Below are 142,136 nucleotides of genomic sequence, written 5' to 3'. Positions count from 1 at the left end.
CTTGGGGATGTTTTGTCTGTGCTGACCCTCCAGCTGGGGCCAGGACATGTCTTGGCCACAGCAGGATGGAAGAGAGTGCCCCGGATCACACAACTGGTTTTACATCTCCTCTCACTTCTCCTGTTTCAAGCAGAAACACATGGCAGGTATCTTTACAAGCAGAGGACATCTGCATTACACCAAGTGCATCTGGGTTGCACTTGGAGGGAAGCTCTGGAGTTGCTTCCAAAGGCAGACCTGATGTCTATACTGAAAGTAGTGGACATGGGAGTATGGGAAGGACCTGGTGTGCCACGTGCTGGTCTGGAGGCATCAGCTTGGTGGCCCAGGGGCTGATGGATGAAAAGCACAATGTATTTGCACCTACCCTGGGCCCCCTGTGTTGAAGCTGGGCAGCACAGCTAGCGAGACACATTCCCTAGAGGCCTGAGTCACTCTACACTTTTCATTTTCTCCTTAGTCCACTCGTTAATTATGTGCTGCACGCACATCTGGGTGGACCAGTCGGGATCACAGTTGCTGGAACGATAGGCAGTCCCAGCAGATCTCACATCTCGTGGAGGTGGAAGTGGGGGAGACCTTACCTTCAGGCAACTGGGGCCCTGGGCCAAGGTCACCTACACCACAATGCCTGCCACGCTCTTTCACACGTGTGAGCACAATGGGAAGCGAGGCGCTCCCAGCTGGGAAAAGGCAGTTTGCAGCTATTCTGAGCCGTACTGGTTGGAACCCTCTTGTGAAAACAAACTGAGAGAGATGTCCCTGGTCGCCATTGACTAGCACTGCTGGGACAACACAGGCAGCTTTATTAGGTGAGAGAGGGGATGGAGGAAAAAGCCCCAAGTTCTCCTTCCGCCCTGCCCTGCTCCATTCCTGCTGCCCTGGGGCGCATTGTCCCGCTTTGTCCCCGACAAGCACGTGTGTCCGGTAGCACCGCAGTTATTTTTAGGCGGACTTGGCCAGCATCCATGGTGGTGGTGGCTTTGGTGAGCCGGGAGAAGCAGACTTTTCTCTCTCTGCCTTTCAGTGTTTGGAAACAGTGAGGCTGCCAAGGCAGCCTGTCTCCTGCTCTGCACTTCCAGCCTCTGGAAAGTGAGAATGAGCCCTGAAAAGCCTGGCAGGCTGACCAGGAGAGCCTGCCAGGCAGCCAGCAGCATCCTGCCAACACCAACGGCCCTTTGCTGCCATCAGCCAGGGAAAACTGGGGCAGGGGGGATGGAGAAGGGGAAGCAGCAGTGGAGGGAGAGGCTGGAAAATTGCACAGGTCCCTCTTGGGAAGAGCCTTTTCATTTCCTGAGCCTGACTCTGCATTTGTTATGGACGGGAGCAGCATGGGAGGTTGGAGCAGGGGGAAGTGGGGAAGGGCGAGGCATCCACTGCAGTCCCTCTGGGATTTCTTGTACATGTGTTTAGGACTGGGTCAATCTTCCTCAGGGGAAGGAGGCTGCTGGCATTAGCCAGGCTCGGAGACCAGAGCAACTTGCAAGTGACAATGCAGTTGGCCTGGGCCAGGACACTTGTGGGGCTCCCCCCTGCCTCCTGACACCTGGTTTGGCCATCCCAGGTGAGAAGGGACCAAGACATCCCTAGAAGGGACAGAATGAAGAAGCAAAGGACTGCTGCACCAAGGGATGCTGCAGACCACGAGCAAGGCTGCATTGTGGGCAGCCCAGCAACTGGATAAAGGAGAGGTGTACTCTATCCCTGATGGAGCAAAGAGCAAGTCTAACAGTCAGCAGACCACTCAGCCAGCTGACACTGATAATGCTGTTTTTGCCTCAGCTACTCAAATCTCACCTCTGAATGAAACCAATTGTTTTCTTGAAAAAGAAGCAGGGGGCATGTTTTTCTACCAAAAGCTTTGCAGATACCCTGTGCCTCAGCAGGAGCAGCTAGGCCATCAGCAAGGCAGCAGTGGCAGCTGGGGCTGAGGGACAAATCTTTCTGAAATGCTGGCATGTGTTTCACTACAGACTCTTGTGGGAAGCCCACTCCATAGGGCCAGGAGCCTCTCCTCTCCTGGCTGCACACCAGGATAGCAGGGCCAGGGCAGTGGCTGGAGCCCCCTTTTTCTCTCAGAGCCCCTCCATTCCTGGCTCTGAGCCGTGCCACTGCCAAAAAGGCAAAGGACTCTAGTGTCTGAAGGGGAGGGAGAAGGAAAAGAGGAGGTGCAAGTGTGCGCGCGCGCGTGTGTGTGTGTTGGGGGGAGATGGAGACATCGGGTAAGAACAGCCCAGCTTTCAGAGTTTGGCTAACATCCTCTCCAGCCTCTCACTCAGTGTACACGGGGTCCCATGATCTGAGTAGCAGCCCCTCTCAAGCCATTGTGTGCCTGACCTGCTTAAATAAACGGTGTTATTTTAAGCAAGGGCAGTCGAGCATTTGCCGAAGGTCCTTCTCTTTCTTGCTCCCTTTCTCCCATCCTCCTTCCCCCCCTTTCCCGCTGCTTCAGTTTCCCCTCCCACCCCACTTTCCTTTACACAGCACGATTAATCCATCAAACCGAATGGGGGGGAGGAGGAGGGGCAATGAGCCCGCACTCCACTGAGCACTGAAGAGGCCCCCATTCATGGGTCAACAAAACCAGGGAGGACTCTTGGACTTAATCAGCCAAGGAGCGCTCCAGCCCTGGAGACAATTAACATCAAAGCAATGCAGGAGAAAGAGGAGACGGGACAGCCAGGAAGCCTGGAAACCCACATACAAATCCCGATTAAAAAGGGAGGGAGGTTAGGGAGGAAGTGGAGAGAGGGAGGATGCTCGGCAGCATGCGAGAGGAACTGATCCATGTCTGCCTCCAGGAGTGGGAAACTGAGGTGCGAGGAGGAGGCAAGACTTGCCCGAGGCCGATGTGCAGGGCAGCAGCATGGGCTTGCTGAGGGCAGGGTCCTCATCTCCTAAATTCTGCAAAAGCCCCTTGCTGAGGCTGCCCTGGGGTAGGAACCCGCATCCTCAGCAGCTGTGGCACGTATCCCTTACACCAGCTGAAGTTTCATGAATGTCAGTGGGACTAGGATTAAGAAGCAACATGTGGCCGGGTGTTGCTAGCCTCCCACACCTCATTTCGAAGGTTGTTTCCAACAGTCTTGCCATAGTATTGTCACAATCCACATAATTGAAAAAACTTAATAGTACTTTATTGTTACCTTTGGGCACTACATCAAAGACTGCATGCACCTAAACACAATAATCATATTTTGCCTTTGTACCAGATGGTCACTTGGCTGCTAATGTAAACTGGCAGTGGTCCCACTCAGTCCCAGGGAGCAGCAGGGGCTCCGTGGCAAGAGCCTGGCACGCAGGCTGCATTGCCTATGGGGAGGGACAGCCGAGCCTGGAAACTCTCCTTGCACTGAAGCTCGGGGTTTAATTGCGGCTTCCTTTGGAAATAAAAGCGGCAGATGAAGTTATAGGTGAAGAAGGAGCAGCTCCTGCCCCTGTGGCTGCGGGCCCCTACGCACACGAGTGCGCTGAACCGAAAAGAAGGGGTTGCACACTGCTGAGAGGAAGGGTAATGGCAAAGGAGGCTGCAGGGCAATTTTCCAAAACTTTTGCTGCACGCTTCCCCCCTTCATGGGCCTCACTCTGCAGAGATCTTTCCACACCTCAGGAGCACCATGAGGAAATGTTAGGCTGCTAGTGAGCTGTTGCAGTTGCAATTTACCATCTTCTTAAGTTACTGTGGGATTATTGAATGGAAAATCAGATCTGTGCCACAGCTTGCTAGCACATTCCCTCTTCTCAGCCCCAGACTGTTACGGTCTCCTACCCAGAGCTCTGCAACAGGTAGTGCTGTCACCAGCCTGCAGCTGCAGCTATGGCTGTGCTGAGATCTTACAGTCTGTGTGAAAGCATCAGCTGTGATGGGGTTTGCATTACCTCCCTACCATCACCCTGACAAAGCACCACAGAGGTGCCGGAGCCCTCCTGGAGGGGAGCAGGGTCTGTGGGCATCGTCTCGTTAAACCCTAGCAGCTCAGGTGTTCAGAGAGCAGAACACATGGTACACGTGGAAATGCCACCTCTCTTCCTGGTGATTCCATTGGCATTTTCCCTGATTGTACTTGCCTGTTTCAACCAGTAAAATCTCCAGGACTGGGACTTTCTCCTGTGGTGGGAAAGTATAAATCCTTAGAGCTCAAAAGGTGGCACAAAACCACTTGATTAAAATATATAGGGGGGAGTGCATGGTGCTTCATGATGGTTAGGCTTCTGATTTGGGGGTACGGGGCATTCTGGTTCATGGCTTTTGAGGAAAATCTTAAGAGGTACAATTCCATTGAAGGCTGTGAGCAGAAATCATGGAAAACAGAGTATAGAGACCAGGAAAAGCTCGGCAAAAACACTGCCAAGAGGACCTACCTCTTCTAGCTGAAAGATGACTTTCATATAATGAATTGCTAGGTGGCCCAATGAACCACTATGTTTCCATACCAGTATTTACCTCAGAGTCCGTCACCCAATTCATACTATGTTTCTCAGTGTGTAAATGTTTGCTCCATCCTTCTGTACACTTGAAGCCCTGATCTACACAAGTGTCACTGTTCAGGGGCAGGCAACTGACAAGCTTTCCTGATGCTGATCTCCATAGCTTTGAACTGCGAGTGAATATCCCTGCGTACAGGGATAGAGCTAAGTGAATCCCTCAAAAATTGGGACCCTGAACAATGGGCTTGGGTCAAGATCAGGGCCCTGGGCCAGTTGCAAGTGGTGCACCAGATTCTGCAGGAGTAAGGGCTCTTTCCAGAAGGGTCGGGGCCACAGAGGGAGCAGGACATGAGTTGGGTCCCACCACCTCATGAACACATAGGTGGCAGCATGGGCAGGTCCATGCAGATAGTTATTCCCCACAGGAGAAAGGGGAACTTGGAAGCAGCCCACATTTCACACCACTAAAATTCCTTGTCCTGTGGGTTGCTCTGGCAAGGTTTGGCTGCTCTGGCTGAGTTTGGTAGCCATGCAGTAGCTCTGCACAGCTGGCTTCATGCCTGGCATTGTTGCCACCATGGGCAGACAGGCGAGGAGGAGGTGAGGGAGCACTGGCATGGGGGACCAGCTCTCAGTGTATCAGTTACATCTTAATTGCAGCTGTCTGGTTGCAAGGAAGAACAGGAAGGGGAGCAGAGAGCCAGCTTTGGCTTTTGTTTCATGCACTGAACTTTTGGGCTCCTCTTTCCTTTCTTCCACCCACCCTCTTTTGCTCAGATACAGCCACCCACAGGCTTGCACTACACTCACTCATGCTTTCTTGTTTTGTCCTGTCATGGCTCTTCTCCAAGAGCTCGGAGAGTCTCTTGAAGAAAAGGAAAGGGGGAGACAGGGTTGTGTGGAGGTAAAACACTATGCAGCACATTCCTTCACCTTCCTCCTCCTCTGCGCTGTCTCCTGAGCATCCCTCCCTTTTCCTCAGCAGGTACCTATGGAAAGTGACACTGTCAACAAACCCCCAGCAGGATCAGCCTTTGGTCTTGCTCAGGCAGCTGGTTCCCATTAAATGTTCTCAATCATGGAGAATTCTTTCTCTCTCATCTGAAATATTTTATTATTGCTTTTCCTTTCTTTCAGTTTCCTAAAGAGAAGGGAGGGAATTTGCATGTGTGCATGCAGTGAACTAAAGAAAGGGAATTTAGAACTCAGTCTTACCATGCTCATGTGGAAGGGTATGCATTAACCAGCTGCTGTAACATTTATTCTTTCTTACACACCCACTGAACTATTACTCAGGTTTTCATTCCCCCACTACCTCAGGTGGAGTCCCCAAGGATGAGAAAGGTGCTGTTTCTTGAGCACGAGCCCCTCCATTTTCTTGGCTGCAACTAAAGGAGGCCAAGATTTAAACTGGGTTGGGTTGCCTGCAAGGCTGAGAGGTTTCATAGGAGCAGCTGAGAGCTGTGGCATTCCCATTTTGCCCAGGTGCCACTGGTTTTGGGGTATAAGAGGAATTACTTGGCTGAACAGTTTGTCAGCACCCTCTCTCCTGAGCTGACACATCTAAGACCACTGTCTGGTGATGCACATAAGACCAGTGTCTGGGCTCTGCCTAAATCTGGTGAGGACAGGTCAGCCCAGCCAGGTGGGGACTGGTCCCAAGGTTGCTCCTCCAGCGAAAGGCACCCGGGGAAGCTGAACACGTGGGTTGGGCACTGCATGTAGCTTCCCTGAGCTGTGTTGTTCTACTCCTGGCTCACAAGCCCTGGCAGAGGCTGTGCTGAGGCTCCCCTGAGGCAGAGCAGGGACTGTCCCTTGCTCTATGGCTGCTTCTAACACTGGGTTTAACACACGTAGGCCTGCTGAGGACTTGGAGACACAGTCATGGGAGAGCACAACAGGACTGAGAGGCAAAGCACCCCAGGTGCAAGAGAAGACATATACCTCAGTCTTTGCCCAGGGCACCCCAGTCTTACCCCTCTGCCTTGCACAGTGATTCTTTTGGCCAGCAAGTTTTCCTGTTCACTCTGAGCACAGACAAGTGTTTTCAAGCCTGGGGCACCTACTTGCTATGTGATTCCTCCATGCCTGTAACTCCCAGAGCTGTTCCTTCTTGCTGTGGAGCTACCGCGTTCTGGGACCTCCCCCAGGTCAGGGGCCCCCTCGCTCCATACCTCAGACCCTGCGTGGGGTGGATCATGCAAGATTGCCAAAGTTTGCCACAGGCTTCCAGCACTGTTTCCATGGGGAGATGCTGAAAGGAGCAGTAGGCTCTAACAAGGAGGACCATGGATGTGAGTGGTTAGAAGACAAAGAAGAGCTCCTTAAGAAGAGAAAAATGTATATGATTGCATAAAACCACGGTTTTGTTGAGACTGACTCATGGCCTGAGCAGCATAGCTGATCCTAGGGCTTGCTGCAGAGCTGTCTCGGCTCCAAATGACAGAATGGGTAATGCAAATTTTCCCTGGTAATTGTTCAACCTCTATTGCCTTTGAAAAGACAAAGAACACATGAAGCCCCCTGCTCTCTAATGAGAAAATGCCTGCACTTGGTTTTCTCCTCTGAAATTTCAACTCTTTCTCTCTGCTGTTTGTTTCTGCCCTGCTGCCTGGCTGTGGCCTGGTGTGATGCCTGCAATCTTCCTCCTGGGACCAGAGACATGTTTCTCCTCACAGCTCATTAGCAGCAACCACCATATCATCTTCAGCCATCTGAGAAAGTATCCTCATCTCCTTGCTTGCAACTGGCTTGCCAACAATTTCCCCGCAGGGCTGGATGGCAAAGGATCCTGCAGCTCTCCTGCCTTAACATGGACACATGAGAAGCAAATCAATCCCAAGTGCTTCACAGTAGGGATGTAGCGCTGGAAGGGATCTCCTGTTTTACTATGTCTTGCCCCTTGCTATTGTCAGCAATCACTTCGTGCAATCTTCCGCACAAATGTGAAGATCCAAACAATCCTAATAAGTTTTAAGATTCTCCCACTACCCCAATTAGTAGACTCTTCCAGAACTTGACAGCTCTGAGGCTTAAACCATTCTGGTATTTCCAGTCTCAGTTTATTCCTGGCTGGAGCATGCCCACTTGTTCTTGCGCCAACATTGTTCCAAGGCTTAAATAGCTCTGCTCCCTCCCTGGTGCTTATCCCTCTGATGTGTTTACCAAGAACAATCATATCCATTCTCAGCCTGCATTTCACTGGGCAAAATAAATCAACAGTCTCCTGCCTCACGATAGGCACTCTCTTCCCCTGACCACGCTGCTAGCCTTTGTCTGCATCCCCTATCAATGTTTCTCTTTCCAGTGCAAATGGCAAGAAGTGGAAACCATTCTCCATCACCTGTGCCCTGAATAGGGTCCTGAGCATCACTCCAGTTTTTACTGGTGCCTCAGTGGCCTAAGAAGGTCTGAGTGTGGTGATTTTTATAGGCACAAAGTGCTTCTCCCAACGGATTCTGGTTTTGACCCTTGAATGCTGAGTAAAGTAGTGCCTCATGGCAGTATTTTGACACCACTTAGGAGCCAGCAGCCCTGCTATGCTCTGAAGCTGTCATGCATGCTTTTGGTAAAGCACGCAAGACTTGCTCGCAGAACTGTAGGGATAAAGTTACTCTCGAGGTTTTGACTCATTTGGTGGCACTGGCTGTTGAAGTTGGGTCTCTGATTTCCCAGCGTAGGGAGGCACCCTGGGCTGTATCACTGGATGGGCTTAGCTGAAGGTTTTGTTACCTGGTGGTTTTCTTACAGTGCAAGAGGTCCACATAGGTTTTGTCAGTGATGCTTTCCTGGACATTTGGAATTCCTGTGAACACGATAGTGAAAGGCTGAAATAAAATTATCTGGGTGTGAGTGTGCTTTTTTCATAATTTAGCATGTTATCTAATCACTTCATTTTTCACTTGTAAAAGGTGTACAAAGTGCAGGCAACAGATTTTCAGGCTAGGATATGCTGCAGTAGAAAGAAACAAATAGGTCTACTTTTCAGTTAAGCCAAACCTGGACTTCAGGGAAAAAAACAATCACTTTTGGCTTCTCAAAGTATAGGAACTCAGCCATGCTCTTAACTTTCTCTTACTGACAGCTGTCCTTCAGTTTCATTCAGTTCTGTTCTGTAGATCTGTAACAGCATTTCTTGTATCTTGGTGAAAATCCTGTTCTGATTTTGCTCGGTTCCAAGATCTCAGCAGACACGTTGTATAGAAGCAGCTCAGCAGAGTGATCTCCCTCTTGATGGATTGACTCCCTGCTTGAGAAAATGTTATTCTGACAGAGCACCTGTGGCCCAGACTGATTTGGGTCCTTCTCAGCACCAGACAAGTGTTGGTGTTGTACCATGGCATGCTTTGTGTCCATACAGAGAGGCTGAGGTGTAACAGGGAAAAAATACTCAAAAACTTAAATGGTTTCTTCCCCCCATTAAAGTCTTTTGTTTCTGAAACCAAAGCACAGTAAATCAAGGGGTTCTGCCTTAAAAGAACTTCACGTGCTCTTTATTTTTAAAAGAACAACCACCAAACCAACCAAATCCCCAAGTCCCCAAAAGGAAGAGGAGGAGGAAAAAGATGGGACCTCAGAGAGGATTCATAAATCACATTGCAATGGACCTGGTTCCTGCATTCAGCCCACCAGGCAAAGCGCAGCACATAATGGGACTGGTGGGCCACGTGTGCAAGCAGACAGAACGCAGCTGACTTGGAGGAGACGTGCTCTCTCTGGCACATATGACACATGCTCAGTCCCTGCCGTGGCCTCACTCAGTCCCTCCTGCCAAAAAATAAACAAGCTGGATCAAACCTGTCATGGTCTGGAAGCCTTCAGCTCTCCCTTTATTTTAACATGGTGAGCATGGTCTGGTTTCCCAGCATTAATGCTTTGGCATAGTGCTGAAAACCTGTTCATTCTCCAGTTCTTGGACTGTGGCTTCCCACCTGGTCATCCAGGGTGTGCCCGGACCCCAGGCAGCAAGAAATTGGAAGGAGGGGAAGAAAAGGGCCACGCATTTCCCCAAAGCCAGACCTTTCCAAGATTTTTCCTGGGGGACTTCTTGCGGAGTTGCCCAGGAAGCCCCAGGAGGACAGCACGTGAAGTCCAGAACACCACTGCATGACCCCCACGCTCTGACACAAGCAGCCAGGGGCTGAGGCAGCATTTTGGGCACACAGAGCCAGTGAGGAGCCCTGCAGGCTGTGGGGTGGGGCATGCCCATTCCCACATGGATCCAGAGGCACGTCAGGCTGTGCGCCCACCTCCTGGGGCACAGGCTGCTGGGTGCTGCCACTGCTTTGCCCGCATACCGACCCCAGGTGCAAAAGCATGGTCTGCCCCCAGATCCTCAATCCCAAAGCGTCCACATTCACATCCAAGCGTTTTGAGGCTCCTTCTCCAGTTATCCAAGCAACCAAAAGGTCACAGATGATAGAAGGTAACAGCTCATGTGTCACCCAGCAGCCGTGCCCTCTATCTGGGAACAAGGGCAGTAGGTGGCAGATGAAATTAAAGGCCAGGTTTCTCTTTAGTTTCCTTCAAAATACAACTTCTCCTATTGCTCTGCTGAAGCCTGAAATGCTTCTGTTATCAGAAATGGCCTCAGGATGTTCACAAGGCTTTCCTTCAGTGTCCTTTGGTGGATACCCACAACAAGAAGATTGGAAAGAAGCTAAATCTAAGTCCTAACTGTTCTGCAACAAGCTGCAGTATGCAAGTATGATTTTGTTTCATGTGCATCTGGGTACTGACCTGACAGTATCCCAGGGAACTGATGAGTTCAGAGGATTACTCACCTTGCCTTTGGCACCCCAGAGGCACAGAAACAGGCAAGTGTGATGTGATTTGGGCATTGCAGCATGGGATACATTGTTTTTCTTTTTTTTTTTCTTCTTTTCTTAATTTGTCCTTTTTTCAAATAAAGGAGGAGGAAGGAATCACTCTCATTGGGACTGTTTCATCCTTTGTGTAAGGAAAGGGAAAGACAAATAGGGAATTCCAATGGCTTTTGGGACAGCCAACACCTGGGTGGTGCATTGTGCTTAAAATGGTCTCCAAAAATAACTAGGACCACAAAGGGGGAAAACTTAATAAGGATAATTAACTGGTTTCCATCTCCAAGTGCTTTGGAGACATGAGCTAATCAGTCTGTAGGCGCATCCAAGCACACACGATGTCTGTAATTAGTTTGCTCTTCTACTTCCTTACCTCTTGCCCCAGAAGATTGCCCACCAAGATTCCTATCAGACAGAACAGGTCTCTTTCTGCCCTTTCTGCAGAGGCCTGACAGTCTTGCCTCCTCTCCTCAAAGTATACTGTCTCTCTGTCAGTCTGTCTGTCTACTTCCCTCCCCTGCTGGCCATGATCAAATTTCACTCAATGAATCACAGTCTACTGGAAACTCCCTCCGATCTTTGCCAAGAATTGCAAAGCTGATGAAAATGGGACTTGGAGCCAAAGGCATTTTAGCACAGTGTCTCACCAGTTCCAACCAACTGCATTCCCATTGCAGTTGGTTGCTTCTGGTTGTCCTGTTTCCGCTTTCAGCTTGGCACCTCTCCACCTGGAGCATCTTTCCCAGGATTATGATGATGATTACTTGATGCTGCAATACACCTCCAGGGCCCTCCTGGCAGATTCAGGCTTCCTTCCACCCCAGTGTTCCCTGGTTTGGGTTGGGTTTTTTTTCAAGGAAGAGGACTTGTTGAGACCAAGTGCCCATCTATCCAGATCACTGGTGTGAGTTTAAACATCTTCTCTGTTCCCAGTTATCTGGTACAGTTCTGCCCTTGAACCTTCCTTCCCTCTCTGACAATTTCATGGCTCTGCTGGTTCTTCATGCTAGACCTTCACAGTCTAGCAGAGCAGGTACCCCTTGACTGACAACCACAAGTCCTCTCCCAGGTGGGACCTGGATTCTTTGTGGAACCCAAGGCAATGTTACTTCACTTTTCTCCACCAGTAAAATGAGTATAATAAACTCCGTTAGGGGAAGACACTGGATTAATGCTGGAGAGGTATCTCAAAATGGAGAGGAACCCCTCCGAGTTCTCCTGGGGCTCTCCAGCACACAGAAAGGAGGTTTCTTCATGCCACCCTTAAGCTAACTCCCAAGGACTTAGCAGCAAGCTCTTCCTCAGGCCCAGGCTGAGATGCTGAAGCAAAGTCTCTTTGTGTTGATGTCGTCCCCATGTCCAGAAACAGACCTGTCCTTGGGCAGTTAAGCCTGGTGAGACACTGAGGAATAGTCCCTAGACATTTATGTGTTGATAGGAAGATTTTCATCCCTGAGGCTCTGCAGTGAGGTCCCAGGGCTCCCAGGCAGGACAGCATGCACAGTTCCCTTTGGGGCTCTCAGAGAGGCTGTAGCCCTGTCTGGCTGCTAGCACAGCCTCCCCAGGCCACAGTGCAGCTGTTGCAGGCTGCACAGGAGCACCATCTCCTTATTCTCCAGCCTTCACTTCTCCCTCTTGCCTTTCCACTTCTGCCCCTTGCTTTTGCTGTTTGTCGTACTTCCTATTCTATTTCCTCTCCAGGGCTCTTTTCTTATCCTGCCTGCCATCACCTCCCCCACCCCCTTCCCTCGTGTTTTCTCTCCTCTCCACCTCTGATCCACATCCAATCACCCCAGCTGGCTCCTCTTCGCCTGGAAGCCACCAGGGATGTGAGACAGATGCCCTGGATCAACAGGGAGCCACAGTTCAGTCCCAGCCCGCAGCTGGCTCCCAGCTCTCATGTCCCAGCTTCCCATCAGGAAAGCTCAAGCCCTGACCAGTCTGGGAAGTGATAAAGTGCCTTGCTGCCCCCATGCAAGGTTAAGTCCTCCCACAGGAGTAAGGAGCAGTACCCCAGCACAGGCGTGGGCTCTCTGACAGGAGAATGCAACGTGCCTCTGCCGCCTGCCATCCCGCACACGACCACCTAGCCTTGGGGGACAGCCACAAGCACTTATCAGTATTCGGCCCCTTGCCGTGAGAAGGAGGGATCGTTTTCCTTTCTGGGTCTCCCTGCTCCCCCTCTAGCCCTCTGCTCTCTCCTTGCCTCTCATCCATTTCCTTTGACACTGGTCCCAGGCCCACTGCCAAGTCTCAGATCCATTAGCGAGGTGCCTTGCTGACTGAAGCACAAATCAGGATGGATCCGGGTGCAATTAGCAGCTTCTAGCACCTCATCTGGAAGGCATTAGCTTGGCGTTTGGGGGAAGGGGTTATGGGTTGGGAGGAGAAGAGGGAATGGATATAGATGCCAAACAGAATAAATAAGCTATTTCTACCACTCCTAGGAACAGCCATCGAGAATCCAACAGCAACACATCCATGCAATAACCATCTGTGGGGGACACAGTTACTGTACCAAGCTGGCGTGACCCATAGAACTTTCCTCCTGGAGGATGTGGTTATCATGTACAAGAAGGTACCGAGATGGCATGAAGGTATGCACTTAGCTAACAGCTTGTGGGTGATAGCTCTCCTGGAGCTAACAGCTTGTGGGTGATAGCTCTCCTGGTTTTCCCTCACAAACCAAGGCTTGTGGTTATGGTGTCTGTAAGTGGACTTGGTCTACTTTGCCTTCCATCTGGCTCCCAGTGCACTAAAATCCCTGATAACATGATGGCATGGTGTCTGTCTGACGTGTGATGAGCCAAGACAGACTACCAGGTATTAGTTATCACAGCCCATTTGTGTGGTAGACACAATCCCCAATCAAACAGTTCTCATCAAGCCAGGGTTCTATATAAAATATATTGGCCTTAGTTTTACTCACCTAGCCTTGTAGATACTTTTTAGGAAAACCTTGGCACTGCTCTCAGCAGAGACCCAAGCCTTCCCCTGCTCTCTTATCAGCTTGCTCCAGGCTACAGCCAGCGTGCATGGATGCACAGGAGGCTGTGACTCCTGGGCAATCTCAGTCCCAAACAACAGGACAGAGCAAACATACTCAAAGCCTTTGTAGTCCCAGAAAGGTTCTGCTCTTTCACAGGCACAACGATGCTGTCACAGAATATGTCTCTGAGGGATTCCAGTATTACTGACCATTAGAAAAGGTGACTGCAAGAGTGAGAGAACCAAAGCCAGCCTGTTCATTATCTTTGCTTTTCCTTTCCCCTGGATCTCAGCTTTGGGGAGAAGGCAGGGTGGGAGTGGGGGACCTGGGGGCTGTCCTGGGCCCCTCTGTGGTGACAGAGCAGTCTGAAGGGAAGTTGGACCCAGAGGGAGACAGGGGGCCGCTAGCGGCAGGTGGCTGGCATGGCTCTGAAACAGTGCGTGTTGAACTGGGAGCATTCCAGGGAAAAACCAAACACCGAAACCCAGTCATCTCTGGCAGGAGAGCCCACCAGCCAGCAAAGCAAGGGGGCTGGCTTTTATTTGTTCATCTGTGTATTCATCTGTGATCCCCGTGCCCATACGCCAGATCCCCCTTGCCATAGCATGCACAGGCCATTCCACTTCCTGGGGCCACCTGCTGATGGCCAGGGGCTGGGGAAGCCAAGGCTTCCTCTGAGCCAGTGATCTCATGTTATTTCTGTGCAGGCAGCAGCTGGAAGTAGCTGGAAACATCTCTAACAATAATTTTTCCTACACCGGCTGTTGCCAGACGATGGTCTGTGAAGCCCTGCTGGTTAATGAGCTCATGGAAAGTGAGCTGCACCTGGGCTCCAGGGCCAGCCATATTCTGAAGACATCCAGCCCTGAAACTGTGGTGACATAGGTGTGAGAGTGCCTTGTAGAAATGTTGAGGACTGATGATATTTATTGGTTCAAAGAGTTTGGCACATGTTGTTACATTCTCTGTTCTCTGCTGGTTACCCTGGTAGGTACAAGGTAAAGTTGGTGATGGTTTATGCTGTCAAGAGAATGGAGACTGGCAATGCATGATGCTGGACTAGCTTAGAAGGACAGTGGCTGGAAGGACCCTGTGACTGTTCTCTCTGGTTTTGGTACAAAGAGGCAAAATTGCAAGGCATGAGAGAAAGCCTGCACCTCCTCCTGCCCCATCTATGCCTCTTGCTAGCAAGCGGTGGCCAAAGCCAGGGATGGTAGAAACTGGGACATTCATCCTTTCAGCATCCTTGTTCACTGACCCAACGTGACAAGGAGGCAGCCCTGTGGTACTCAGTGTTTTCCAAAGAGCAGATGCACAATGCCTGGAGTACAACAGAATGTGGGAGCCTCCTCCGGGTGAAAAACACCAAGTAAATGTGAGAGGGGCAGAAAGGGGGGAGCGGATGTGCAATGAAGGGTGTGAGTGCCAGGGTGGCGGGAAGTGCACCCGTGCTGTGCTCTGGGGGTGCCACATGAGCAATTGTCTGCCCTCCCTCTGGCTGTGAGTGGCTGTGCCTTGCCTGCATCCTTGGAGGCAGAGAAGGACACCCGTGCACGCTCTGCCGGTGGCTGCCTGCACGTACTCTCTCGTTTTCCTGGCTGAGGCAGAGAGAGAAGGCCTGGTTTCGGTTAAGCCTCGGTCACACAAAGATGCCTTTCCTATTACTCTTTTGTTTTTCATTCTAAGCAATGTTCCTATTTAACTCTTGCAACTCTCCCCTGTTAGTGTAGCCTGCCCTGCCTGAGGGCTAGCCCAGGTCAGAGATAATTCAGGAACAAAGAGGAGTTGTTGGACTGTGGGGCTGGAAAACCCTCAGCCCCACCGAGAAGCTTTGGGAACCTCAGTATGTAAGAGGGATAATGCTGTTGAGAAGATCCGGGAGGCCAGGATGAAGATACTCCAGTGGTGTAGTGCTGAGCATGATAGAAATACCTAAAGAATCAGTCATGGCATTATCATGACTGAATTTGGCACCAAACTTCAAATCCACAGAGGGGGAGTGGGGGAGGCGGAAAAGAAAACATGCAAAGGCCTTTTCAAAACCCAAGACCACAAGAAAAAACTTCCTATAAACAAATCAAATGGAAATATTTTTTTAGTTCTATAAACATTTCCCCTTGAAGCGTTCAACCCAAATATTGCATCACTGTGCTAAGACATAAACAAATCTTGCAGTGAAAGAGATGCGCACCAACAATAGACTGCCCTGTTTGCCTTGTCCGGGCTGTGAGGAGTGCAAAAAACAAACAAACAGGGCAAAGAGTGACAAGCAGAAGAGAGATGTCTGAGGAGTACTTGTTTGAATATTCAAGGGAGAGAAGAAACACCACCCCACCCCCCCAAATCCCACTGAGCTTCAAGAAGGAAATTAATCTCCTTCAGGGTCCTTAGAAAGTCACAGCTCTGGCAGGTCAAGGACACCAGCCAAACTTGTCTTTCAGAAAGCAAGGTAGCTTCTGATTTTCCCCAAATATATTATTTAAAAATATATATTCTTTGACACAAGTATCTCTTGGGTAAAGATGTATTTATTTTGCAGCGATTGTAATGGTGGTGTCAAGAACTAAACTGGCCAAACCGTGCTGTGATTTACACCAGTGTTGTACTTCCTATACAAGGAGCCCAGTCACACACCTATGGGAGGGTTGTCCTCTGAGAAGCATTTAGCAGGACTTCAGCAGGAGGCAAGGGTCTGGGGCCTGGCTTTTAGTTGGTAAAAATCTTTAGAGGCACTCCAGGAAGAAGAGTTTGGCACCAGATTAGAAAATGTGAAGTACCCCACAAGAAACACACCCCCAAGGAACAGCAGCAAAAGGTGATGCTGGGACACTCAGGACTGCCTTTTGCTCTGTCTTCCTCATGTGTAGGAACCTCTAATCCAGCTCTACCTCCTCCATTTCTCACGTTTTTTGGAATGCAGTTTGACCCTGTAGACATCATACTTCTGAAAGCAAACAAAGAGATTTGCCTCCAGTCCCTCCTCCTGCTCCTGTGCCAGGGAGAGCACTGTCCCTGCATGGGAAAGGAGAGTGGACAAGGACATGCTGAGTGGCAGCAGCAGTGAGGGACATGGTGTATTCACCATGGCACCATTGCACTCAGCAATTTTGGTGCTGCCTGGTGTCGTGTGTTTCAAGTCATAGTACCGTGCTGGGATCAGTATTTGGCTCATACCTCAAACAGACACTGTAGGAGCTGCCAGGGACTACTGGCTTTGTCTCTCTCATCATGAGACACAGGCGAGAAGCTGCACAAGTCACTTGGGTGGGAGGGAATTTCATTCTTGTTCCAGCTCACACAAGAGACACTGTAGAAAGGGCCACCAAAAAAAAAAGCTGCTTGGTTCGGTCTAATGGGAAAGTTTCACTACCAAAAAGCTAGCATCAATTGAAAACTCTTGGGCAGGTAAACTGGCTCCGTATTCAGCTGAGATGAGACAGAAACACAGTTATCCATGATTCTTCGGCTGGGATCACACTACAACAAGCAGAAACAACCACAATTTCTCTGGTGGCTTAATGCCCTCCTTCCACAAGCCCTCCTGGCGCTGAGCAATGCTGTGCGGGGTCCTCACACTCAGCAGCCCTGGCCGAGCTGCCTGCAGCACTGCAGGGAACAGTAAACCTTCTGAGACCATTTGATCTCCCTAGACTCTTGACAAAACCTTCTCCATGCATGCTTTCTTTGGTCTTGAGAAAATGACTTCAGGTGCTGCTGTGGGAGCTGATTTATGAGGGGAGGCTGACAGAATAAAGGGCCTCACACACTTCTCATGTTACATTGCATCTAGCTGGTGTGAATTCAGAGACATTTACACCCAGCTAACTGAGGGAGAATTGGGCCCAGACCCAGTTTATCTGTCTGACAACAGAGAGAATTAAAGACCTGTAAATGCTAAGCAGGGGTGGTCCAAAAATTTTAGAATCAGAAGTAATGGAATGAAGTATACAGGAGTAAAATTTAAGTTGAAGAGAAAAGATTACAGCTGACATACATTCCCTAAGCCAAGTGTTCTGCCTTCCACAAGATGCTTCTAGGTATGGCTTACATCAGTCAGAAAAAGGGATTAAATGGGTTTTGGGTTCAGCGTGGTCTGGCACGCAGCAGGCAGACTAGATTGGGAGTATTTTGAGTACTGGTGTCTTGCAAGACATCAGAAGGCAGTCTGCAAGTGGATTACAGCATCCTTCTCCAAATTCCCACCCATACAGTCATGCTTCATGCAATATCTAACACATGCAGTCAAATGAAATGGCGACAAATAAAAGCAGCTGGTAGAAATGAAAAACGAAGAATTTCAAAGCTTTGCCTGATTTTTATTTGTCTATAACCGCTGGCTGCTGCTTCGTATCACGCCACGAAAGAATGTGTGGATTTCTTTTTTTCTTCCCTGAAAGATTAGTTTGTTCTTTGGCTTAAAAAAGGATCAGAAACACTAAGTTATATAACCTTTTAAAGTTCACCTAACCCTTGTTCTCAGAGACTGTAAATTCCTGAGCACCATGGCCTTAGCATCAGCCATGATTCTTTTTTCTAAGAGAAGACCTAGTTCCTAAAGTTTCAAAGAAATGACTGGTAGGTGCTTTGCTGTCCTGCTCTTAAAAATGCAGTAGAAGTGTATTTGTACACAGCCTAATGAAAAGACAAAGCAGGGCATATATGCCCAGAGGCATGGAGCTGTAAGACCAGCTCTTTCTTTTTTTGCCTTTTACTGAGTGTCCAGATTGCAGTGGAGTGATGGTATCCAGTGGACACCATATAAAATAGAGAGGAGAGTATTAGGAAGACACTGCAGATAGGCAATGCATAGCCTGGCTGACCAGAAGGACAGGGACTCATAACGGTTCAAACATCAGCGTCTGCAAGGCTTAACACCAGAGAGTTGAAGATACTGAGGAAGATGATATTAAAGGTCCATATGAAGAATAAGGAACAAATAATGGAAAAGTGCAGGTTGGTAAAATAATGCTGTTCTGAGAGACATGTCCTCCAAGTTAAACAAGAGCAGCCTCCTTAAGGCTCCCCTAGCTGGGCTAGCCACTGGGACAGAGCAGGGGAAGGTAGGTCTAAGGAGAGTGACACCTCTGACATTGCTTGGGGTGTCAGGAATGTCCTTTGGCCAGCTGGTCCCTCTGAGGAGAGGGAGGTTATCCCAGGGTGCATCCTCACAATTTAGGGGCTTAGCCCTCCTTGGGCTCCATGAGCTCTTGGATGACCCCAAGAAGCAGCAGCTCATGCCTGGGACCAGGGGCTTCCCCACAGGCTGAGCCCAGAGTGGGACCTGCCAGTGCCGCGGGGGCTTCCCCGCGCTCCCTTCGGTGCCTGGCTGTCTCCAGGCTGCGGCTGCCAGGCTGGGATGTGGGTTAGCAGATTTTTTCCACGCTGTTTCTCCGGGATCCCTGACAGAGCCCATCAGAGCTGCCTTTTATCAGCACTGCACGCCTTAGTGAGCCTGTCATGACTCACACACAATGTGCTCTGTGCCGGATTAATCCGGCTGGCTTTCATGCTCAGGATGTGGGCGCCGGATGGGAGGGGGGCATTGGGGGCACAGGGACAGATGTAGGGCTAGTGGGGGCCCGGGAGACTGGGGATCCCCAGCCTTTTCACTTCCTGAAGTTAAGGACTTGTTTGAGGCTGTTCCAGAGGACAGGGTAAGCACAAGCCTTAAGCAATGAAAAAGAAAGATGGAAAGGCAACAGGTGGGAAAGAGCTACGGGAAGAGAGATTATAGGTGAATAATAGGTGAATAAATGGACTACAACAAAGAGAGAATGCGATGCAAAGGGAGATCTGTGTGCCTTAAAAGGTAAGCTCCCTTGTTGATAGACATGACAGGCAGCTATTTCCCACAGATGTAATTACCCAGGGACTGCGCTCCATCTAAAGGGATCTTTTCAGTTTTCAGCATTAACCTGGAACACCTTTAAGATGCCTCCCCATCTTCACAGTTGTGGTCTGTAAACCACAATGACCTACTACAGATTAAGGGAATCATAAAAAGTGTGAAACCCTAAACCCAGCGGAGTCTGTACTAATAGGAATAAGCTTCCCATCAACTACTGTAGCACCAGGTTTCCATGCAGAGTCTCCAAAGAGAAAACAAATCTCACATGAGAAGAAAAAACCTGCTCTTTCCAACAAACTTCTACAAAACTAAAAATGGATAGCAGGGGGAAAGGATGAATCAAAGCTACCTAAGCCAACACCACTGAAACATCTTGGACTCTGCCATGATTTCCAGCTGAAGGGGTGCACACACACAGAGAAAAAAAAACCAAACTGATTTTTGAAGAGGTGGTGATGTTGCAGTTTTATGTACATACATATAATTTGAATGCATATGCTAAAACATTATATATATATCTCCTCCAATGTGAGATTCACAATGTTCACTTGAAATTATCTGCTCTATCTAATGCATTTCACCCATGAGAGTCCTACTTTCAGCACCTACTGCCCAAGTTCCCATCTCCACTTGGAAGGGTGAACTATTTTATAGAACGCTGTACTGTCTATCCATTGTACATGCATCCAAGAGTTTCCAGATAATTTCCTACTCAAGAATGAGAATAAGCTTGCCTGCCACTGAAATATCACTGTCTCTGGGTAAAATACAACACCTACTTAACAGCACAGAGCAACATTGTCACTGCAAAAGATGACATGCATGGTCTTGTTTTTACATCCTGTCCATCAGGGGAGCATTTCTTATCATTATTCTGAGACGGATTTTGGCAGTGAACCCAAAGGCAGGAGGGCATGTCCTACCTCTTTCTGCACACAGCAGGTTCCTGGTATTCTTGTATCCAGTCTCAGGACTTCCCACATCCAGCACTGGCAGTGAGGTGTTTGGTCATGATCACAAACGTGGTTATATTTGCTTTCACTGCAAGAGAAGTTTTAAACTGTAGGAGAGTAGTTGCTGAGTTCTGAGGAAGGAAAGCACGATTCTAGGGTGGGGGAAGCTATTTATTTAGTGCATTTGTCTGATCTCCTTGCTCATGCAAAAAGCTTTACCAATTACCTTTGATAATTTCCCATTAACAAAACATTTTCTTAAAGACCCTGTCCTCTACTCAAAATGTTCAGTGACGTTGTAAAACACTTGCCAAACACAACGGGATCTCTCTGACTGCTGATCCCTGAACACTTTAAGACAAGGAAACAAATGGACCTGAACCAAATCTTCTCATAGACTCACTGATTCTCCAAATATTTCCTATCAATGACCTGACTACAAACAGAATAGTAGTTCTTTACAACATCCCCTGCGGGTATGTGGCACAGAACATAGGCACAGCTGTACCCACCATATATAAAACATTTTATACCAAGATGTAACACCTTTTATACCAATATCCGTACCACTGCAAAAAAAGAGAATGATACCTATGCGGGACTGTGTTTCTTACATACTGTTTTTACCATGTCTGAAACAGGAACAGTACTAATAAAACTATCTTGCTGCCAACCCCTCTCTCAAGAAGGAAAAGCTAGCACTGGTTCACCGCGGGTTTTTTTTATTTCAAAATACATATGTTATCCCTTGTCTGTGCTTTGTTCATGCATGAGGGGTAACATATATTCTGAAATGAAGGAAACGCCAGTGAATGTATGATATTTCTGTCTGACATCAGGATGAGCTTGTCACAACCCAAATCTATGTCCCTGACTTGGACCCTAGTGGTAAAACTAAACTGACATCAAGCTGGTTTAGTTTATGCCAGCAGAGATTTCCTAATATAGACAGGTCCTATCTCTTGTCCTTTCATCCCACCCCCCCCTCTTTAATTTGGCTGAGTTCTGATGACTGAATCACTTCCCCCTTTGTTTCTCTGATTTCTTTCCTAATCTGCTCCTGAAAGATGCTTAGTTCCTGAATCCCTATACAAATACACTTTCCTTTCTAAGCTTCTCACCAGCCAAACAAGGTTTTATTTGTTTATCTAATTTGACATGCCAAGAGAGAAATGATCCCATTTCCTATGGATTATCAAAGTAACAAATAGCTTTACAAGAGGGTAAACAAAGTAAAACTCATGCTGAAACTCTTTTGAACTGGGGGCTTCCCAGTTCACATCCCTTCGTAATGTGAGTCTTTCCCCTCTCCTCTACACTGTACACAAGATGACTTTCTGGTCACTTCGGACCATGGCCATTCCTAGAACTTAGCTAGTCATCACTGCCTCATCCCTCCTTCCACAAACTTACCTTGAATTTCCAACAACATGGCCAGACAGCTTTGAACTCGCTCTATGATGGAGCATTTTATCCACCTTGTCTTTGCTTCCACAGCCTAATTCCCCCCATCAATTTTTCATTTTTGCAAAAATGCAGAGCTGGAAGAACCTGGTGATGAGCTAAGAGCCTCCATGGAGGCAGGGATGCAGAACTGATTTTTGTTGGGAGTTTTGCCTAACTCAGGCGGCAGACATGGTACACCTAAAGCAGCACTCTGCAACACACCTCCTGCAATGTACATTTCTGGAGAATAATAGACAAAAGGACAAAACTCAGGCATGAATCTGGGCTAAAATTCGTAAGGACTCAGAGTCAGAGCTGCTGATGAGCTCCTCCCAGGACGGCAGACCCCAGCAGTGTGCAGCTTACATTTTTTCAGGGCACTTAGGTTTGGTGGCTGGGGCCTGGCTGGCTCCCCCCCACCCCCAACATCCCTTTCTGTTTATTACTCCTGCCGTAATTGGAAGGCATGTGTGGATGAATTAAACATAGCAGGACAGATGAGAAAACTCTCCCTCTTAGCTGGCTGAATGAGCAAATTTAACTGAGCCTGTTACCCACTGAGTATCGTGCCGACATGCCAGGGTCTGGTTTCCTTTGAGCTCGCCCTTTCATGCGGAGTCCCTCTGTGCCCCCTGCCTTGCTCCTCACAATATCAAACAGCTGGAGTTTCAGCGGCCCCGAGGAGAAGCCTTTGCATCCGACAGCAGCAGCAGTGGGAATTTTGTCTGGGATCAGAGAGGGACAGGGCCAATACGGGCAAATTGGTAGCTGAGGATCAGGGGGGCCCTGGCATCTCCAGAAGGAGATGGGACCCCCCCACCCCCCAGCCATGGGGCTGTGCTTGGTCAATGCCCAGAGTAAAAGTTTCCTTGTGCCTAAGGAACTGGGGTTAATGAGGGGGTCTCAGCTTTCATACTGCTTCAAGCTTCAGACAGGCCAGTGGCATCCAGAAGTCAGTTCTGGTGGGGAGTTTGAAACAAATGCGTGCCAGCCTAGAGCAGGCATCCCCAGTACAGCAACAAGAGAGCTTCCTGAAAGCAGGACTGCCACTGGCTTGTCCAGGGATGCCAAGGGGACATGGTTGCACAAACCAGCACCCTGCTTTGTCCCAAGGCATTTCTTTTGGGAAGCAGGTGGGAAGAACAGCGCAGGGAGGGCACTGCCGCATCCATCTATTCCCTCAGCCGCAGGGATAAACAGGGAATGTAATCCTGCAGGGCTGCAATCTTTTTTTCAAACTCTTTAACAAGCCCTGGGGCACTTCTTCGCACAAGGTAGCTCTAATTCTGCTCCCTCGCCTTTTTCTTCCCACCTCTGTAAGCCTAAAACCAGTTGGGGCTAATTCAATTCCGGCTTTAATTTAGGAGAGTTTACGACTGCTTTAAATTAGGAAAGCAGTGTTTTTCAGACAAGGCAGGTGCTAGAGGTCTTAGCACTTGTAAAAATTAGGCCACTTAGAGGGTGTCTACATATGGATTTAGCACCTGAGGGGTGTGTTACTGAGCAATATAAGGAAAAACTTGAAATCTTCGAAACAATTCTTTAAAAGATAATTAGACAACAAAGTTACCGTTTCAGAGGAAGGAAGTTTGTGTTTAACCTGATAAGTCTTTGTGTTCAACCTGATAAGCTTACCCATTGAAATGAAAGGTGAAGAAGCCATCAACACACATTCCCTTGGAACTCAAAAAATCCTACAGAAAAATCAGTTTTAATCTTTTCAGCACCCACGTAATAAAGCAAGGAAGAACCCCAAATCCAAATACAAAAACACCAAATCCTTTGCATCATCCTTATGTTCTCTTATGTGTGAGAAATGAGTAAGCCAAGAGATCAGAACTCTCCTACAGTGCCACTAAGCAGGAGTAACTCTGAAACCCAGTGGTGACATGATGAAAAATTTCAACTCTTTCACCTTCTTTGAAGACTGAAGGACTTCACATTTAGAAACTACAGATCATGTTTGTCATCTATGCTCTTTTGTACATGGCAAAAAGGTGAGAAACCTATCCTGACCTTTCAGTGACAGATTTGTTTCAAGATAGTCTTTACTGAAGGGCCTTGAAAGACCAAAGATTTCCCTGCACTTCTAGGTAAATTTAAGTTTTGAGGCAGGATTGATGCAGGGAAATGCAGTTAGGAGGAACTGGTTTGGTTTAATCTTAGGGAGTGCTGTCATTGCTTCTCCTGAAAATTTGTGCCCGAGACACCTTCCGTGAGAGCAAGCACCTGCCAGGAAGGGATGGTTGGAAGAAAAGACCTTTCCATCCTTCTGGTATTTATTACAACTGAGGACCGCCGAGGATGGGCGGGATGGCCGCCCAGGAGGGGCGCCGGGGAGCTCCGGGAGCCGCTGGTGCCACTCCGGTGTGCGGTGCCAGCCCGGAGCCCCGCGCCCGGCGCCCCGGACCCGCACCCCTCACCCCGCACCCCGGGCCGGCGGGGCCGCCTCCCCCGCCCACAACAAACTTTTCGTCCCAACTTTCCCCTTCCGCCGGGCGGGGAGCGTGGGGGGGCGGCGGGGAGCGCCCTGGGGGTCCGCGGCTCCCGGTTCGCCGTACCGGGTGGGACGGGGATGGTGCGAGGAGGGTACGCGCTCCACCGCTACCCGGCTTTGGGGAAGGGGTTTTACTTTGAGTTTTCTCCCTCCTCTGGCTCCTCCTCTTCTTCCCTCCTCCTCAGGGGGAGGGGAAGGAGGGAGGCTCTTGGGGCAGGAGTAGCTAGAGCAGGGAATTGTTTGGGAGTTCAGTCATCCAAAAGCCGTCTCCCGTATGGAGGGTCTGGCTTCCCGCATCCCGGCGCCTCTTCCCTCCTCCTCCTCCTTCTCCTCCTCCTCCTCCTCCTCCCGCCGCGTCTGAGCTCAGCGCGGCCCCCCATCCCCAGCCTAACCCGCAGAAAAAGCACAACCACTACCCCCAAACCAAGGGCCCCCCCACTTTCCCCTTCCTCCAAAATAGGCTTTTTCCCCCTCTTTTTCTCTCCTTTTTTTTTTTTCTCTGTGTGTGTGTGTGTGTGTGTGTGTGTGTAGTGAATTCCCCGCAGATCCGGCCTGGAAGTTCCCAGCTCCTGGAGTTAAGCCTCTTTGTTGCTTCCCTTCGTTTGGGGCATCTTTGTGTTTCCCCCCGCCTGCTCCACTGGAGACTGCGGTGAGTGAAAGAGAAGGGGGCCCGGGCCTGGTGGCCCTGGCGAGGGGCTGGGAGGACGCACGGTGGTGGCGGGCGATGGGGCGCAGGGCTTTCGCCCCATCCATCTTCAGGCAGCGGCAGAGTTCGGGAAGTTGGTGTGGGGATGTGAGGAAGGGGGTCTGCCTAGGGATGTAGGAGACATGACAGGGGAATAGTGGAGACCCGCTGGTCCCCACCGGGACGGGGCTTGTTTTCGCGCAGGCAGGTGAGATGTGGGGGGCTCGGATGTTTCCTTCCAGCTCTTCCTCCTCGGCGGGTCGGCCAGAACTAATGGTGGGCCCATGGAACGCACACGCTCCGCGGTGCTCCAGGGCTCGCCTGGAACTTCTCCCGCAGCCTGGTCCACGACCTTGCCCCGTCCTCACTGCCGGCTGGGCGAGGAGGGACGGTGAGCAGTGGAGAGAGGGAGAAGCTGTGCAAAATAAGCCGCAGATCCATCCTCCATTGCTCGAACTCTTGTCAAAAGCTGCTGGGAGTTTACAGGCAAGAGCTGTCTCTGGCAGATGCGAAAGCATTTTGGTTTGTGCTCTGTGAAGGGGCTGCTGCTGCTGCAAAGAAAAGCAGGGATGGGTAGTTTGTTAGTAGAACTTTTGTCCTGTTCTGTGACCGTAGAGTTAGTAACCCTGGTGCAAGGATTAGGAGCGATTTGGGTCAGGGGAAGTAATTTTCTGCCTGGCAGTGGGATGTTGTAGAATTTGTGCACGCGTGCTTCCCTGCTTGGACTGCAACTTTGGCAGGTCGTCTGGATGGTGACTGTAAATAGAACATGTGCTGGGGAGAAAGCGGGGTGCTGAATTTGTAGCCATGTCCGAACCAGACTTTTTGAAGTGCTCTGAACATACTAATACTTACTTTGAAAAATAATAATAGACTTTAACCAATACCCCTGGCTGGCAAAAGGTACTTAATACAAATCTATCTTTGGGCATTTCCCCAACTAATTCTGGTATCCCAAGTGTTATTTCACTGGCATTGTGTGAAAGGCAGTTCACGTCTATTAAAGTTGGGCTTTTTTGTCCTTGTTTGTTTTATAGAAACTCTCTTGACCTCTCTGCAGCATTATGTGAGTGGGATGACAGGAATCCATACACACACTCAGCACCCGCATGTAATTCCCAGCATGTCTTAAATGTTTTTCTTGGTGCCCAATTCTCTTAATTTCTACATTGCTACTGTAGTGTCTTTTTGATATGTTCATTTGCAATCTGTCATTAAAGTTTCTTTTCCCATGGGCTAAAAAACTACCATGGAAAATATTAGAAGAATGTGGGCGTTTTGTAAGTAGAATTTTATCTCAGTTTTCTTTTGAAACTAACTGACTCAGTGTGCCTACAATTAAGAGGAGGGTTCCTCCATATTTATGCCTATGTACTTATATGGCAGACACTTCAATTTAATGGGTTGAATATTGACGTTCATGGCTCAGGGAAGGATTTCAGCAGAAACACATCATGGGTTTGCAGTGAAGATTTGTTCTGTTTATTTAAGTGACCTAAAGAAATGAAGGTGAAATAACTTCCCATGCTACTAGGAGTCACGTGGGGATCTCCTGAAGTAAATAGGACAACTAGGAAGAGCTGTGAGCTCCCTGCAGGGTGCGTGATATTCTCACAAGAAATAAATGGAGTTTTTTCCCATGTCCTTTTCTTAATCCTCCCCTTCAGATACCGTTACAGGGACTCATCCTGCATATCCCAAGCAGAAGAGGTCCCAGTAGGTGTTTGCTGTGAGGGTTGAAGTCAGACACAGTGCAGTCCTCCCTGCTTCCTGCTGGGGAATGTGAGGCAGGTTCATCAGAATGGTGCACAGAGGTCCTGTGCAGATGGGAAAGGCAAGTTCATTTTTCTCCCACTCATACACACACACCCCCACAGGACCTTTATTTGAGAGGTAGCACAGTACAAGTAACTACCACACATTTCTTCTCTGCTTGGCACAATGAAGAAGTATTAGAGCTGCATAATTGTGCATGTGTGTGCTCCAAACTAGTGTGTAAGGTGTATGAGTTCTGTGTATCCCTGCAGTCTGGAGAAGGCAGCTTTTCTGTACTTTGTACTGGCATGATACAGAAGCACAGAGCGAGAGGTTCTTTGAGATTGCAAAGTGAAACCCAGTGCCTGGTGTTTGCAGAGGTCTTTCCAGCCTGCAGGGTGTGAGACTCCTTGGCTTGGAGTTTTGCTCCCTTGAAGGACAGGTGAATCATTGCTCAGTCCACTTCACTCCATGAAATTCTTCTATATCCTCAAAACTAGCAGCAGACAGGTCCCTCCAAATCTTCACTACCAAACTGGCAGCCCTGCAATGCCTTCAGGATGCTGATACAGCTCCTGCTGTCTGACTGGGGCCAGCAGAATTGCCTCTTTGGGAGCCAGCTGGAGCCTCCTGCAGAGCAAGAAGCATCTCAGGAGGGGCTATGAAGCAGGCAGCCTGCTGTCCCCACGCTCCACAGTGCTGCAGAGGAGAAACTTCCTTTCCAGAGTTAGGAAATGTTACTCATTTACGGCAGACCTGAATTTTTGTAGTTTCTTGTCATTGTTAGTGAAACACTTGACTGAAACACCACCAGATCTACCTGCCGGTGTTTCCTGGCCTCTTCCTGAACAATTATTGCTGCTTCTACCTGGGCTGTGGGAGGGAACATGGATGACAGGATGGAAGGCACTTCAGTTGGAAGGATGTATTCGGATGTGGAGGTGTTTGAGCTGGGTCTTCAGCCCATGCACATGCCTTGTGTGACCTCACGTTTTCTCCACAGCCCTGTGCCTTACTGTTCCCATGCAGAAAATGGAACTGGACCCTGTGCTGGTGGGTTGAGCACTGGGAGGAGGGGCAGATATTGCTGTCTGTGTTGACTCTTAGTAGCTGACCTGTACCCACCCTCCTGTCTCTCAGAGCAGAACTCAGGTGCACTGGGGGGGACCCTCTCTGTTGTGCTCACCCTCCTAAGGACTGCCACAGGGCTGGAGAGGCACCTCTGTGCCTCCAAAATCGCTCTCTTCCCAGGCAAAGACAGGAAGCACTCCACCTTGTGTGCCTCATGAAGCAGGGGAGCAGTGACAGGGAAGAGTGTATTGGGAACCATGCTTTTTGTTTTAGCCCAGGTTGGCCTGCAGGTGGATTTTCAGAGACTTGGGCTCAGCTGGGCTCAGTTTAGTCACTCAGCCTGCATGATGTTACAACAGCAGTAGGCCAAGGTAACTCCAGGTTAACAAAAGTTCCTTTGGTAGTAAATAGTGGTGGGTTGTTCATTTTAATATCCAATGCTGAGTGCCTCAGAGACATGAGGCACAATTCCCTTGGACTTCTTTAATGGGCAGAGGTGACTTTGATATATTACTGCTGGTGTGTTACAGACCAAGGCTTGCAAATTTCTTGGTTTAAACCGTTACCTCCCAGGCTAAAAATTTGCAGTGTGAATTCTGCAGTTAGGCTGGGATATCCCATAAGGAAAAAGTTCTCTTGCTAAATCTTTGGAGACTTCCTGTTTCTGGTTAGACTGAAAACCTCCCGAGGGAAAAAACCTGCTGCTGTGTATTTTGGTGCTCCTGTGGTCAGTCTCAGTTTAAGAGGCTGTTATGTATTCCAGTTCCTAGGCCACAAGAACAGTTTAAGGTGAATAATGACTAAATGAATTGCAGGTCCTTAGGTAGAATGGGGGTGAATATCATCTTTCAGGTTTCTAAATGTACTTTGGGTAATTGTTCAACAAAGGTATTGCAAGCATCTTTGTCTGTTTCTTGATACTGGGTTTAGTTCCTCTTGGCTCCAAATCATACAGCATCATGTCTGCTGCTTCATTGGCTGAACATAGTGCTTGAGGCCAGTTTTCTGGAGGGAATGCTTGCAGAATGGGAAGCTTTCAAAATTTGCTTTGTATGCATATTTGTGCATAAGTCTTCTAAAATCTCTCCACAGGAGCATGTGCTCCAGCAACACAGCTGTTTGAGTATCCATGGGAAGCTAAGACAAAAGGAGTATGGAGCAGTAGAAGCAAGTTGGCTGAAAAGCTCAGAAAGATATTTATTGCAGGGAAAAGAAACCACTTGGTGCTTACACAGTCCCAGAGCTGCTGCAGGCAGTGCAGAGCTTTCTGCTTAAACAGGGAGCAACAGATCCCTGCCCTGAGGATGTTACATGCTCCTTTTATTAAAATGGCCTCTCTTCCCTGCAAAAGGACAAATGGGACGGGAGGCTCAGCTCTGCCTGATGGAGTTGGTAGCAGAGCACCTGGACTGGGTGCCTGTGAGGGCCTCTGAGGGCTGCCATTGTGTGTTGTAGGAGCTTTTGAGTAAGAGGCAGTGCCAATTTATTTTGGCTCTAGTGGCATTGATGGAGAGAGATGTGCGTCAGGGAGCGTGTGGGACGTGCTTGAGCTTCTTTGCCCTCCTTGTGGGCAGTGTGCCAGCACAGAGGTGAGAGCCAAACTTTATCCTTGCTTTCTGCTCAGCTGCTCTTGAGCTGTGTCCAGTCATCTTCCGTGAGCAGCCATTAGATGTGAGGATGGCAACTGCGCCTTGTGCCTGTGCAGAGTGTTGGAGGATTGCTGGGCAAAGTCCAAACCACACCACAGAGTGTTACTCCTATGGAAACCTACCGTTGTCAGGTTCGCAGAGGTTTTGGGCTGTGGTGTCTCTGTATTTGTGTGTGAAAGCCAGATGGTGTTTTGGAAAGAGGTTATTTTTCATTAACTTCTGTGCCTGGCATAGGCAGTGAATCTTTCACCCCGAGTCCTGCAGTGGCAGTGCTGTTTTGGCTCTCTCAGGTCCACTCTGGCAAAGAGATTAGCCAGCAGGTTGTACTTTTATGCACAGCCATAGACCCAGGGCCCTGCCAAATGCGAGGATGTGTTCACTGGTTGTAATGTCAGCGAGTCTGAACAAGCTTTTATATCTGAAGACTGTGCATCAGGCCCTTCTGCTGCTCCTTAAATCACAAGTGCAGGGGAAAAGGGTGTAAAGATCCCTGTCAGAACTGTGTCGTCAGCTTTCGAATACCAGAATGAGGTTACTTTTTATTTTTCTTTTAGTTGACAAAAGGACAGGTTAGACAGAGCCCTGTGAATTAATGTGTTGAGTTTAGTGTGGTTTAGAAAGCCTGTGGTAATACGAACATATTGAAGTAGCCTTTGAGAAATATACTGCAAATATGGATACATTGGCCTGGAATACAGCATTTATTTCTAAAATTCAGCTTCTTCTGATAATGTCACTATAATTTATCCTGGTACTTTTAGGGAGAGCAGCCACCTTGCTTAGTGATGCCAGTGTTTCAGGGTGCAAGCCTGGGATGTGAGGGCAGCTGCATTTGATTCTCTACACCACAGATTTCCCCCCAGGCTGGGGCAAGCTGCTCTTTGCCTCAGTGCTCCACCTGCAAAGCTAAGTGGGACTTCCCTGCCTCCTTGTGGTGTTGAGGATAGCTCTGCTGGAGATCAGGAGAGACCATAGAGTTGCTGGCCCTCAAAAAACCTCTTGGATAAGGACCACAGTTGGTTTCAGCAAAGAGCCTCCTGCAGCACTGACAGCCCAGTGGGAGGCTCCTGTGGTTGCCTCTGGGGACGTGTTCCCCTGCTCGCTGGGTGGATGTGGGCTCTGTAGGGGCTGCAGGATGCTTTTGGTTTGGAGGGCAGGCTGGATGTGCAGCTATAGCAAAGGCCCCCTCTGAGCGTGACCCTTGGGGAGCCTCGCGTAGGTAGCAGCAGTGCAGCTGCAGCGAACTTCTGGCTCCAGCCAGTGGTGGTACAGAGAGGCCATTGTAATCCTCTGTGCTGTACAGTGTACATCTCAACAGGCAAAGTGGCTCCAGGGTTGGTTGTTTCCCCCCACCTCCCCCTTCTCCATCCCTTCAAATCTACTTTATGAAGTTCCTCCCCTTAAATTGAAAATTTGGCCTTATCTTCAAAGAAGCCCTTTAGTGCCAAGCTTTTAAAGGTGGGGAGGAGGCAAGAGCAAAAACATCACATCCATTAACAGCCCAGTTGCCAGAGAAAATGTTTTTTAAATCATAATCTGAAACCTTAGTGTTTGGGAGCCAAAGCTGAGATTGAATACAAGTATGGGCCTTGTCCCTAGAGAGTCGCAGCGCTGGGAACATGCTGGCACAAAGACAGACCGTGGAGCGCGGATTCTTGTGCGTGCACGCACACAAATAGACAATTATTTGGAAGCCAATAGTGGCCTGGATGCTGAAGAAATTTAATCTAGTGCCTTCTGCCCCAAGTTGCTCCCTGAGCTGTAGCTGATGTGGAGAGCATTCTCATTACTCCAGTGCTCCTCTGGATGGCAGCCCCCTCTGGAGCAGGAAGATTCCTGCTATTTGTTGGCCATGGGTGGTAAAAAGGACTAGCTGGTCCAGCTTCTTTAGAGCCTGGTGCTGTCAGTGAGAGATTTCTTTGGGGCCCCTGAATGGTGATGGGCATATGATTTTTATGTTTTATTTCCCCAGAAGAAAGCTGCTTGTGTAACAAGCCCAACCAAGCACTGTCAGATTGAAGGGTTAGGTCTGAGTCCCAGTGTCAAGAGATATTCTCAGAAACATGCTGGGTGGGATATTTCAAAAACACCTGGGCTGACTTTGATGATGTGGTGAAGAGCCAATGAGACTTGGGCATTGAGAGACCAGACAGCTCCCCTCCTCACTTTTCAGTACAGGCTCACACTTGGTGGGTGTGCAGGATGGTCCCCCTGTCACCACTGTAACAGCTGCCCACTGTAGTAGATTAGTCCTGACCATCTACTCCTGCATGGAAGTGGACCCTATTTCATAAGTGGCTATCAGGCAGATCTTGGCTTGTGAGCAGTTGAAGTGCAGCTTCTAAGCCAGAGTCATCTGGGCAGAAGGAGAGCAAGATGGCCCAATTACCCAGTTGTAATGGGGTTTGAATCCCATGAGGAGCACCCCATGACTAACTTCTTCTGGGACCTTATGGCATGGCCAGCCAGACCTTGCAGGAGGAGGGCTTGATATCTACTAGCTCTTGAGTACCTGTGGGGACTTCCTTACCCCTCAGCTGGCCAAGCAGGATATCAGGCTTATAGCTTACAGGCATTTCTGGAGGCTTTGTAGAGTGAGACAAGCCTGTGAGAAGCTGGTGCTCAGAGAGCACCTCAGAGAGGCATGCCAGCTGCTTTAGATGTGTCCATCATCACTTCCTCACTCTGACTTTGCCCTTGGGGTGTCTGGGACTGGCCTGAAGGGAAAAGATGTTTGCTTTCCAGCAGATGAAGAGCTGAGCTCCTGGTTCCATGCAGCTTGTGCCTGAACACCTCTGTAATGCTGTAGAGAAAGAGTCCAGGGCCACGCAAGGACTGGTTGCCTTTGAGGACCTTGCTGTTCTGGGTGCCTGAGGTACTGTAAATGTTGCAAGAGTAGTTCAGCTAATGTCACCCCAGCTCCAGATCCTGTCAGAGGTGGCTGCCCAGGCAGCAGAGAGGAAGAAGTCTTGGGGTCATGATCAACTATGCTGGATGACCATGTAGCCCATTAGTTTGATGATGGATGCTGAGAAAGGGAGGTCAGTACCAAGGTACAGAGCTGGAGCTGCTGGAGCCTGGGTGTGTTTGCTGACCCTACTCACCTCTTGGTAGGGAGGTATGGAGCCAGTTTCAGGAAGCCTTAGGGAGGAGTGATCTGGTTTACATGGCTGCAGCAAGACAAGCCAGCCCTGTGTCTTAGGACAGGTACCAGTCCTGCAATACTCCTGCTCCCACTAGAGTTGGCTGTCCTTGCCTGGTATGAAATGTGCTGTGGAAAATAAGAAATACGGGCTGTGGGATCCTGCTGATGGCATCATGAACCCTGTGGTCTTTTGTGGAAGGAAGAGTCTGCTACTTATATCATGTAGCAATTTAAGCTGGAACATAGTTGCTAAATATACAGTTGTCCTGTTTTCCTCCCAATTGCCTGGGCTGCAGATTTGGGGAGAAGGGAATAGGAGCACAAAGAGAACAACATCAAGAGCAAGTGGCAGGCTGTGTTTATCATTGAGGCCTGACCCTATAATCTCCCTGGGGATAGCTTTGGACATCCCTAACCTCTGAGCCACTTGAAAGAACCACCTTTAAAAAAATTTCCCAAACTAGTGACCAAGCAAATGAGTGCAAATTTCCTCAGCCACAAAAATGTGACTATAACCCAGTTTTTGCATAGCTTCAGCACTGGAGATAAGTACAGGTTTCTTGACTCTCTGGATGAAGGCCTGAGAAAGGCCTGCTGTGCCATCTTCCTCCATCACCATATTCCAAAACCTAAATTATTATTTGTATTACAGTTGTGTCTACAAGTTTTAACCAAGGCTGGGACACATCTATGATAGACACCATGTTAACTTGTAGTGAGAGACTGTTCCTACATCCCCATTCAAAACAGTGAAGCAAATGCGGAAGAGGAGATAAAAATAGAGCATGAGAAGGACACGTGTGCCTTGGAGTGACTTGGCAGGTCAGGACTGGAGCTAAGTACAGGTCCCATGTTGCCTGGTACTCAGTCCCATGCTCCATCCTCCACCTTGCCCTGCTCCTCAGAAGAGGTCGAAGTCGAGCATCACTAGATCTTGGTTGAAAGTTGTCTGCCTTGAAGCTGGGAGTTGTCCATAGCAGAGTCTGATCTTCCTCAGCCCTTAGCTCACATCAGTGGCTACATGAGCTCCAGTGAGTGGCTTCCCAGAGGGGCACTTGGCACTGCAGCTGGTGTTGGTAGCATCCTGCTGCTGTGCATGCCTTACATTGGGGTAGGCAGCGGGTCTTGCAGAGCTGGGGAGCTGCAGGGGGAGAGCAAGAGCTTGTGGCTGAAGGGAAAGAAAAGGAGCCAGTTACGTCTTTAATTCTCTCCTGTCAGCCAGTTTTCAGTTGTGGCATCATGCTTTGAAAGATAGCTGGAAGAGGAGAGTGCCAGTGTAATAACAGTGTTTTGCTTGCAGCGTGCAATCTCAAGTAGAACAGTATCATTACATAAATATTTTGTACCTTCTTTCTACAGGGGGTCTGGGACTGTGCTTCTCCTGCTCTGGAGGCATTGCCTTTCAGTGCACAAGCCAAGAATAAACTCTAACAGATGCTGCTAAGGCCAAGTCCATGGCTTGTGTTGTGCCCAGGTGCAAGAGGAGATGTTCAGATCTCCATGGTCAGCAGAGGTACCTTACACTGTAAGGAGGTGCAGGAACAGCAGGGAGGGACAGCAGGGTTAAAGAGAGTTGCTCTTCCTGAGCACGTTGAGCATGTGTCTGGAGACATGCAGGGGTACCTGAATGCTAATCTGACCCCTGCAGGCACAGGCAGCCCAGCAGGGAGCAGCTGTGTGGACACCAATGGCAGGATACGAGCAAAACCTGGCTTGATGCATTAACTGGGAACTATCTGTCAAGGAGGATAGGATTGCTTCAGTGAAACCTGGGCAGGTTCCTTCCCCCATCCTTTCTGGTCTGCCTTGGAACACTGTTCGGGACAGCAAGTGACAGCTCAGATGCATCCTCTTCTGGTATCTATTTGCAAAAAGCTGTAGGCAAACTGTCTTGGGGGGCTGCTCAGGGCCATGCCCTACTGCTGTCTGAGTAACAGCCTAAACTGCAGTCAGAGGCTTTTTGCTCAGAGGAATGCTTTGAAATATATTGGTTTTAATGGCACTGTGTTACCAAGGGCTCTTTGTGTCTTAAGTGAAGAGATGACTTTGCTCTACTCTGCAGGAAGAGGAGCCTATCTGCAGTAGGACTCCTCCATTTTGCAAGTGGTTTGATGTGCTCTCTGCAAGCAAAGTAATTGAATTCGAATTGAGAAGAGATCTCAGATGAGGTATTTGTGCCCTTGCAGTTTCTTGCTGGCTCAGTCAGTGCCTTGGGAGTGGAAGAGTGGTGGGAGACTTCAGACAGCTGCACAGTTACGGCTTTTTCTTCTCTGTCGATCCCAGGTGACTCCCTGTGCATGAAAGACTGTGAAGAGGCCCCAACATAGCTGCTGCCTTCGCTTCTGTCCAGCTGAATTAGACAGGGCATGGGATGGAAAAGGTGTTAAAAAATGGGTTTGTGCCACTCATCCATCCTCATGCTTACTAAGAATAATCTCTTCCTCTCTCCCAGTACACAGCCCCCTTTCAGTTTTGCCTCAGACCTCACAATGAGAACAGGATTGAAGCTGAGGCCTCTAGCATGCCCCTGTTCCCTGCATGTGTGCTGCCTCCCAAAGGATGTGGGTGCCTCTGCCAGGTCCTCGCACCCTCTTTTCTCCCTGTTTTCTGTCTTTAACTTCCCCTCCTCTGCCTGAGGTCCCTGTGCTGCCAGCAGCAGTTGCCGGGGCTGAGAAGGGCTTGTTGGGCCATATCCTGGGTACTCCTGCCCTTACTTGTTTTGGGGAAGGCTGATAAGGAACAACTGGGGGTGCCTCCCCAGGCACCAGTCCACTGCTGCAGAGGTGTTCCCAGCCCTCACCAACCCGAGGCAAGTGCCGAGCACTGGCGTGTCAGAGCGGGTCTGGGGAGCCCTTGCCCGGGCACGGTGGCTGCCTGCAGACACAGGCAGGGCTGCTGCCTCCCCACAGGTTATTCTGGAGAAACACCGGCCTCGAAATGAGATCTGTGTCTCTCCTTCCCTTCTTTCCCCTCAACTGGTGCACTGGGGCTTGAGGCAACATTTTCAAGTCCCCACCAGCATTTCCGATCTCGCAGCGTTCTGCAGGCTGGGAGGGTTTGATGCTGATCTGTCTCCTTACAGGCAGGCAGAGAAGCAGCGGACATGGCGTGTGCTGAGGTGCCAGCATCTGCAAGGGGCATGTAGGAACCAGGCCAAAAAGGCTCAGTGAGCTGTTAATGAGCCACAGATGGTCAGCTTTATCTTGGAGCCTGCCGATTTGGCCTTCTAGAGCTTTCTGCTGAAGAAATATGTGAGTAAAAGTGGGTGGTAGGTAAGAGTTGGGAAGGAAGACCCTAAATTAAAGATCCTTAGACATATATGGGGTCCTCAAGAGATCATCTCTGCTGGAGGCTCATTGTGTTTTTTCTGAAGGTCTCCGTAACTGCTTGTGGGCTGCAAAAAAGAGACTAATTTTCCATGGAAGAATTTTATAGTTGATAGGTAAGAACAAGCAGAGGTTTATCTGTGGCTGTTACATAGGAGGATCTCCAGAGGCTTTGCTGGAGTACCAAGCCCCAAAGGCTGCAGTGGATGTGTTCCCCTCTTGCACAGGGCAGGATGCTCCCAACAGATGTTTGTTATCGGCAAAGTAAAGCAGAGAAACAGAAAAACTTCAGCTGGCAAGAAATGCAAGGGGAAATTATAATTGTTTCCCTGTTGGGCTTGCAGAGAGAATTCTTGAAGCTGCTTTCTGTCCCACTGTAACATTTTATGTTTATATATCTCTTTCATGAGGAACTATTAAATCCTGCAGCATGTTGTGGATGTGACTATATGAGAACAGCTAGTTTTACCCATCCTATGGGAGAGTGTGCCAGCTGCACAACTGGATCTAAAATCATGGAGCAGCATTTTCACAAAACTGAGTGCTTTTCTTCCTAAAAGAGTTCATAGTATTTTCCAAGTTAGTAAGTGGTCAATAATTTCCCTAATGGTAATTCTGAGATTGTATTTCCCTTAGATAGGTGAGTTTTCACAGTTGCTAGAGGGAGGGGAAAGACCTTATTCCTTTCCACTTCTAATGCTGCATTTGTGGTCTGTAGCAAGTGACAGTATTTAATGTAATGTAGAGAGTAGGTACTGCCTGAGCTGATCTACAGATGACTTTGCACTGAACAGTGAAAGGTTTTTTGGGGGGTATTTAGTGCTATGGGACAGTCACAGATTTCCCTTCTCAAAGAAAGCAATTAGAGATAAATGTCCTTGAGTCAGAGGATGGCTTTTGTAGAGCACCTAATACTGGGTTCTTAAAGGAGTCTCTGTAAAATAAAGGAATCTAATACTCCTTATGTTCCTTTACTGGACAGTAATATAGGATTTTTGGAAGATCCAAAGAGTTCTAGATTTTCTTTTTTTCCCCTGGTAGACAAGCAAATGTCAGGGGTTTGCTGTGTCCTCCCAGAACACTGCTGGGTGAGTCTTTGGAGAAGACAATCTGATCTTTTCTGTGAAACATTTGCTAATACCTCTCAAGCAAAGGTGCTTTCTCCATTAAAAAGGCTTTCTAAAATGATAAGGCAATTCACAACACAAAAGCTTCCTAGTCCTTAGAAGAAGAGGTAGACTTCTTCAGTTAGATTATTAGCATTTTAGACTTAGGTTTTAAAAATGTCTTAGGCTGAGCAGAATACGTTGATAGATGGAGAACAGATTAGAATCTCCTGTTCTCACCCCCAAAGCCTAGGAGCTGGTGTCACTGTTTATTCCTGGTCTCTTTACTGCTTACAGTTTTCTCCAAAAATTACTAAATATATAAAACAAGGATTGGGTTTGGGGTTTGAGGTTTCTTTTTTTTTTTCCTTCCCATATTCTAGGCCAGACTCTGACCACAGTCATGTATTTGTTTTTTTTTTTCTCCCTTAATTCCAAATGGAGTCACATAACAATAGCCTGGAAAAAAAGTACTGGAAATGATTTGTTCACGAATTTATTTCCTTTTTTGGGCTACAAGGAGTGGGTTAGCATTTGGGTAAGGAGGCTGGGAGCTCCAAGCCATCTCTTTCAAGGTTGAAGAGGGTTTAAATGGGAACCATCCTGGTAAAATGAGAAGTACTGTGGAAAGGCAGCCTTTCTGGGGCAAGCATTTCTATTGCTCCATGTGCAGAGCCTCATGCTTGGGGCACCTTTTCTCAGCTGAACTTTATTTGCTATTTATGTAACAAGGTCTAAACAGGCTTTGTCTGCCACGGGCGGGCAGGGACTGACTGGAAGAGAAATGCTCCTCCCGTCTTGGGCTTCTTCAGAAGTGGGTGATTGTTTTCTTTCCTTAACAGTCTGCTAATAGGAGGTAGTGGGTGGTGTTGTCTTTCTTATTTATTTTATGTAGGATGTCATGACAGATGGTGATTTTGACTGTTGTCCACAGCTGCAGAAACTGATTGCTTTCTCAACCAAGCTATCAGGTATGATGGAGGCATCAGAGCAGGATGATCTGTGAAGGAGGAAAGCCTATCAGAGACATCAGAGTCCCAGCTGACCGTGTTCTGTCATTTCTGTCCTGAAGAGCAGGAGAAGTATTTTGCAGACAGGGTTAGGAGATACGTTTTCAGTATCAGGATCTTTGGGTCTTGGGAGGTGACACCTCTGATTACAAGGAAAATTAAAAGTCACCAGGTGGGACAGCAATGAATATGTGATTGCTGTGCTGGTCAGGACGGTGGTTGTTAAAATATCAAACAGTACAGGCAGTGAAATCTTGATATTTTACTGATGGTTCAATGTGTTTGGTCCTTATGGGAGAGAAAGCAGAAGCAAGTGGAGCTTATGCATACTGGAGAGGGAGAACATAATCTGATAAAGGCTAGACCAGTCAGTAAAGTTTTCAGATCACAGGAAATTTCCTCGAAGTATTTATTTATTTATGGCTTTGCTGAAAAATTTTCAACCAGCTGTGTTTAAAAATATAACAGTAATGAGATACTTAAAAAAGGAGTTAATCTCTCCCTCTCTTTGACATGCTGCAGAGCACCAGCTGTAGCACAAGCAAGCCCTGGGGAATCCAAGTGGCCTAGCTGTTCAGCCTTCGAGCCAAAGTCACACCTTGGGAAGCCAAACCCCAAGGGAAGCACTGGCCTGTGGCAGGTCATGAGGATGCTGGAGGGTGACCATTTGCTCATCTTCAAGGGGCAGCAGGTTTAACCTGCAGAGCTCTTCAGCTGCCCCAATCTTCTCAGTTCTTATGGACCCCAGCCACTTGTTCTCAGGGCAGCAAGACCCAGTTTTGTCTGAAATATGGGGAGGCCTTGAACTGTCTCTGACACCCCTGATGGGAAAATGCTGGAAGGAGGAGGAGGGGAAACCAAGGGCTTTTGTATTGAGGGAACAAAAAACATGCTCTGTGTGTCCCTGGGTTCAGCTATTACAGACTACAAACCAGACTGGGTTTTTCGTTTTGCTTTTAAATGCTTCTTTAGCCAATGCGATTTTTTAAAATTATTTTTTTGTCTGTCTCTTCAGGAGACAGAGCCAGTCTGGGACTCTTCATTTGGCCCATCCAGCCTATCCACAAAGCATGCACAAGCCATCTTTCCAGGCTCATTTCCTCTAGGATTCCCTGTGGCTTTGCAATGGCCAAACCTTTGTGTTTGATGTCAAAGGTGGAAAGGGCAAGCTAGCTGTGCTGTGTCCTCCAGTCCTGTGCCAGTGGAGCTCAGTGCTGGGTGCAGGAACTCCATGAGAGTAGTGAAAAATGTGTGTGGTGATTGGCAGAAATTGTTTTGAGGAAGCACGTGCCTCCTCCTCTGATGATGGCATGGCACATGGTGGACTGGAAAAGCAAAGCATGTTAGTTTTGGTCCTGGGTGGAGGATTGTGGGGAGAAGTCTTGTCTCCTCTGGGCCCACTGGTTTCAGCTTCAAGATGCATATCACAGCAGAAAAAATCTCCTCTCCCCTGTTTCCTTTTTCCACCGCTGGTAGCTAATCAAGATTTGGTTTTAATGACTTCCCTCTACTCTCTCTGCTTCCTCTCCCCCTGCCCCACACATGCCTTTTTTATATTTTTTTATGCATTTCTTTTTGGCAGAAGTTGAAACACAAGAAGCATTTGGACCAAGATGAAAACAGTGGAGGAGCATGTTGGGCAGTGCAGTGCTTTGTTCTGAGTTCAGGGGGAGACGAGGGGAAGCGAGCGGGGACGGGATGTCATTTCCCAGATGGGGACCCTGCCAAAGATGTTCTTGCTTCAGAAAGCAAGGAGTGATTTTTGAGGCTGTACCATGTTTAACCCTTCGTTGACCCGCTTCTGCCATCCAGGGAAACAGCAAAGGCCTGGACCAGAAGTGGGATGGTGTTGTGTTATGTGGCCCAGGTGATGTGAATGGTCTCAAGCCAAAGTCTGCTGCTGTGACTAAATGCTGTCAACAGTTGGAGGTGCTTGTTCTCCTGTTGGAAACCCTAATGAGTGGATTAGCAATCTGCAGTTGTTTGAGTGAGGGTCCAACACTACTGCAATTGCTATTGGAAAAACAAGATCAGCATGTTCCTTAGAGGTGATAGGACTGCTATGCTATCTCCTGCCCTGCCAGAAGCACCTGGTCAGATTTGGGATGCTGCTGAACTCTGCTTCAGCTCTTCACATTCCAGGGCAGGGAGCACTTTTGCCTTGTGATGCTTGGGAAACACCTTGTCGTGTGACCAAAGGAGCCCTGCACTGCTGGGACCACAGCAGCAGCAAGCCCCAGCCCTAGGTAGTTTGTGGTTGTGCTGGGGACCACTGGCTGGTCATAGCACTGGTTCCTTCTCTCTGTTTTGAGCCAGCCTCCCATGTGAGAAAATTGTAAGTTTGGAGGATATGGGGGGTGTAAAACCTCTATAGGCATGTATTTACTGCCATATTTGTAGCTCCTTGGGCCTTAAATATTGCATTGTGTGTAGGCTGCTGTTGCACAGTAGGAAATGGAGGGTGAGGATACAGGAGGGGAGCAGAGAAGGAAAAGTTAAAGCAACTCTGCCTCTTCATTACTATTTCTTCCAGGTTATAAATACTTGGAGCACTTATGTCAGGACTCTAGAGGAGCTCATTTATCTCCTGATGAAAAAACCTCAAGGGTTTTTGTCTATGGTACTGGACTGTTTCTTGGTATGGAGGTTTGGCCTTTTAAATCTGGATGGGGTTCTCCTGTGGAAGGCCGCCCTCTTTCCTCAGAGTTGGAGTAGACCAATGCTGTATGCATAAAATGCATCAAGTCCCTTTTTGTCAACTCAGACAGAGTCACTATTCAGCACAACTAAAACTGCAAGCCTCTTCTTCATTAGGACCAGCAACCTCTCTGGCCCTTTGATCTCTCACAGTCTTTTTTCTCTAGCTAGGAGGATGACAGCTTTCCTAATCCCCCCATGAATCTCCTGAACATAAACACAGTCTAGGTACAAAGGTGTCAGTAATTTTGGGCTGCAGAACCACAAGCTTCCTCTTCCCATCACCTTTGGCTGCGGCATGAGAGTTTTGGATTGCTTGTGCAGAATGCAGCTGGCTGCAAACACATCAAGGGATGGTTATACCAACATTACTGTGGGTGCATCCATGGCCGGTGACTAACAGAGAAGGGATGCATCCAGTGCTGGCCTTGAAACATGCCCTGTATCTCTCACACTTCTTTTAGACAGCCAAGAGAGGTCTGATCTATAGGAAATGAGTATAATGCCACTCTGGTATCCTCTGTTGGGATGAGGCGTGGAAGAACAGGGGCGTGTGGACAAAAGATGCATGTGTAGGATTGCCTGTGATGGGTTTCAGCTTTATTTTTGACATGTGCAATCTTGATTGCTTTCCCATGGAGGTCAGCAGACCTTGTTGGAAATTCCATGTGCATGTCTTACTGCACAGCATGTCTAAACTTGCATATTTTTAATCCATTTTCTTGGATCCTTTAAGTCATCCAGGTACCCTTTCCAGCAGTCTTGTGAACCAGGGGAGGGAAGCACTGACCGATGAATAGGGACCTGGGTGGGAAGCAGAGAGCAGCGTTTCCCCTCACTTGCCCAGTGCCACTGAGCACCCTTGGCTTCAGGGCTGGGATCAGCTGGCTTGCCCTCAGGTCTTTGGCCCTGGTCTCTGCCTCCTCATAAGCACAGTAAATACCACCGCAGGGTTCTAGGTAAAGTGGGACTAAAATGCGTGGTACCAATAGCTGTTGGGTGTTGCTCATTATCTTGGAGGACTCTTTTCCACCTGGACTTTGGCTTTATTTCACTTGCCCAGGTGATTGCATGTGTGTGGTGCAGGAAGGTGTCCACTGAACCCACACAGACTGCTGTACCCACAGCTGCCCAGGTCTGCAAATCTTATCCTGGATGAAAACATTTTGAAGGTGTGAATTGCTCATTGTTTGTCTATCCTGGTGGTGGGTCTTCCTGAAGTAGTTCATCCTTTTGGCTGCACTAGTGCCTGCTGATGGGCTCAGCTGGCCTGTGACTGCTGATCATGGGGTATTTGCAAATGGTGCCACACTGGCTCTGCTACTTCTCCTTCTCTGTTTACTAAGTTCTTGGCAGCTGGATGTTTGAATATTTGCTTGACAAACACTTTCCCTGCAGTCTCTGATTACAGAAAGTTTAGTCTGACAAACCCCAATGAATTATCCTGTTCTCTGTTGTCAATGGTATCTCGCAGTCTCCCTTAACCACAGTATTTTGTGTGGTGCAAACTCGTATTTTCCCCTTGTTGCAATCAGCATGCCCCTCCCTGCTCTGTTCAGTTACCGAGGCAGTATCCCCAAGATGCTGACATCTGTATTTTACTAATCCAAAAATCCTGGGGCTACCAGGAAGCAGTATGGATAATAACACTGCATACCTGTCTAGCACCTTTCATCTGAGAATCTGAAATTGTCTGACTCACATTCATCTCGTTACTGCTTGTACCAGCTGGAGTTTGCTGTTCCAGTTTTTGCAGCCTGGAAAGCTGAGACACAGGGTAAGGGTATGTTTTGTCCGATAGAGGAGGCAATTCCAGAAATGTGGCATCATAACCTCCAAGACTATGAGTTTCTATCCCTCTCTGTCTTGCTAATTTGCCTCTGAAAGGGAAAGAGATCAGTGGGATGGTTGGTTTTGAGCAATGCTTTTTTGCAGGGATCCATGGCTTTATTTAGTGTCTCAGTAAATTCCACCCAAGAACAAAAAAGCAATTGCAGAATTTCTCCAAGGTAAGTTACCTTCCTTGGCTGTGGTCAGGGGTCCATAATGTAGTTCTCAGGAAGAAAACTATCCAAATATTGTCTCTTGTTGTCAGTTTGGTGGTTTGGAGCGATGCTGAGGGACAAGTGTTCATGGTTGGCCTGGATGGGTAAAGTTCTTACTGTGTTTCAGGGGTGGTAATGAGACTTGTGAAAACATGTCTGCAGGTGTCTGGGTGGTCAGGCTGGGCTGTTAATCCATCCAGCTGCTGGCCTGTTTTGGACAGGGTCCAAGACCAGGTAGGACACTGCTGCTTTTCTTACAGCCTCCAAACACAGCTGAGGACCTTCCAAGCAGACCTGGGCTGGTTTATGGTTTTGGGTGGAAACCACAAACAAACCACGTCAAATTGCTGGATTCTGCCCCAAACCAGGCAGAGTGCATAGGCTTCTATTTCATTTTGCTTGGAGATGACTGGAAGAGGTGGGAGAGGGAGGAAAACCTGCATGGATCCAGTGTTGATGTAAGGCTGTAGGTGATCCATTCCTAAAGCCTTCAAGTGCCAATTCCCATGGCTAGACCAGACTGATGAGGGAAGAATAATAAATAATACCCGAGCTGACATCTCCTGGGAGCTTGGGTTTAAGAGGAGGGATATTTTGTCTGAAACCCTTCCAGAAAGGGACAGTTGGGAGGGGGATTAGTGTAAATGTGGGCCTTCAACATATGTAATCTCAGCTGAGGTGATGGGGCAGTTGGGTCAGGGTTTCCTGTGCTGTGGGGCCCTGAAGCATAGTGTTCACAGGAAATAAGAAACCCTAAGAAAGGGGGAGAATTGCATGCCCCGGGGTGTAAAAGTGCATTTATTTTTCACGTGCTGCATCAGAACACGCTAATTTTTGCCTGGGAGGGAGGGCAAGTGGATGCAAAAACAGTCCAGTTCGCAAGGAAAGGGGTGGGGAAGTTCGATGCCAGATAGCTCAGAAAAGGTGGCTGTAGGACTGTCCCCCCCTCCACTTTGGCGCAGGGCACGAGATGGGCGCCCAGCCGTGCAGACCCTCCAGCGGGCATGTGCCGCGGCTTTGTAAGGGAGTCACGCTCTCCCCTTGAGCCCAGGGCACCCCTGGCTCCCCACTCTATCCCCCTTCTCACATTCCCTCTTCTCCCATGTGCTTTTATTCATTTTGCAAACAGTGTATGCCAAATCCGACTTCACAGCTGGCTCTGCTCCACGTGTTTGTTTTCTATGCCTGCGCGGCGCTCGCCAGCTCTGCTTGCGCCACGGCTCAGAGGTGGAGGCGGCGGGGGGAGAGCAGGGCTGGTGGGGAGGGAAACGGGAGCAGGCTGCTGCCTGCCAAGCCCTTATTTGTTTAAAGCTTAAGCCTGTTTGAGAGAGCCTTTTTGGAGTGAGGGGTAAGTGGCAGGGGTGGGATGCGGGGGAATGGAGAAAGTAAACTGTGCGTCAAGGAAAGCAAACTTTACAGCTGGAATTGCTGCTGATGCTTGTTGTGTGAAAGGCCTGGGGAGGGGCCTTTGCCTCTGTGCTCGGGCTTTTAGCGTGGGTGCGACTGTGAATGGGCAGAGGTGAGAAGCGGGGAGCCAGTGGCCGGTCTGTGCTGTGCCCGTCATCACGGGCGCTGCTGCTTGAGGAGCACTGGCTGTGGCACTTGGCAGCGTGTCCTAAGAGCTGGCTGGGGCGCAGGCAGGTGAGTCTCCCTTGCCAGGCTCTGAGGCAGCAGCATTTTGCCATCCTTTTGTTGTGGAGCATCCCCTTGTTGACAGAGAAACGATATGCCGGCCCTGCCCATCTGTCTGTGCAGGGCTACGTGAGGTCTTGCTTCTTCCCCTGCCATGTTTGGCTGACTGTCCTCAACAGGACCATCATTCTTGGAAAGGCGTGTTTATTGTTGTGATGGTAAATGGGGCAAATCACATGCAAACACAATCTTTAAAAAAGCCTAAACAATGCAACCTTCTCCTGTTTCATCTCTGGGAAGAGGGGAGATCTGTCACCCATCCTGAGACCCCACTGCAAGTGTCTCGCCCAAGATTTTTCACCTCGGGGTGGGCCCTGTGGGGCTTTGGAGCAGTGTGGCAGCTGCTGATCATGGCACAATGAGGGCTCTGGCTCAGCCCATCTGGGTTCTGGCACTGGGTGCTAGTCCCCACACCCCACCTTAGGCATTTGGCACCAGAGTATTTTCTATGGACAGTCATTTCTGTCCCTTTGTTTTGCTAGCCTTGAGCTTCCTCTTGTGTTTTTTGGAGTAGTGACATGTCTTCCAGGGGAAATTTGTCCCAGCAGAGAGTTCTACAGGCTTTTGACCTGCTCCCATAACGAAAATGATTATTGTTAGTGAAAAGCAATTTAGTGACAGCTATGGAGAGTAAAAACTCCCATTTATTCCCAAATTTATGAAAGAAAAAAGATCCCCAACTTTTAAATATCATCTTCAAAGGACAAGAAAAATGGGCTTGTGCTCTTTTGCATCCCAGCAACAAGTCATTTGTGAAAAGAGTGCAAACTAGAAGGCAGTTTCTCTTTATGGTGGTGATGGGGATGTCTCGAAAGCCAGCCATCTGGGGATTAAACTTTGTATTGACGTTACTGGCAAGTACTTTGTCCTGTCTCTTTTGTGTGCTCTTCTGGATTTTGATGTCAACTGTGTTAAACTAGCCTTGTGCTTGTTAATGCAGTTTCTGGGCCCGCTCCCATTGAAGTCATGGCAAAGATCAGGCTGATTTTGGTGCCAGTAGAATCAAGTCCTCTGTTATAATCCAGAGCTTGTGTTGTTTTAGCAGGTATTTCTGCTGTGCCACTGGCTTATGTTTATGATAAGCTTGGTTGGTTTTTTACTGCAACAGTGGTAGGCACCCTTGCTCTTCAAGTACACACTGGAAGAAGGTTCAGAGCCTAAGAAAGCTACCTGAATCTTTGCTCTGCCAACAGGAAAATATCCCCATAGCAGCTTTCCTCAAGGAAGGCTTAACAGTGTCACTGGCAGTTCCTGTGGACTTCTCTGGTTTGTGGTTTGGTTTTTTTTGTTCGTGTATTTGTTTCACTCTATTACTGTTTCTAATTGGACATGGAAAAGATTTTTCTATTGTTCCTAGACAAAGATGATTTGAGTTGGTTTTTTTTTTTAGTTTGGTACTTAAAGGTAGGCTCATGTTTAAGCATATGAAGATGTGGACTGCTCTTAAAAAGCATCCATAGCTGCTTTCTCTCTGGCTTGTGATCTCCTCTGTGAACAAGAGCTTCTGAGTCTCAGTTTGCAGGTGGCCATGGCTGTCAGACACTGAAATGTGCTCGTTCCCTCAGCACTCCTGCTGTGCTCCATGCAGATGCTGACTGGTGGGGTTTGTCCACCACTCCTCTGTGCTTTGGTTTATATTATACAGAGAGAGGAGTGTTTCAGCTGGTGGTTACCAGCATGAATGGATGCTGGGATATTTATTGTCTGTCCTGTTGCAAGCTTGACCCCATCACGTGACAGAAACAATAAAATGGAGATGGGTCTTTTCAGAGCAGCTCAATGTCACACCTTTGCCATGATTTATGGTCTTCTTTCCCATTATTGACCACTGGTCTGGCTGCAGAGAGGCCGTAGGGTGATATTAGGTAGCCTAGGATTTGGGGTTTTTTAGCGTTGCTGCCACATCAGTGGCAAAATTGTTGTTCTGGTCAACATCTTGGTGTCTTGTAGTTGGGGAGTGAGAGTTGGCTGTGTGTGTTCCCCAGGAGCTGCTGGGGAAGTGATGCAGAGTGAAAACAGCTTTGGAGAACATCCTGCTCGGGATCCCCACGGAAAAATGCTGTTTCACTGGAACCAGAGCATACTGTGGAAGTGTATCTGTTGATTAAGCTTTTGTCTTAAAGCAGCAAGGAGATTCTGGTGGAGAGCAGGAGTGGTTTTCCTGCTGTTCTGGGTAGGCCACATTTAAATTAAGTGGGAGTGTGTCAGCTGGGGAGAGAGATTTGCTTGAGAGGTGATGGTGTGAGGTGACAGCCCCTTCTCAGAGGAAAACGGGACAAGGATTTGAGCCTGGATGCACATGTGGCAGGTGAGCTGTGGCATTGCCATGTCCTTGCCCTGAAGCAGTGGGGACAAATGCAACATAAGGGAATCTGCCAAAATCCCAACTCCTCTATTTCTTCTTTCTTGACCCTCTCATCTAAATTTAATTTTATTGCTTTTTCTTTTCTGTCACCTTTATTCCACGCTTCCCTTTAGTATCTCTGAGAGCTTTTGCCCAACATCACTTTCCCTGGGTCTGCCAGGCCTGCCTTCTCTCTGACCTCTCCCTAACCCAAGAAGCAATTAGACTCTCAACATCAGATTTCAAGGTTTGGGGTTTTTTTGTTCGCAAAGGATGAGAAGGGGAAAACAAAAGCAGTGCCCCGAGTAATGTAAACTACCCACAGGCACATCTGTGCCTGTGTGATGACAGCTCCTGGTGGGAACTGCCCATGGCTCCCTGCGCCCTCCTCCACTGCAGCTGCTGACAGGGAGGGAACAACCTAAGGCCCGGCTCATGTTGATGTAGGATTCGGCATGGGGGAGCCCAGACCAGAGCCAGCTGCATCAACTGGCACTCACCACCCATCCTGTGGGTCCCACAGCATCAGTTGCCAGCAGAGCCATCCCCTGGGCTTTTCTTGCCCAGATGCACACTCTCACTTGTTCCCAGCTCTTTGTTACATGCTTTGCTTCTTTGTCCAAACAGCAAAAAGGTGTAGACAGGTAACTTTTGTTAGTGCTTGTATCAAGCATCCTAAAATAAGTAACTTTTCTACCCAATGGTGTGAAGTCTAGAGGACATGGGATTGTTTTTCCTGTGTTTAGTACAGCATCTGCCTGCAGCTCTGACTGCATTGACACTGATCTCTGGCTTTAGTTGTGATGGGAATGATAAAGTGAGTATTGTTTTCATATGGCAAGATAGAATGCTTCAGGCAAGTATTACAGTGCAGTAAATCCCTTGCTTCTAAGACTCAAGGTGTGTTTTCTCATCACACTGGCATGCGTGGATGACCCCTTCCCTGCTGCCTCTTCTGAAATATTTCTTACCATAAAGATTCAGTATTGTCCCATAGTAAAGCCTCAGAAAAGCAAGACTTTGTTGCTGCATGGTCAGATGAGTTTGTAGCAGCTGTGGGGAAAACTGAAAACACTCCAGAGCAGGTAACTCATCTCAGGTGTGTGACTACATTGACGTGGTTTTCAAGGGGATCCTGACCCTTTTTTTTCTGACACCTGCCTTGGCAATAGAGTAGGTTGAGCTGTACCTCTGTGGGGCCTTGGTCTCGTAGGACCTTGATAGCAGCAATTCTGCTGATTTTTTGACATTTGAAGGTCAAGACCCTGAATGCAGGACCTGCACCCTTCTGTAAGTGCTGCAGATATACACCCCCTTCAGGATTCCTCAGCTCTTTAAACTGGGACCTTAGCTGTGAGGCAGGAGAGTCTACAGGTGGATCAAGGATGAGAAGGATGGAGAGTGCAGAGGAAAAGTTGGTCTAAAACTGTGGCAGCTCTCCCAGTTTGGAGTGAAGTTGGACTGAAAGGTTTTGATTGGAGAGGCAGCCTGTCCCAGCCACGGGGGCAGCCCCGACAGCTGCTCCAGGGCCACTTTCTCCCTGCGTGCACTTGGGAGAAGGAGCCAGAGAGCAGCCAGTAGTTCCAGGCTTGTTGCAGCAACAACATCTGTTTCCTAGGTGCACTTTGTTTCTGAAGAGGCTGTGCAGCACGCTCCATCTGCGCCCTTCTCTTTTTTTCCCCCCCTTTTTTTTTTTTGCCGCTTGTGCCGCGATGGGCAGCAGACAAGGACGGCGGCTCCTAGGGGAGGCAGGCGCTTCCAGGGAGGACCCTGCGCCAGCTCCGTGCCAGCGCTGGCTGTCGGGCTCTTTGCACCCGGAGCAGTATTGTCAGCATCTTGACAGCTGGCCGGCTGCATGCTTATTAGTTACTACTTTCCTCTTGCCTTCCACCTCTCCTTCGCCTCCGTAACCACCTCCACCTTCTCCCTTCCCCCTTCCCGCTCCTGCCCCATCGGCTGGCCAGCCCTTGGGGAGCCCCCAGCCTCTCCAGATTAGAGCTCTCCAGGGACTTCGTCCTTTTGAAAGGAAGAAAGAAGGAAAAAAAAAAAGGGGGGGGGAAGGGAGGGGGGAGAAGGAGGGGAGGAAAAAAATTTATTAAAAAAAAAAAAAGAGAGAGAGAAAAGAAAGAGGGGGAACAGAAGAATGAAAACAGACCCAAGGGGCAATAGTCCCTCGAGCCATTTCACTGCATTACAATGAATATGGACTCTATTAAGCTCCGTTCTGCCTGTTAGTGTTTCCCAGGGCAACACAGCTCCCATATGGCAAGCATGCAGCAGATTAGGGTAGGCCTCCGGGCTTCATTGAGGGCCCGAGGCTTGACTGGCAGTTGAACCCCATCCTTCCCCCCCCCTCCTCACACTTGACACTGCCTGTGTTTATCTAAAGCAAAAAGGGCCAGGGTGGGAGAAGGGGGCATTTGGGGGGTTATTGTCCCGGGCAATGGGAGAGGGCAGGGAGAGGGATGGGGGGGTGATGAGGGAGGGAGGTGGGATGGAGGAGAAAGGGGGTGGGGGGGCACAGCCCCTCATACATATTCAGGAGGGGTCTTGAATGGGCAGAGGAGAAATAAAGCAGATGGAATTCATGTTAAAGAACAGCCACAATCGCCCTCCAAAAACAAGGAGAGAAAAGCGGGCAGCCTTAAAGGAGCGTAGGGAGCAGCGTTTATCCAATTAGCAGGGTTGTCAAATTGAATTTACTCAGAATGGAGGGGGAAGCCGGGGGGGAAGGAGGGAAATTAAGTGTCTAGGGCATGGGGGGAGCATGATATTGAAGAAAGGACGTGGGTTTTCTTTTTTTCTTACGCTTTAGCCTTGTCTTTTCAAGGACTGGAGCTGCTTTCAGGGCACGCCAAGGGGCAGCAGAAGCCAGTGTGTATACTCTGTTTTAGCACAGGGCTCCTCTCCTGATAACTGTGGAAAAAAGGACGTGTATCCTGTGGGACAAGGCCATCTTTGCATTCCTGGCCCGCCTGCACTAGGGCTGTCCCAGGCTGGCGGGTCCAGCCACCCTGGGACCACCATGCCACAGGCAGCGCCCAAAGCGAGCCACACTCACGGTGCCTCTGCCATGGTGACACTGGGGAGCCCGTAGTGGGTATGAGGGTGGCATTTCGTTCTTCAAGCGGCCTCACACTTGCTGGCTGATGAAATGCCAACGTGAAGGGGTTTGCTGGAGCTCAGCAAAGTCAGCCTGATCAATGCCAGCTGGAAAGTGGCGCTCAGTTCAGAGGAGCCGTTGGATGGAGAGGTGCCAGAAACTGCAGGCATTGGGTCCTCAGGGATATGTGCAAAAGTCAGACAGGCTATGAGAAGGCTTTGCATCCTGTTGCTAATTCAAAGCCAGCATGCCCAGTCCTCTCCCTGGTGAGGCTGCAGGCTGTTGTGGAAAACTGCTTGGGGAACTGCTCAGGGAAGTAACTTCATCCTGAGGAAGACAGAAGAAAGTTACGAAGGTTGTTGCATGTTTGGTTTGTTGCTGGTTTGGTTTGCATGAGCAGTTCTGCTCAAAGAAAAGAGATGTTTTACTTGCAAGTTAAGTTTATTTTTAAAGAGGTGTCTGTTGCTCAGGACTTGTTTGAATTAAAACTGTGGTTCTTCTTTAGGGTCACCTAGTTGCAGTTTGGAGGCAAACCCACTGATCTGTGGTGGTTGTGCCATGCCAGGTTTTACTCGGGATATTTTCCTTCTGCCTATAAGCATGAATTTATTCCAGACACTTTCTCTGTTGTGGCTTTTTGATGGACTCTCTGAGCTCACAAGCAGACAGTAAGAGAGTCTTTTTTTGCCTAATCACTTTTAAAAAGGGAGGAGGGGACCTCCTCATACAGTTAGTCAAGGGCTATGTTAAAAGAGCTAATGCACTCTTAAATCAGCTCTCAGTGCTACAGAGGGAAAAAACAGGCAAGCTTTTCTCCCTGTTTCCACATACACTGTGCTACCACCTTGATAAGGTGGTGTAACATTGGGTTCTGCCTTTCTGCCCTCTCCTGATACCAACCACTTCCCATTTGGGATCCTGCCACTTCCTATGGCACCTGTACACCCATCCCCATCAGCTGCCCATGCTGTTACATGGGAGCTTCTGTCCTACACCAACCTGTCCTTTTCCAAACCCTTGCAGAGAAAATGAGCATAACTTAACAGTGTGAAATTAATACTTTGGAATGGGGACAGGGGTTGGGTAGAGGTTAATTTTGCCCTGCAGGATGTTACTGTTTGATGGGTTGGGGAGAAGCAGTCAGGGATGCCCAGATTGCTGTCCATGCCCAGGAATCATGCAGGGACTTTGCAGCTGATCTGCTCAGGTATGTCACCTGGACAGTATTTTTGCAGCTAGAGGATTATACAGTTGTACCATGTGATTTTTCAGGTGGGATGGAAAAGACTGGGGGTCCGAGAGCAGCTTGCTTGATGGGATGGAGGTCCCAGTGAGAGAGCTTTTGATTTCTAGCCCTGCCTGGCACTGCTTTACTGTATAACCTTCGGCCAGGTTGGCTTCCTCTTCTAGCCCTCAGATTCCTAAATTTGTAAAACAAAGGGATACTGTTGCTCTTTTCTCTTTCACATTTTGTTTTTCAGTGGTTTGTGCTTAATGGGGGAAAAATACTGTATTGTATTAAAAACCAATGATTACAAGTAAAATTGGCTCATAGTACTGTGTAAGACATTGCTTTTTCTGAAAAGCTAAGGTCTCAATGTATGAAACAGAGAGCTGGGAGTACCATTGTCCCTACTTGACTTGCTGGAAACAGAGAGCAGCTGCAGTGAATTCTCCAGAGTCACCCAGGGTGTCCCCAGCTGTTAGCTGGACTGAAGTTGCTGCAGCCTTACCCTCGGTGCAAAGCAGTGCCTACTCCTTCCCACAGTTGATCCCTTGCAGGAAGATGTGCCCAAGGTCTGTTCTGCCTGACACAGCCCCAGACCAATGTCATGTGCATGGGTGACTTTCCCAGCTCCCGGTCTGCCTGTGCATTCCCTCAGCCTGCCGGCGGAGCTGGGATGTGTGGTGCAGGGATGCTGCCCCGGAGCTGGGGCAGAGGCTGGTTCCTATTTGGGAACCTTGTAAATTACAGGCAGTGTGGCAGTAACGAGGGCTGCTTGGCTGGCCCTTGTTAAGCAGGAGGGGGCTTGGGGCTGTGAGCAGCATTTCCTCAGTAAAACCTTCAGTTTCTAATCAGCAAACACCTCTCCTGCTGCCTGTGCTTAATTCAAATCCCCTTTTCCTTTCGAGTTTTGTCACCCCCCTGCACAGGCACGGGCCTTTCTTCCCTTTTATATCTTCACCTCTGGTTTTCCTTTCTTGCTCCGCTGCCTTTGCAGTGCCCTCCGTTGCCGCGGCACAGCTGGGGCAGGGTTAGGTGTGTGGTGGGAAGCCGAGCCGACAGATTTTACACCCCCACCACCCCTCCTTAGCTGATGAAGCTCTCGTTAATTTTTTTCTCTTAATGGCCCCTCCTTTGATTTACTGGGCTGTCTGAAAGGGACTTAGAGCTCCACAGACAGGAAATTGTTATTTTAACCTGTCAGGAAAGAATTTAAAATAAATAAACAAATAATTTTTTTGTTTGCCCTCACTCTTGAACGTCTTTAAATTATTTTAACTCTTTCTTTTCCTAGATAACAATTAAGCAGGAGCTGTCAAGGCTGGTGTTGGTGGCTGCAGAAGTGCTGGCAACCAGGGGCAGCTCACAAGGTACCTGCCTTGGGGAATGGAGGCAGCAGAGCAGGACGCTGTCATGCAGCAGCCCTGCAGCCCCTGCCTGGGACCACCACCTCTGGGAAGTCAACTGGAATGCCTGGGGCCTCCTCCACTCCCCACCTCTGCCTCCTCTCCCACTGCAGTCCGCTCTGGTGCTGCTGGCAGGGACATGAGGCAGATCGAAAGCTGCCTGATTAATAAAGTTCCTTGCTTTGCACTATTGCAGACTGCTTAAGGGCAGCATTTTCAAAAGAGGTCAGCTCCCATTTAGGCATCGAAATAAGTTGGTTGCCTATTCAGGAGAGCTCAGCATGTCAAGAACTGAATGCTTTTGAAAATCTGGCTTCAATTGTGGAAGCTGAGAATTTCAAAATCTGGCCCTGGATCCTAATAGTTCTTTTGGAATTGATGTTTTCATTCATTTTCCTCATTATTTTTATGCTGGCCATTTACTTTTTGTACTTCACTCAGCTGTGAAAGAAATGGCCACATGTCCCTATTTAGAGCTCATACCCTTGCCTGGAGGTTTGGGGAGTGTCATGGTTTTAGGTACCATACACTTGCTGCAACACACCTTCCCTCCTCACTCTCTGCTCAATACTGTTCAATCTGCCCAGTGCCGTAGCCAAATTTTTTGAGCTCCTCTTTTTTTTCTCCCCATGTATTGCTCTTCATCTTTTCACAGACCTGGGGGCAGCCAGTTCAGTCATTGCATCGATGTGCCTGGGTGGTCTCCTAGCTCGTGAAGGGGCTCATGCTCAGTTCTGCGCCTTTGGCTTTGCCTTTCTGGCCAGAGGCTCTGTGCAACGCAGAGCTGCAGGGAGGTCTGGTTGGGAACGTCTTTGCCTACCCCCTCCCTCAGCCTGGGCTCCAAGGAACAACTCCTCTCCGTCCAATATTTTTCCATTCTGCTGCCAAACCCATCCAGATAGGGGGAATGAGTCAGCTTTGCTCCATAGGCTTCCAGCACTGAGGAACCAGACAGTAGGTCCTGCCCCAAAATGTTTCTTCCACATCAGTGTAAGGCTTTCCATCTCCAGGAAACCTTAGGGTGTGAGGTGTTTTAAAGCCAGACCTAACTCAAAGTCTTTTCCAGATGAGTGTACTTAGTGGGACATTAACTTGTGCATCAGCAGTGGTGTCAATGCTGCGTATTCTGGTATGGACAGACCCAGGGCACTTTTACAGCCATCATCAGTGGTGACTTGCCCTAGTGGCTGTGGCCTAATGAAGGGTGCTTTGGTGGCTGTCTTACGTGGAGAAATAAACTCGAGCAACTCAGGTGGGTCTCCAGGTCAATCACTGAAGTATCGTGTACGACACTATGTGCTGGTTGGTGGGGGAAATGTTGATACTCTTCTCAGGTGAGGAGAGTGAATACCAAGAAGGATGAGGTGTGTGGGAGGGAAGTTGCTGTCTTGTCTCTTTGGCACTGGAGGTTACCCACAGGGATTTTCACATGTAATGGGGCCGTGGCGTGCAGTAGCTGGAGTATGGCCTAGCTGGTCTCTCTGGGTGCCTTCAGGATATGCCCGATATCTGAGCTCTGTCCATGCTCCTGCATGCCTGGAAGCCACATTGGGCCATGCCAAGCTTGACTTAATTTACCCTGCCTCTTAGCAGGGCCTGTCATCTTGGCCTCACAGCCACTCTTCCCATGACTGTGTAACTCCTGGAAAGAGCTGCCTTGTGTAGAGCCTGCTGGGCCAGCCAGTGCACTGGACTCATACTGGCCTGCAAAGTGCCATGTAAAGATGCTCTTTGTGGCCTTCTCAAAACTCCAGCCGCACATTGCTTTACTTGCTGTTTTTTTCCTTTTGAAACCACCAGCTCAGAGGAGGCTTTTCTTCTCTCTTCTCAACTTTATATGAATGTCTCTTCCACTACTTCTCCTTCAAGCAGGGCTCTGGGACATGGTGGGGGGAAAAGGGACAGCCCAATTTGCAGAGATGCATGCAAGCCAGCTTGCTGGATTCTTGCTGTCATGATGGGGACCTCAGTGTGGCTGGCCATGGACATTGCCCTGTGCTGCACTCTTGCACCTTTGCTGTCCCCAAAGGCCAAGCAAAGTCATTTAAGAGTAGCTTGGTGGTATTTCCCCAAATGCTGTGGTTCCTTGCTAGCAGTAATCAGCCTTGCTTTGAGCAACTCACCAAGCCTCTCAGGGGGAGCCTGTGTCAGTCGTTACTTCTGGAGTTAGGAAGTTTAATTTTGGGGGATTATGCTTGGAGGGACTTGTGCCCTCTTTTTGACTGGGATGGTTATGGAGAGCGCATGTTCCAGCAGGTGATGGCTCAAGCAGTGACCATGGTGGAAGTAGGAAGTAAGGACCCTGCAGAGTCAGGTGCTCTTGAGGATGGTGCTTGTGGCTAATGAGCTGATTGCTAATCAGCTGCTGCTTGGGCTGTCTGCCATGGCTGCTTTGGGTTCGGTCTTGGGCTTCTTCCCTATAGACATACCACAGGAGCAATTCTGCAGTGCCTTAGGACTTGCAGGTCATCCTAGTGCTGCAGCTGAAGGGAGCTCAAAATCCTATAGCTGCATTATGAGGCCAGTAGAGGGAAATCTCCTCTTGATTTCAGCCTGTTGCCTTTGATTAAAGATGAATTCATTCTGACATCTGAGGTGTCTCTTGGGGGAGCTACTGAGGTCTTTAATCCCTCTGACCTGACTTGTCTGCTTTAATATTCGTTCATGAGTCTCCAAAGCAGCTGCTGCAGTGTGCAGCTCTTCACAGCAACCTGGGTTGTGACAGGTGGCCTTACATTTCTAGTTTTTTGGGGGCTAGTTGGTACTTTCAAATATGAACCTGGTGGTTTGTGTAGACTCAAAACAGGTGGTGTGTTTCAGGCAGAACAGTTAAACTGAAGTGTTTTCATAGGTTGAGTCTCTCAGTTAGAATGGACTTGTAGTGCTCATTTACTTCAGTGTTCAGAGTAGAATATATTCCCGACATAGCCAAGAAGTGGCAGCAACACTCAGTGGATCTTCAGTGACACTTTGTTGAAAATGTTTGTGTTTTGCTCCTGAAAATTGCCTGGTGTGCATCATTGTCATTCACTGTGCCAAGTATGAAATGGGGAAAGGGAGTGTGTGTCTGTGTGTGCTCGTGTACTGAGGGCTGAGGATGGGATGTCTTGGGAGACTCCCAACCATGTCTGGGGGAGAGGCTGGAGAAGAGAAATGCTTGCATCAGTGTCCTGTAGCCTCCTCAGGCCACTGGCTCGGTGAATCTGTGGCAGTTTAGGGATGTTGGTGGAGAAGCCAGGCAGGGCTGGAAAGCAGAGAGAAGCTGAGGGTTTCATCCATTGTGTCTCTTGTCATCCGCAGGAATCCACTGCCGCACATCCACTGCATCCCCTGAGGCAGCTTATGGGACCCTTCCCTGGGCGCCCCAGGTCACACCGCATGGGATGGCAATGACACGTGGAAGGAAGAGGCCCATGTCCCCCATCCCTTGCCTCGTGCTTGCGGCTGCCAGCTGTTTTGCCAAACTGAGTGAGTGTCTGTTCTGACCCATTTTGGTTTGCCTTGATGCTGTTTTGCGTAGCCATGCCTCAAGTACAAAGTGGTTTTCTCTCTCTCTGCTGTTCCGTGAGTAGCCTTGACCAAAGGTCTAGGTTCAAACCCTCCTCCAGAGGAGGAGATACATTTGGAGTGGGACAATTCTCTCTGGCAGTGTCAAGAAGAAATGGGGCTGATGTACATCTCCAAACATCAGGGTGGGTGTGTGTGGAGTCAAGGGGAAGGTGCAGCGCAAGCAGGGGCAATGGGGAATGCAAAATGTACAGCACCACAGCTTTTTTCTCCATCCTTTCTATTGCTGAGTCTCACAGAGCTTTCTTATTCCCATTTTTTCCCTCTGTGCAGGTGAATCTCTGCAGGTCACAGTGCAGCCTGCTTCCATTGTCCAAAAACTTGGGGGTCCAGTCAGCCTGGGGTGTGTGGTGGACCCGCCCCGAGTGAACCTCACCTGGAGACTGAACGGGAAGGAGCTGGCTGGATCAGACGAGGTGCTGGGTATCCACGTGGAGCGAGGGAAGCTCGTCATCATGGCTCTCAACAACCGCACCGTGGGGCGATACCAGTGCATCGCTCGTGTGCCCGAAGGAGTCATTGCCAGTGTCCCTGCAGTGGTCACCTTAGCTAGTGAGTAGCTTCAGTTCTCTGCCAGCCCCTGCTTTGCTTGGGCCATCACTCACGCATCTTGAGAGGCTCATCTATTCTTGCTTGTCCATGTTGGCACCAAGGGATGACTCCTTTGGTGTAGGCCATTTTGTAGCGTTTGTGATTGTGGACTGGCTGACATGTTGTGGCCCAGCCTCACCCAAGCTGTCCTCCTTCTGTGTGGTAGGCTGCAGACCTGCCCTGCAGGGAGAAGTTTTTGCAAGACCAGGGAATACCCGAGCTATGGGGTTTTTGTGCCTGGTCAGTTTCCTGACAGTCATGCTGCCTCCTCTGGTTCCTGACGTGTTGAGTGTACAAATAGTACCTGCTGGTGCTGATGGCCAAACTGCTGCTGGGGCTGCTGCAGGACTGCTGCCAGCACAGGGTCAGTGTGTGCTAAGTTTTACTGCCTTCCTGAGACACAGCTCTGAGTGAGGGACTTTGCTCCTGTCCCTGAGCTTACGTGCTCCTCACTGCTGCCCTCTGGCATTGGGAGACGTGTGCATGGCCAGAGGTGTCTTAGGTGGGGAACTCTTCTTACAAGTGCCTGGTTTTGGCCAGATGTTGTGTGTATTTGGCCAGAAAGTGCTGTGTTTGGATGCATCTGAGAAAGAGCAGTGGAAAGCCCCACCTTCTCAGAAGCCCACACAGTGTTTGGTGGAGGTTGCCATTGCCTTGCAGTGACAGTCTCTGAGCGTAGAAAGGGCTTCATCTTTCCCAGCAAAAGGGAGTTTGGGGCTAAGTCTTAAGAAAATGAAGAAGTGAAGATGTTTGTGCAAAGTGGGGCCTGACTTTGCTTTAAAGCCAAGAGCTATTGGCTTGTCACTGATACATTAATCAGCAGTGAAATGTTTAGGCCAGGCTGGGTGGGAGGAGGAGGAGGCCAGGGAAAGCAAGGAGAGAGTTGCTGAACTCTGAGGCAGGGTGGGAGGGGGTTGTCACGGGGCCGAATCTGTCAGGGGATTTGGCCTGAGCCCCATGCTGAGATTAAGTTTCGGAGAACACATTCCAGAGCAGAAAGGGGGCTGTGTGTGCTGGTGGCCTGATAGAAAGAAGGAGAGGAGGGGAGAGGTGGATGGGATTACCAAGGGCATGGTTTGCATTTAGGAGAGTAGGGTGTGCACAGCTCCTCAGCCTGATCCGTTCCTGCTTAGCTGATCCCCTTTTCTTTTTTTACTCGCACCCCAACCCACCCCCACCAGCTCTATCTCTCCTCGGAAAAGTATGTCTGACCTATCTGCTTTGGTCTAGCATCAGTGGTGGATGGGAGACAGGTCCTAAAGCACCAGAAGGCCCCACCATGTCCTTCAGGCCAAATCAAAGCCACAACTGAGTAGTGCATCAGCCCTCTCCAGGTGCCAAATCACCTTCGCCTGCTGGGGGTATGTGTGCAGAAGAGAAGGACTTGGCCATTGCTGTGGTCCCTGTCATGACAAATGGACTTCTGAGAGGAAGTCAGGAGCACCATTCAGTGGAGCTCACAGAACTGGAGCCAGAGGTTGGATGATCAGGCAACTAATCCATTGTGGAAAACCCCTGTGCTGCGCTGCACTGCGCTGCATGGGTCTCTCGTCCTCTGGGGAAGCTGGGGATGGCAGAGGCTGTATCCCACACACCTGGACAGCCTTGGGTGATAGAGAGCACTCAGGTGGGGAAGATTTAGCAGTCAGTGAGTGAAGAGAGAGAGAGTGTCCCAGTAAAGATGTGGGACTGAGGGTGTAGGAGGAAGACCTCTTCTGGATGGGTTCAAATAACCAGTCTCATGTTCATGAGCTGAAGGCTGCTTGCAACAGTGGCATTGCAGTGGTCTGAAATAACAGGAAGCACCAGTTGGTGGTGGGACTGAGTTTGAAAGCTGTGGTAGCAGGTGTGCCCCAGGCTCTGTCTCCTGCTCCAGACCTCCTCTGCAGGACCTTGCTCAGAGCTGATTCAGTGGCGACCATGGTCCTGGGAGGGAGAGGAAAGCCCCTGGCAGGTCAGCATTGCAGTTGATACATCTTCTCCAGATAACCTTCAGGGCTGAAAGAGAACCATCTGAAATTCTTAGTTTCCATCCAGAAGTTATTTTGGAGTGGCAGGGGGAAGGTGAAACTGGAATGTGAATGAAAGCAGGGGGGCGGGGGGAGCAATGGAAATATTTTCAATGCTTAGGTTTATTTTGGAAGAGGACCTGGAGTCATTGAAAGAAGTGACTTGCTAGGTTTCAAGGAGTGTGGGTAACATTGTCTGGCAAACTTTTAGGCTATTTCCCCTCCTTTCTTTTTGCCTTCTTTGAAGGAAACAGTCTTGACTGCCCCAGGCTCTGTGTGCCCAGTCCCCCGGGGCCTCCCTGTGCTTTGCTGACAGTCAGCAGGTAGATAACCATCACTGCAGTGCTGGCAGCCACAGCGTAGCCCTGGGACTGATACCTCCTGCTCTCATCTGCAGCACAGTGACGCCGAGTCCATCTCTCTGCCCCCTGGCTCAGAGAGCTGGTTGAAACTTGCATTTAATTTCTCCAGCAGAGATAAAATAGCTGTTGTATATCCAGGAGGTGGAGGGTGGAGGGATTTGCAGAAGGGAGAGCTTTCATAAAGTGACAAAGGGAGTAGCACTTCAGGCATTACTTGGGCACCTTTGAGTCCAGTTAGAGCTGACCTGGTGCTCCACACAACCTTGGCAGCCTGTGGCATGTCAGTGCAGGTCACTGCAGGTCGCACCTGCTGATCACTGCTGGCCTGGCCATGGTGCACAAGATCAGTGCTGCAGGCCCCAGGGCAGCACTGCAGTCTGGGACTGTGTATGGATAAAACGGGAGTATTCCTGGTTTTCCAAGCCCAGCCTTAAGCCTTCATATGGATGACAGCTGCAAAGAAGACAGATACTTTCCGTGCCTGATTCTAGGGAGCAAAGTTGCCATCCTGCCAGCAAGCCCTGCCCCAGCCCCTCTCCTGAATAGAGGTGCTGTATGTAAAAGGCATGGCTGCAGTGGGATCTGGTGGCGCCAAGTAATTCCACCAGGGACTTGTACATGGTGCTGAGGGCTGGTTCTGTAACAGCCAAAGGTTTGGAAGGTCAAGAGCTCTTCGTGGAGCTCACAGGGGCAACTGAAGTGCGGGGCTGGAGCAAAGCTGATGCACAGAGGTGGCAAGAGCTGTGTAACTCCCAGCACTCATCTGCACACAAGGAAAATCAGTGTAGCAAACAGCAGCAAGCCTGACCTGGATAGACATGACATTTAAATACAAAACAGAAAAATAGATGAGGGGTGCAACAAAGAAACTCCACCCATTCCAGTGTCCTGTGGCGAGGGATGTGGGAGTGCAGGTACCTGTGTCCCAGGGAGGCTCACTGCCCTGTTCCCTCCATCGGTGCCACGGGTGAGGTCAGTCCTCGGTCTTGTGGCAGCACGTGTGAGAAGCTGGACCTCAGCGTGTGGTGCTTGTGGGCAGTGACCCTGCACGGGGTCGGGCTGGGCATCCCCCAGGAATTTGCAGCTGCTTTCTGAAGACAGCCCCATTCATTTTCCTTCACGGGGGCCTCTCCTCTGATACTCCCCAGAGAAATGGCAAGAGGGAGGGAGGGAAGGGGATGGCTGCCTGTTGGAAAAGCATTTGCAGAGCAGGCATGGGGGCTCTGGCCCCAGGGGCAGAGGCGGTGTGAGGAGGGGAGAGAAGGAAAACACAGGTGGTGTTTTGTGAGCCAGCAGAGTTGTGGCATGAGGCCCGTGAGACCGGGCCCAGGGTGGGGGAGTGGGGCTGAGGCATGGTGGGGGAGATGTGCTGGGGCGGTGTGAGTAGGCAGGAGTCTGTGGGGCTGTGCCTGTCTCAGCAGGGTGGGAGGAATCTGGTGGTGACAGCACCAGTGCCCAGGCTCCTGCGGTGCTGGCTGGATGGGGAGCGAGAGCCATAGCCCTAGGCTGCTCTCACAGCTGAGGGGGGAAATGTGGAGGGTGCCTGCCCCCAGGATGGAGAACTCCATTCCTGCCTATTCCCCTTCTCAGGCTCCCTCCCCTTCCCTCTTTCACCCTTCCCTACGGCAGGGAGGACTTTTACCTTGGGGGTCATAATTTTATTTACTATTGCTTCTTCTCCAAAGTTATTTATGGTCTCCCATTCATTTAATCGGGTCTGTCTCGCCTGCCTCGTTGCTTGGCCCCCAGCCCTGGGATTCAGCTGGTTTCTCTCCCCAGTGACAGCAGCACAGTTGGCTGCAGGGCTGACCCTCCCCGCACCCCAGCTCGCCCCATCGCGCCTCGGAGCTGGCTGCAGATGGACACAAGCAATGGCCTTTGGTTGCACTCCCTCCTAAACAAAAAAAGGGGAAAAAAAGGGGGAAAAAAAAGCCCTGTTGTCCCAGCAGGGCTGGGATTGGCAGCGCTCAGTCTGCCTGTCCGCAGCACCTCCTGGACAATGGCTGGTAGATGAGGACTTGCTTCACTGTGATCAGGCATGTCTTTTAAGGACAAGAACATGGGCTGGCACGCTGGGTGCTGCCATATGAGAAGGAAAACACAGCCAATGAGAAGGGATGTGGTTTCTCCCAGCTGCAGTGAATGTTAGACTCTGGTGCAAATTGCATGTTAGATGTGGGACCTGGCTGCTGCTGGCTGGGCAGCTGAAGGGGCAAGTGCTGCATATCCCCTGGCAAGTCCTGGCATGGACCCTCTCCTCCACCCCTCCCTGCCCTGCCCTGCCTGCTGGGGGGGAGCATATATGGTCCCTCCACAACTTGGGGGCAGCTTGCCTGAACCCCCCAGGGTGAAGCCGGTTGTCCCAGCTTGGCACTGCACCCTCTGTTTTGCTGTGCTGGGGCCAAATGCAACAGGATGTGTGTGGGGGAGCTTGTCCCATGCACAGAGGGGGACGGGGTGACCCTGACCACCCCTCACCATCTCTGGCTGACGTATCAGTGCTAAAGGATGGCTGTACATGCCCATACCAGTGGCGAGCAGGGCAGCTGAGATCGCCCGTGGCCAAAATCCACTGGCAAATAAATCAGTCTTGTTCTCTGTGGGGAAGCAGGAATTTAGGGGAGTAGTTTGGCAGGAAGCTCATACACTTGGCATATGAGAAAGTAGTTTGTCCCAGTTCTGCTGTTTTTCCCCTCTCTCCTGCTAGTTTCACTGTGCTTCTCCAGAGGCACCTGGTTCTTGCTCCCCCAGCCACCCCAGGATCCCTTTCCTCTGTTCTCTCCCCCTCTGTCCAGAGTTTCACTCCTCGTGCCTCGCTTCTGGGCTGAGGGGAAGCCAGGAAGAGCTGCAGGTCCTGCTCCCTATTGTGGGGCTGCAACACCCACAGCTGTGAGATATGGGCTGAGCCACCATCTGGGGGGCTGCATGTGAGAGGTCCCCCTGTCTTCCCAGCCCACAGTCGTCCCAGGAGGTGCCCTGGTCATCATTTTCCATCTTCAAGATGGCTCTGCTGTGCCAGGACCTTGGGTCTGCTCTTTTTCCAGGCTCCTGGGCCCCTTCTTCTCTTCAGGGTGTGTGTGCATGTACACGTGCTCGTGTAAGTGTGTGTGTGCAGATCCCTGCCAGCATTGCTGGAGCCTGTGCCTTGGCTCTAAAATCTTAATTTGGCTGTGATGAATCCAGACCACCAAGGCGCACATTAATTTTCCTGATGCTCGTTTATATTTTGTTGATCGGAGAAACATGCGCAATGTGGGCAGGCAGACACTGAGCTTTTGCCACTTCTCCACCTCTTTCCATTTCTGTGGCTCTTACTATTTTATTCCTTGATCAAATATAAAAAGCAAAGAGGAGAAAATATCCATCATCATTCCCCTCCCCAGCAGTAACTTTCGTTGGAGGAGGAGCGTGAGGTGCTGCCAGCTTTTCACAAGTTGAGTTAACTTTCATCTGGCTTTAATATCCAGTGGAAACATGGCTCCCCTCCTCAGCTTGTCTTAAAGGATTAATCACATTTCTGAAGTTCACCCATATTCCTTCTTTTTTTTTTTTTTTTTTTAATTGAACAATGCCAAGAAATTCCAGAAGTATTAAGCATGTTCATTGCAAATCATTTTTATGACATTGCAAAACCTCCCTTTCTTTTCAACCTCCTCCCCTTCCCTCAGATCTGGGCCCGGGACCGCTGGCTCCCCCAGCAGCCGCCCAACAGCCCCTCCGCACCGCGCTCAGGGAGGCTTTCTCGACGCCTTGCCAAGAGAGCTGGTTTTTATTTAAACTCCATAAAGGATCTTGCTTTAATCAGAAAGTCTGCTTGAGAAATTTCATGTCACTTTTCCATGACTGTGGGTGGGAGAAGCTTGGAGCCAGAGTTGTCTTTTGCTCTTGGAGCGCTGCTGCATTTCCCAGAGAACAAACCCCACATTTTTCTGCTGGCTGGGGGCTGCCAAGGGAGGCTGCCTGCCGCCCGCCCGCCGCCAGCCCTCCTGCTTCCCCCGCTCCCCAAACTGCCCGAGGTCGCTGGTGCCACATCCTGCGATGGATTTCTAGGGGTGAGGGAGCTGTCGACAGCACGTGGCCATGCCGTGGCTGCAGATGCAACACATTGCCTTAGAGTGGGGTTTTGCAAAGGAAGTGTGGTCTCGTCCAGATTTAGTGGCATGCCACTCAGGAGATCTGTTAGCCCTGGGTCCTGGGAAGAGGCACCAACCTGAGCCTTGATGTGACAGCGTTACCTGCGACCAACTGCGGGATGTGCCATTGTCACTAGCGGTCGCCTGGGCTGGTGTACAGCATTGTAAAAATGCATGTGAGAGACTTTCTTCCTGGCACAAAACCTCCTCCCTCACACCACAGACTGTCTGAGACAAACTTCAAGCTTGCTGTGCCTCAGTAAGATTTGCCATCACACCCAGAGAGAATGGAAACCAGTTTTGTCTCTGGAAAGTTTTGTGGGGCCAGGTTGGCATGCTCCCTTGCCCTGCCAGATGTAGGGTTTTACTGCAGTCCTCTCCTCCTGCTTTACAAAAACAGGGAAAATAAAACAAAAATCACTTCCTGTGCTTCCAGTCCTGCTGCCCACATCAGCCCAGCCAGGGCGGGAATCCCCAGCACAGCCTGGCAGGGGGATGTGGTGGGACAGGGTTTTCACAGATGCTTTAGGGAAGGAGCAGCTGTGCCATGTAGAAGAGGAGCTGGTTTTCCTCTCAAGTCCCTGTTCTTTTAACTGGAGCATGGACACTGCTTGGGCACATGTGAAGCATTGTGGTTAACCACAACTTTCAGCTGTGAGATATTTGATGGGAGCAAGAGTGCCCAGAGCACAGATGCCAATTCCTCAGGTGTTGGAGGAGCTTAGGGAGCATCACAAACTTTCTCCCACCTGGCATCTGTACTCTCTTGAAGCAGGCTGGGCTCTCTGAGTTACAACCACAAAGTCAGCTTCTCGGTAGCATGACAGCAGTGTGTGAAATAGCAGGAGGCAGAAGGACCTTTTTTGGCCTCCTTTCAGTGCTGCAGTAAGTTGGCTCAGTTTTTACTCCCAGGCCAGGATTTTTCGCACCTGGTTTCCCAGCACTGGAGCAGGCGGTCTCTGCAGAAGCTATGTTTTAAGTTACTCATTTTGTAGGAAGAAGGAGAAAGAAAATAAAAGTGTGAAAGCAGGCCAGTTTCCCTAGCTGCTGGGGTCAGAGCAGTCCTCTGCTGGCACCATGATGGAACAGCCCTGAGTCCATGGGGAGAGGATGAGCTGACACTGAAATGTCCAGCCAGCCACTGAGATGCCTTGTCCTTTGCTCTTTTTGCAGATCTCAAAGATTTCAAGTTTGATGGCCAGCACGTGATTGAGGTGGATGAAGGGAACACAGCCGTGATTGCCTGCGACCTGCCTGAAAGTCACCCCAAGGCTCAGGTCCGCTACAGTGTGAAGCAGGAGTGGCTGGAGGCCTCCCGAGGTGAGTGCACAGGGGTCTGTCCCGACAGGTTCCCTCACAGGACGCTCAGTTTCACCCTTCCTTACCAGCAGTAGCTGTCTCTGCCTGCTGCGTCCTCGTCCCTTTGCCACCTGTCTGAGCACAAGTTAGTTCAGGCTCCCTGGCGTGGTCTCCCTGATGTCCATGCTGCCTGGGACATCATGTGGTTTTTCTTCAGGACACTGCATGTCTTCCAGGAGGCTGGACAGGAACATATCTTGTGACCATGTGCCATCTTCTTTTCTCTCTCTACAGACAATTACCTTATTATGCCATCTGGGAACCTTCAGATTGTTAATGCCAGCCAAGAGGATGAGGGGACTTATAAATGTGCTGCCTACAACCCTGTGACACAGGAGGTGAAAACTTCAGTCTCCAGTGAGAGGCTCCGTGTGAGACGTAAGCCACTCTCCCTTCACTGCACATCTCCAGCTTTTGGAGCACAGACCAGTGCTATGGCAGCTGGTTTTCTGTGTGAACCATTACCAGTGCTGAGAAAACTCCTTTCCAGCAGCAGAAGGCCCCAGGGTCTGCTCCTGGAGTGTGTGTATGCAGCCCTGGCATTGCTGTGCTTCCTTAGGATTTGTTCTTGGTAGTGGGCAAGCAAAGGCCCTTAGCCCTTTGGCAAGGTGGCTTTGCTGTGTGTGTGAAACCCTTAGAGAATGTCCCTCTTGTCCTGCATTGCCATTTACCTGCCCCAGCACAGGGAAACAGTGTGCCCTACCACTAACCCTACCTACCCAATGCATAGGGTGCTCTCCCACCATCCACCTTCCTTCCCACCCATCTCCTTCCTCTCTCTCTCCTCCCCAGGCTCCACAGCAGAGGCAGCCCGGATAATCTACCCTCCTGAGGCTCAGACCATCATTGTCACCAAGGGCCAGAGCCTCATTCTGGAGTGTGTGGCCAGCGGGATCCCCCCACCGCGGGTCACCTGGGCCAAGGATGGCTCTGGCGTCTCCGCTTACAACAAGACGCGCTTCCTGCTCAGCAACCTCCTGATCGACCCCACAAGCGAGGAGGACTCGGGCACCTACAGCTGCACGGCTGACAATGGCGTTGGGGAGGCCGGAGCCGCCTTCATCTTCTACAACGTGCAGGTGTTTGGTGAGTGCTGCTGGAGCTGCTGTTTCAGAAAGGACTTGGACCCTCATCGCTGCTTTTAGGGGAAAAGACTAGCACTGATGCACTCTCCTCTTCCTGGACAAACCCTAATGTAATGCAAACCCCTGCTTGTGGTTCCAGTTTCCAGGAGACTAGACATTCTTTCTTGAGGGTAGTGGTTTCTCCTTCTTGGCTCCCTTGGATCCCTTGGATCCTCCCTTCCTCTGCAGAAGCTCTTCTCCTGTCATTTGTGGCACTGCTTTTGTTCTAATACTTTCTAGTGGAGGACTGGTTGCTTCTTAGACGTATTTGACATTGGCATAAGGAAGAGACATTGGAGTGCCTTGGTTTTTGTTCTGTTTTGTAGGGAAGCTCTCTATGGGGTGGAAAATGTAAGGGATACTACACCTTAGGTATTTCTACCATGCACACTTCCCCTTCTCACAGTTGTTAGGGAGACTAAGCCTGTGTTTCACAGATTGCATTTCATCAGGTGCCAGTGTGTTGTGGCACAAGCACAATCTTTGCAGAGTAGCATTTCAGCTCAGAAAAATGGGACTTGTAGATGTCTGATGTCATGTGAGAGGGCAGATGGCCTTGGACTACCTCTGTTTGCAGTTTGTGTGGATGCTGAAGGGGAGGAGCATTGAAGCAGACCCATGTGGGCCCCCACAAAGGAAGTGGGAGTTTAGGGTAGGAAAGGATCCATCACTCTGCTCTCATCCCTGCCAGAGAGGGAAGTGCAAAGCCATGACCATGCCATGCTCCCAGCCAAGTGGCACTCAGCAATCTGTGGTTTTTCCTCACACAGAACCCCCAGAGGTCACCGTGGAGCTGTCCCAGCAGATCATTCCCTGGGGCCAGAGCGCCAAGTTCACGTGCGAGGTGCGAGGGAACCCGCAGCCCTCGGTGATGTGGCTGCGCAACGCGGTGCCGCTGTCGGGCAGCCACCGGCTGCGGCTGTCGCGCCGGGCGCTGCGGCTGCTCAGCGTGGGGCCCGAGGACGAGGGCATCTACCAGTGCATGGCCGAGAACGAGGTGGGCAGTGCCCAAGCCATGGTGCAGCTGAGGACAGCCCGCCCGGGTAAGCCACTCTCTCCAAACTCGTGGCTATTCAGTCACAGCCTAACACACAGAACAAGGACAGGGGAAGAAAGTTGGTGTGTTGCTCCTGCCTCCTGTTTAACCTATGCTGCGAGTGCTGTTCTGCCTGGGGTCTCCATATCTCCCTGTGGGAACACATGACAGCAGTTTCACTTCTAAGGGCAGGGCCATGTGTGCACGTTGGGCGATAGCTACACAAGAGACATGGGACATCTGGGTGTGGTGCCTCACCCCATGGCTTAGCTCTGCCTCTGAGCTTGCACTGAGCAAGAGCCTAAAAGCTGAATTCACCTGGGGTAAGAGAGGTACCACCTGATTCCTTGGACCCTGTTGAACTTACACAGGGTAAGAGGGACTTCAGAGAGGCAGGGAGCCCTGTGGTTTATAGCAGGGGAAGGAGGGATTGTTGCCAACACCTTTTTGAGTGGCACAGCAGGCAGCACCACACAAGGGGCTCACAGCTCTGCCTTCACTGCAGCCTGGGATGGGCATTTACCCTGCCATGACACCTTGTCTTCCAGGAGCTCCACTCAACCCTGGGCGAGATGCCCAGCTGGACTCGGCTCAACCTCCAACACCACCTTCCAGGGACAGTGCCTTAAAGCTGCTGCCCTTGGATAAAGCTAGACTGCCAAAGCCTGGAACAACCCCGCTAGCAGCATCTCCACAGTGTGCAGCCAACAAGGAGCTGGTGACTCCAGCCGAAGCCCCCATCATCCTCAGTTCTCCACGGACATCCAAGACAGACAGCTACGACCTCGTGTGGAGACCCCGGCCTGACAGCAGAGCGCCCATCCTCTATTACGTGGTGAAGCATCGCAAGGTATCACTGTTTTGCCCTGCTCCCATCTTCCCTCTGTGCCGTTCCCAGGCAGGCTGGTGGCCTCACCACACATTTGACACCTTGTGAGCAGGCGTGTTGGGGCAGGGGCACCCATCACTCACTGGTGGCACTGGTTAGTGGGACCTCCTGCGCTGCAGCTCAGCCTGTTGAGGTGTGATGAGTACAGGCTGTGAGAGGAGGTTTGCTGAGCTGTCCAGGAAGAGCCCAATGGCAGAGCCTGTCTGCTGAAGTATGCAGAAGGCACATGCACACATTTTTCCGGTAGCTTCCACTTCCAATTCTCAGTTGTGTCCTTGCACAAGTAGGAAGTCCTGAGGGCAGGTTGCACGATGACTTGCTCTGGAATGCTTTTGTCTTGGCACAAGCCACGGGGACACCTCTGCCTTGACCGGCTTGGGCTGCAGGACACAGAGCAGCAGCCTCTCCACTGCATGTGCCTGCCCTGCCCAGCAGCACTGAAGTGCTCATGCTCAGTGAGTGTGAGGAGCCAGCAGAGAGTTGCCATAGCCATGCTAAATCCTCTGGGAAGGTCCTTATCCACTGGTTTTATTCTAGAAGCTGGAAGGCAGTGCACTGTTGGGTACATCTCTTGCAGGTGGCACAATCTAAGCACATGGTGTATGGCCGAGTCCTGCTGGGGCCCAAGGGCTCCTCCCTCTGGGGTGCTTCACAGCACCGTGGGCACAGTGCGGGCACAGCTGTAGCCCAGCAGTTTCTTTAAATGGTGAAGCATTGTCGATGGAAAAATTCTGCTTTTGAGGTCTAAGGTATCTCTTTCCATTTTGCTGGAGATAAATGGGAAAAAAGAGCTTGAATTTATTTGTCTGCTGCTTTTCTTTCCTTTGAGTAGGCAGGGAGTTGCAGTAGAGAGGCAGGTGTTTGAGTATATTCCAAAAACTTGCTAGAGCACATGTTTGGGATTCACAGCCACTGCAAGGCACTATTTTCACATACATGTGAATATATGTATCTATTTTCCTGGAACTGTGTGATTTTGTGAAAATACAGTGTAACAGAAGACTGTTACAATCCTTGATTTCTTTCTAAACAAAACTTAAGATGAGGATTTCAGCTAACCATCTCTGTAAAGAGCCCTTTAAAACAAAGGCAGAAGATGCCAGCACAGGAACACAACAGGGCGAGCTTAAATAAAAAACAAAGATGCCAAAAGCATCCCCAGACTATTGGCTCTGGTTGTCTGCCAAGAAGAGATTTATTCCCCAATGGTGTATCATGTAACTACCCATTCTGCTTGCGATCTGAACTCACAGCCTTGGAGTTTGTCCATATTTGTTTTGTTTTTCAGCGCTTCACCTGGAAGGGGCCATGGGGCAGTGAAGGTCACCGTGGGTCACTGCAGTTTGCAGTAATATGTTTTCAGTGTAGTCCAAATTCTCAGCTGGAGACTCTTTCTTGGGATGCTTAAGGATTGTGTGGAATGGAATTAGTCCCAATAACCCTTAAACTTGTTTAGAAAGAGTCTCTTTCTATCCAAGATCCTTAGGATCAAGTTATATAATGATCTGGTTTTGACACTTCTGACTGGAAAAGCATGTGTGTGGAGAGGGAAGGAATCAATTCAGCGACAAAAGAAAAGGCTCTTTGTGTAGAAGATGGCTGTAAGGAAAGTTAGACCTACTAACAGGAGACCTACATTTGTACTGGGCAAGGTTCTGCTTCTTCTCTAGAAAATATCTATGAATGTCTCTTTTTACCCTGTTCATACACTGCCCCTAAACTCTCAGCAGCCTGCAAGCAATCAGATGCCATGCAGAACTTACTTTTTTTTCTTAAGAGTTTCTCTTTTTCTTTCCTGGATATTAGCAGCCTTTAGGGCTCCCCTCCCTGGCCTCACAATTTTGCAGGCTCAGGAATAAAAATAAAACGAGGCAGGCATTAATCAGTCAGTGTCAAACGCTTGGAGAAGATGAATGATACAGCAGAGTCTTGGCATTTCCGTTCTGTTGCGTTGCCTGCATTACTAATGCTCCTTTCGGCACCGGGTCACTTCAGTGTCCTGCCTATTTGCCTGCAAAAATATTATCTTTGCAGCTGGGGAGAAGGAGGAAGGTCCCACCTTCCCTCCCCCTCTGCATGGGGCATCAGGGTAGCACCAAAAAACAAACTGTGTTTCCAAGCCTTTCTGAGGGCTGTGGCCATACATGGTCTCCTCCCTGCAGAAACTTGTGCTCCAGCATTATGGTTCTTCATTTCAGCCCCAAAGTGCCAGGGGTGAGGCTGGATAAAACTCAGTAAAACAAACTTCTGTCTGGGTACCTCATCCCATGTAAATGGCCAGCATCTAAATGAGCAGCTCAGCAGCTGGGCTGCAGGACAGGTTTGGCTCCTAAAGCAGCTCAGTCCTGTGGCTAATGCTGCATCTTGAGGGGCACGCCCACTCCAGAGACTTACACACATTGAGGTGTGGTGGTATCAGAGGGACCCAGAGGACAGAACAGGGCTGACTGAACCCTGGGGTCAAGAAAACACTCTGGGGCTTAGGTGACTTGTCCTGCTTATACCTGAATTGCTTGCTGCAATTCCTTTGCAGAGAGGGAAGGTAGACGTGATTAGTACACAGCTTACTAATAAAGCTTCTGAGCTCAGTGCCCACAAGAAGCCCAGCCTGCCCCCAGCTCTGCAACGCCTGCATTGGTCTCTCAGCAGGTCACCAACGCCTCGGACAGCTGGGCAGTGAGGGATGTCCCAGCCTCGCAGCACCGCCTGACCCTCACCAGGCTGGACCCTGGGAGCCTCTACGAGGTGGAGATGGCTGCTCACAACTGTGCCGGCGAGGGACAGACGGCCATGGTCACCTTCCGCACCGGTAAAGGGCAAACCTTCCCCTGGGTTCCCCTCTGCTCTGAGTCAGGGGAGGGGGGCCTCTGAAACATCCTGTCCCAGCCCTGAGCACAAGGCACCAGCCTAAGGACAATGGGTGTGTTTCTGCTCTGGAAACCCATCTGCCCTCAGTTTAGAGCAACTGTCAGAAGGGACAGTGGAGGGTAGGATGGGGAAAATTCCAACCCATCCTCTATGTGGGTTGGAACGAGTCCCTTCTTCCCTTGGTGTTGCAGTTGAACACTTGCAGAACCGTAGAAAATGGGTCTATCATAAATGTCAAGAGGTTGTTTAATCCATCCTCTGCCTGGAGACAGGATCACCCTGGGGAGGTTTCCCATCAGGTGTTCATCTTAGCTGTCTCTGAAAGCCTCTCCTGCACTGAAGGAAACTCCAAGCCTGCCCACGCGGTCTGCTGGGTGCTGAGCTGTCTTTGCCAATAAAAGGATGTTCCAAACATCTATGCTAAGTGCCCCTGTCCCCTGGCTGGTTTTCATTTCTCCAGAAGGTGTGGGGAATGGCGTTCCCTTCATAGCACCCTTCCCCATGGTGTTGAGCTTGCTCACATCTCCCCCCAGGCTCCTGTCTTGCGATAATCACTACCTTCTCAGGCAGAATCTAGCAACATTTCAAGAAAACCAATATAAGTTGTGGAAAATTAAATATGAAGGGGATCTATTAACAAATCTGCCCCTTTAGCTTTAGTTCCTGCCAGCAGGCTGAGTGCTTTGAGCCCCTAGGGCTGTTAGAATCCAGGAAGTACTTACCTCCGCATCCTGTCTGGGAATATTTGCTTTCCTCATCACAGCACAAGCTAGTTCAGAGAGCGCATCTCTGCTGTCTTTTACTGATGCCACCTCTCCCTTCTGCACAGGCCGGCGCCCAAAACCAGAGATTGTTGCCAGCAAAGAGCAGCAGATCCAGAGGGATGACCCAGGCACGAGCACTCAGAGCAGTAACCAGGCCGACAACAGCCGTCTGTCCCGTAAGGCCCTCCCTGAACTGGCAGCGACGAGGGTGAAGGGTGCTGGGTCTCTTATGGGTGGCAGTGGCCAGGCCATGCTGGGGTTGAAGTCTCTGCTGGGTAAATCAAGACTGCAATGCTGGATGGGTGGTTTCTAGTTCCTGACAAGGAGAGGTCCTTGTGGGACACCCCTGCTACTGCCCTTGGCAGACAGTCAGTTCTGGAGAGCAGGCAAATCCCACTGCCTGGCCTCACCTTTAATGCAAGGACTTCTCAGCAACGCTCTGCCTCTTGCTGAGTTCCACACGGAGGGTTCGGAAAGCCTTGTCTTGGAGTCTGTATGTGTGGGCACAGGAACAACAAACTCTGCTGCACCAAGGGTGCTGATGGAATGTGAGGGAGGAATGGGGACCAAGTCCCTGCATGTCCTGGCATCCTCCTCTCTCAGCCAAGCCCTGGCAAGGGGCAATTAGTTCTCATTATAGGGGTGCAGAGTGCTCCATTTGGGTATCTTGCTGCACTGGAGAAACATCAGATCCTTACTGGTCAATCCAATTTGTTGTTTCCGACCTTGTCTCTATCATTACTATTGCCATTATCATTTCTCTGAAATTCTCTCCTTCAATCCTAATCCTCCTGTGAAGTCCCATCCTTCAGTCTGCCCCATACGCATTCATTTGTTGCCTTTATTTTCATATCCATAGCTCCGTTCATCTCTTTCCCTCCCATCTTTTGACTGTTTTCCTGTCAAGTTGCATTTCCACAGTTCAGAACTTTTCCTTATTTCCTTCCCAGCTGTTTCTTCTCAATCTCTTCTGTTTCCATCTCCTACACTTGGCTGTCCCCAGCATCACTCTCCCCCTGCTCACAGCTTCCACATCACCCAGGCTTTTTGCTCCATCTCCAGCCCTGCATCCACCCCTCTCACTGCTCTCCCTCCCATGATGGGTGATCACACCTCAAACCTTGTCTTGTCTTACTTGAGCTGGGAGTGGAAAAGGAGCAGGATGCAAGCAGGAGTAAAAGGTGCTTGTGGGCACAAACTGAAAGGAGTGAGGATTTAGGGGTGCCAGCTCTAATGAAGACACAGAAGGAAGAGAGCATTCAAGATTTACAGAGCATGTGGGTGGATGCAGTGCAGGTAGTCCTTCACCCACATACCTCTGAGCTACTGGATCCTCCAGACAGGTTGGGCAGAATATGTTTCATGTCCTGATCTCCTTCTGGGTCCCTTGCAGCTCCAGAGGCACCGGACCGTCCAACCATCTCCATGGCATCAGAGACATCTGTGTACGTGACCTGGATCCCCCGAGGGAATGGCGGGTTCCCCATCCAGTCTTTCCGTGTGGAGTATAAGAAATTGAAGAAGTTGGGAGACTGGGTCCTGGCCACCAGTGACATTCCTCCCTCTCGCCTCTCTGTGGAAATCCCAGGCCTGGAGAAAGGTAGGCAGGTGCTCTCCTCCCTGCTTCCTGGAGGTCTGTAGGAAAGCTGCAGGGTCCCTGGAGGATGGTTAACCATCTGTCACATCCTGCTCAGCCCTGGCATGTGTGATCAAAACAAAGCTTCCCTGACTCCCACCTTAGGTGCGTGGGGAAAAAGCTGTAGATGCTTCTCCAGTTTCTCCAGCTGCAAAGACCAGCATAGGTTTGACCTCCCCTGGGGAGGCTCAGGCATGCTTCTCTGTATTACAGGATACAGTTACTAAAGGCATTTGGTTTTGCTGTTTACCAGACAGGACAAAACTTTCCTTAGCCACAGGCAAGACAGATGGGCACACAAATCCCATTGCACTTCACATGAGAAAAGATCTTATCACTGAGCTGGACAGCTTAAAAGGGGAACATAACTACCCCAAACTAAAGACCAATAAAATGAAATTTGGGTAAAAATAACTTAAGCTTTGAACTGATGTTTATGTACTTAATTCCCATGGAGTAGAGGAAGAATGCATTTCCATACCTGCTTTCAGGTCAGGATATCCTTTCAGGCATTTCTTAACCCCCTACACACCTTCCAAAACTGCTATCTGACCTTTGGACCATCCAGACAGGAATTGGGGAAGGTAAATAAAAGCAGGCTCCACCTAGGACATAGCTGAAATGCGGCCATTCGGTGTTTGTACTTCCATGACAAACTCCCTGTAGGCTCTCTGCTTTCTGGAGATGTAGCCCCTCTTCATGCTCAGGGCCGTGCTGACAGTAGAAATCTTGGAAGACTCCAATCCCTGCAACGCTTTTACTTTGCATTTTCCCCATAGGCACATCCTATAAGTTCCGTGTGCGGGCGCTGAACATCCTGGGAGAGAGCGAGCCCAGCGCGGCGTCCCGGCCGTACGTGGTGTCCGGCTACAGCAACCGCGTCTACGAGCGCCCCGTGGCCGGGCCCTACATCACCTTCACGGACGCTATCAACGAGACCACCATCATGCTCAAGTGGATGGTAAGGTTTGTAGGGGTGGGGAGCACTGCAGGGGCAGGAACCAGGTGTGTGGGTGCTCCTTGCCCACTTACACCTCCTCCAGGTTACCACACTGGAGCCTGCCACCAGCACAAATGGAGCTGGGATACAAAAGCTGTCTCTGCCAAAGGACGACTGGGCTTGGAACACATAGAAGGGCGGGAAGTCAGAGAGCCTAGGAAACCCTTTCCATCTGAATCTAACATTGCATACAGGAAGATTTCAGTGGGTAACCTTGGGGTCTTGACCATTTTGTTCAACAAGCACAGTTCAGTAATGCATGGGGTGGCTGCTTGCTCTCCTGGCCCCATTCCTGGAATTCATTAGCACCGCTCTCTGTCCTAGTATTTTCCAGCAGACACGTTCTTCACATTCATTTGCTGGGTAACAATCCTAAATGCTGATAATCATTTACAGCAGTCCACTCCAAAGGATTTTTAGGAGTGTGTAGGATCTTCTGGATCACAAGCCCAGATCCAAGTGTTTTCAGCAGCTTAGAGTTTATTTGGAGGGATGCTTTGCTCTCCTCTCCTAGCTGCTTCTAGCCAGAAATTGCCACAAGGCAGGGTGGGCACTGCTGTTCATTTAAACTCAAGCAGTACCTTGATAAAATACTGGGTGAAAGACAGCAAGAACACACAGAGCTGGGACAGTACTGCCCTGGGTGTGGGGGAGGAAGAGAGCTGTCTTCAGAAACACAAGGCTCCTGCAGTGACCAGTTCATGGCAAACCTAGTTGGTCTGGAAGCCATGAGCCTACCGGAGCCAAGGTGATGGTGTGCTTGCCCATGCCCAGCTGAGTCACTGTTGTTGAGGAGTTTTTTTTCTCTGAGTCATTGGCTGTGGCTGCTGTGAGAGGTAGCAGAGCCTGGAGTGACAGGCCCAGATTCACAGCTTGTCTGTTACTTGAGAGAAGCAAAGCTTGAGAGTAGAAAGTAGCACTCAGCTTTTGCAGGGAAGCCCTTATTGTGCAAACCAGTGGCAACATGAGGAAGATCCCTCTGCTAGGTTTTGTTCCTGTCCCATCCCATTTATCCCACCTGCTCCTCACCTAGTACAATACAGAGCATTGACATCTCTGCTAATTTCTGCTCTCCCTCCCATTCTCTGCAGTACATCCCAGCCAGCAACAACAACACTCCCATCCATGGATTTTACATCTACTACCGCCCCACTGACAGTGACAATGACAGTGACTACAAGAAGGACGTGGTGGAAGGTAGGAGAAGTTGAGAGACTGGTCCCAGCCGCTGGTTCCTACTGGAAGACAGCACAGCCAAAAGGAGCCCTGTGCACAAAAGGCAGCAGCTGTCCAGGCTACATTACCTGGCACTGCTGCAGAGCTGGGCCAGCTGCCTGTTCCCTGAGGAAGCTACGAGCTCCCTGTGCTTGTTCCCTCCTCAGGAGATCGGTACTGGCACTCCATCAGCCACCTGCAGCCAGAGACCTCATATGACATTAAGATGCAGTGCTTCAACGAGGGAGGCGAAAGCGAGTTCAGCAACGTGATGATCTGTGAAACCAAAGGTAAGTGGCTTCCCTGGGCAGCTCTGGGAGCAGAGCCTGCTGCCTTCCCTGCCTGCAGCTGTCAGAGCACAGCAGGGCAGGAACCATCCCTGCCTGGCAGTGCGTCACCCAAGCTCCAGCGAAGTGGTGGAGGCAGCGCTGGGGAGAAGAGAGACACAGGCTCATCCATGCCGTTGATCAGTATGTGACCTGTCTGTGTACTTAGCCTTGTGCAGAGTCCATTGCTGCCCCTCAGAGTAGCAGTTTCACCTTTTGTTTTCCTATCACATAGGTAGTGACTGGAAGCAGAAGGGCTAACTTCCCCTTGCTGTGCTGAACTCCGGTGTTGTGTTAGAAGCAGGCCCCATGTTGTCTTCCAAGCAGCTGCACTGTCATGACAGGAACAGCATTAAGTCCAAGTGTGTGCTTTGGAGAAGCTCTTTTGGTTTTGCTTTTGCTTGAGCAGTCCAAGAGCAGATCTGGCAGAGCTGTGAGCCAAGCACAGAGGCCTTGTCTGTACTGCCGTATGCATCAGCCTAGGAATCCTGTCATCCAGGAGTGCTTCTTTAAAGCCACCATAGATCTCTGGCCACTCCACAGCAGTGTAAACGTTCCTGGATTGGGCTGCTATGCCATCTACCATGTCTCTGTCTAATGTTCTCTCTCTTCTTTCCACAGCTCGGAAGTCTCTTGGTCTGCCAGGTCGTCTTCCACCCGCCACAGTGCCCCCTCAGCAGCGTCCTCCACTCAGTGGTGGGCACAGTGGCCTGGGGACAGGAGCCATGGTGGCCCGTTCCAGCGACTTGCCGTACTTGATTGTAGGCGTTGTGCTGGGCTCCATTGTACTCCTCATCGTGGCTTTCATCCCCTTTTGCCTTTGGAGAGCTTGGTCCAAGCAGAGTAAGGGTTGTTTCTTGAGGGCTGATTTACAGGATGTGGTTTGCCTGTGGATTAAATCTGACCCGGGGTATAGTTGCATCAAACACCCAAAATGTGACGGAATTGTGGGAAGCAGGGAAGGGGTGGGTCAAGGGCAAATCTCAGATGGAACCCCATAAAGACAAAGGCCACTGTTTGTCTCCTGTCCTGCTTGCCTTGTTGCAAAGGAACCTCTGGGACTAGGGGCAAAGGGGCACTACATTTGCAGCTGTGTAGGGCCCCTTTCTGCCATTTGTCTCCAAGAATACTTTGCGTGCCAAAATAGCTGCCTGATAGGACAGCCTAACCCTATACAAGCTGAGCTTCAACAAGCTTCACTTTACCTCTCATTTTTGCCTCAGACTTTCTTTCCCTTGCCTCTGCAGAGCAAACCATCGACATGAGCTTCCCGGGAGCTGGGCTGCTGGTGTCATCCTGCCAGTACACCATGGTGCCTCTGAGAGGCATCTCTGCTCCTCGTGCCAGCGGACATCCCTTTGTTAATGGGCAGCCCTATGCCAGCAGGGCACATCTGAATGGCATCTGCCCCTCTGCAGGAGTGGGGTATGCAAGCACTAAGCCCCGAGATTACAGCCCCGATGAAGTGCCACAGGTGAGTCCACACCTGGGATCAAGAGCTGGTTTGTCACGAGCTGGAGGCCACACTTGCAGTGAGAGGACTTCTCCAGATGTGGCTGGCACACTTTGCAGCATGTAGAAGTGGCAAGACTGCCTTCCCAAAAGAGGTTTCCCCTTTGCAGTGAAGTCTGAGACATGGGGGGAACAGGAAGGTCTCCAAAACACTGCTGAAGGGGTAGTTTCTTGGGCCAGTGGCTCTGAGTATGGAGGAGGCAGTGAGAAAAGGCTACTCTGATGGGAACAGTTCCTGTTTCCCCTGAGCAAAGCTCAACAGGGACTGACAGTGCTGAGAACTCTGTAAAGGGTAACAGGCAGTGCCAGAGCTGAGACTATAAATTGCTTATCCCCCACTGATTCAGCAGTAAGTGTGCAGTGAGCTTTTCAGTGCTCAGTTCCACTGCCCTCAGAAACAAAAGAAACAATTTCAGCTTTTTCTGTCTTCTCCTGTAAGAGTTCCAGCAGTGTGCCCCAGGGCTCTGACTCACAGATCAGCACCTGCTTCTTAATGCTGCCATGTGCCATTGCTCTGCTAAGAATCCTTCTCTCTCCTTCCAGTCACACGAGGAGACCAACGCCTTGCTGCAGGCAAGAGTGCTGCAGAATGGGAGTGCCCAGCAAGACTACCAGCCCTCCAGGTTAGAACTGGTGTGTGGAGAGGGAGGGTGCAACTCCACTGGGACCCACAAGACTACATGCTCACAAAAGCCTGCCCTCAATACACTCCCATCCGTCCCAGCTCTCTTGGGAAACAAATCCATGCTCCAGCACTAAGCTGCCTTGGTCTAAATTCTCTTCGCACAACTCATTCCTCTGAGGATTTCAGGAAGGAATAATTTAATTGTAGAGATGACCAAGACCTACTCCACTCTGTCCCCTTTTCCTTCTCCTGTTCCTAAGTGGGAGATTTAAAAGGAGGATGAGAGAAGCAAACATCTGAGATTGATGGTGATAAACAACTGCTCCAGACTCTGCCTGGTGTCCAGCTGTGAGTGCTTTGTGTCTCTCTGTTCAGACATCTTCCGTACCATGCTCCCTGTGAGGCACTACTCCTCCCAGCTCCTGTGGGACTCACCAGCTGTTGGATCATGGATACCAGGTCCCACATCACCTCATTCCCCTCCCACAAGTACATCCCAATTTCTGCTCTTCCCCTCATCTAGGAATGTTCTGTGTCATAGCATTGATGAGCTGGCTGAGACATGACACAGGTTCTATCTTTCAAGGAGGAAAGATCTGTTAACAGCACTGAACCTCTTTGCCTGCTTCCCCAGATTGCCCAGCTCCAGAACAGAAGACAGCTCTTTCCTCTACAGTCTCCCAGATGACTCCACCCACCAGCTTCTTCAGCCACAAGATGACTGTCCTCACCTTCAAGAGCACTTTGTTGGCCTCCATCATCCAGTGATGGGAAGCAAAGTGGGAGGCCCTAGCCTGGATGCTCGACGGGATACCCTCTTCCACCAAGGTCAGTAGTTTGGAAAACTCCATGCCTCCTTCATCTCATCACTTTAGGCTGATCTTGAAGGGAAATCTCACTGCAGAGCCTTTCTGATGGCTCATGTTCAAATGCTGTGAATCATCTCCCTAAGGCCTGATCCACTGATGCCTGATCCCTGTAGTTCAGATCAAACTTGTTTTGCATAATCATGGCATCACATTCCCACATGGACTTTCAGAATGCAGATCTTCCTCTTTGATCAGACTACCCCTCCTCAAAAAGTGAGCTGTTCACTAGAAGCCTCCCTCAGCATCTCTCATTCCAGTGTGCATTGTAATCACTTCTTGCTCCTTTCCCCCTCAGGAAGCCCTTGCTGCTTAGGCCTAGTGCCTGTTGAAGAGGTAGAAAGACTAGATTACTGCCAGTCCAGAGGAGATCTCCATGTCCAGAATCCAGTGATCTCATCTTTGGGTCAGGACCTACCAAGACATCTGAACAGCAGCCCTCCACCACTGAGACCCTTAGAGACTCATCCTCCCACCAGCTAGGGACCAAGCTGCCTTTTGCAAAAGACTTATTCTAAAGAGAAAAAGAGAAAGGGTATTTATTTTTGTATAACACCCCTATTTATATATTTATGCACTTGTATATAGATGTATATGTGCCTTTTGTAATGCTATGGAGACAGAAGGCATCCTCAGCAAGGTCACAGGAGGACCCAGGAAACAAGGCAGCAGCTCTCGGTGGCACCTGCTGTCCATCAGAGCACACAATGGAAAACAGCTGGACAAGAGACACTGCAGGACATGGATCCAAACAGAGCTGCCACCACCAAGATCCAGCACCCTCTTGCAGCGAGGGCTTCACAAGAGATAATGCTGTCACAAAGGCCTTTTCCTCTCCTCCACAGGAAGGTTTGTTCCAGGAACACACGCCTGTGAATGGACTGGAGTTATGCACTCTGCCTGATCAACTTAAACAACCTTTCACATACACGCCATCTGCAGCTGCCTATCTGTAAAGACAAATCCACGCTTTAACATCTAAAATAAAGGCTTTAGTCTTTGCTGTGCCTGGCTCTATGCTAATTCCTCACACAGAATGAGCCTTCTCTTTTTTACCTGCAGACATACAGCAAGCAGGACACCTGGGGAAAGGTGACATTTTCCTGCAGTTAGAGTTTTCCAAATAGTCACTGGTGATATTTAGTCTGAGCTCTTCTTGTTTCCTGTCTCCAGCTGAGTCTCTGGTTACCCAGCTGGCAGTGTATGTCTTGTGCCCTTGGTTAGGCCAGGGTTTCGTGCCAGACAGCCCCTCGCCTGGGGCTCCAGCCATTTCCCACCACCCAGGGCACAACCTGCAGCTGCACAAGAGCTCCCTGCACCAGGGGTGTTGCTCAGCAGGGACCCCCTGTAAAGGCAGGCCGCACAAGCCCCAGTCACACGCTTGTGCTGGGACCAGCAGGAAGTTCTTGTGCCTGGCTGGAATATGGCTAGAGCCCAGCTGAGCATACACCAGACAGAGACGCAAAGACCAGTGGCAAAAGGTGGGCAGTGGGGAGGACCAGCAAGAGCAGCTGCAGGTTGTTTAATTTGTTCAACTAAAAATTAGCACCTCAGAAGCCTTGCACTGGAAGAACACAACCCCTCCACCCTGGGGCTGAAGGAAGGTAAGTGCTGTAAATGATCATATGCTGCCACCACACCAAATAAGAGAGGCAAAAAAAGAGTAACACCTGAAAACACACAGAGCTTGGCCCTCTCTCACTCATCAGGCATATGCAAGCCAGTGGAGTTACAGGCTGACTTTGCATTGTTACACCCTCCTGCTAGGTAAATTGCGACGTCCTGCCCTGAGGACAAAGGCCCCTTTGCTTTCTCCAGGCAAGTAGCACCACCCTTGACTCTAGCCCAGTTAGCAGAGCAGGGCCATCTCTGCTCAGCAGTAACAAATGCTCACTTGAGGCAGACCTCTTCTACCATTCTTGAGAACAAGGTACCAAAGCGGTATTTGCCCCTGTGAAACTTCAAATCAGCTTTCCACAGCCACTTGTTTGAAGAGTAGACACAGACATAATGCACGCACAGACACAATGCACACACAGACACACACAGGGCACCTTGTCCAGTGTAAGCCTCTGCAATGGACTGATAGCAGTATTTAGTAGTTTTATTTGCAATTTTTTATTCCCTATCAGTTGCTACAGTCGTATTTTGATAGAAAAAACAAATATAACCCTTTACAACTAAACCCCTGTATAGCCAAAACAATTTTGCACTTCCAGGCATAACTGCTGCCAGAGTTAATTGTAAGGGTGACGAGGATTGTTAGGTAGCATTTCTGAACAGGGAGTTGGAGTCTCAGAGTCCTGTGGTAAAGGTTGTAGAAAGAGGCACCCACCTTTTCTGCTAAGGGAAGAGAGTTCTTTCACTTCCTCTCTATTCTGACCCGCTTGATTTCCTCTCTCAGAAAGACCACGTCACGAGTCGTGTGTATGAGCCGTGACTCCAACCTGGCTCTCTCTTTGATGTCAGTAGTTTGGGAGTCCTGAAAATCTCTGCCCTGTATGGAGAAGAAAAAAATGGCTCCTATAAAACATGGAGAACGACCAGTAGAAATGCATTTCAAGCAGGGAAAGTGAAGCTTTGCAAGAAGCAGGACAGCTCCATGACTCCTCCACTCCTTAGTCAGAACTACATGAAAGTCAGAGTGAAGGTTCACAGACTTACTCCCTAGAAGAGAGCAATAAATCCACTTTCCATTGTAATGCTTTGCTAAATGGCCGTTTCCATGTAACAAAGGAATATTTCTTTAATTCCTGCAAGACATATTTTAATTAGAAGTAAGATGAGTTTGTTTCAGTCTTAGAAAGCAGCTAAGTAAGAAACTGCAGAGTTGCTAAGGTATGGAGCAGCCACTCAGCCTGTCCCACTCATAGCCCAAACTGCTGACTGCAGAGCAGGATGTGAGACCAGGGAGCTGGTGAGGGCCAGATGATCCCTTACCCATTTCTGAACAGTCCCAAACCTGCAAGCATTGCAGTGGCTAAAAGACTCACCAGATCAGTCGTCAGCGATTCCAGCTCAGTTTCAAGCTGATGCTTTTCACGGCAAAACTTGTTCAGCTGGTGCAGCTTGCTGGTGTTTTCCCTTGTCAGCTTTGTTAGCTGATGCTGCAGAACTACAATTCTTTTCTAGAAAGATGTAAAAAGTTGATCTGGGATGAGAGAGGACAAAGAGTGTGGAGTGGGAAAGAAGTGCTAGGCACAACGTAAATGTCAAAAAAGACAGGTAAACAACAGACTTATCCTACACACACCACCTGATCTCACAGTACTTTAGTGCAATGTCATCTTCTTGTTTTTAACCTATATATATATACTGCAAATGCCTAAGTAAGTAAAGCAGTTAAGCAAAAAGTAGGGGAAAAAGAAAGCCATTAGGTACATAGTACTTCTGTACCCTCCTGTGCTTTTCTGTAAGGGCAGCATAAGCGTGTTGCCTGCTTGCACCACAGTAGCTGAGCCTTAGGCCCCCTCAAATGGAGACATGAACTTTCAGACTGCACAGACTGGCACTCCAGGCATGAGCCGGAGCCTGCCCTGTACTCAGTTTGTCACCAAAGGCACTGGGAGAAGGCAGTAGGTGCCTAATGCCACCCGAGAACCAGAGAAAAGCATTCTGCAAGAGCTTCTCATAGGGAATGAAGTAGGACGATGAGGTTTTGGAAAGCGAAACAAAGAGATCAACTACTTCCATGAAAAATAGGATGTGCATCAGCAACTGGAGCAGAGGTAGGAATGATGATGGGAAATTGGAATTGAACATTATGGTCTATTAATGACAAGTGAAAAAAAAAAAAAAATCAAACATGAGCACGTTCACAAAAGATTTTAGTGTAACTATTCAGCCCCCAGGGAAATGAAGCCATAATGGATCATCGTAACACACGTCTTCCTCCTCTTCCTGCTGCTTACCTCCCATTCTCTGAGCTCCACAAAATGCTCATATTCTTTCTCCATTATTCTCACTTTCATCTTCTCCATGGGTATGTTAACAGAGTGTGCTTGAACTGCTTCAAAATCAACCAGCCGACCAAATTTCTCCATCATCAGATGATTGCACCTCTCCTCCAGTCCTAACATGGCACAAATGGCAGCACTGTCATTCATTTCTTAATAAGAATTTCTGCCTTACCCCAGCTTTTTGTGTGAGCTCTTTGGTATTTGCTCTGTAAAAAATAATTCACACAAAACCACACAGAGCTCACAGCTGAGTAATGCCATTTGTTCTTGCCCATGATCACGCCTGTGTAGTCACTAAGCCACACTCTAAGCCAGTCCTAGTAAGGCACTCCCACACCACAGGCTGTACAGGACCTCTGCAAGTCTGGTGGTGCTAGACACAGCTTTGGGTTTGGCTCTTGGGAAAGTATTTTGAATAGGGCTTGTTTAATTCTTCAGATTACAAGAGGAGGAAATTGTCAGAAAAAGCTTATGTATCTTTGGGGAAACTACTTTTTTCCTAGGAGTTCTGGTTTACAACCAGAAATAGCAAACACGTATCCAGACTTCCAGTGTCTCATCTTAGTCAGCTCTACTTATACTAAGTTCCCAAATTATTTCACACAGCCTGGTGACTCTGCAGTGCTGGAGAACTACAGCTACTCCATCAAAACAGTCCATTTGATCTGTTCTATTTTCTGCAGTAACCCTCTGTGACATCTGTGCAAGTATAGAGACCAGACATGGTGAGTTACCCGCACCCAGTGAGGGGGACAGAAGGAGCATTGGCAATGCTGTGTTGTCCAGAGTCTCTGTCACTCACGTTGAATCTCTGCCTCCATCTCCTTTTTGTCCTGGAGAAGCTGCTTATGCTGCTCCCGGGCCTTCTTATGGATCTCTCTTTGCATTATCTTTTCATTACGTAGGTCCACAATTCTCTTCTGCAGGTACTGCAAGGACTGGTTGGTAAATACCAAAGTCTGAGAGAAGTCACGGGGCATCTGCCCATCAACCAAGCACTGCACCTGCAAAAGCAGCCAGAAATAAGCAAGGCTGGCTTTACTTATTAAGGATGCTGGAGATGTCTGTATATCAAATGTGATATATACAAATGTGATAAATACAGAACCAGTGAGTGAGGTAATAGTAAGCATGGGCACAACTCTTTTTTTGGGCCAGGGAATTGTGTAAATGAATGCATTGTATCCAACGTGGCATTATTGAATTGGGCAGAACTCCCATTAGTTTCAATAGTTTTCGGTCTTTTTTCGTGTTTTTTTTTTTTTTTTTTTTTTTTTGAGGGGGTGTTTTGGGGTTTTTTTCCCAGGAGAATATCAGTAAGTATGGACCTGAAGGAAAATACCATGCTGAACCTATAAAGCACTTGAAGACTATGCACATTTCAGCCATGGGCCAGCCTGCCTGTCCTTACCTTGTTTCTGTCAGCACAGGAGAAGGCAAAACAAAAAACGGAATTCTAGAGGAAATAGTAGCATCAAGTTCAATTAAGGGCACTTCCCTCCCAGGAGACCAGAGTGGATGGGGAACTAAAGGCCCCAAAGAACAGTAACACTATTGTTTAGATGTACACAGGCCATTCTGCACGCGCAGATGCACAACATCTTGAATTACCTGATGGAGTCTCAAAGGCACAACTACATACAGCTCATTCAGTCTCTGCAGCTTTTCCCACTGAAAGGCCTCCAGTTCCCTGTTTGTTGTGTCCAGACTGGCTTCTACTTCTTTTTCCTGTAGAAAGACAAATTGTGGACAAACAAAATCCTGTAGTACTTAAAATACGTAAGGCAGCAAAGCTCTGTTAGAGTTCCTGATCCAAAGGGAAAGAAGTATATTAAAAATGTGCTTTTTTAAAATTACATGTGATAAGTGAGTTTCACAGGCAAACCCAAGGCTCATCGACATATATGCAAGCAAGATTCCAACCTGAATACCTCTGCACACATGTGCACTCCTAAATGTCTCCTTAGAGAAGACCAGTATGTATCAAGAGACAGCTGCTTTGTTTAGCATCTAAAGCACTTGTAGATCTACAGAGCCTGCAAGATAATTTTTATTGTGCTATGCCTGGAAATGCTTATTGATTCTGCATGAGAAAGAAACAATTCAGACTCAAATATCATGCCCCAGGGTGAATATGTGGCAGCTGGCACTTAGGAAAGCCTTTAAAAACTAAAAAAATGTTCTAAGTTAAGCACACTTGATGGAACATTTTTGAGACAATAAAAGTGCAAGACTTGCATAACGTTATTTTGGTAGCACTCTCTCTCTTCCAGATAACTCTTCAACTTAAGATATTTTTGAATTAATACAAATCAAATTTCTTAATGAATGCAGGCGTTCAAAGAAGCTAAACAGAAAATTTGTACCAAAAGACTTTATTCAGTGGTTACCTGTGACAAAGAGCAAAGGAAAATAACTAAAAGCAAAAGAAATAGATGGAAGAATAGAATTATAAAATGTTTTTAATAAAAAGCGTTTATTTTAACCTGGATTTGTGTTAGGGTAAGTATTCTTCAATCTCTCTCTGTTCCTTTACACACACACAGAGGATAGGCCAGGCCACACCATGTATTTCATCTGAACCAGAGAATCCAGTTCCTGCTGCTGCACGAGGCTAGACAGCTGGGAAGGAACCGGACCTAAAGCTTCCATCCAGCCCCATGAAAGCTAAGGTTGGACCAACTTGATTTACCCTTTTCAGGAGAAGAGGTGACCCATGTTGAGTTGCCTCCTGCCTCTGTGCTACCATAGATACCTCTTCCTAAACAAAGGCCTCTCAAAGAGTTAGGATTTTGTTTTTAAATCTTAGACTAGCACTAATCACTAGCACTACATTTAACATGCTGATGCTTGCTGAGAAAACATTACAGTACCTTTCTGGCCAAGGTATTATATTCCTTTTTGAGGTCAGCAGCAACTTTCTTCTCCTCTTCTAAAGCCTTCTCAATGCCTATCCGCTGCTGCTGCAGCTGGATGGTGTTCCAGAAGAGGTCCTCACTGCAGCCTGAGAGGGAAAGGGTCAAAGAACAGCTTACTTTCACTGTGACTGCACTGGAGTTACTGGGTAGAGCTGGTACCTTCTCCTATTGTGCACAATCCCAGCATTCCCCATAATAACATTGTGGGTTTGGTTTCCTAGAATTTCCTTAAACATGAACCCATGGACCACGTGCCTCCATGACCAGGTGAATGTCTTGGATGGATCTTCTTTTTCTTTACATTCAGTCAAGACTGTTTGTTTCCAGAAGTCAGATTAAATGCATCAAAGCCAGCATTAAAGCCAAATGCTCAAAAAGTTAGCTTTTGTAAGCAATGCAGTCCCAGTAATTAATACATGTTGCAGTAAAATCTTCAATTTTGTGAGCACATAGTTGTTTCTCCATAGCACCCTTCCCTACAAATTATGAATTTGCTGTTGGGATCATTTAAAGCTCTGTTTGTAAACAAAGCTGTATTTCATAGAACCTGCGTGATGGTAAGGAAGATCTGTGAATTTCTGTCTAATACTGTGATTTCAGTAACGCTAAACAAGGGCACAATTATGCCCAAATCAGCAGGCATAATAAGAAAAAAGAGGGTTCAATAAAGGCAAAGAAAATTACACATAAAGTTTAAAATATGAAGAGGCTAATGCAACACGTAATTTCCCTATTAAATTAGCAATTTGGACTTTCTGAATAAGAAGTAAAAATCTTTATTTCTTCCCAACATTCCATTGAAAAATGAGATGAATGAGGACTTAATAAAAAAATTCCATTTGTGGAAATGATATTAAAATCCAATTTTAAAAAAAGGGGAAGGTGAATTGTTGGTAAGCTCGAACTTGAAAATGAAGCAGTGCTGTTACATGGTCACTGACACACCACTCACAGATTTTTTTTAAAAAACATCCTAAATTAGTTAAACTTGTACAAAAGAAATGGAGGGAGAGAGGTTGCCTGCCTTTTTTGAATGCACAAATGAAGAGGATTTTGCAAAGTAAAGCTCCTAACTTTTCAGAGCAGCCTAGCAACAGGCAATTGCTGCATAAATCCACGAGGTGGTAACAAAGAGCTTCAATTAACACCATGAGGATCTCCCTCAGAACGTCCCTGAACAGGGAGGGATCCAGCCAGGCCAGGCAGCTGGTTTCCAGAGAGCAGCTAAAGCCTTACCACTGCTCCACTCCAGAGAGGAGCCTTTTCTCTCCAGAAAATGGCCGTGAAATGGTGAATGCTTCTTTACACAAAATAATTAATCCTTAGTGCTTAGCTAAGTTTTATTTTTCCAAACTTCTTTAATTAGGGTAGTCTACACTACCAGCAGTTTTATTATCTTGACCAAAGTTTCCTGGGGAAAAATGCTGCGCACAGGAGGGGTACACACATTCCAGCCCTTCATGGCTTTAACATGCAGTGAATAATTAAAAATTCTGTGTTTTCTTTTCAAACACATAATATTGCCCCTAAAGCTAAACAACTAGTTAACACAAGGAAATAACAGCTTAGGTACCTTCTGGGCAAACAGAGCCATCAAAGGCTACATCTTCAGATCCACAGTTTTCTTCATCAGTCTTTAAGTCAGGCTTTTCACCATCCTCCTCTTTGTTCTCCTTTTCTTCATCTGAAAGAAACAGATAGGCTGCTTGCAAAATACTCCAGACCCACCAGCTATGCATTATGCCAATGTGCTGGTGAACACAAGCCCAGTAACCCATGAAAGATCATTCTGGTAGTATGTGAATCCAGGCACCTTGTGCCTATTGCATTGATCTGATGTGATATTTTCACAGAAAGGAAAAAGAAAAAAGAGGAGGGAAAAAAAGAGGGAGAGAGATCACCTAGTAGCGGAAAAGGCACAGGTGCAGCCCATGTTTTTGGGACTTACTTCAACAATATTTCCTCTCTTTATATGTGTTAGGAATTCAAACAGTGTGGGTTTACCATTATACTACAGAGATTAATCTACCAAGCAGAGTATGGAAACATAACTCTGTCATAAAAGCATCACCATTGTCTGCACTTTTTGCTAATCATGTCCCACTTGAAACCGAAAGCCAAGTCAGAGAGAGCACAAGTATTTTAATTCAGTAAGACTGCCTAGCTTTAACAGCTTAAAACTGAGTCACTAAGACAAATTAAATCCTTTCCATATTATGTTTAGTCCTGTGACTAATAGATGATTGCAGATTAGGTTTATGATCTCTCATTAGTCAATGGACAGATTAGAGCAGAATGTCACGAATGTGGCAGACTAATCACTTATCCATAGCTCCCATTGGTGCAGCATAGGAAGCACCTATTTAAGGCTGTGCCTCTTCCTCTTACCAATTATCAGTCCTCAGTATTAACTAACAGGACGTAAATTGCAGGAGCTCTTATCAGACCAACTGCAGTCATGTTAGAAACTGGATTACATCATTGTTATCATTCATGATGACTGCCACAGAACACGCTGTCAGTCTATAAACAAATCTGGATAGGGCTGATCTATGGGGTTTTGAACTGACTGGAGTGTTGTGCGTACTCAGGGCTCCAGCTAGACAGAGACATGTACTTGACCACATGGAAATATGTGCAACAAATCCATAAAGCAGAAAGAACAAAATCTCCAACCTGCTTCTCTTCCTACTTCTTTTTTTCCCACAAACTCAACTTCCTTCTTCAAAATATCAGTCAGAAAATCAGCAAATTCATTGTTTTCTCCAAGGGATGCTTCGAAGCTGGCATAAAGAGCTTTCTCACGTTCTTGAAGCATTACAATCTCACACTTTCTATCCTCCATTTGTGCAATGTAGCTCTTCAATTTTGACTAAGCAAACAAAAAACTACTTCAGTTAAAAGGTACAACCCATGTGTATGTAAATAAGATGCATCTGTGAAGACGTGGAAATGCAAAACTTGTCTTTCTCCCTTTAAACCCATGTTTCAATTAAGCATCACCTAGAAGTATGTTCTTAAAATATGTGATTAGTCACTTACACCGTATCATGAAGGACCTATTAAAATACAAATATTAAGATTATTTCAAAAATAACTATTGGAAGTTAGAAGTGACCATCCTAGTAGGCTGATCATCACGAGTTTCCTGTTTTTCAAAATTTAGCATTAGTCACCGGATCAGTGCTCAAACAAAGTCAAGGGATGCCACCATTTACTTTATGGTTTGCTTTTGTTTCAAGCCATGCATTAATGGTACACGTGGTCTACTTACTTGTATGTCCTCTTGTTCATTGATGAGGGTACAGATTTGCTCCTCAAGAAGGTTCTCATGTACCTCAAGTTTCTTCAGGATAATCAGCTCATCACAGCATGTGATGCAGCGCAGATCAGCACTTTTCATCTGCATATCCATCTTCAGTTTCTTGTGCCGCAAAAGGCGAAGTTCAGCATCGAAGGTGATGACCAGTGTGTTGATCTGGAGCACAGGAGAGTTGAATCAAGAACAGGAAAAGTATTACCAGTGCAGTCAAACATGCAAAGCTAGAGAAAGGAGCAGAAGGGGAAAATTCTCTCTGCCAAATCAACAACTCAGACTTTCTATTTCCTAGACAGTACTTAAGCACTTAGAAAGACAAAGTTAATCCCAAATGTGTCTTTGTTCTCAGCACAATAATAAAAGAATCACCAGGGCTTCACAGGAATCTTTCACTACATCCCCTCCATCCTTGAAGTATTTTACTCTTCCTAGAATATTTTAGAGTAGTCTGTAGTTTACAGTAGTTTATGTAACATTCCCAGATGCAGCAATAAATAAGTCTTCTGCCTTGACAGACTTCTTTCGAAATAGCTGCCAGCTCTTCCCTTAGACATTTACAGCTAAATCAGTACTAGCAGCTGCTAACATTAACTTATAGATGTGTGATGTTTACAGCAGAATTTGGGTATTCCCTAAAAACCTTCATACACATAGACACAAGGGTGTCTGTGTTGAGGCAGACCAAAGAATCAATGGCCAGTAGCAGAAAATAAAGAAAAGGTGCTAAGAAATGGAGCGAACAAGTGAACAGTGGCATACCTCTGGTATACTGCTCTCTGTACCCTCCTAAACTGGCTTAGGGGCATCCTGAGCTTGAAGTGGTATGCTTCTGTTCAACAGCTTTGAGTGGATTTTTCTTCCAGACTTTATCAAATTATAGCTTCCCCCACATCCTAGCACTGAGTTTCCACAGCTTAGCTATTGTTGGATAGGAAAACTACTTTCATTTGCATGCTTCAAGCCTTCTATGTGACCATTTCATTTAATATCTCTCCTTCTTTAAAGAGATTATTCCCACTCTCCTTTTCTAAGCTATTCAGAATTTTATCGCATCTCTACAACCATTTCAGTTGGTCTTTTTGCAGGCCAAAGATACTTTATCCCCTTAGATGTACCTTTGAAAGAATCTTTTCCATGACTAAGCATTTTGGTTACTCTTTTTTGTAGCTTTTCTAATCCTACAAAGTAGTTTTTGAGACCAAAAAGTTGACATTACAGTTGCTTAAGAGCTGAGATCATCATGAATCTACTAAGTTGTAGTGATGCTCCTTTTTTAACTCTGTAATTTTTAAAGTTTTTCAAGTTATGTCTAACATTTTACTTGTCTGTTTTTTGTTTTTTTTTGGGCACTAAGATCATAGTTTCATGGAACAATCAATAAGAAATCTAAGATCTGTTTTTCAAGTGATAATAGAACACAGGTCATAGTTATGGATTTATACTGATTAACACTGCAAATTTGCAACAGTTAGCATTTTAGAGTAGCTGCAATCCTGAGACAGAAAGGGTTTTGGATTCATTTATGATCCAGTGGGATTTTTTAATCTGACAAAAACAACTTTCAATTTCCTACCTTTTTAATCAAGGTCTCCTGCAAGTATAGATTTTTTATCTTCTCCCTCTTTAAAATTTCCAGTTCCATTTCTGTTGGCTCTGCTTTCTCCATGTCGAAAGCCTTCTGCTCCTCTGTGACCACCGCTGATGCACCTCCAGCCTGTGCCATGGGGTCACCCTCTTCCACTGGAGGACTTCGGAGAAACACGTGCCTAAATGCACGAGATGAGGGACACCCTTCCAGTGGTTCCTTGAGCTTTGCCTTGGCCTCCTGCTCCTCTTTGAACTTTAGGAGGACGTCACTGTTGTACTCAATTACTTTTTCAGGAACCTCATCTGGGTGCAACTGAGGGATCGGGGGAAGAGGGAGATGTTCTGATAAATCTAAGCTTGCCTGTATGGATTTCAATTCCTTCACTAAACCCTTGATTTCCTCAATAATAGAAACCTTGAGATCCCGCAAAGACACAATCTCTTTGTTCATATTCATTTTCATCTTACGGATCTGCAAAGAAAAAACAATTTTAGTAGGATTCTCCAACAGAGGAAGTAGTCTTCCCCAACACAAGAAGGCTAACATTAGGATTATTAATCATTCTGTGATACGGGGATATTGTATTAGTTGACTCTTTTTACATGAAGTAATGATTGAATGTGATCTATCATTAATATACTTGTCAGAAACTTCTCTGATCTTTATAAAAGAAAATAACACACCACCCACCTGAAGCAACAGGAATTCCTCATCTGTATAAGCCCAGAATCTACGACAAGAACTATTCCCTTTCTTTGTCCTAATGAGTTGTGTTAATCACTGGATATCTGGTAGCATCAGCACTACAGTGAAGTGCTGAAGCTCAAGTGTGAGACTAAAATGATCCAACAAATCCCCTGAGACTGTAGCATTGCTTCTATAATGCTTAGACCTCACTGTCAAAGTTATCCAGTGTCACTCTTTTGCACTCCAGCCAAATACAATGAAAGACCATTCCTGTGAGAAGGATGAGGGGACAGAAGTCACAAGGAAAGCAACAAAGATACTGTACAACATTTGGACTTAGTATGTCTTCATGGTTAAAAGATATGTGGCAGCTGTAGGAGTCCTACCACAGCAAGGTGACTCCAAAAGATCTGGTTTCTCAGCAGAATTCCAACTCCAGAAGCAGTGATTGCCAAAGTGCAAATACAGAGAGGCCACACTAGAATACTTGTCCTTGCTCACATCCCTATATTTGTAAAGTTATTTCACGGCAGGTGTTATTTAGCTCACTGTTTTACTAGATTATAAGACTTTCTTATAATTCAAAAAGACAGGTGTTCCTGCTGAAGCACTAGTAAAGGTAAATTCTCTTTCTCATTTATAAAGTGCCACCCTGGATTGATTCTGGTTTGGGTTTGGTGAAGCACAAGACAGTTCACAAGAGAAGGGCTCATTTGTAACTAAAGCTTACTCAAAACAGCATTCTGTCCTTCAAGGCCTATTCCCACACTCACTTTGAATTCCTTTCAAAAAATTTCTTTAGTGATTAATACACTATCCTCGCTTCCCCCCAGAAATGGGGCAATATACACAGTTTTACATACCAACTCTTCCAGGGATACAAGCTGCATCATCTTCTTCTCAGTGTTCATTCGCTCGTGTTCAGTGAGTGTGTAGTTAGTGGCAGTCTTCAGCCTGTAACATCCAGTATTTGCCCGTTCTTCTTTGATCTCCTCAGCATCTTCAGAATCCTCATAGTTATCTCTAGGTTTGCTCTTGTATCTGGTAGGTACAAAATAAAGCTGAACTTTCAGACAGAAGCATAAAAATGAACAGTTATTTCATACCCTCATGTTGCACATGACTTGTGCAACAAAATTTGGGAGGTGAAAGAGTGATACATCTCTTTCAGAAAAGAATGGCTACCTTGGAAAGAATATCCTTGCACATTTAAATGAAAATCCCAGATTTTTTTTTCCCCTAAGAACTCTTAAAATACAACTCTGCCATGGAAAAGTTTAAATCTTCACACTTGGACTGAGTTCTGGATTAAGTGAGTACATGCCGCTATCAATTTCAGGGAGCTGCACATCAACAATCTACCAGCCTGCAGCTCACAATACCTACTCTACATTGTTGAACACTCAACCTCAAAAGCTTTGTATTCTGACTCTACATTGGTCCCATTCCTTGTCATTCGTCTCCTAAGGAAGAACTTCTGTACTTCCATGAGCACAGAATGGTTTGGGTTAGAAGGGACCTCAAAGATCATCTCGTTCCAATGCCCCTGCTATGGACAGGGGCACCTTCCACTAGACCAGGTCACTCAAACCCCCATCTAATCCGGCCTTGAAAAAGAGGTTATTCGAAGATATGACTTAGGTTAGATATTTGGAAAAGGTTCTCCACCCAGAGGGTGGTTGGGTACTGGAACAGGCTCCCCAGGGAAGTGGTCACAGCACCAAGCCTCACAGAGTTCAAGAAGCGTTTGGACAATGCTCTCAGGCACATGGTGTGACTCTTGAGGCCGCTACGTGCAGGGACAGGAGTTGGACTTTGATGATCTTTGTGGCTCCCTTCCAACTCAAGATATTCTATGATTCTGTGGAAGATGTCCTGTCCCCCTTTCTTGCCTCTCAAGATAAAGACCAGCATGGAGCATGAAGGCATATCACACTCAGATAATGGCTGAGATGCTAACACTGCTGACCTCACCCAGCTGTTACAGTGTCTGCTCCACATGGTGCTGGCAGGATTCACTAAAAGTTGACTGTAACAGCATAGGTGTCTCTCAGTCATGATCAATTTAGACACATTTTACTCCCTATCTGAAAATGTAGCTACCTAGCTAAATTAACATTTGATAATATTTTAGATGAACCATAGAAACTAAATATATTCTAATGCTCTCTCAAGACTTAGTGATACGTGAAAATTCATCTGTTTTAATTACAGCCCTTAGGATTATAAAAACCTAAGCAGAGAGATTATAATGCCATAGGACAGCTAAATAGTATTACTTGACCTCAGACAAGAAGCAGAACTAAAAGGGAACAGAATCCAGTTCAAGACTCACAATTCATGCCACTCTGCCCTCCTCTTCATGATCTTGGCTTTCAGTGCATCATATTTCTCAACAATTCTTCTGATTTTCTCACGTTTGCTTTCTATATAACGCGTGGTTGGCTTTCGGTCCTCTGGTGTCTCCAGCTTTTCAGCCTCATTCTCAAAAACTACACTTTCTGAAACAAAAAATAACCATCTGAAGATGTAAATACCACGCAGCACAGTGCAGTCCCAGCTACTGGAAACTCCCCCGGACAGCTCCTGTAGAGCTGATGTAAATCAGGATAGTTCTGTTGTAGTGGATGTTCTGAAAATACTCAGGGTCTTTGACTTGACTTTTAGTAACATTCTACCCATGGGGCTGACAGACAATTGCTGGCATTGACCTAAACATGAAAAACATACTATGTATGAGTGTTACTTTGTATGTAGGTACAAAAAAACCATACCACAGCTATATTTCTTTACCTGTACTTACACATCTATTTCTTTATCTTGGACTCGGGAAAACAAACTGAGATGAAAGACAGAAACCCTATTACTGAAAGATTTAAATGGTTGTCATTACCTCTATGCACAGAACTTGTCTCTCTGGGGATTTCTTCTGCTCGTTCTGCCTGTTTAAGTGCTGTCCACTTCTCTTTAAGTACTGCCCACTTGCTGTCCCCGTGTTTCTTATCTGGGGCATATTTCTCGGACATTGTTAGAAGGCTGTAGGTGGAAATCTGATGATTGCTTTGGATAGCATGAACAATAAGAGTAAATTCCAGAGAGTCCCGAAACCTGGAATGCCAAATTAGACAAAACTGTCTGATGGCAGTGGGCACAACATACCATTTTGCCTGGACCAAAAGGGCATGAATAGTGTAGTTTACTCATTGCACATGCAATCATTATATGTAAATCCACAAGTCAGTAAGTAATTGCATAGCATGATAACATCTGACACTATCTATTGGCTTTTATCCAATCTAGGAATGGAGATGCTCAAGAATAAACACATTAATATCTTCACCAATATTGAAACTTACACTAGGCTTTTCATGGGAATAACCCTCCTCTTCCATTAAGGACTGATTAAAAATATGCTCATTCAAGCCTTTTTCCCAGTCACATACTCTGTGTGCCTAAGGTGTTTTTGTTATTGTGTATTTCTTTTATTAATTCATCTTTTGCTCTTACCTGGATCTATGAAAACCAACGCAAAATGCACCTCATGCTTAAACTTGTGTTCTTGAAAAAGTTTGTTTCATAACTTCAAATTGTATAGAGGACATTGTATTAGCAATGACACTAACATATCTGACAGATATGCAAGATGTCTTAAAAACAGGCATTCATTTCACAGGTTTTTTTCAATGTTTCAGTAAGAGTTCTTGGTTCTTACTGAATGTACAGGCAAAACCCCAGGCAAACAGTCTCAACCAGCTTTCTTCATATAGAAGTGAATCAGAATTAAGTAATTTCCTTCATTTGACTATCTGCATTTTTACCAAAGATTCAGTAGAAGTAATTACACATAAATATTAATATATACTTGCATGTATGTTCCAAGTAAAATAAGAAGTGACTCATAACAGAACAGATGAAATATTGATTATATGAGAAAGAGAAAAAAAAAAATCACATTCTTTTTCCTTGTGGGAGGTACAACTTCATAGACAATAAGCTCTATGGAAGGTCAGGGAGAGAAGTAGAAGAAAAGTGGTAATTACTGTGTTTGTAGTTTCTGCAGTCCAATCAATTGTTTCTCGTGCTCCCAAGCCAGCTCCTTTTGCACTAATTGGATTCTCTGTAGTTTCTGCCTATCCAGCTCCTCAAAGATCCTACGGTCCATCTCAAACTCCTGCAGGAAGATGCAAAACTCAACATCACATTATTTTGGCTACTAGGTCTTGATAATAAATATTTTTACCTAGGTGCCATAGTTCCATGCACATCAACACTAACCTTTATTTCAGAAGCTATCTCCACAGAGAACCACATTTTTCTCCTATGCTTCTTAATTGGCACAAATCAACAGCTGTGATTCAGAAGTCCCAGCAATTTATATATTCCTAAAACTACCTTAATCCAAAATATTGGACATCTTTGGCCCCAACATGATATGTAGCAACATTTTAGAAGAAGGTCCTCTAAGGTAAATGACCCTCATAAAAGCCAGGTGTACCTCTCTGTGCAACTGCATGTGCTTGGGCAACTCCTGATTCTTTTGAAGGAGAAAAGCAAAGTCATGTCTCAGCGCACTTAACTCCTCTCTCTTCTTATTTTTCTTTTCTTCAGCTTCCTCCATTTTCCGTTCAAACTCCTTTTTCTGCTTGTATTCCTCAATACTGAAAATGCATAAAAAGAAAATGGCATTATCTCAATGCAAGAGAGGAAAGATTACAGTTTACATGACCTTTCAGACTTCCCTGACAGTCTTAAATTCCCAGTGAACTCAACGGTTCTTAAGGTAACTTAGAAAGGAATCATCTTCCTGTATTTTTGTACATTCCTAACATCAAGGGGCTTTGACTTTTTGTTGTCTCTGTAGTCTGAAGTTAAGTATCTCATAATACAATATCTGAATTACTGCCAGAGAAAAGCAGATGAAATGGACAGAAAGGCTGAAAAAACTGTGTGTTTAACAAAGAGATGACCTAAATTCAGGGTGATCAACTTCTTCCTCCTCTTTGTAAGCAAAAAGAAATACATGGACTGAGGAAAGAGCTACCAACAGTTGAAAGTCCCTTTCATCATTATCTAACTATCTCTTACGTGTAGGCATCAGGATCCTTAATATCTTCAGTAGCCTTCTCCTTCTCAAGACCACGCTGGAATAAAAACATTGTCTTGTCTTTAAACAAGCAGTTATAGTTTCAACAGACAATAAAACTTCTAGAAACAGTAAGAGAGAACTCCCACCACCTCTTACAAAATCAAAAGAAATCTTCATTTTCAATGTTACTATCTGGGCCTTAAATATCAGGTTGCAGTGTTTCAAGCAGAAAAAGGAATGAAGCTGGTTTATATGTAAAAGAACTAATGAAACATAGTTCTTAGGGACAGAGAATAAAAATCCTGTAACCTCTCCATTGGCATAAATCATTGTTTGTCCTAACTTCACTCTGTCCCATAATATCTTTGGTTCTCTACCCCCCTAGACCCAATTCTCTTGTCTCCCCTCACTGCCACATTAACAAGAATCAGTGTGTCCTGGATTAATTCCAAGTTACATGTGTAATTAATCTGGTTGGCTTCTGCTGACTGCATAATGGATTCACAATTATCAGCTGTGAAGAATGACAGATGGATGGACATTGCAGTAGCACAAGCCTCATTTCCCGAGGCAATCATGCTCTGAAAAAAGAGGGGGGACCATCACCCAACAATTTAGTTGTACTTAATTGAACTTTAATTTAACTCAATTAGTTTCAGATGATTTGTATTTGATTCTCTAAGAATCTCATTAAGTTTAATGAAGATAGAATTTTTAAAATCTTCCACATGACTTAAAACTAGAATAGATAGCAATGAAGATATACTTTGAAAAGGGAAAAACTCTATTAGGATGGTCATTAAGCAATGTTGTTAGCTCAAACAATAGAACTGACCATAAAGGTCTTTATACAGAGCTACTTAACTATTCAAAACTATAAATCTGTATATATATTTTATAATTGTACATTAATCACTTCTTGTAATGCTGGAGCTAGCAAGGCTCTGATATCAAAGGTTCTAATCATTCACTTATAGAAAATAACTCTGACTCTATTCTCAATGCTATATATTCTTGTCATGCTGGTAAAGAATTCCAACTAGCTGAATGACCAAAATCACAATTTCCTCTGTCCCTGTTATCAAGCATCCTTCAAAATGTAGTTACCAAGCAGTATTAAAATACATTTAAAAGTTTAATTTGTTTTATGTTGACACTTTCAAGATTTTTAAACTCTACTGAATGTATGTCTACTGTAATATTTATTGTGCACAATGGCACTTCTTTACTCAATAGCTCTCGCTGCTTCTTTCAAGTGATATTTATTTAATTCAGACACCCTTAAGACTTTTTAAAAATTTAATAAAGTCGGAACATTTTCAGTGGAGGAGTTGACATCCCTCCTCTTGTGCATTGTCAGTAGAACTGTTTCTGAGTTCCAGTGTCATCTGTTCAAGCATGCTAGAGGTGAGCAGCTCTACAGTGAGTACAGGACACCTGTAAATTCATTACTACTAATGCTGTCCAAGAGTGAAAGAGCAACAGGATCAGCATCCTGTTGTGCTATTTTGCAAAGGTAAAAAATCCATTGTGAATTTTAGATGAATGATACTATATGTATGGAGAAACTACACATTTGATATTCTCCAACAGTATTTCTAGAATCCCCATCCAGAGCAGAATCAAACTTTACTGGAATTAAACCCAAGGAAGGTATGAAGTATGATAAATCCTTGCAATTCTTTCATTCTAGGAATATGCATGACTATACCTTTGAGTGGGAAAACACTGGTAGAACATTACATCTGAACAATACATACTGTGTTTATTTGGAGAAAACCACAAAACACCAAGACCAAACAGTGCACTCACAGAGCCCATTTATTAGGGAATGTTTTGCAGGAGTTGATCTTCTAAATTGTTTCGGAAACTTCAACTTTTGCTATGAAAAATCTTTTAAAAAAATAATTGAACTATGTTTGTCCACCTGGGTAGTTTCATACCAAATAGGCCTAATTCAGTGAGAGAGGGTACCAGCTTACCCTAGGAGGGGGGATTATGACTTTTAGCTCTTTGGGAAGCTCTTCAGGAAGCGCTTGCGGAAGCTCTTCCTCTGAACAGATGTCGAATGTAAAAATGTTTCCATCTCCACCACAGGTAACCAGACACCGATCATCACGACTACAGCAGATGCCCTGGATCTGCCCATAATCATTGTCATGTACGTTCAGGTACCAGTAGTCCTTCAGGGCATCCACGGACAGGTCTTTGTCATTGAGAGGATAAGCACGCAGTGAGCCATCCTGCATCCCACAGAACAGCAAGCGGCTGCTGGTACTGTTAAATAAAGAACAAGAAACAGTAACAGCAGCAACTTCTAACAAGCAAGCTCAAAATATGAAGAGAGCTTATCTAGCTTAATAGCAGTCACTTTCCCAAGTTTGGAACCTGGGAGCAAAATATCTGGACCATTTCAAGTATGTGTGATTTTACTACAAAATGTTTTTCAGCTAACTGGCTGCTCAGGAACATTCCAGCACTTGTGAGGTACCATAGAACTATCTCAGCTCTGAGTTGAGCAGTGTGGCAGACACCAAATTAAAAGCTAGAAAAGCAGTTTTTTCTCCCTGCTCCCCATTTAGTACAGATGGTGGTGAATGCAGCAGTAGATTAAAGCCTGAATTAAACCTGTCTCCTTTTGATGCAGAACATGCCTACTCTTACAGGGAACCCAATACTGGGAGTCTGAAAAGAATCCACCTTTTTCATTCATACATATCACAGAACATCCCAAGAAGCCTATATTCTTAGCACAAGAGGGATGGACTGACCTCTCCAAGTTGGTCTAATTCTCTTTGGTAACTATGATAAAGAACTGCTCTTCTGCTGATCACTATATGCAGGGACTTCTAAGGGTTCTCCTAGAGTTCTACAATGTAGGGTGGTTGAGTCCTAATCAGTACTTACTTAGAAATCAGACTTTTTCATCTTTGAAGGTCTTTTTAATTTATTCTGTCAGACACATAGCCCAGCTATGTCCATTAGGAATTTTAAGTGAAACTCAGTTCCAGGAAATCCAGAGAGAGTTCCTGTATACTAGAGTTGAGCCACAACTGAAAAGAGACAAAGGAGCATACACTCCTCCCTTCCAAGTTCAATTTTATCAAGCTTTATCCCAGAGCTATTTGTTACATTACAGTGTTTTACCAGAAGGAGATTTGGTGAATGGGATTGTCATCGGTGTCCTCCATAGGAATCACTTCAAAGGGTTCATCTTTCCTCTTCTCAGGGTCCTCTTCATCATCATGTGAGAATTCACAATGATAGAGAAACCCTGAGTCGTACCCACCCTGAAGAAAAGGACCATAAAGAAATGGTGATAAAAGAAAACTGAAGCAGCTGACCAGGTAAATATAAATTTCAGAATAATTCTTCCTTTCTTAAGGATCTAAGATAGGTTAGAAAATGTTACTTCCAAACACCTAGAGATCCTACTTATCCACAGACAGAAGTCTGCCACGATCACTGGCATTACAAGCCATTCTAACACTGATGCCATGATGATTTTTGCCTTTTCTTTTATACTCCTGTTATACCTTTTTACAACTTCTGTATTCTTAGTGCTTTTTGCCTACATTCTTGGACTTGTTTGTTCAGCTAAGAGACAAAATATTTTAGAAGCTTCACAGTTAGGGATCAGTGTGCCCCAGACCCCAAGGTCCTCTCCAGAACACATTCTGTAAACTAAGATAGAACCATCCAGGGGAAGGCTCCTTGGGGAGGGGGGCTCACTCAAGCCTCTCATTGGGAAATTTTTGATAGATATGCTAATTAGAAAGACCTATAATGTTACACCAGATCTTTTGAGGGGTGCACTGTGGTGTGCATTTCAGTGCATTCGACCTGGACGTGTGCACCCAAGGATCCTTAAAATAAATACCAAGGTAAAATCCCTTTTTCCTTTCTAACCATGTTTGACTCTTGATTTTAAGACCAGGAAAAGGCATCACTACTTTGTTAAAATTCTACCTTCTGCTTGTGAGGGAACAGCTCAGTCTTTGTGCCCATTCAGGCACCACCAAGAGGGGTACCTACCAGAAATATACCAAACAATCTGAATTGGAGTGACACTACTGGTTTACTTCACAAAACCACTGAAATTGTCAAGGATGAAAGGAATTCAATGTCCTAGGGATGGCAGGTTTCAAAGGGAAAGGTTGTGACATCATGCAATCCCATCAGCATGAAGTAAAAACTGATTTACCAAGGAAAGCCAAAATTTTCCTGGTGCTGAATAAAAGCCACAGAGGATGGGACTGGGCTCCTCTGGTATGTAGAGAGGTGGCAATGGTTCTTCTTCGGGTTCTTCCTCTTTAGTTTCTTCTATCTCAAGTCCCATCTCCTTTTGTTGCTTTATCCATTCAAGCTTTGCTTTCTCTTTCTCCTGCTTTTCTTTCTCTCTCCGTGCAATCTCCTCCGCCAGCTATTACAACAAGCAGAGAAACACTGAGACATGAAACCAACGCACTCCCCACATCACTGACTGAAGGAGTGTCATAAATGAAATCCAAGGTGGTCCTGGCATTATACATACAGAATATCTACAGAAATCTCTTTCCTGTCAACTAGGCAGAGATCAACCAGACTTCAAGGGGCTCTCCAGTGAAATGCCCCCATTTCCCTCCTCTGAAGTATTTGCTCTTGGTCCTTTGAAACAGAAATAATTCTGAATGACAAGCAGACTTCAACATTTCCTCAGAGAGATTATTCCAAATCTTTACCATTATGCTTACTCCTACATAAATCCTAAGTCCTGTCCCCTGCCTGGCCTGGAGAAAGAAAAGCACTGGCAAGCTGAACTCAAACAAGTTCTAGTGCATCATTGGTATAGAGCAAAAGAGAGAAACTGTAATGGACTTTATGTTTTCTGAACAATGAAGGAAAGATTTATCAAACCTTTAAAACTCCCTTCCATTCAAGCCTACTGTAGCATAAAAAAGTATCAAACATTCTCTAAAATATCTAAGAAGATATTAGATTGCTGAATCAGCAAATCCTTAAATATTATCAGTGGATCTTTGTCTGATTTATCTTTTAAAAATCTCCTGTTCTAGGGACTCTACAGACTATAAAAAACAATTTTAGTGCTTCACCACCCTAACTGTGAGAAATCTTTCCTTGCATTAAAACTTCCTTGTTGTAACTTATTAATTATTGATCTATTTCCAGAGGAAAAAGAGAGCAATTAATATCCTTTCTCTCTGTAGAAACATTTTTTATTTTTAGCATTTAGAGTGTTTCTCAACATTATTTGACTAAAAAAAACCAAAACAAAACAAGACCAACCAACAAACAAAAAAGAAAACCAACAAAACTCTACACACAATCTTTTAATCGCTCCTTCAATATGCATGCTTTGTGATCATTCTTATGGGTATTGCTGTGAAAAAACACGTAAAGATCTTTCTCCTGAGTACTGACTTCCTCCAAGTTATAACATGAAATGAAGCTTTGCCTGACATTGAGTAATACAGGAGCAGTTAACAGAGAAGGCACAGAAATCACAAGTTAACAACAGAGCCAGAGAGGCTGTGCGTGGTGGATTGAATATGGAACTGAGAGCCTGCTCATTGGAGTTCCCCTCCTGAGCTTAACATCAGCTTGCATTTTAGTTTCACAAAGTTAACTATAGCTGTGAATTGGCACAACTCTTTTCCTTTGGCCCCACATATTCTTTTTAAATACTGAGTTGTTCAGAAATGAAACGCACACCTTTAAACTTAAAACATTTTTTAAAAAACAGAAATACTGCTAAATAAAGAGAGATGTTTCATGTTTTGCTCAAGGTGACTACATGGGGGTTTTGTAACTGTTCAAAGGAATTTCCTATAGGGCCAACATCAACCACAAGAAATATTCTTTTTGTGAAAATTACAAAAATTAAAATATTTTGAGAACTAGTGCACTACCTTTCCCTTTCTCTAATGCTGTCTTCTAATTATAATCAAAATTTACATCATGCTTTCAGTGCCATGTAGGTTTTATTTGAATAAAACAAAACCAACTTGTAATTTCAAGCTACAAATGGCATTGTAATTTCAAGCCACAAACTACCTGGCATTCCCTTTCAAGGAGCTTAGCAAAAACCCTGTGATGAAATATAGGGACTAAAAACTCTTTTGGGTAGTTTTGTCACCTGGCACAATGAAGAATATTAAAATCTGCCACAGAAGGGTTTTTTACCTTGATTCGGGATTTAATGCTATAAAAATGGAAGTACTGTGTTGGCAGGTTTTTTATGTGATAGGTGGTCACTGTATCCTGCTTCCCAGGGAGAGGGGCAGGAACCTGGACAGCAAAGCCATTCTCACAAAGGATGAGCAATGTGCTCTTGTCCTGTATAAAAACACAAATACAAATATAGGGCAGATGTACAAATGGAATTGAGACAAATGGGAGGAAAAGTTAGTCAGCAGATGCACAGGCACATAGCCAAACTCCAGCCACACTTACCTGTGCTCTTATTTCAATGGACACTTTTAAATGGACATCAGAAATCAGTGAGCTTCTTTCATGCTAGGCAAAGCTAAGGAATTGAAATCCTTGCTGTGTCCAAACCAGCTATAATTCTGACACTCCTGAGCTTGAAAGCAGCATGATGATGTTTTGGAAATTTGGCTAAATTAAAAGACGGATTTGACCCAAGAGTTAGGAGGTTTGGGGTTGATAATTTCATACATTCTCATACTAATAAATCTTTTATATCATCAAGACTTGGCTCAGAGTCTTGCCAAATGCTACTTACCTCTCAGCTTGTTTTTTGCTGGTACCTGACAAGCCCCTTAAAATGCAAAGTTAGGAAGAATAGATGAGGTGAGGGTAATAATTAATCAGTGTTTTGAGATTTTAAAAGACAAGTCCGTATTTAGTTTCAGTTTACATAAGCTATCTGGAGAAAAGAAAGAGGGTTATTTTATCTGACCATCACTAAAAATGTGCTAAGAGGGCATATTAGAGTTGCTATGGAAACCCTAACTAAGAATGATACGATTCCTGTGTCTATAGGATCTCAGTTTAAAAATGCGTTCATTAAATGTAACGTATTTAATCACCAAAGTGCTTCTTTAAAACAAGAAAAAAAGACGTAGTGTGACACTCAGATGCTGGCACTGTGTTAAGCAAGTGTTTCCATCAGGCAGTGGAGGCCAGATACTGGTAGACAAAATTACTCAGGCAGAATCTAACACATCCAAGACACAATGAGTGCTTTTTTAGTAAGAGGGAGTACCTTGTCTTCAAGGAAAGGACTCCAAAAGCAACTGTCAGATCAAGATCTGTTGTTTCTGCAGTAAGATAGAACACATACCAGCAAGACTTCTTTTGCTAGCACGGTTTTTAGCAGTTCCAATTAATAAGTAAAAATACCAACACTTTGCCACTATGCACGTGTAAAATGTATCTTGTCAGCATCTAAATATAATGAATAGTCTCTCCTCTAAATAAGGATACTGGACCAAACAAAATGTCAGATGTTACCCTAACCCTAGAACACTTTTAAATATTAGCAAGAATCTATTTCGATATGTCCTGACACATTTCAAACACAGAATGTGAATTTCAAGAAGCACCCAAAATCTTGCTTAATGTGGTCAAAATGCTTTGCAAAAGCCTGTCTTAATATGGGCAAGAGTCCCAGGCAATAATGCCCAAATAACTTCTTTGTTAAAGAGAATAAGACCTTCCAAAAGCTAAGGAATAAGATTGTTTCTTCAGGTCAAGGGCTCAAAAAGCAAACCAAAATCTTGTGGTTTTCATTATCCAAAACCCAAAATATGTCCATAGTGACTGAGCCAGAGATACAGCTACACAGAACCTGTTAGAAGCTGTCATGCTGAAGCAGCATGAAGAACAAAGTAGCAAAACATTGTTTGTATTGTCTATAGAGAAAAGGGCTAGAGTTATGGATCTTCATCTATTTTCATTGGAAGTTCTTTTCAAAATGATATTTTAACACTGCATGGAAGGAAAGAAAACAAATGTGCATTACTCACATGAGAAGGTGGAGACCACTGTAATGCCTGTACAGGCCCAGGGACACAGATGAATCCAATAGGCTTGTATTCATCCTCAATAGCAAAAAAGAAAACTGTTTTGTCTTTACTCTGAGGAAAAACAAACAAACAAACAAAGATGATGACTGAATCAAAGCTGACCAAAAAATTCAAAAGACTCTAAGCACTTTATGACATAAGCACATACTTCCAATTTTTTTTTTTTTTTTTGTGGTTAAACAGGGGAACTTAGGACTGGATTTCCATGATGATTACTGGGAGGAAATAAAAATCCTACCCATGTTGCTCCAAGAAACATGTTGCACCCAATAACTGTTAATTGCTCTCATGGGCCTCCTCTGGCATCCCCAACCACATGCTTTCTGCCCATTGGCCCAGGATCTCCTTTAAATCTCAGGCTCAGGCCTGATTTTTCAGATAAGACAGCACAAGCTGATTTCCCCAGATAACAAGAAAATCCAGAACTGGTACACAACATGATTCATTGTAGCTTAAATCCTACATTAAGTGAAATGCGTGGCAGTTCAGCTCAAGGAACATGTAACTGCAAATGCACTGATCAGGGCTAAGGACTAGCTTTTAAAAAGAGACACCACATTTACTGGAAATCATCTCAAAGACTACCAGGCATAATGACAAACTGACTGACTGACCCTGTGGTAAGGCTGAGTAGCAGCTGGATTGCTGCCAATGTGGTGTATCAACAGACTTGCTTTTACTAATTCCAAGATCCTACTAAACTAATTCCAAAATGAACTAAATCCACCTTCAAAGGGGATTACAGAATTCACACTAAACCGTCCAGTAATTCACAAAATGAATTGTGTGAATTGCATGGTTGCTTTCCTACAGAAAAACAGATGTGTGTGCAAACAGACCCTTCTCCCAGCACAGAGAACTACAACAAGCAATCAACAGCAGCAACAGAAGTAAAACTGTGTTGTCAGTAAACAAACTTTATCTCTTTAAATAGGCTTTACATTTGTGGCTTAATAAAAATAACCAAACTAAATGATACATACCCCCGTGGCAAACACACATCCCTTTCGTTCATATGCCAAGGCTGTAACTGCAGCAGCATGAGGTTTGAAGACTTGTTTCAGATTTATCTCTGCACTCTGACTGGCCTGTCTGGCATGACCAGGCAGCAGTCTGGGATCATAAACCTCAATTATGCGGACAACACCATCTTCAAACCCCACAGCAATCAGACCTCCTTCAGGATTTACCTTTAAGTGAAATGAAGAAAAACAATCACAGTGTACATCTGAGAGCTTAGAAGAATAATCCATATGGCACCTGCTCTGGTGTTTACCTGCAACTCACCTTATGTGGAAGCGTTGCTCAAGCACAAAGAATATTTCATACATGCGAAATGTTGTTTATTCTCTCTAATACCATGAAGGAAGAGAGAGAACTGGGGCCTATTTTTTGGGTTGGATTGTGCTTTGTTTTTTTTAGTGATAACATGCCATTGAGACTGAAAATGCTAAAGAGGATGTGCTTGTAATGTCTGAGGAAGAGAATTCATACTGACATTAAGATATATCAGTAGCTTCTTAAGGAGAAGAGTTGGAACTCAAAAAAGGAGTTATATTACCCTGAATATAATATGGGGTACCAAATGTAAGTATGATTTTTGAAGAGGTCAGGGCACAGGCTTGGGTCTGGCTGACTCCGTGTAAAGTACAGGAGTCAACAGGGACAGCAACTTGAGATGGAAAGTAGGAGTCTTTACCATAAGTCCTGTAGGTAAGCCAATTGCTAACAATTAAGAGAGGCTTGAACTGTGATAAAGGTTAGCAGAAACAGGTCTGTGTTTTAGCTGGATATAGCTGGACTTGTGGATTTAGCTGATATTTGCCCTACATGATAGTGTCTTGATGTCAATTACAAGCTGACTTCAGTGTTCACTTATCTAACAAGTATACTGTTAGGCTTGCCTATGAGGAGATTATGGCATACAGATGCTTTAAAGTATGTTGGATTAATTTTTCTCAGACTAGTAGCACAGATTTTCAATTACATTTGCACACTTTGAATTGTGTCTGAGTATCTAATGTGATTTCAAATGCAGCTAGATAGACTAAGTACCCTTTGTTTTTCAAATTGGGTTTAGTAACAATTTTCATAAAACTGAACTGAGTCAGTTTTGTGATGCTGCACAATTTATTGTGGCAGACAGCTTACCTCATGAATTCACAGGTCACCACTTAACAACATCTCTGAAAGCCTGCATGGCCAGAATTATATTTTTATAAAATATTTCTTTTTATAAAATGAAGGCATTGTCCCAGTGGAACCCTCACCTTGAACATTCAAGTAATTATTTTACTCCTAAATTTGCTTATAATTAACCCATCGGGCTTGCTGTGTTTTCTCAAGAACATAACTAGACACTATTTTAATTAAAATTAGCAAATATGTCTAAAAGTGATAGACTCCACACTCCACAAATGATCAGTTCTGGCAACACTTTTTTATGATTTATCTCCAAATGTTTGTGATTTGTCTGGGCTGTCATTTCAAAATGTGTTAACTAACTCATGTTAATTGACAATTGCTCTGCGTGGGTTAAATAGAAGCTGTTAGTCTACAAACTCAGACTACTTCCCATACTGCACACTAAGATCTGATTTTAAAATCTTAGGAAGGCACAAAGTAGGATACCTGATAATCCATAATAAAGTTAAACTGTACCCATACTGTATGCAACACACTACTCCACAAACTTATATATACATCCTGCTATGGTAAATTGCACTGGGGCCTAACAAATGACCTCTAATGTCTTGTTTGGTGAGCAGCTTTCTGGATGCTGGCAGTCTCATAGGCTCCTTGATGAATTTTTGCTAACATGCTAGGAAAAACTCACAACAGCCGGTGCCCATGTCAGCGCTGTTCCTCCCTGTTTAAACTTGATTACACTCAGTTGGCTGTTGCTGCCAAAATCATAGATGCGCACTGACCCTGTGGGGAAATGAGACAGTAAGAATTTATTTCTTGCAATAGCACTTACAGGTTAGGATTTATGCAGAAATGTCTATTTATTTGAATTAAAATCTGGATAAAATGTATGTTTTCTCTTTTGAGTAATAAAATGCCTGCCTGGAAAGATGACTGATGGTTACAGAGTACCACAGCTAGCATGGTGCTCGTGAACAAAATATATGATTTCTTCACTCTTCAACTTATACAGAACCAAGAGTTGTCGAGGCTGAGGGTTGTAATAAGAAGTCCCATGCTTACAATCCACATGTAATTTTCAAGAGAGCACAGAACTGTGGCATACTGTAAGGAAAATCTTTACTGACAACATAGGAAAATATGATAGGCTACTACGTGGGACTGCCTAGGGACGAAAGCATTTAAAGGGAGGAAAATATAGGAGATTGTCCACAAAAGATCCAATTTCACCAGAGGGAAATTTAACAGATTTGTAGGCACACATAGAATTCCATTCCAACTGGCATACATCTGAAATGTCATTGCTCAACCAGTAGGAGTTTGTCTTTGGGCTAAAAGAATATGTGCATTGTATAACACAGACAAATTACATGATAGTACTGACAAGAACTGAGTTAAAAGACCTTGCAGTGTTTTCTGTGCAGGTAAATGACATTGTTAATGTTCTGGCCAGTAGTTCTTCTTTCAAAGCACAATAAAGCTAACAGTGAGAGGCCTAAACAGCAATATTTATACAAGTTAAATGAATATGTCTGTAATTACATGTTATCTGTTGTTGAGAGCATAATAGCTATAGTATTTTCTAAGAAAAGCACAAACATTAATATTTGCAATGGCTTACACTATGCTGGAGGTGTACGTAATTCCTTACAAAACAAAAATCCCAACACTTATTAATCCCCAGCCCTGAATACAAGTGCTGCTACCCAAACCAGATGTCTCTTTTGTCTCAGAATGTCTTTTCAGCCATTCCTTCAGAACAGTGTACAAAGTTTCCCATTAAAAACTTCTGTGAAGTTTAATAATTAATTAATAATAAATAATTAATACTGATGAAGCAGTATTAATGCGTTGTTTCAAATACATATATATTAATGATTTGCCTCAACTATTCAAGAACTGATCCCAGGAATAACAACTGTGTGTAAAGTGACTTTGCAAGAGCAAATGCACAAATGCAAAACACAGTAGCTGCAAACTGAGCATCATTGCCCTTCAAAACCAATAATGGCAGTGCATGAGAGGAAAGGAACACTGTACTTACGGTCAAGAGCCGTGGTGGCCATCAGGCATGTAAAGGGAGAGACACCAATGGCCTCAATCCTCCCCGAGTGGAAGGTACACACGCGCTCTGGGTCATGGGTCTGCGGCGCAAAACAGAAGAGAAATTCTGCTGCATGCTACTCTTGTGCTCTCCAGTTTGGGTTTATGCTGCCTGGGAAATCATTTCATCATCCAAGGAATTACAGGCTTTGCTACTCTTTCTTTACATTAGTTTGTATAGTATGTGTCTTTTATTCACTATAAAATTCTTGGATCATATTTTACTTTTCACATCAGAATTTTATTCCCTGCAAGGGATTGTTCCAGAGCAAAAATTAAATGCCCCCTTTTTTACCTCTGCCATCTACTTCTCCACCAAAAACATCTCCAGCAGCAACACTAGTTACTAGTAGGATAAAACATGACAAGTGGGTTTCATCTTCGCCTTGTTTTTTTCTAGTTCTTTCTGTCATTTAAAGACTACAGTAAGGATTGGTTCAAACACCTATCTATAGAGGATATATCGACACTCCTTGAACTCATTTCCTGCATCCATGTAACTTTCATTACCAGTTTATCAGAATCAAACTCCTTTAAAGTAACTTGAATTTGGCAGCTGAAATTTCAGGAATCAAAAATCAAATTCCTCTTTGTCACCCTGCACAATCATTATAATCAATTACATTTGAAAATTTTTATAAAACAAAATATCTGTTCCGATGCTAAAATTTTCTACTGTGCAACTTCATAAAACACAAATTCCATTGCAGGTGCAACCAGAATCCTGTTACAGAATGTAATAGGATATGGCTCCTTTTGCAAATGAACTGAAGAAATCAGAAGAAAGAAAAAATAAAACTACCATATTGGAAAAAGTCAAATCCAGCTTCCATATTGCTCCACTTGTATCCTGAAGAAGAAAAAAACATTTATTGAGTATTTTCAGACTCAATTTGGAAATAAAGCTGCACATGGTGACTTCTTAAAAACTCCTTAATGATTATCATTGTGAAACAGAAATTACTAAATGCAATGATGTTGGTCTTACGAATCCCATCCATCAATTCACGGCAATAGAACTTGGACAATACCTTTTGTCATTCTCCTATCCTTATGCCAGTCTCACACATTACTGTACACTAAAAACACAGCACAGCATAACATAGCATAATGCAGTTGGAAAGGACTTGCAAGGATCATCTTGTCCAACTCCCTGATCACTTCAGGCCTGACCAAAAGTTAACTCATATTATTAAGGGTCTCTATTAAATGCCTCTTAAACATTGACAGGCTTGGAACTTAAATCACCTCTCTAGGAAGCCTGTTCCAGTGTTTGAAATAATAATAACTAATAATAAAAATAATAATTTTTAAAATAATAATAATAATATAGGTAGGTAGGTAGGTAGATAGATGATTTTCTATATATCCAGAGGAAGATTGAATTCCACCAAAAATAAACACACTGGTTTGTAATGGACTCCTACTGTTACTTACCATCACCTCCCTCATCTTGTGTTTCTCTGTAGGGATGTATGTATCTGAGTATGTCTTACCTGAGCATACCAAAAGGGCTGTCCATGGTCATGAATTTTTGTCATGAAATTCAGGCTGACATTCTTGCCAACCCAAAGTTCACTCATAGGCTCCACCTCCACTAACCCTGTGTCATCCACAGGATCAGCAGTATCTATTACCTCGAAGTTCCACACCTTCATGGCATTGGAAGAATTAAAAAAAAAAGAAAAAAAAAAAAGCAGGGTTTTTTTTATAAGACTGAGTTGTTTTCATACACAATAAATACAGAAATTCAAAATTTTAAGAAAGCAAAATCACTGCTTTGAATATAACCTAGAACAATGACAGGAGCTTCAATTCAGCCCTGGCACTAGCACATGGCAGCTTCAGAACTATGCAGACCAAATGATATCTGTGGGCTCTCTGCATGGCTCATACTGAGGCAGCACAAACTAATGGGAAGTCTAACCCTTCCGTGTTCTGCTCTGTGGGATAAGGACAAGATATAAGTTAGCATGCTTATAATCAAGTGAATTTTCCTAAGGGGATAGCACCAACCTATAAAACACAGAAACAACAACAGTGTCTGAAACCTTCCACTGTCTACAGATCAGTTTCCCATTGATTATCTGGATCATTTCACACATCAACAGAAGACACATCATGTCCTCCCTTAAAGAGCAGGGAAATAAGATTACAAAATTCTTGATCATTGGCAGTTGAGATCAGAAACTGGTGTTATACATAAGGAAGACATCTTGACCTTAATTTATAAAATTATATGTTAGCTTCAGGATGATTTTTCTTGTAATTGTTCCCCTATTTCAGGATACCTATCTCTGAGATGCTCATTAATTTCTGTGTCATTTTAGCATTAATAATCTGAGCTTTTAAATACTCAGAAAATTAATTTCAAATATTCCTGTAGTTTATTATTTATCTTTGAAATAATACTATGCATTAATAGGCCTGAAAATTATAAAGACGAACAAATGTTAGAAAGCAGTCAAGAACAAAGCTGTTAGAAGACCACTGAAGATTATTTTGATTTACTAAAGTAAAATCTGACTTATTTATTACTGTTAAACAAGGGACACTGCGTGCCATGCTGTCCAATTCAAACACATACACTGTGGAGACGTGCTCTTATTTTCTTTGTCCTAAAAATTAATTTTCAGAAAGAAACTGCACTCCAAAATTTCCTCCAAAAACCTGGTAAATGAGATACATAGTATTTACCTGCTGCCATACATTTGCACACCTAAAGGCAGAGCAAAAGAAAAACTCACCCGAATGACACCATCTTTTCCAACAGAGTAAAGATCTCCTTCATCAAGAACTAACTGGGTGATAGGGCCCTTGTGACAGGGCTTGTGTCCAACTTGACAGAGCTCTACTTTAATGAGGCCAGCTTCCCAAAGCAGAAAATTGCCCCACTCAGTTCCTGAGACAACCTTCAATGCAAATGAAGATAAATATATTAGCACCTGCATGCAATCGTGCAGAAATACAGGCAAGAACCCAGTTAACATTTGTGGCTTCCTTCCATGAATGCATTAAATCAATAGCAAAGTACAGACATTTGCAAGAGAAGATGTAAAGGGTGAGGAGGCTCAACTTTTTAGCAGTGTGACATAATTTGCAAATGGTTGTAGATTAGGACCAACAGTCTCTTTGTATTTCTGTACACTGACGTTTTCGCTACCCCATTAGAAGACACTCAGCTCTGAGCCAACAGAGACCTTTTCTCTGTGAACTACAACACTAACTGTATTTTCCAATTACTACAAAGCAAGCCAGGTTTTGGGCAGATTGATGGCAACAATTCTCAGAACTGTTCTGATTCTGATTCTCAGAACAGCGCATCATGGGCCTGATTCAAAACATTTTGAAGCAAATAGTAACTCTCCAACTTACAAAGCCTATATATATATATATCAAATATATATATAAATATATATATATTATATCAAAGCCTAAAGGGGTACATAATATTTTTTCTTTTTGTCACTTTTCCTTACTTACCTTCCCATCGGGCAGCTCCACAAAACCCGTAATGTCGGACACTGCTGTTTTTCCAAACCTGCCTAAAGCTCCTTGTAACTTGAGACCAGTTAATGTGAGAGCCATCTTCCAGAACCTGAGTATAGAAAAAACATCCCTGCCTGATACAAGGTTTCTTAAACACTCTTCAGTCTCTCTCAGACACTGCAATACCCTTACCAGGCATGCCTCCGAGGTAAGGGCTGCTCATTTATTACTCTTTTTCACAGGAGAACCTGGGCTTTTTTTCTTTTGAAAATGAGATAAAGCTTTATAACTACACAAACATTTCCCTATGCTACTCCTATGAAAAAGGTAGGAAAAGGATTTGGAATAGGCAGAATGAAGATTAAACTACTATTTAAGAAGTGTAAAATGCACAGCTACATCTTTCCAGCTACAACCCATACACATAGTTAGGGATACCTATTTTATTCTTGCTGTCTCCAGTGTATGATGCTCAGCTTTGTAAATCCAAGGGACTGAGGTCTTCACTGAATGTCATCCAAGCCCTCTTGCAGAATTGAACTGTACTATAAAATCTCACTGAGCCAAAGGTTTTATCCTAAATATTAATAGTTATTTCTATTTGATCATTAGTACAACATAACTTGAAATTGCTGCATTGCAGAAAAATTAACATCTACTGCAATTAGGGATGGTTCAGGGTGTGCAGGAATCATTACATTTAAGAGAGCTGTTGAAAATTGTAATTTGAGTCAATATTTGGGTGAAAGGTCACATTTATCCTGTTATAAAAGCTATGACAGAGTTTATTTGTAGTATTTTAGCTCAAAAGAAAGCTTATAAGAGGGTTTGTTCTTTCAGATTTCCATAAATAATGCATTCTACACCACATTTGTTCTGTGTCTAAATAAGTCATTTGCTATTTCAGACCTACTTTGCAACCAAACTATAAAGCACATCTCAGATTTTGGTCTGATTCCCCTGTTAAAATTCAAAGAAACTTTAGATGCATTGTAATTTTAAAGGTATCATTTTTATTACGATAGGATCGCACTCATATCTTAAGTCTCTGTTGTGTTAACATTTAAGTACTGGATAAACCCAGAACACAAAATGAAAGTTTAAAGTCATTTGGTGTTTGGTCCTTTTTTACAAAAGGACCCATGAGCTTAGCAGAGAAGGGAGTATATGGAAGTGTATCTTTTGTAGGCTTTTGGTGGGATTAGAGGGTTTCTGATCCATGACTTGGCAATCACCTCTAATAGCTGTCCAAAGAGCAGATGAGCTCAAGAAATCAAAGGTAGAAGGCACAGAAGGCATATATCCTATGTTAGGCCAGCTAGAGGACATGTATCTATAAGTATTTTTCATTACTTCTTCCTAGTGTTTGTTGAAATTACAAGAATGGAGCCAGCGGTACTGACATTTAACATCAAGCATCATCCTTTTTGGACAGCAAAGGCGTTGAAAGATTTGTTTGACTGGCTGAAGGTCCTGAAATTCCTCCTTTTTGTAAGAGCTAAGTAAAATAGCATTCCTCATTAGTACATGTTTGCTAAGGATACATTCTTGTTTGTCATCTCCTATGTATTTTGACTGCAGAGGTGTTACGTATTAAACCTACCTGATGTGTCCTGATCCACCTGTAGTTAGATGCTCTTCATTCTCAGCAGAAAACATGACCTTGTAAACATCCTGTGCAAAAGCTTTTGACCTCAACAGAGTCTCTTCTTGTTTCCAGTCCCATATAGTCAACATGTAGTCAGGGCTGCTCCCAACACTGGCCAGCAAAGTGCCAGCACGGTTGAAATCACCAAAAACATAAGCTGTCTCTGTTCCACCTGAAGAAATGTACAAGCCCCAGTACACATGCACAGGAAAGATAGAAACAATACAAAAATCTACTCAGAAGGAGCTCAGCTTTCACTGAGGTTTTTTTTCAATAGGTAACGGCTCTAGGTTGGCTATTGATCAAATAAAAGTTTCTTCCCATGCAATAATAAAAAACTTGAAACCAGTGTTTTCTGTTTTTGCTGTGAAGGACCAAAAGATTCTATTTCCTTCTAAACTAAAAATGATCCACTACTCCATCTGCTGGGATCTTTAAACACTAGTCCATCTGTATAAAATGAAAATAGAACTTTTTACACTACCTTTCAGTATTCTGTAGGGCCTCACTGAAGGATATGTGTAGATGACAATGTTTGGCTTCCCTCCTTTTTCTCCTACGGCAAAGTACTCCTTACTAGGGTGTGCCTTGAAAAAGCAGAAGTCCTGTTGCATGCTGTAATGACACCTTTGTCTTTATCCTGCTAGTTTTTGAGTTACTGTATTCACTCACTCATTAGTCAAAACACACTGCCATAAATACTAGATTGCATTTTTCTGTGTGTTTATTCTGAACAACTGCCAACCTGTTGCTCAAGATCAGAATGAAGCCACTTTGCCCACAAAATGGTATATCACACATACACTGCAGAATCACGACAAATGGTGAAATAACCTGCTTTGTGATCCATTCTTTTACTATTCCTGCCTCACTCAACCCACTAGCTAATCTTTCCATAGCAGCATTTGTGTCAGCAGCTATCTACTTCAGCAGACAGCTGCAGAAAAGCCATCCTGAGCGACAGTATTCTGAAGGTGTAAAAATGTACATCGATTCCCCAGAAAAGGCTGCTTACAATGAAGCAGGACAGTCTGAGGCTGGTAGTCTGAAAGCCTGGCTCATGTGCAATAAAACTGAGAGATGGCAGAGCTTTCACAGGGTAAGGTGCTTCAAATTCAGAGACAGCACTTGAGACTCCAAGCTCTTGATAAGTTTAATAGAAAGTTTAATAGAGTGAAACCAGATACTTTTTCTCTCCATTTGTGTAAGAGCTTGATTTTCTAAATTTTAATTGCAAGTAAGACTCTATATTAGTGTCAGTTGTGAATAGGACAGATGAAGTGTTGAAAAAAAATAAGAGTTTCTATGAGCCAGAAGACTTAAGTAAGAATGTAATAGTGCTAAAAATTAATCCCAGCTGGACTTGTCAATCTTTTTAGGTACCTGAGCCTGGGACTAAGGTGTGCAAATACTTGTTCTCTGCCAATTACATTAATGGGATGAGAAGCCCATGCTGCATGGTCCACACATTCCCTTAATCAATACCATAGTTTCTTATGTATATGCATGTGCAGCTGTAGAAATCTCCCATATCTGGCAACCACAACCAAGCAAACAGTTTTTTTTCTTAGATAGTGACTAAGGTTCTTAAACAAGAAACAAGAGCCATACTGTGATAAACCCAATTCCACCACCACGGCTGCTCCGGACATATCTCTGATGTTTAGTTCTCAGGTTCTGGAGCACCACCTGGTTGCCTGCTATATACACCACAGTATGGCTATCCATTACCATCAGATTTACAGGTCTGGTACAGTCATATCCAAAAGAATGTCTGGGAACAGCCCAATAAGGAAAAGATTAGACACTGTCTTTCTAGAAAGTTTACGAAGTGGATAGAAATGCTTAAACTGAAACTGAAATGGGAATACTGAAACTAGTGACTAAGCCTGAAGGCAGGAGATAGTTTTCTTCAGTATACAGTGAAAGTAAAATATATGACTCTGAGAGGAAGGCACAAGTAAAGGCCTTCTAAAGTTCATATTCCATCTTTTCATCTCCAGTAGGGGTACACCTCTTGCTTCTACTGGATCATTTGGAGCTGTAAGGAATTCATACTTTATCTGTGTTCCCTTTTCAAATAAAATGTAAAAGATGTGCACCAGATTACCAGGAACTGTCCTACAGACAAGAGATCAAACCAAGCAAGTTTTCAAGCTTACTTCTTAATTGTGTACAGGCAGATGTAGAGAAGGGAAAATCCAGTCTTCAATAGCAACTGAACTGTGTCTGCAGAGAAAACCACCAGCACATATGAAAGTCACATATCCTATCTTACCCTACTTGACCATACCTATCAAAGAGTTTATTGTAGCTCTTAACTGATGGGCATCACTTCCTTTATTCTATCAGTTTAGATCTTCTGAGCACCAGAATACAAATCTACTTGGTTCCTTTCCCACTTCTCCCTTATGAGCTACACAGCAGCCCTTCTGCCCTCCCCTCAGCTTCTTGGGGAACACCAGTGTGGTTGCAGAGAAAGGGAGAGCTTTGCAGGGCATATTCTTATGCTAGTCTTCTGCCTGGTCACATTAGCTTCTCTATGATCTAGTTCTACATGAGTACTTATAATAGTAAGCATTATGCCCAGTAAGAAACATTTATGAGGTCAAGAAACATTTAAGATTAAAGTCACCCAGAACCATAACTGGTCAGGATTTTTCCCCATGTCTCAACCAAAGGTATCCCACTAATGCCACGTAGGCTACTCCAAATTTGACAAATACAATTTTAAGAACATATATTAAATATCATTAGCTTTGAATTTGCACAAGCTCAACAGAAAGGATACTTAAAGGTAAGAAGGTCAGTGGGTATCTCAGTGTCGTCAGTGGCATATGGGCCTGAATATACATCTTCATACGTATAGAAGAAGTTTTCCGGGATTTCCTTTTTTACCTCCTCAGGCCTTTTTTGTGATTCTGAGGATACTTGACTACTGCCTTGTTCTTCCAAATTGCCTTCTGCACCTCAGAAGTGGGAACATAACAGAAATTTATATTCACCATACATTTTGGGTTAGTTGCTGATATTTGCACCTAACCATTAAAGGGAAGGGGTCACAATTGTTAGCCTCCTTTGACAGAGCAATAAATACTTCATAGCTCAAAACAGAGGTCCCATGTCTTAGTAACTACTTGTTCTGGGACAGCCTGTAACAAACATTCCCTCAAGCTTTTAAAAACTTTACTGTAAATATTCAAAACTGAAGAGTTGAAACAAGAAAAATTTTGAGACCATTTGAAAAATACTGATTTTAAAACTTGAAGACTTACCAAAGCAGTTCAGTTGAGGTTTGCTTGATGTTTAGGTCTGCACTTTAGAATTCAAACAAATTTTAAAGTGTCTCTTTTCAGTAGCTATTGAATGCACATTGTTACACAAAACAATTAGTAAAACCACATATAATGAATCACCAGAAGACACCATTGTCCTCAAGAAAGAAAGCTGCTAATGTGTGATCCAGAGTAGTTCTTCACTGTATTGCAATGCATAATACTGTCAACTTGATTTCCAGCTAGTCATAAGCACTTGTTAAAAGTAGTTTCCAGTGGGATACATCAGGTTAAATATATTCTGTAAGCATTTCATGCTGTCCTGACTGTTTTCTCTCCTAGGTGTGCCACAAAAAACAAGCAAAGGGGTCAGAGATCAGCCAGGCAAAGAGCAAAGTTAAGGCAATTGGAAGGGAGCAGAAATACTCAATCACTGTAACTGATTACAGCCTGAGGTGCTGTTCCAAATAATAACAGTGAAAAATAATGAAAACTAGAAAGTACTGGGGGTTTTAAGTTTGTGCCAACATGTCCTCAATAATACTTCCAGTATCTGATTCCACTTGGTCCCCTTCTTCCTCCTGTTCCTCTGCTTTGGTGATTCCTTTGAAACACTAGTTTTGTCTTCTTTTGCAAAGTATAATTGGGATCACCCTCTTAGGTATTAATTCCTTGGACTAATTTGTTCATACATGCCATATTAAATAAATATATAGTTCTGTAATAGTAGAAGAATCTCCTCTGTCCAACAGCATACTTCCTGCTGTTTAGCATTAAGTGTAAGGAGAAGTTTGCTTCCAAAAAACAGTAATTTAAAACTCACTCAGGGGAAGGAAAGAAACCTGTCCTATAACAGGAAAAAGGTGGAATAGGAAGATCAAACAAATGCCAAAAGTAATGTAGCAATGCATCAAAAAATCCTTCTAAAGTGGATTTGTTATTCATGCTACCTGGATCTAGTGTGTTAGATGACATGCAGGACAGTTGAAATAGACACTGGACAGGCATTTCAAGACGAAAAATATGTTAAAAAGAAAAACACAGGCCTCTGACTGAAAGAGTCTGGTGGAGTTAAAAACCTGATTTCAGTATTATCTACAAAGAGAGGTCTAAGCAGCAAAAAATTTCAGGGGAGAGACTTTGTGAGCTGAGGCAGAACAGGAACAGCAGGCACAGTGCTCAGTTCAGAACTTCACTATGAACAGAGTAAAAATAAAATTTGGCAACACCAAGAGCAGGAACTGGAGATGAACCCTTACTAGTAAGAAAGGGGTGAGTGGTGGAAGAAGCCAGAAGTTACTGTAGGTTCAGTATTGAAATCACAATACAACGGGGAAATACTCACCACTGGGATCTGCCTGTGCATCTTCTCCTGGTTCCTCATTGTTTCCCTCCTGTTCCATTGGAAAAGATGGATGTCCTCTCTCCCTGGAGGTGGTAAGGAGGAACGTTTAGTATTGTTGCCTTTATTTGCCATTTAGACCATTTTCATTTCCTCTCAAATGCTTTGAGATTCCCAAAGATGGTATTTGTCTTCTGCCTGCACACAAGTACAGATAACCCAAAGATATGTCCTACTTTGTAGAGTGAATTAATTGGCCCAGGTTTTAGGACTCCAGGCTCTGAATAAATTGCTACAGCAAGACTTTCATCTAAATACTGTGTAACAGGGGGAACTGACAACTGATTTAAATGTTTTGAGCTTCTTTTTAATATACTGGGAGGAGATGTGCTTTTGAGATGAGGCTATTCCTCCACCCTTCTGGTGGGCTTCACAAAAACATCAGGACATAGACATTCTGAGATCATCTAATACCTTGAATGGAAAAGCAAGAGAGATGAATCTTTAAGGAAAAGGGACTTTATCCAAAACATTTTATAATAATGGAAAACAAATTTTAAAAGTTAACACAATTAAAAAATAATAAAACAGCTTAATAACATTCCTCCCTTGTGTGATTTTCATCTTTCAGACTATCTTTTTCAGAGTTCTACAATTTTCACTAGTTACTACAGTCCTCTGGAGTGGAAAAGGTCCAAATTTGTCATATAAAAACCAAACACATTGACCATTTTTACAAAAGTCTCAAAAAGAAGCAAAAAAGCATAAGCATTGTTCTTACTTTAATTTTTTTCTGCTTTTTGATTTCAAATGTGTTCTCCATCTGAACACAAATGAAACACCTTAAACTGCACATTGGAGCAACTTTGTATCAATATTACAGCACAAAAAAACCTATCAGAAATCAGAAAATTCAGAAGTTGAATGAAAAGAAACATGAATACTCAGAATAAGAAATATGGGCAGGATGCAAGCAAATCTCTCTTCATTTGTAATCATGACTTTGATACCACTAAAAAATCCCTAAAAATGCACTTCCTGTTTCCAGCTTTGGGTCAGAATCCATTTGGAAAAAATATTTTGAGGAATTTCAGGCTTTTCCGATATTTCAGGAAAGGCAAAGTGTCCTAACATAATGGCACCCATGAGAAGGACAAGAAGGACAAAGAAATATTTCAGACATGTCATTCTTGTTGTTATATAGCCAATCTTCATCCAAAGGTTCTGAGTATCTGCCACAATCTGACCTTCCTGCATAATTTCACGTAAGAATTACAAATGAGCTTTTATCCCTTAGGAGTGCTGAGGAAAACTTGAAAACAGACAAGCAGAAAGTTTTACATTTAGAAAACAAATGAAAATAAAACAATTGCAATATATCTCAATATATTTAAATGAAATTCATGAGTTTTTAATGGGGTAACACCACTGATATCACTGAAGTTGAAGAAATAGTTATAGACTATTTGCATAAATAGATAGTGGAGTGTTCAGAGCCCTGAATTCTAATTCCAAACCCAGTAATGACGTGTACAATTTGTATCAGCCATTTCACCTCTGGCTGTCTCAGTTATCTCCTGTGAAAAATTAGATAATAATACTTACCCATCTTAGCGAAGTGTTTTCATATCCACAGAGAAAAGAGCAATGAATTTTCAAATTATTTTAACTAATTAGCAATCATTTCTCTTCTAAAAATTAAGACTATGATAGTTTTCATTATAAATTAATTCCTATCTGGAAAATGCTTTAGGCTGAAAGAGGATATGAACATTTCCGCCTGCGTTGACATCTAGTTAAAGAAAGATACTGCAGTGTCCACTGTACACATTTTTGTGATGGCATTCAAGCACTGTGCCTAAGAAGATTTTGAATTTAAGGACTCAGAAGAGGCTCATGGGGGGTAACGTGTCTACTTTGGCTGCAGACTCTGGGATTCATGAGTTGGCTGATCCAAAAAACTCCAGTGCAGGCTCACCATGACAAAGGCATTCATCTCTCTGAATGTTGATTTTATTTTCCTGGGGGAAACCTGGGGGGTTTTGGCAGGTTTTTTTGAGGCAGATTTGCTAAATCAGAAGGATTTAAGCCTTTTGATATTGAAAACTGAGATGGTGACAAGTAGAACCGGTGTGACAAGTCTAGCGGGAAAAAAACGCTCATAATTTTTCTACCAATGCCTGACCAGGGCAGCCTATTTTCTCCCTAGTCCTAGTAAAGCAAAACACTGACTTGAAATAACTGTACCAGATCCACATCAGTGTCATCATTTCCAAGAACTCCATCAGGACTGAATTCAGGTTATCCTTGTTTCAGTGGACAGTGCAGCAAGTTGTGAATTTCAGCAAAGTTTCATTTTCTTTCAAATTGTGTTCATTCAGGTATATGTCTTCAGTTATTTCAAAACTAAAATGTTCTTTATCAATTTTGCTGCCACACAGATTCTTTACATATGGGAGCCTCTCAAAAATTCTCAGTAAATTTGGACATTAAGTGATTTCTCATCTCAGACAATTGTCTCATTTATTCAAAATACAGCATAATTAAATCAAATGGGCGTTTTTTTGCTAACACGTAAACAAATTCAGTGAGATGACACCACTTTCTTTCTATTTTGTCATCCTACACTTTTCTTCTTTCCAGAAAAAAAAGATGTTTAAATGTGTAAGCCTCATAAATGCAGTTCTTGCCTTCATAAACCCTGTGACTGACACTTCAACTGCATAAAATACATGAAATTAAATAATGATCAAAAGGCAGCCTACAGTTTTACTTTAGAAAACAGAACATATCTAACAGTTATTTTAAGCTGTCTCTGCCCCACACCATTAACTCTTTAGGTGTGCTTAAATGACAGCACCTATCAGCTTTTACATCCACAGAAGAGTGATAATCAGTTCTGTCCACTAATTCAGTTTATGTAGAAATAGGGAACTATTACTGCAGAATAAAACTGCAGTGCTATTAGTACCAGCAATAAGCAAGAGATTTAAAAAATATTTCTACATTGTGCTACTTCTGAAGGATTTTATTTCTTGGTTCATTCCAAAATGTGCTAATTTTTTTGTAGAAAAGCTTTACCCACTGATGGACTTTGGAGAGAAAAAAAAAAGGACACTTGGTCTTTCCTTCAGGAGAGATTGTATGTTATTCCTTTAGCTGTTTTCATTCCACATGAAGGAACTCAAGTTTGTCCCAAGACTTCCAATCCTGACTCCTCCTAGCACTGCATTATGAGCTCTCCATGCTACTCTCTCTGCTCTTTCTGACCTGGGCTAGCACCGGTCTAAACACAGCTGCAGCATTTGGGTATCGTGAGGGATGTCTGCCACGAGGAACTCCATACTGATCATCTCTTCCAGGGTGAGGCATCTTCTTCGAGTCTAGCTCTGCTTTGGATGTGTCAGGTTTCTTGCCATCTGCCAAGTCCTGTTTCTTTAACTCATTTTCAAATATGGTCTCCTCAGCACTTCTTTCTGAGTCTTTCATTTCTTTTTGAAAAACAGCAGACCATCGACCAACTCTCTCAGTACTCCTTTTAGCTTTCAGACCACATCAGAGTACATCAGCAATTTACGGGGCTGCTGCTGAGTGCAAAACGTGCAAACAGGAAAGTCTTGTGAAATTTACTTTCATTAAAAAAAAAAATTAAAGTCTTTTAGTGCTTATATACGGAAAGAAAAATATCCAAGTGTAAATCAGGCATAGAAACCAGTGCTATCTGTATACCATTATCCATCAGCATTACTAGAAAATTAGTAATAAAAGTCAGTTTAGGCAATCAACCCAAGATCCCAAGGAAAAAAAAATGTACTAGAGAATATGGCTGCTCTTACAACAGCTAGAAGACTTGAGAGCAAGGAGAATAACAGAGGATATAAATTCTGACAGCAGTTAGGTATATAAATTATTTACTAGTCAGAGATGGAGACAGCAAGGATAAAGCTACAAAGCAGGATCTAGACACATCATCTTTATCACAGCTCCATTGTCTCTCTTCTCCCTCATCAGAGAGAGAAAAGACATGGACCGGAGCCCTGCTATTGTTCTCCTCACTATGTTACACACATGCGGAGTATTTTCCTATTTAATTAGGAGAAATAAATCTAATTTCTTTCCAATCTAATTTCCAGTCTTGTACCTAAAGTAGCCCTCTGTATGATCCACATATCCTAGCTCTGCCACATGCAAGTAAGTTTCTTAAAGCCTGCCCTGCGAATAAAGGTTACCAGGTTTTTACTAAGCAGAAACAAGAGCAGGTGACATCACCAGTTACTTATTAACTTAGAGCGTAAAGAAAAATCATAAAAATGAGTATGAGAGCAGTGCCACAAATGGAACGAGCAATGAAATCAACTGCCTCACACATGGCGAAGAAAACCCAACAAGTCCCACATTTCAGTGGTCTATCCCTGCTGAAGGACACTCACTGCTGTTTAGCGGGGATAGCAGAGGGCAGGCAGGGGACACCTGGCGCTCCGCAGGGCGGGCAGGGGAGGGAGCCTCAACAGGGCCTTGGGGAGGGTGCGGGCACAGAGGGGCCCCGAGGTCGCAGAAGCTGCGGGGGCGTGAGGAGCGGGGCTACCGGGGACAGCCCACGGCACTCGCGGGCCCGCCGGGGGTGGCTGTGTCCGGAGCTGCCGCGGCCTCCCCACAGCCCCGGTACCTGGGCCCGGAGCTGCCGCGGCCTCCCCACAGCCCCGGTACCTGGGCCCGGAGCTGCCGCGGCCTCCCCACAGCCCCGGTGGCTGGGCCCGCTCTGCCGCCGCGGTTCTGTCTCCAGGCAACCGCGGCGGCGGCGCAGCGCCCCGGGAGCGCGGCCAGCGGGCGGGTCCGCGGCGCTACCGGGCCAATTACAGGGGATAGTGGGTGTTTTACTTTGGGTTGTTGGGGTTTTTTCTTTAAAGTAATCTCTGCTTTGGCTACGGTTGCGGACTTTTCAGAACTCAGCGGGAAAATTAAATTAGCGACAGGACGAGAGGACATAGTGTTGAGCTGCGCCAGGGAAGGTTTAGGTTGGACATTAGGAAGAACTTCTCCACAGAAGGGATGATTAGATATTGGAATGGACTGCCAGGGAGGTAGTGGGGTCACTGTCCCCGGTGGTGTTTAAGAAGAAACTGGACGTGGCACTCAGTGCCCTGGTCCAGTTGACATGGCGGTGTTCGGTCACAGGCTGGACTGGATGATCCCGGAGGTCTTTTCCAACCGAGCCGATTCTGTGATTCTGTGAATTCCACAGACGTTCTTCCCACCCGCAGTTCGAAGCGTGCGCTCCCGTGCGCCCCTCGCTTAGGGCGCGCTGCCCCGGGCGGCGCAGCTCGGGCGAAACCTCGTGTGTGTGCCCGTAACTTCCCATACACCTGTGTGCTCAGGATAGATAGATAGATAGATAGATAGATAGATAGATAGATAGATAGATAGATAGATAGAAGTTTTATATCGATACAATAAATATAAGTTGTGGGATATATATTTTTCATTCTACATATATATATTTAAAGCAGTTTCTGAAGCTGGCGGCGGGCATTTTGTCCGGCGTTCCGGCGAAGGGTGCAGGTACAGGGGGAGGGGACTGCAGCCGGCGGCAGCTCCCGGCCCAGGGACAGGTGCCACGGAAGGGGAGGGACAGTGGGCGCGACGTCCCCGGGCGGAGGAGGAGGAGGAGGAGAGCGCGCCATGGCCCCGCGCGGGCGCTGCCGGTGGCCGCTGCTGCTGGCCTGGCTGCCGGCCGGTGAGTGCGGCCCGGGGTTCGCTGCGCCCTCGGGGCCCCTGGCCCGCCCTACCCCGGGACACCCCCGCGGCGCTGGGGCCGGGATTCGGGAGGCGCCCTCGGGTTTTGCCCGGGGTTAAGGTGGTGCGGAGTCGGGGGAGCGGCGGCGGCCCCGCGGGGAGGGAAAGGGGCGGCCCGGTCCGGGCGGGCGCTGTTCCCCCCGGTTCCCTTCCCCGCCCGCGGGGCTCTCCCGAGCTCGGTACAAAGCCGTGCGGAGACGAGTTTCGCTCCCCAAAGGTGCGGCTGACCTCTCTCCTAGGAGGAAGTGGCCTCCTGCTTCCTGGCAGCCTTCAGTATCGGTCGCGTGCGGCCAGCTCGGCTGGGACCTGGGCGCTGGGACACGGGGCCGATCCCTTTTGGCCTCTCGCAAGCGCCCACCCGAGCTTTTGCTGCCAGCTCAGCAGCCCCAACCTCTCGGGGATCTGGGGTAGCTGCAGTGCTGCTGCACCTGCTGGGCACCTGCTCGTGTGGGGAGCAGGAGCTCACCTCCGCGCCCACGGGCGGCCTTCAGCCAGCAGAGTTCTCTCTGCCAAGCTTTGCGGGTTGCCTGACAGCTTCTAACCTCCTCTTGGAAATAAAGTGAGCATTTTGCTTCTTGGATGCCTGGGTCTTGGATGATGATCTGGCTTTAAATAGTGAAGTTTGGTTTTTCACAGAGAACCAGTGAAGGAAACAAAATAGTATGGAGGGTATGCTTGTTTATTGTCTTTCTTGAAGCCATGTTCCTGGGAGATGCTCTAGCCAAGACTTGGCTACACTGGCTCCAGAGATTGTCTTCACTGCAAAGCCAAAGATGTAGCCAAAACTTGCTAGATTGGTAGTGTCCATATTTGTTCTTTCTAACCAGGATAAGAAAGATAGCATCCTGCAGTGGAGTAATGCAGTCCAAGTTTAGGAACCAGCCTGAATTTCACAACTTTTCCATTTTCTTGGAGGAGGTTAATAAGAAACATTGGACATGCAGTGACATCTGACTGTTCTCTGGGGGAAACAGTAGGTTTTCAACCTCTTTAGAAAATAAGGAACTTACCTTTTAACACTGGCTGTTTTGCAGAACAGAGGTAATGAGAAAGCATCCCTTCCATAAAGAGATGTGGGTTTTGTTAGTAAAAAGCACATAGTGATTTTGAGTGTTTTATTCTTGCCAGAGAGATGCTGTTGCAGGAAATCCATGGAAAGCGTTTTATTCCCATGAGCCTTGACAAGTCAGAATTCATATGGGGTTTCATTTAATTGACACTGAGATCAAGGTTTTGCCAGTCTTGAGAATTTGAATTGGTTTCTTGTGATTTTCTGCATTAAGATCCCAGAGTCAGCTATTTCACTATGAAAGCTGAAACAAGATGTGTTCAACTACAGTGCTTTTAAATAAGACTGTAACTACCTGTCAGCAGTCTGGACCTTGCTGTGCTACAGCATTGTATAAACTTGTTTTATCTAGAGGTTTGCACAGCTGCTGGTGTTTCTGTGTTTAAGTGCATGTGTGTCTATCTTCTTTTTGAGAAAAGCCCTGGATTCAGGGTTTGCCCTGGCCCTCTCTATGTTTGTGTGGTATTCTTAAGTCAAATGAGTTTGCTCTGCCTGTGCTTTCAGTTGGCTGACAGGGTGTCCCATTTCAAACCAGAAACTGAGCAAGTACTGCATTGACAATACCTTACTGCAGAGCGACTTGTTGAGGCAGCATTGCACCTCTGCAGCATCTTTTCCACAGTGTGGAAACTGTGTGAGCTTGTATTTGCTGGGAATGTAGTGTGGAGGTGCAGCCTAAGAGGACATTGAATGATGCTTGACAAAGAATGATGTTTGCAGTTGTGGTCCAGATGTTACTACATAGTAGTAGCAACTTGTTCTCTTGCTCTCATCCTGAAAACATGGAGTAAAGGGAAAATCTTTGAATATGTGATAAAAACCAAGTGTTGGTTCATGGAGACCTGTTCAGTTGGTACCTTCAAGCCTCCCACTCTCGTTCCCGTCCTTCCTGCTGTCATGCTCCCCAGTTAAGAAGCAACTAGCACAGCACTGCAATCCCTGCCTGGTTCTCTGGCATGTACTCCCAACAGGGCATCCCACACTTGCCCTGCACTGTTTATATTCCCTTATCAAAGGCAACTGGTGATAACTTTGCTATTGTTAATGACAAGCACAACTTACTGTACTATCAAAGTTTAAATAAGATAGAGATGTCTCTGGAATAGAGCTAAACTACAGCTTATGAGAAACTTTGTAAAACCTCCATGAGTGTGTGCAGCTGCTTGGATAGAAAGTGCTGTAGAGTTTGTTAGGATGAGTACATAACAAATACATAATGAGAGCTTAATAAGGAAAAAAGGGGGTAATTGATGTGTGCTGTTCTGAAGTGGTGATAAACAATTAACTACAGTGCTACAGCCTGAAAGTTTTATTGTCTTAATCCTGGTCACCACCAAGTAACATTCTGATGAGTGTCTTAGCAAGACCTTGATTAAATTGATTTGGTGTTTATACAAACATATGGTGCTGCAGAACTTTTCTGGTTAGGATTAAAAGCCAAGGGAGTCCCATCCCATGTGCTTCTGGGACAGTTTTCCCCATGTAGAAGGAGTACACAGAGTGGAGAAAATAATTCCATCCATAAGGCAGGCCAGTGAAGCTTTCTTCTGTCAGGAAAAGATGGGACTCATGTTCTAACCAGGGTTTGTAACCCTGGATGACTTCACTGGAGGGCCTGGGAGGTGTATAGGTGCAGGTCCTGAGTGGGGCCAAAGGTGATGTACTTGGATCTGGTGCAGATGATGTGATGGGAGGCCTGAGGAGTCTGTGGGCTGACGGCCTCCTGTGTTCTTGTTTGCAGGTTGCCTCTCCCTCCTGGTGACAGTGCAGGATGTTGAGCGCTACACCACCTTATTTGCCACTGTCATCCTCAAGTGTGACTACAGCACCTCAGCGCAGCTGCAGGACGTGGTGGTGACCTGGCGCTTCAAATCCTTCTGCAAAGACCCCATCTTTGACTACTACTCAGCCTGTAAGTGTCAGGCTCGTCTTCCAAGGAGTCCCCCTTCAAATGGGAAGAAAGGGGAAGGTAGACTCACTGGGGTAGTACAGGCTTTTGACCACTTCCTATGCAAAAACCAGGTGGTGGCATTTCCCTGCACTCCAAGGAAATACAGGTCATGTCTGTGATTTCCTCTGAAATGTCAAGGCCTTATGAGATTGTAGAAATCCCATCCAAAGCAGCTGTTTTGTCCTCCTTGTCATCAACTCAGAATGTAGGGCAGTTCAGCCGTGGTTGACACAAGTCAATCTTGGCAGCCCCATCTTATGCTTCGGCATGTTTGAAAGCAAGGGCCCTGCAACAAGTGGGCCTTAGGGTTCCCTGGGGGACCTGTGGTTGGAGCTGGATACCTGTGACCAGATGTTACTGATTTTAGGAAGTAGAAGAAACACATGCATTTTGGAGAGCATGAAGACTTCTAAGTAATAAAATTTAGTAGTAGTGGGAGCACTTCATGTGCAGACATTCTGGTGCGGGCAGCCTTAATTCAGGGGTGTTTAATAGGGTACACAAACTGCATCCCAGGATAACCACCTGGTCAAAAAAGGTGATGATCCCACTATATTTAGTGTTGATGTGGCCTCACCTGGAATACTGTGTGCGGTTCTGGGTCCCAGGATTTAAGGGTATTAAGGTACTTGAATGCATCCAGAGGAGGGCAACAAAGCTGATAAAAGGCCTGGAAGCCACATCCTGTAAGGAGCAGCTAAGAACTTTGGGCTTGTCTAGTTCAGGAAAAAGGAGACTGAGGGGTGACATCATTGCTCTCTGCAGCTTCTTGAGAAGGGGAAGTAAAGAGGGAAGTGCTGATCTTTTCTCCCTGGTATCCAGTGATAGGATGTGTGGGAATGGCTCAAAACTACATGAGAGGAAGTTCAGACTGGACGCTAGTGAGCATTTCTTTGACAGAGTGGTCAAGCACTGGAACAGGCTTCTTAGGCTGGTGGTCGATGCCCCAAGCCTGTTGGTGTTTAAGAGGCATTTGGACGGTGCCCTTAATAGGATACTTTACATTTTAGTCAATCCTGAAGTGATCAGGCAGTTGGACTAGATAAGCTTTGTAGGTCCCTGCCAATTGAACTGTTCTGTTCTATTCTGTGTAAACCCTGCAGAATGTTTAAATGGCAGCCATAGCATAACTGTACACTTAGAACTGAGCTCGCAGTGGGTGCTTGGTGCCCAAACTCTCCTTTATGCAGTCTGGATGGGTTGGGTAGGCATGTTACTAAGTGCTCTACAACCTAGTCCCCAAGCAGGTGGGTCCCTGGCTCAGCTGATCCCAGCATAATGAGAGTGCTTTTAGCCCAGGCTCAAGCTAAGAGTCCCCAAAAGGGACTTTGTGCTCCGTTTTAGGTACAGCAGTGGAAGAGCCTTTGGTAAGATTTGTCCTCATCTCTCTTCACTGCAAGCCATTTACAGAAAATGCTGACTAAATCAGCTGTCTCCCCAAATCTCAGCTCCCAAATACTTGGAAATTCAGTGTTGGCTTATGATGTGAGTCTGTACAGAAATTGCCTCTACTCCTCCATTAATTCTGTTGGGTGTATTTACACTTAATCCTTAGCTGGATTCAGATGATGGATTATTTTCTGTCTTTATGAGCTCCACAACATTTAATGGGATACAGGAGGGAAAGGGAGACAATCCTTAGAGCAGTTCATGTATGCCTGGGGATTTTGTTTGGTAGATAAACACCCTTTGTTTTAGTTCTAGGACTCTTGGGTGTTTTATGACTTTTTCCTTTCAACTTCATACTGTGAGCTGCCTTCCAGCCTACCACCATTAGCTTCTTTCTACTGTTGTTCTTTCAGCTGTGAGTACAGGAGGCATCTCCTCTGCAGTTCCTGCATTCTCAAAATCTCTGCCATTCCTGTGGCTCTACCTCTGTTTGTTTTTGAGTACTCCAAAGCAACTTATTGGTTTGAAGCCATGGTTTGTATTGCTAAACCAAAGCAATTGCACACATGTACTCAAGAATTTCTCCACTGCTCACAAAAGGATAGAAATTGGTCTTTTGAAGTAACTTTTGACATCTCTTATGATGTGTGTTTGTAGCATACCAGGCTGGTTTAGCCCTTGGCCAGGACCCTTCTGACGACTGCAATGACAGCCAGCGGAAGGTGCGCATTGTCATCCAGAAATTCGGGCAGAAGGACCCTGTGCTGGGCATCGACTACCAGCAGCGAAAAATCACCATTCAGAACCGTGAGTGACCTCCCAGGCAGGCAGTGAACTCAGGAACTATCCAATGTCTGCCTCTGCTAAGCGAAGAGAAGCATAAACATGGCTAATGTAATATGTAGTTTACATAGTCCATATGGCAGTGCAATAGGAGCAGGGAAGGGCCCTGTCCCCAGCTGGCCTCAGGGTGTTGGAGGCACTACAACTTAAGGCTGAGCTGAGGATGCCAGAGCATTTTGCTGAAGAGCACAGAGGCTAGAAAACAGTTCCTTATTCCAAGTACTGCATAATTGTCCAGGTGTATTATATGTTCCCTGCTGTCCATCGAGCAATAGATACTGCTCCTGCCAGAAGAGCTATTGGGATTGCTGACCTAACAGGGACAGTGATCTGTGTTCCAAAACCAGAAGGGTTGGCTTCCAGCAAGACAGAAAACACAGACTGGCAGTGAATGCTGTTTATAGGAGTTCTCAGTGGACTCAGGTGGGATTGTTTGAATGTGACGGCTATGCTTGGAAAGAGGGGAGATGCAGTACTCTGTGTCACCTGCAGGCAGAAGGCTCTTTTCAGGTGGAGCCTGAAAGTAGTGTCTATCAGTCACAAATAGCCCACTGACCTGTCAGTCCCTCTCCCACAGGAGCAGACCTTGTCATCAGTGAGGTCATGTGGTGGGACCATGGCATGTATTACTGCACTGTGGAAGCACCAGGAGACACCTCAGGTGATGCGGACAAAGAAGTTAAGCTGATTGTTCTCCGTAAGTGCCTGTGCTTTGTTGCCAAGGTATCTCCTCCTCTTCTCTTCCTCTCTACCCCAGGACATCTCCAGCAATAGAGAGGTGCTCAGTAACTTACCATGGCCAGATAGATCAGGATCAATCCTTTTTCTCTCTCCTTTTTTCCCACAGACTGGCTCACAGTACTCCTTATCATTCTCGGTGGCCTCCTCCTCCTTCTGCTGTTTGGGATATGCTGGTGCCAGTGCTGCCCCCAGTATTGCTGCTGCCACATCCAGTGTGGCTGCTGTCCAACACGGTGCTGCTGTAATCAGAAAGGTGAGGTTCAAGCAAATGTGCTTCCATTTATGACTTCTGACAAGACAAAAGCTTGGCTGGGAGTTTGCTGAGCTCCACTTTCTCCCTTCTGCTCAGCACCCATATAAACTGAGACATTTCTTTGGCCAATGTGACCTCCATGACCAGCTAATCTGTAATGAGAGGAGGGGATTTCAGATACATGGAATCTATCTTGCTTCTCTGTGTCCAACTTTGACTAGTTTCTCCTCACTCCCACCTTGTTACCAGCTTCTCACACCATCCAGGGCGCAATCAGTTCTCTTGTCTAAGTGACTCTGGACTTTCCTGTCTTGTGGTTCATATGCCTGTGCATGTGAGAAAGGCAAGCAACTCTCCAAACTAGCCTTACCTTTAAGTATGTTGCTCTGAATTACGTAAAAATTTGAAATTTTTTATCTGCATGTTATCTTCAGAGCTGTTCCTTGTACAAGAAAAAGATTTTGTTTGGTTTTCTTTAGGGAAGGAAGTGAGAAGAAAGCAGGGAAAGATGGTCTCTTGCTGATCAGCCTTGCAAGTGCATTCTGAAGTTTTGAGGGTCAAAAGAAACTTTGTTGTGTTTGCTTTTAGCAGTAATAAAGTTTCTGCAGCCAGACCCTGTTGTTAATAAGGCTACTGTTTGAATTTTGGCTGTTAAGTTCATATAACCTCTGCATTCCTGTAACTGAAACTTGGTTAGACTAGTCCCCCTGAAGCTTACACAGTCTAACAGTAACAAAATACAACAAATACATTTATTTATCATTGAAATCACCAGATTCTTCCCCAGATGCTACAAGGAGAGGATTTATGAACAAGGAGCTCTGTTTCAGGTTTACCTTTACTTTCAAAACAGCTATTTAGTATACCTTGGGTGTTAAGCTGTGAGAATTTTAGACTTAAGCTTAATTTGTTTAGCCCTTGCAAAGAGTGAACAGAACATCCCTTTTATTGCTAAAAACAAAACAAAACATTGAAGGCTTTACAGGTTGTCACATAAAATGTGTGGTTCTGAGGAGGCTGTGCAAATTTGGCAGAAAAATTAGTTTCTGTGGAAGGGGAGAGAGGTGATGGAGACGAGAGACTCACGCCTCCAGAATTCCTACTTCTCAGCAAAAAGGGGATTCAGAGTTTGTGTGAGCTCCTTTCTGTTTTTCTGCGCTGCAGATTATAGCTCACTCCAGACTGCTGCTGTTATTTCCTGCCTCCTGCTAAAGAGGAGGGATTCTTGCAGGGTTCTCTAAGCCTCTCCGTGTTCATGAGAGAAGGTACAGACAAGTCCAGCCTCCTTAACTGGATGCTGGATTCTGTGCCTGTAATTTCCATTCAAGCTGCCTGCCCTCTTTAGCCACCTTACAAGGGGTCCCTGTGCCTGCTCCTCTCCCCTAATACACACCTTCACTTCATCCTGCCTTGACTTACTTTTTTTGCACTCCAAGAAATGAACTGGAGGCCTTAAAAAACACAAGAAGATAGATTCAGGGGACATCTTAAAAACAGTGCTGAAGAATAACATCTCACACAGCTGAAGAGAAGGCAGGAATCCTCACCTGCTGTACGAGCATAGTGTGAGTGTGGGTGCTTCCTTCCCCGTTGTTGGCCACTAGAGGACAGCGTGGATCTGCTGAACAGTCACAGGTGCCCGTGAAGCAGGATAATAATCCTGGGTGCTGTGAATCACGCCATTAACTAACATGGGTTTGAACCGAGCAATAAAAGAAGTACATTGTTTGAGTAATTCGGGATTGATGTGCAGAAATATTAGACATGCCCCAGGAGCAAGCCAATTACATTCCCCACGGAAAGCTCTGAGAAAAGCCCATCAGGGTAAATATACGTATGACCTCCTTCTGGTCCTATTAATTCCTTTTCTCCTGTGGACTTCTTCCAATAATGAATCCGGGGAAAATAGGATATACTTGCACCTGGGTCTCACTAAGTTGGAAAATACTTTATTTTTATAATTGGCCCAGCAGCTGTTAAAGTCTGTCAAAGATTTTTCTTTGAAGAACAGATTTTTCCAACAGAGAGTAAGTGGAGGGAACAACACAACATTCTGGCAAAACAGGTAGAGGTTTTAGAATTAGGGTGAATCTGACCTTCCTCAGATAAATATGTTCACTTTAAAAAGATCTGTAACTTGCATTTTGCAGATGGGGAATCAGACTATATAATGGATTCAAACTGGAAGGCAAGATATCTGGGGAAGAAAGAAGGGCTGATGGTGGTGAAGGAAGACCAGGACTAATTCTGGATTTGTTGAGCTGTAGGGAGAGATCAGAAAGTGACAGGGACAGGATTACTTTGGTCCTAGTGACAGCCTTCCTACCTTAAGAGGGAGAATGCTAAGCAGGTATGCCCACAGATGCTGGATCTCTTACTCCTCATGCACTCAGCAAGCTCTAGGACATTCTCAAGGTAATAACTGGAGGAATGGGAGAGGGAGAGATAAGGCCTTCCCCTTCTATTTATCCCTTTTCTTTGTATTCTTTCTCTCATTGTCTAAGTTTGAGCATAAACTGGAAGAAAATCCCTTGGGACAAAAAAAAAGAAGCAAGTTTGACATAAAGTTCTTGGAAACTGCTACCTCAGACCACACAGCTTTGAAGATACCAGATTATTAGGATTAAAACCCCTACAGTTTCTAGCTTTGTAGTTCCCTCTGGTTGAAGCCAGACTGGGGAGGGGGAGGGAGTTTGCAGTGGAGAATGAAGTGGAGCTGCATGAACTGCAGTGAAAAGGAAGGATGTGTGGAGAGGCATGGTCAGTCCCTCTTTTGCTGCAAGTGGTGCTCTGGATAAATGCAGTGAAACAGCTGAAGGAGGACATGTTTAATAACTGGAGTGCTACCTAAAGTGGAGAGCTCAGTCCCAAAGAGCGTGCAGTCTAAATGCTGCTTACTGCAGTGAACCCAGGGGACAGAATTAATTGGAGCTTAGCTGTAGCCTGGTTTCTTAAAGAAGCAAATCTTATGCAGTCAACTTGTCTGTCTATCCCTTGTCTCTTTCCCTCCAATAGCTTTTAATTTCATCAGCCAACTTCAGCCAGATTTATCAAAGGGATGAAAGTCTCAAAGGCAATTATGTTCCTATCTGTTTCTTGAACTGTAATGTTCTGTTCATGCCTGACCAGACAAGAGGCTGCAGTAAAAGTCTGTCACTTCTGAAACTCCAGGAAGGCCATAAAAGAGAAATTTTGCAAAGGCACTGTTGCTGAAAAGCTTCACCCAGGAATGACAGACAAACCAGGCTTTGTAAAGTCAGGGACTTGCAGAATTTACTTGCTTGTAAACTTAAGTTTTGGTTGGTTGTGGTAGAAGAAGTAAGTTTCTGTAAGATGTTTTTAGGTATTCCCCCAAAAGAAGCAGCAATGAGCTATGGTTTTGAAGGCAAGTATAGTGAGCTTGTCTGTGTAGAGGAGAGAGAAATGCTGAAAAAAGGGAAGTAAAATTGGAGTCTGACCCCACAAATAGGGGTCTGGAGTTAGCAGTAGTGGAAACCCTGTGAAAGAGAGAGATTTCCACTGTTTGCTCTTTTGGTGCCCTGGACATTGCTGTTGAGAACAGGAAATTTAGTTTGTTCACCAGTTTGACCACACTGTCTTAGGGAATTTAATTTTAACAGTCATTCTGAGGTAAACTATGGAGTGACAAGAAGAGTGGTCAAAAGACTAGAAAGGGAAAAGCTGGACAGTGCACCTCTGAGTGCCTTCTTTGTGAAACAGAGGAAATGATGGAGTATAGAGTGGAAAATATGATCTGGACAGAACCCACATAATGGTGGCAAGGAAAGGTCTCATTTAGCTGGAAATAGAAGCCAAAAGGAGAAAGGACCAACGATGAGCTGAAAGAATTTTGAGAGAGAGAAAACTTGTATGTCTTGCTGTGTGAAACATTATTTCCCACCTTTCTGTAACTATACTTATAATGACTGGGCAAGTAGAAGTCTTAACTTGGTTATGTGCTGCATACTTAATCATAGTGTTACTTGTTCCCAGTTGCTGGGACTGGAATCAGAATGTTAGGCAGTAAAGTTTTTCTTCTGTTTTAGGTACTTTTTTGAAGATGTACAACTTTGTATTGGAATTTTCTGTACTCTGTTTTACCTTTGTTGTAGGGTGGAGAGCGATTTTAATTGTGTGAACTTCCTGTATCCAAAGGCTACAGCCTGTGAAGCAAAATGGATCTGCAAGCTGTGCCCTCTGGACAGGTGCTGTAAGCTGTTTTTTTCTTTTCCAGTACTGGAACGGCACCGGTTCATGAAGCAGGCTCAGGCACTTGCACCCTGGTTATCACCCAACATGTTCTACGGAGGTGCCGACAGGAACTCAAAACTTTCCTCTTACCAGCTGAACCCTCTACTGCAACGAGGTGAGACCATGGGCATCATTTCAGAGGGAAATCAGGATGAGAAACAGGTAACTTCTTTGGGAAGTTCAGCATTGAGGCTTTAGCTTCTCTACCAGAACAGAGAGAAAGATGTTCCTAGCATGACTGCATGTCCTAGGATGACAGCTCTGCCACATCTGCAGTGCACCATAGACTTGTCTGGGTGCATAAAAACAGCCGGTTATCTTAAGTGTCTTTCTGGGCTCAGTGCTGGGTGAAGCAGTTTAACACTAACTAAGGTGTATCTGTGCTACACCCCAGCAACTGTAGGGTAAATATACCCAGCTTATCTTGCTTTGTGTGGCAGAGGAGGGTACTGTCTCTTTGTTCTGCTGTGCTGGTCACGGTCAACTCCTTATAGCCAAAGCTGACATGACAAGTGGGGTGCAGTTTGTTTGAGTTCTTATCAAATGTCTAGTCTTCAAATGATTAAGGGCAAACTGCCTTCTCTGCAACAGATCTAGCCTGCATGCAGCAAAACATGAAGGACTCTTTAATGAACCAGGAAGAATTTTCTTCTCCATTTGCTACTTACATCCATGCATACGTGTGTACATACGTATGCCTGCGTATAAAAATTTTCTTTTTTTATTTTCTTTTTCTTTTGCAGTATTTCTTCCAGTTCAATGAAATATAAAAGGAAACACTATGATCTTTCTCTGGTTATTTGTAAATAAAATATGGTATCAGTGCTGTAGGGAAAAAAGTTCCTCTAAATACACAGGCTGTATTTCCAGGTGTGCTGGACTTCCTACCTCTGCACTGCCTAAACCATGTTAGATCTTGCTGCAGCTTATTAGTTACTACTCTTTGCACCATACCTCATTTGGTCTGGATGTGCTGGTTGTGGTGCCTAAGACTTGCGCAGTTCTTGCAGTGAGGTGGAGCAGGAGAAGAGAAAGAACTCAGCCAGGATCATGAGTGCAGAAGGGCCCTCTCTTCAGTGTTTTCTCTTGACTTGCTGCGTTCTCCTGTGCTTTTATCCTTAGATGTATCTCTGCAGAACAGTCTTCCACTGGTGCAGCCACAAGCTCAGCTTTCCCATAACAACGGTGTTTTGGACTACCTGGAGTCTGAAATCCAAAACCTGAACATGTCCCAGCTGCGGCCGCCCTCCCACCAGCGGCAGGCTGTGCAGCCCAGCTTGCTGTCCTCGCTGGGCTCCGACATCGTGCCACCCCCTCTTGCCGACCACGTCTCCTCCAGCCACGGGAGCAGCCACTCCTCACGGCCACAAAGAGCTGCTCGCACCCCCAGGCCCTGGGACTCTGCAGCAGAGGACAGAAGGGAAAACCGGAGGTGGCCCTTGCCTTCCAGTGGGGATTCTCATTCCAGCTACAGTCAGGAGCCCTGGGATAGGCAGCGAGACGATCATCCTCAGAGGCAGAGGACAGGTGGCTACAATGGCAGGCCCCAGCAGTCCCGACGGGATGTATCTCCCCCGCGCCAGGCTGAGAGGGGCAGGAGCAGCAGCAGCAGTTTCTATCCGGAGGAGGCCAAGGAGCGCTCCAGCCACCATCGTGGTGGGCGGCAGGAGCCCGGGGGGAGGCGAGAATACGAGCACCATGCTGGGAGGAGCAATTACTCCGGCCAGCGGCGGCACAGCTACTCCCCCCCTTCTCGCAGGGGCTCGTGGAGCTCCTCAGAAGAGCGAGTCCATGTCCCGGTGTCAAACCGCAGGCAGAGGAATCGCAGGTCCCGGGAGTGGCCAGAAGATAAACCCCCCAGTTATCGCTCCTTAGAAATCATCCCAGCCCAGGACAAGAAGCACAAAGGCAGTGCAGGGACCCGCTCGGTGAGTCAGCTGCCTTTGTGCTTTGCCATCTTAAGGGAAGAGGGGGGGTTTAGGGAGAGAGAGGGAATGCCTGCTACTTTCTGTAGCCTGTTGTCTTCCAAACAGAGGCCAAGGAGCAAGGGGTGCTCTGCACAGCTGGTTATGAAGAGGCTGCTGAGTACCCTCCTTTTGACATTCATTGCCTGGATGCAGTATGTTCAGGGGCAAAGTAAAAAGGCAAAGCCCTGGAAGTGTTCAATGCCAGGCTGGATGGGGCCCTAAGCAACTTGGTCTAGTGGAAGGTGTCCTGCCCAGGGTAGGGATGTTGGAACGAGGTGATCTTTAAAGTCCCTTCCAACCCAAACCATACGATGATTCTGTGATTCTGAAATAAATTAAGTTCCCTGTGGATACAAAAATGCTGTTAGCAAGAAATTTTCCTGCTTCTTTCTAAGCCCGTGAGATACTTTTCTCTCTCACAAAGATATTAGCAGAGTTCTATAAACTATGAACACCTGTGACCTTGCAGTGCTTTGTTTATGGTACAGTAGAAAAATATTTTGACAATGGATGTTTTAGGATTTTAGCCAATCACCCCCAAGGGGTGGCTGATCCTTTGTCCAATTAGACTATGAAGAAAAAAGTCTATAAAAGAGTTTGTAAAATAATTAAATAAATCAGTCTTGCTGCGCAATTCCTGCCTGCTGGATCTCTCTCCTCTCCTCCCTACAGCTGCGGGATACCATAATAGTCCCCTGCAGGGTGACATGTTATATTCCTATCCCCATCCAGAGGCTTTTGGGGTTCTGTGTATATATTGGTGTTAAAATAGCTGTTCTGGTACTGACTGGGGAGAAAGCACTTCCAGACTAGGCAGCAGCATCCATGCCTCTGTAACCCTCTCTGGTGTTGGTTTACTTCTAATTTCTTTTAAAATGTGCATGATATTTTTAAGATGGCTCATATGGGAAAACATCCAGGTAAGATGGCTAAAGCTATATGAAATAGGCTTTAAGATAATGGGTGGCATGGATGAGAAATGCGTCATTCTCCAGGCCAGGTGGAAGAGGATGACTCGCTTGTTGGGACTCCTGAGAACTGAACATACTTTATATGGACAGTGAACAGCTACTGTTCATAACTCTTGTCAGTTTGCACTGGGATTAGACTTCAGGTAGCAACCTAAGTGTGAAAAGCTTCATATCCAATTGCTAATCTCCAAATTAGACAGTGTATTCCCCCTATATGGACAGTGAACAGCTACTGTTCATAACTCTTGTCAGTTTGCACTGGGATTAGACTTCAGGTAGCAACCTAAGTGTGAAAAGCTTCATATCCAATTGCTAATCTCCAAATTAGACAGTGTATTCCCCCTGAAAAAATGAGGATTCTTTTAAATAAAGAAAATGTTAAGTGTCCCTTATCACACATATTCAGAATTTTACCAGGTGGGAGTATTCTGAGGGGCTCTGTGGTGCATATTACCATTTTCCCTTCTGTGTTGTGGAAGAAAGTGCAATTCTAGTTCCAGCTGGGGTGTGTATATGTATGAATGGTTTTTGTTATGGTGCTCAGAGCAGGTAGGAAGACATAGGATTTTCATTCATCATTCCTTGTTCCTGAATCTTTTATTTTCTCTTGCAGGACAGAGGAAGTTCCCACAGTGGAAGAAGCATAGTCATTTAATGTCAGTACTGGAAGAACTAAGATTCCCGCTGGACTTCTCCTAGTTTTTCTACTATTCAGGTTGGGGTGGCTGCTTTTGATTGAACAGACAAACAGCAATAAAACAGATGAAGCAACTTCCCCTTAGACTTACAACTCGGAAGAATATGTGTCTAGAGCCATGAAAGCCATACATAACCTATTTTTATTGCTGTGATTTGGAAATTTAGGTTGGGCTAAGTTCTAATGGGCCGAGGTTCATTGAAAACTACTGGAAACAGCAGATTTTTTCAGTAAATAGTCTATTCCCAGTCTTTAAAGAGAGCTACCAGTTCTCTTTATCAAGTGCTGTGGCACTGCAAGGAGCCCAGTCTGTAGAATGCTGGTCCTTTGCAGACCAGTTACCAGAGAAAGGTTCCAATGTTCACAGAGTTGTAAAGTCACAAGACAGTAGAATAATTTAGATTGGAAGAGGACTCTGGAGGTCATCTGATCCAGTCCCCTGGGAACCTTGTGGGGGGAGGCACAACATCTTTCTAAGGCCCTTTGTTGTGCTTCAGAATGTGTAATGTTTGTTGCTTCTGCCTGGCTGCTCAGCATAGCTGGGACAGTTGCTTCCTTTTGTCCCCACTAAGCCTCTCTCCCAAACAGGAGGGTCATGGTGCTGGAAGAATGTTGACTGCCTTAATAAGGTCTCACTAGCATGTCTGCAAATTGCCAGCTTATCTGCTCTTTGCTGACTGAAACAACCTGCTCTACTTTGAGCTTAGACCTTAGTGCCTTAAAAGGTACTTGTTCAAGCCTTTTATGCAGACTTGAATTTATTTGTAAACTTAAAAGGCTAAATTTGCCAAGGTTTGTCCTTCCCTACAGGGACTGAGCAAAGTATGACTACTGTTCTTTACATGGGACCAGAATTTCCTTCAACTCTAGGAAGCATGGTTTTGGTGAATATATCTTGCCTAAGCCATGTACTCTTTTCCATACATTTTATATTCTCCCTTTCCTCTCTGTGCCATGTATCATATACATGGGGTGGGATAAAGGGCTCTGAAGAAGTTTTACAGTCATCATTTTTACTGCTGTCCTTGATCTTTACCCTGACACTTACACCAACCCTGCAAGTGTGGTGCATCTGATCAGAGCTGGATTATAGGGTTTCCTCAGTTCTCACCCTGCAACTAAAACACAGAATTTCTCTATGCCATTTCTCCTTGATGTGATTAATCCACTGTTTTAATTTAAAATGTGCTGGAGAAAGAGAAGCTCTCTGGATGCTGGCTGCTTCCACAGAAACTGTCTTGCCAGAGGCACTTCTTGGATTTAAGAGACTCCACGGTTGGCAAGGAGCTTCTGGAGAATCTTGGGAATTATTTTGTAACCCAGAGGCACTGGAGGTTGGCCAGTACCAATGACTGTCTTGCCTAGCTTATTTCCCAGCCAGTGCCTTATGGGACACTTGCTACTGTTTGTTCTTTAATGTCCTCATTACTGATGTGCTTATGGTTTTCCCTGGAAGACTTGGAGAGACTTGCACTCTTTTTTTTTCTTTTCTTTGGACAATGACGGGAAGCATCGCCCTTCGAACAAATGGTCTGAGTTGGATATGCAATGCAGTTGCTGGTCAACCCAGGGCTACTACAGAGTACTCATCTTCCTACTGTTTCTTGGCTGAATGAGCTTATTTGTAATACCTGCCTATGGAGATAAAGCAGGAGGACCAACGAGCTTCTCTGGTTGACTTTGTTTCAGAACTGGAGGCCTAGTTTTTGAAGACAGAGGGTCTCTTTGCCCACAGTTGATGGCTATCACAAAAATTAAAAAAAATAAAAGCTAAAAGACTAACTCCAAATTTGAACTCAAGAAAGAAGGGCTGTAATTAGCAGAGTACTTGTCTGCATTAGGCCCAGACTGAACAAGGTGTATTGACCCATGAGTCATATTTGAAATACAGGGAATTGTGTTCACAGAACTTGCAAAGCTAGTATCACTCTTGAATCTGTTTATCAGCCCCTCTGTGGATCATTTTTTTCTTATTTTATGACACGCTGAGGATTTTATGAACCACCTTTTTGTATGATGGACTAGCATTTTTATTAGTTAAGTGTGTATGATGACTGCAATGACAGAAAATTATTTGGGGCTGCTTCTTCCAAAACTAGCAACCAGTTTTGACATTAGCTTTACCCTCTGCTGACTTTTAGCAGATACCAGGGCCTGGCAGATTCTACCCGTGGAAGCTGAATTGCTAACTTGGAATTTGACTCTCTCCTTGTGCTTCCAATAGGTTCATACATCATGCGAGACAACTTTTTCCTGTCCTAGCCCAAATGTCCAGGTTTCAGGAAAGGGCTGCCCCTTTCTCCATCAAAAGTAGAGGTTATTTGAGACATGTGGTGAGATCCCAAGACAGTTGCATGGAAGGAGTTCACTTTCCTTCACATTCAAGTGGGTACAAGCCAACACGTATCCAGCAAGTTTTCCCAAGAGCAAGAAGCCACTTGCACTGCAGGAAAACCGAGATTACTCTCTCTGTAACAGGAGCAGCTGTTGGAGCTGCTGGAGTATGAGCACACTAACTGCAGAGGTGGTGCTTTTTTATCTACATCCTAGGAAGGAGCCCTCCATCTTTATTTGTTCCTCTAGTCCCCATAATTGAGCTAGGGTGACTAATTGTAGATTTGTGAATGCAATTCATAAATTGTGAAGTCTGAAGAGTTTTATCTGTATCATACTTGATTTCTTCTTCAGTCACTTTGTTCATGTTTATAGAAACATAAACCAAAACTCTTCAGGGAAAATTGATTGTATCTCCGTGTTAACTCTGCAACTTCTTAAATTGTGACAGAAGTAGATTGGGTGATCCATCAGGGAAGCAGAAATGATACCGGGCTTACTAGTCTGCAGACCACTGCGGTTCATAAAGCACCAGCTGGTGGGCTGTGAAATAACGACAAAGGAAATCTATCTTTGCGTGCTTTACAACTGCAAGCAGACAGAAAAGTGGGAAGGAAATAGGCTCTGCTTTAGATGCTTATTTCTGATTTTAATTGGCTATAAATGAAGCCCAGTGTAGCAGCATTGCACAATACAACGTGGACACTTTTCCAATAAGATCACAGGGTCTTTGACTTTTTAAGAGAGAGAAAGAACTGAACAGCTCCAATACAGCACACTGAAAGAAATAACAGTAGGAAGTATCCTAGCCTCATTCTTTCTACATTGCAATTTATTCATGCTTAATTTTTTAGCCATTCCAAAGAGCTGATGTTCCTATGTCCCATTCACGATGGTAAAAGTTGAATATTTCACATCTGGGAGTTACTGCTATTCTAGACTTTTGTTCTTCTGTTCATGCTGGAAGAACAAGAAATATACCTTACCCCCACAGAATGAATCTTCTGTCTCAGATAAAGTGCCTTCATAGCCACTGGTGTTACCCTAATTTAGAATAGTGAAATGAGTAAGTGACCATGCCATGTAGGGCCAGATAAGGTCACCCATGCTACAGTCAGCTGCTGTCTACCTCAGACTGGAGATGCATAAGAGAGATAAAAAATCGTGTAATTTTTCTTTGATTAAGAAAGTACTTGCAATATCTGGCTTTCTTGCTTATTTGCAGAGCGCCCTGCCATTCTGGAATGCCATTCCAGGAATGGGAGGCAAGGGCTGCTTCTGTGCAATCATTGATCTGGTCTTGGCAAGTGCCTGTTTGGCACTAGAAAGTGCTGAAATCCCCAGTTGCTATCTCTGGGATTATATTCATGATAGCACTGCCTAAAGTTAGGCTGACTTCAGGGCTGGGGAAGTTGCCTTGTGTGACAACAGCCACAATGCAAAGCTCTTCAGCAGTATGAATTACCACACAGGGCAGCTAAGTCCCTTCTGTTACTACCTCCTGCAGCACATCAGTTTAAAACACCCACTTAGAGCCTCCCATTTGTTGACCTGACAGAAGGAAGAAATGACACTTGAGGTTATCTTAAATTAACCCCTACAAGTAATGACTGCTCGTTCCTGTTTCTGCTAAGTTTAATGCCTATGATGTGCCTTGTGCTGGTCTTCTGAATGTTACTCCAGCTTTAAAAGAAGATAATAAATGTGTAGATTCTCTTCAATGACTGTCAAGTGTATAATTGAAATATAAGAGAACTTTTAACCAGTTGCTCTTGTGTCTTCTTCCTAGACCGTAAATTGCTTTTTAGTGTTTGCACCAGAAGTGGAACTGAAAAGTCTCTGTCCTTATTTCTTGAATTAACATTTTTACACGTCAGTAGGAATCTTCTGTTGTTATGTTTTGGACAAAAATGCAAAATGGTTTGCTTCTATGTGGGATTTTTTTTTGGGGGGGAAGTCTTTTTTTCTTTGTTCTTCTGAGAAAAAGGATCATTTGAATAAATACATAGTGAGTGGAAAAATGTCTGGAAACTATTGGCAGTCCTCTTCAATGATGAGACTCACTGTAGTTTGGCTGCCACGTCTGTAAAATGAGAACACTTACTGTTTGGTTCTGAAGTACTTGGAGCACCATGAGAGG

At 46.0% G+C, this 142,136-nt stretch overlaps 3 protein-coding genes across 8 annotated transcripts; 2 read left to right on the top strand and 1 right to left on the bottom strand.

Moving 5' to 3' along the window:
* Nucleotides 1-24,186: 24,186 nt before the first annotated feature.
* BOC (BOC cell adhesion associated, oncogene regulated) lies at nt 24,187-79,131 on the top strand. 6 transcript variants are annotated; one of them, XM_019283796.3, is made up of 22 exons: nt 24,187-24,632; nt 34,351-34,456; nt 34,572-34,668; nt 35,371-35,539; nt 55,543-55,710; nt 56,083-56,361; nt 64,078-64,224; nt 64,498-64,641; nt 65,056-65,349; nt 66,158-66,430; nt 66,972-67,273; nt 69,959-70,121; nt 71,010-71,120; nt 72,338-72,544; nt 73,360-73,541; nt 74,672-74,777; nt 74,963-75,085; nt 75,743-75,964; nt 76,369-76,595; nt 77,177-77,256; nt 77,893-78,086; nt 78,423-79,131. In XM_019283796.3, exons 5-22 carry the CDS (start codon nt 55,626-55,628, stop codon nt 78,605-78,607), a joined length of 3,324 nt encoding a protein of 1,107 aa, XP_019139341.2. In that variant the 5' UTR covers nt 24,187-24,632; nt 34,351-34,456; nt 34,572-34,668; nt 35,371-35,539; nt 55,543-55,625; the 3' UTR covers nt 78,608-79,131. The 6 variants fall into 6 exon arrangements, with proteins under 6 accessions (XP_019139341.2, XP_019139340.2, XP_019139342.2 ...); XM_019283795.3 differs by having other exon boundaries at nt 34,572-34,682; XM_019283797.3 differs by lacking the exons at nt 34,351-34,456; nt 34,572-34,668 and adding an exon at nt 34,475-34,571.
* A 1,071-nt stretch (nt 79,132-80,202) lies between these two features.
* Nucleotides 80,203-122,528, bottom strand: CFAP44 (cilia and flagella associated protein 44). The gene is given in 35 exon segments (XM_039559139.1): nt 80,203-80,511; nt 80,514-80,621; nt 81,118-81,252; nt 82,036-82,196; nt 82,886-83,087; nt 83,695-83,811; nt 84,957-85,087; nt 86,575-86,685; nt 87,678-87,873; nt 88,276-88,479; nt 89,894-90,379; nt 91,459-91,636; nt 92,931-93,096; nt 93,489-93,703; nt 94,636-94,766; nt 95,091-95,253; nt 95,681-95,736; nt 97,664-97,958; nt 98,829-98,971; nt 99,886-100,104; nt 101,865-102,017; nt 103,673-103,783; nt 104,716-104,922; nt 106,569-106,663; nt 107,925-108,024; nt 108,786-108,833; nt 109,480-109,635; nt 110,731-110,895; nt 111,467-111,581; nt 113,076-113,292; nt 113,605-113,707; nt 114,732-114,894; nt 115,912-116,089; nt 117,741-117,823; nt 122,445-122,528. Coding segments are annotated over 34 exon segments (5,436 nt in total). The 5' UTR covers nt 117,799-117,823; nt 122,445-122,528; the 3' UTR covers nt 80,203-80,361.
* Nucleotides 122,529-123,390: 862 nt separating this feature from the next.
* ILDR1 (immunoglobulin like domain containing receptor 1) lies at nt 123,391-141,764 on the top strand. The gene is made up of 8 exons (XM_039559867.1): nt 123,391-123,471; nt 126,341-126,511; nt 128,597-128,746; nt 129,360-129,479; nt 129,630-129,776; nt 134,011-134,142; nt 135,150-135,955; nt 137,579-141,764. The coding sequence occupies exons 1-8, from the start codon at nt 123,417-123,419 to the stop codon at nt 137,618-137,620; spliced, it is 1,623 nt and encodes a 540-aa protein (XP_039415801.1). The 5' UTR covers nt 123,391-123,416; the 3' UTR covers nt 137,621-141,764.
* The last annotated feature ends 372 nt before the right edge of the window (nt 141,765-142,136 follow it).

This window comes from Corvus cornix, chromosome 1, assembly GCF_000738735.6.
Source record: "Corvus cornix cornix isolate S_Up_H32 chromosome 1, ASM73873v5, whole genome shotgun sequence".
Classification (NCBI taxonomy): Eukaryota; Metazoa; Chordata; class Aves; order Passeriformes; family Corvidae; genus Corvus; species Corvus cornix.
The sequence above is the reverse complement of the archived record's forward strand: the minus strand, read 5'-3'. Positions and strand labels throughout refer to the sequence as shown.

Bases quoted from the DNA above. Each gene is read 5' to 3' on its own strand.
- BOC (XM_019283794.3), top strand. From the start codon at position 55,626: ATGGCAATGACACGTGGAAGGAAGAGGCCCATGTCCCCCATCCCTTGC. The intron at 55,711-56,082 runs GTGAGTGTCTGT...CCCTCTGTGCAG, and splicing joins CAGCTGTTTTGCCAAACTGA to GTGAATCTCTGCAGGTCACA. The intron at 72,545-73,359 runs GTAGGCAGGTGC...TTTTCCCCATAG, and splicing joins AATCCCAGGCCTGGAGAAAG to GCACATCCTATAAGTTCCGT.
- ILDR1 (XM_039559867.1), top strand. From the start codon at position 123,417: ATGGCCCCGCGCGGGCGCTGCCGGTGGCCGCTGCTGCTGGCCTGGCTG. The intron at 128,747-129,359 runs GTGAGTGACCTC...CCTCTCCCACAG, and splicing joins AAAAATCACCATTCAGAACC to GAGCAGACCTTGTCATCAGT. The intron at 134,143-135,149 runs GTGAGACCATGG...TTTTATCCTTAG, and splicing joins GAACCCTCTACTGCAACGAG to ATGTATCTCTGCAGAACAGT.